The sequence below is a fragment of the Phoenix dactylifera genome, chromosome 12, assembly GCF_051530095.1.
Source record: "Phoenix dactylifera cultivar Ajwa chromosome 12, Ajwa_hap1_PhDact_Kaust_v1.1, whole genome shotgun sequence".
Classification (NCBI taxonomy): domain Eukaryota; kingdom Viridiplantae; phylum Streptophyta; class Magnoliopsida; order Arecales; family Arecaceae; genus Phoenix; species Phoenix dactylifera.
The window spans coordinates 14,540,618-14,684,796 of NC_143201.1; the positions used below are offsets into that span (position 1 = coordinate 14,540,618).

General features: G+C 37.7%; 5 protein-coding genes and 1 long non-coding RNA gene across 19 annotated transcripts; 1 reads left to right on the forward strand and 5 right to left on the reverse strand.

Moving 5' to 3' along the window:
• Positions 1–12,207: 12,207 nt before the first annotated feature.
• On the forward strand, positions 12,208–46,371 carry LOC103715318 (putative serine/threonine-protein kinase At1g54610). Of its 4 annotated transcripts, XM_088708520.2 has the most exons (8): positions 12,208–12,649; positions 12,746–13,048; positions 14,712–15,029; positions 15,333–15,551; positions 16,183–16,283; positions 16,369–16,489; positions 17,427–17,821; positions 46,277–46,371. In XM_088708520.2, exons 1-7 carry the CDS (start codon positions 12,386–12,388, stop codon positions 17,784–17,786), a joined length of 1,686 nt encoding a protein of 561 aa, XP_088564646.2. In that variant the 5' UTR covers positions 12,208–12,385; the 3' UTR covers positions 17,787–17,821; positions 46,277–46,371. The 4 variants fall into 4 exon arrangements, with proteins under 4 accessions (XP_088564646.2, XP_008801124.3, XP_088564647.2 ...); XM_008802902.6 differs by lacking the exon at positions 46,277–46,371 and having other exon boundaries at positions 17,427–17,876; XM_088708522.2 differs by lacking the exons at positions 12,746–13,048; positions 46,277–46,371 and having other exon boundaries at positions 12,304–12,649; positions 17,427–17,876.
• LOC103715317 (uncharacterized protein At2g33490-like) lies at positions 23,507–62,898 on the reverse strand. Of its 10 annotated transcripts, none has more exons than XM_088708517.2 (12): positions 62,456–62,898; positions 61,204–61,256; positions 60,095–60,167; positions 50,802–50,876; positions 49,295–49,356; positions 49,123–49,191; positions 39,466–39,494; positions 39,178–39,385; positions 38,850–39,089; positions 35,162–35,215; positions 32,732–33,745; positions 23,507–23,727 (listed from the first exon to the last, which is right to left on the reverse strand). In XM_088708517.2, the coding sequence occupies exons 3-12, from the start codon at positions 60,162–60,164 to the stop codon at positions 23,701–23,703; spliced, it is 1,848 nt and encodes a 615-aa protein (XP_088564643.2). In that variant the 5' UTR covers positions 60,165–60,167; positions 61,204–61,256; positions 62,456–62,898; the 3' UTR covers positions 23,507–23,700. The 10 variants fall into 10 exon arrangements, with proteins under 10 accessions (XP_088564643.2, XP_088564641.2, XP_088564640.2 ...); XM_088708515.2 differs by having other exon boundaries at positions 38,835–39,089; XM_088708514.2 differs by having other exon boundaries at positions 61,177–61,256; positions 62,456–62,882.
• A 7,990-nt stretch (positions 62,899–70,888) lies between these two features.
• Positions 70,889–86,528, reverse strand: MAB1 (Transketolase family protein). 2 transcript variants are annotated; one of them, XM_008802900.6, is made up of 15 exons: positions 86,296–86,528; positions 86,015–86,069; positions 85,779–85,856; positions 84,980–85,060; positions 84,877–84,903; positions 84,713–84,775; positions 84,538–84,624; positions 82,386–82,511; positions 78,983–79,116; positions 78,818–78,890; positions 78,673–78,738; positions 71,849–71,887; positions 71,641–71,765; positions 71,417–71,531; positions 70,889–71,272 (listed from the first exon to the last, which is right to left on the reverse strand). In XM_008802900.6, exons 1-15 carry the CDS (start codon positions 86,427–86,429, stop codon positions 71,204–71,206), a joined length of 1,272 nt encoding a protein of 423 aa, XP_008801122.4. In that variant the 5' UTR covers positions 86,430–86,528; the 3' UTR covers positions 70,889–71,203. The 2 variants fall into 2 exon arrangements, with proteins under 2 accessions (XP_008801122.4, XP_008801121.2); XM_008802899.6 differs by having other exon boundaries at positions 86,015–86,094; positions 86,296–86,432.
• On the reverse strand, positions 81,054–82,133 carry LOC149751542 (uncharacterized). Its single transcript, XR_016397942.1, has 2 exons — positions 82,008–82,133; positions 81,054–81,197 (listed from the first exon to the last, which is right to left on the reverse strand). It is a non-coding gene; the product is annotated as an uncharacterized LOC149751542 (long non-coding RNA).
• Positions 86,529–114,920: 28,392 nt separating the features above from the next.
• LOC103715314 (dihydrolipoyllysine-residue succinyltransferase component of 2-oxoglutarate dehydrogenase complex 1, mitochondrial-like) lies at positions 114,921–131,938 on the reverse strand. Its single transcript, XM_008802897.5, has 13 exons — positions 131,611–131,938; positions 117,951–118,011; positions 117,827–117,860; positions 117,554–117,624; positions 117,356–117,430; positions 117,209–117,264; positions 117,048–117,092; positions 116,660–116,923; positions 116,440–116,534; positions 116,079–116,169; positions 115,889–115,999; positions 115,537–115,731; positions 114,921–115,453 (listed from the first exon to the last, which is right to left on the reverse strand). The coding sequence occupies exons 1-13, from the start codon at positions 131,650–131,652 to the stop codon at positions 115,262–115,264; spliced, it is 1,332 nt and encodes a 443-aa protein (XP_008801119.3). The 5' UTR covers positions 131,653–131,938; the 3' UTR covers positions 114,921–115,261.
• A 9,177-nt stretch (positions 131,939–141,115) lies between these two features.
• Positions 141,116–143,150, reverse strand: LOC103715313 (uncharacterized). Its single transcript, XM_008802896.6, has 3 exons — positions 142,336–143,150; positions 141,622–141,704; positions 141,116–141,515 (listed from the first exon to the last, which is right to left on the reverse strand). The coding sequence occupies exons 1-3, from the start codon at positions 142,895–142,897 to the stop codon at positions 141,345–141,347; spliced, it is 816 nt and encodes a 271-aa protein (XP_008801118.4). The 5' UTR covers positions 142,898–143,150; the 3' UTR covers positions 141,116–141,344.
• Between the last annotated feature and the right edge of the window lie 1,029 nt (positions 143,151–144,179).

The window sequence follows — 144,179 nt, forward strand, 5'->3', positions numbered from 1 at the left end:
ATAACAAAGCCCACGCCACATCTACTGCCACTCGCTGAAATGCTATCATTAAAGTTCACCTTGAGGAAGCCAGAGGGTGGGGGCTCCCAGGATACCATGGGTACCATCGCATGCCTGATCGCTGTAAGAGCCAAAGGAGGGCCCCAGATGTCCCTATCATCCCCAGGTGGAGTCTCGGCTACAGCATTCGCCAGCTCAGCTGCATGTGCAAGTGCTCTATCTGCCACTAATCTCGGATAGAATCTTCTACCCTCGAATATCCTTGCATTCCTGTCCAACCATATGTGGTATGCGATGTAAGCCCACACAACTGCCCTCTGTGCCCATCTAGGTCTTTGCCCTGAGTCCCTCAACTGTCTCAAGAATGTCTCTGTGGAAGTGAAGGTGTGTCGGAGGGTCAGAACAAGGCCCCAAACTTGAAGTGCCCACGAACATGTGAATAGTACATGGCTAATGGTCTCCTCCTTCTCTGGGCACCGCTCACAATCAGTGGGGATCCGAACCCCTCTCCTAGCTAGGATCTCTCTGGTCGGTAGGATGCCCCAAACTACTCTCCACAGAAAAAGGGCCACCTGTGGGTAGATTCGTAGCCGCTAGATCCAGCGTCCCTCCACGCGGCGAGAAGGCCTCAAGTCCACTAGAGCCTGAAGCTCACTAGCTGTGACTCTAGCCCTCCCTAACATGCTCCAAATCCTCCTATCTGTCGTCCCCGCGGCTGGTAGTAATGTAGCCAGCACTCTCTCTGCTAGAGCATCACCAAAGATGCTGTGAATCCAGTCGGCGTCCCATCTGCTCTCCCTCGGACTGAGGAGATCACTCACTTTGCTCCCAGCTAGCGCTACTGGGTTGAAGAAGGTAGGCCATTTGGTTAACGATAAACCCGTTAGCCATTTGTCCTCCACTGTATCAATGCAACGACCGTCCCCCATTGCCCAATGGATCCAGAGGATCACAAGTGGGGCCCGCGCACACATCTCCCTCCAGATGTAAGAACACTGCCGCCCAGGTCTGAATACATCTCCGTCGACCTGCTCTCCATACTTGGCTCTCATCAATCTGCTCCACAGCCCATCTGGCTCCAAAAGGTATCTCACCACATGCATGGTCGCCAGTGCCTCTTGCCTGGTAACGAGGGAGTGTATACCCAGTCCCCCACTGCTCATCAGCTGATAAAGAACCTCCCACACGAGCAAGTGGGTGCCTCCTCCACGAGCTTGCCCACCCCAGACAAAGCTCCATATCAATTTTTCCAGTGACCTCAGCATAGTAATGGGACCATAGTATTTAAGAGCAGGTATATAGGTATGGAGCTCAATACAGACCTGACTAGGGTGACCCGGCCCATCATGGACAAGGTGTTCGCCTGCCACCCCTCCAATCGCTGTCGGAAGCTCAACTGCACCTCCATACAGTCTCTCCTGTGCGACCGCCGGCCAGTGATGGAAACTCCGAGATATCGTAAGGTACCCTCCTGCTCGCGAATCCCTAAGATCGCTGAGATGGCATCTTTCGCACACTGCTCAATGTTCGGACTAAAGCATATTGCCGATTTGGCCAGGTTCACCCACTGACCAAATGCCCTGCAATATTTTTTAACGACCCTACGAAGTGCCTGTGCCGACCTCGTACTCGCCCTCGCCATCAGCAGACAATCATCAGCAAACAATAAATGAGAGATCTAAAATGTACCTGTCGTCGGCCGGTAGGGCTCCACCACCCGGGCCTCAGAGGCGTTGCGTAGAGCTCTGGATAGGGCGTCTGAGCCGAGGATGAACAGCAGGGGTGACAGCAGGCAGCCCTGCCGCAGGCCTACTGAAGACTCGAAGAAGTGTGTGGGCGTGTCGTTCACCAAAATGGAGAAGGAAGGTGCCTGGATACAGCTCAACACCCATCTAGTCCACTACTGATGAAAGCCAAAGAGCACCAAGGACTGTGTCAAAAACTGCCAATCTTTTCTATCATATGCTCTCTCCATATCCAACTTGATACCCACCAGACCCCGTCTACCTGGAGCACGCTTGAGATCACATATAAACTCCTAAGCTATCAATACATTATTAGAAATGCTCCCCCCTCCCGGTGAAAGCCCCTTGCTCAGGACTAATCTGTTCAGCCAGTACCCATCTGACCCTCCTCATCAGGATCTTAGCAACTATCTTATAGAAGGTGGTGCACAGGCTAATTAGTCGATAATGACTAGGTTCAGTGGCATCCTGGCCGACTTGAAACACTAAATGATGGCCTCGGTCACATCCGACCTAACTATGTGCTAATACCACTTGAAGAAGATGGGGGGGAATCCATCCGGGCTTGGAGCCTTATCCTCAGCTAGGGACCAAAGCCTGAATCTCTGCTATTGAGACTGGCCTGATCAGCTCCATGTTCTCCACATCAGTGACTCTCCTCACTGGGGTAGGTTGGGTGAGTGGCCCCCCGTCACAAGTCTGCTCTGTCCACCTGGACCTGAAAAAATCCTCCAATATCCTCCTAATCAATCCTGGATCATCGGTCATCTAGCCACTGCTCTCCCTGATGCTGTGGTCTCTGTTCCTCTGCCTATGGATGATGGTGGCTTGGTGCAAAAATCTTGTATTGCGATCACCCTCTAAGATCCACTAATTTCTCTACAAGGTCTCCTATTGCCGTAGGAGGGAATGATGCATAGCAAGTTGGGCCTGAAGTTCCCCCTGCTCATCGTCAATCAAGCCCCCTCTCAGGTTCTCTCTGGCCTGAATAGCTTCAATAGATGCTATAGAGAAGGACTAGAAGCATATCATTGATCGAAATGTTGTCGAGAGATGAATCAAATTGCACACTATAATAAGGTACATCAGATGGATCATTGTTGACTTCAAGGAGCGGTTTTTGGTTGTAAATGCATTTACATCTGTAAAAATATTGATAACATGGATGGTGATAACAATTACCACATATCCATTATGCTCGAATTTTACTCTTTGGTGTAATGTGGAGGGTATGGCTTTTGTTTCACGGATCCAAGGCCTCCCTAATAAGAGATGGCAAGTGGAAAGGATGTGGAAGATCTGGAATGTGGCGGCAAATTTATAATGGCCGATTTGTATCTCCATATCAAACCTTTCAGTAGCCTCCTTACTCACGTTGTTATAACCATGGACACCTTGGCATGTTTTTCTCAAATTGCTCCCATTCAAACCAAGTTTTGGGGCAGTTTTGAGAAGGAAAATATTTAGACTTGACCCATTATCAATAAGCACCATGACAAAAAACGGATCACATTGGGCAATGATGTTCAAAGAGAGTACACGCTTATTCCCCTTAGGAGGTTGGTCATCATCGGTGAATGTAATCTATTTGGAGGCCATAGTCAAATTGATAATTTGTGTTGTGTCTTCAGGTCTAGCAGTGATCAGGTTTAGTATATACAAATTAAGCATTTTAAAAATTTTTCCTATAAACCTCAGAGACAGCTAGTAGATCCCACATAGAAATATCAAGTTTCATCTTCTTTAACTGCTATTATATGATACACAGTTAGCTCTTTGTTCCCCATTAAGCACTTTATTGGTTCAAAGTCTAGATAGGATATTTTATGCTAGTTCTTTTTCTTTCTCCTTCTCTTTCTTTGTCTCTCTCTGTATGACTATTGTCGCTGCCACCCCCACCACCTTCGCTGTAGTGCCATCAACATCATGGCCTCTACTATACTGCCGCCACGGCTTCTACCATAGCATTACCACCATTAACACTGCCACAACATCTTGGATTTATCCAGCACCTCTCATGACCACCTCAAATATAGGCTGTAGTTTTAGCATGTTTAAACTCAACGCAACTAAGTCTTAATCTCAAACTAGTTGAGTTGGTTACATGAATTATTTTCCTCCATTCTACACTATTTAAGGCCACACTTTCTAGGTGATATTTCTGATTTGTTTATTGAAAAAAATAACTTGTAGGCCTATCCATCGGCAAATATCTCTTTTATTCAAAACATTGCTGTTGCTGTGGCTGCTGCTGCTTCGATATAGATGATTCTTCCTCTTCTTCTTTGATACTGATTTTATTCTTCTTCTTCTTCTTCTTTTTCTCAGGTTGCTGGGTAAATTACGTGACGGAAGGAAGCCATGGCAGTGCATGTATTAATGCAGTATATCTTACATTTTTACCGAGTTTAGCTTGGCACCCTACATTTGTCGTGGGCTGGATAATGCTGGGCTGGACTGATGAGGATCTTATTAGTTTTATCCGGCTGGAGCAGCTCAAATGGGCCGTGACAACAAGTGACAACAGGTTTTCATCAGCATATCCTCAAAAAAATTGCAGCCGCTGCATCCGATGCGTGCTAGAATCGTAGTCGACGGTAGGACTCCGAATCACAGTACCCTTTGACTATTGAAAATTTCTGGAATTATATTGACCGTTTCCCAGACCAAGCAATACTCCGAATCGTTTAGATTGTTAAACTAATATAAAAAAATTATTCAATTATAAGAAACAATTGATTTATTACATTCACTCATGATGCTTGCAAGCATTTACTCTTGCCTCTTCTCTGTTTGCTTTCAAATGAACAAAGATATTAATAATTTTACATTCTTAATCTTTGTTTAATGCTGTATATCAAATTTTAAATCTATATATCTTTTTCGAATACAAATCCCTGTCCCCAGTTAAAATGTTTCAACAGACTGTACTCATTACTGCCAACAACAGGTAGAATCCATGCAGATTGTCTTGGTCAGATGCCTCACAGACAGAAAATTTGGTTTCTTAGGTCAAATAGGAAGAAAAAAAATGGCAGCAACTAGATCCAGTCCTTATCAAGAATGCATGTATATCAAATATGGAGATATCCACAATCTCTCTCTCTCTCTCTTTTTCTGTGAGTGTGTGTGTGTCAAAGGGGTTAAGAGAAGCACAAGCCCACCATTACAGCGACGTATTGGACCCTCCATCTTCTACGCGTGAGAGAGAATGTTTTGGCTTGACCATCCAATAGGCATGGAAGTCCGAGGAGTTGAAGAAATCTGGTTTGAAGATAGACTCGAAGTCATTTCTTAAGAGTTCTTGGTCGCATTATAGGAAGAAGAAACCACAGCAGTAAGATTTTATCAAATTGTTTGGCTTAAATTTTCAACAGAGTAGGTGGGGAATTAAATTGTGATGGACGTGGCTGAGGACAAATTTGACGTCTGCCCTTTGCATGGTTAGAACTTGTTCCTAATTTCCTCTTCTTGGTCAGACTTGGTAATGTCATCATGTTCTCATATGCTGTCTCTGTCCCCTGCCATTTATCTTATCTCTGGGGATCCTACAGACAAAGTAGGTGAAGATGGAAGTTCTAATAATTAAGTTGTAGCATTTTCTATGCGAGATTGTCCTCAACTTTAGAGAAAATATTGTCTGAAGCTATATATTATAGTGCTTTTTTTTTTTTTTAATTTGTTGTCATGATCATGAAATCGGGCAAATGCTGGACTAGATTGCATCTATTGCAACTAGGGATGCACCTAGTTATTGACTGAATGAACACCCAAGGTTGAATCTTGGAAACACATAGCTAGATAATTATGCAGGTTTGCATGTCAGAAAGGCATGGATGATGATGATGATGATAATAGATTGGAGAACATGGAGATTGTTCATGTAATATGGGAAGAGGTAAGCAATAGGCCATCAGTATTCAACGCATATATAAGATGTGATTGTTCATGTAATATGGGAAGAGGTAAGCAATAGGCCATCAGTATTCAACGCATATATAAGATGTACATGATAGTTCAAGTGGGAGGAATAGTTGATGGATAGGGATTTATTGATGAGTGAGGTAAACTAGTGTGCATGCTTAAAATTATCGGTGGGTCAGGTTTGGATCACATTTGGCAATATCTATGTCTAAATCCAAGCTATATTTATTAGATCCAAACCCAAACCCAAATCCAATCCCAATCCCAAATCCAATTAAAACTTTCCACTCATACCCAAGGTTGGGTATCATTTACAAATCAAGAATTTAACAAGTAGCTATGACCGGTCAAGAAGGATCCATCTTCTTTTATGGGATGCAGTTTGTCAACCTGTTAAGAATGGTGGTCTTAGGAACCACTCATTATCTGTGAGATAGGATGCATGGATGATGAGATATGCAGTAAAGTTCTTATTGGAGCTTCAAAATTTTTGGAGCATATCAATGAGAGTGAAGTATGGGGAGGAAGGATTAGCTATCTCTAGAAACCCTCATCGTAATGATTCAGGCTTCGTTTGGGGGAGCTTTTGAAGGGCCAAAAAGCACTTTCTGACCCTCCAAAAGTATTTTTAGATGAAATAGGAGTGTTTGTTAAAAATTTTTGAAAGCTGCTTTAGCTTTTTCAAAAAGCTAAAAATAGTTTTTTGGAAGAAGCTACATTTTGAAGCTTTTCAGAGAAGCACTTAGGCCCAGTCGGAAAGCTGTTTTTTTACCAAAATATTCATAATAAAATATAGCAATTACACAAAATGTCCCTTTAATAATTGTTTAATCAATTTTATCACATAGCTAGAAAATTTGTTATATTATGACAAATTGATTTACGCTAATAATTATAATATTCTATACCTTTATTATTGTATTATACTATAAATATAATATTATATTACATTATATCATAATACATTGATATATTTGTTAAATAATTTAATATTATATCAAATTATTATGCTATAGTATGCAATATTATATTACTATATTATAATAATATTTTATTATATTACAATAATATTGTATTATATTATATATTTATGTATTAATATATATTATATTTTTATTATACTCTGTTGTATAATACTATGCATTGTCCTTTATAGTCATTTTGTTATACCAAAAGTATTTTTTCAGTTTGTTTACCAAACACATGTTAAAGTAGCACGATACTTTACAAATGTAGTTACCAAACAGCAAACAACTTTTTATAAAAATTTTACTTTAGAAAGCTCTACTTCCAAAAGCTCTACGGCCAATAGCTCCTCCAAACGGGGCCTCATTCTTTTGGAAAGACGCTATGCTCACATATGCCTACCCTGGCATTCATATTTAGATGGATGATTGGTGACGAGAGAACTATAAATATAATGAATGATCCATAGATATCTATAGTGCCTTTAGTACGTTGCCCATATATAATAGATTTTGAGGATCTGGATGGTAAGGTGGAGCGAGATTAGATGGTTGCTGATGAAAGGAAGTGGGATAGGGGATTTATTAAGCATAGTCTTAGATGTTTAGAAATTGGTTTGGGATAGATTGCCACGTAGGACGATTCTCCATCATAGAGGTATTGTTATGTCTCCATATTGTGATTAGTGCACTGAATTAGAAGAAAGTATCAATTACGCGCTATTTGAGTGTCCTGAAGTAGTATAGATTTGGACTTAGGCTTTCAACTGGATGCCAAGACCCACCCACCCCTGGAATCTGTAGAACTTCATTCAGGTTGTTAGAGATGGAATTCAATGAAGAGATGCTGATAGGAGGTATGACTTATTTTGCTACATTGAATATCACATATGGTTGACTAGAAATAAAAGGCTGTTTGAAAATAATAATGAGACTTCATGAGTTGTCATTTTGAGAGCTCTTCACCATGCCTTGGCCTTCGCTTGAGCTAAATCATTGGAGGGGTTGATGAGTTTTAGGAAAATCTTGGGTTCTGCATCTATAGTTTCTACATTTCATTTGATTTATTTCACCTAAAAACCCTCACCCCTCTAATTTCATCAAAATCAACTTCGATAGCAGTGCGAGGAATAAAGGTCAAGTTGGTGGGGCAGGCTTTGTCATTCAAAATTCCAAGATATTTTTTGTTGCAGCTGGAGGCTCTAATATCCTTGATGCTATAGTTCCTTTAGCTGAACCGAGGGCTGCATGTGAAGGGTTGGTGTATGCTATCACTATTCTACATGCATATCACATCATGTTGGAAGGAGACTCTAGAGTAGTTATATCCTAGATTATGGCAAAAGGACTTCAATAGGGGGCCTATTCACCCATTATTGCTGGATATTTGGATGCTAAAATCATGCATTAGATCTTGTATAGCAAAGCATATATTTGGAGAGGCTAACAGAGTGGCTAATTGTGTGGCTTCTTTTGTTGCTGATCATAGTAGATTCAAGATGGAGGAAGCCCTTATCTGCATTACCTGAGCTGTTGATGGTTGATGCGAGTGGGTATATTTATTCAAGAGCTGTGTGAGGCAATTGATACAACAAAAAAAAAGTAGCTATGCTTTTAGATTGTTCTTTTCCAAATTATTTAATGCATCTAGAAAACTACTTCATGAACTGTGAAACACAAAAAATAGTGAAAAAGTTCTTTTTTCAAAAAAATTATCTACAAAGGGGCATCTATTCAATTGTTACTTTTGTTACCTAGACATCCTTGCAAACAAAAGTACATACATACATACAAACAAAATGGTAATAAATTGTGATTATTTTTTATACCCAAACCCTATACTACAAGTCAGTTTCTGATCAATCTTATGCACAAACATTTAGCCACACAATTATTACCATCTAAAAGTGGGCATCTATTCAATTTTCATAGTAGTCCCTTTCTAGTTTGGAGGAGCGAGAAAGCTATTTCAAAATTTTTATCAAATATTTTAAAATTATCCGAAAAAGCTTATGGCTCTCAAATAAGCATATTTTGGCCCTCCAAAAGCAATGCCAAACAGAGCCTTAATGCACTGCCTATTTAAAGTATCACCTATTTAAAATATGTACATCACCAATTAAGCCTGCAACTATTTTCTCTTTCAAATGTGTGTATCACAGCTATTAACAACCGTTAGTATAGTTGGTTGACGCCTCTCCATTAAGGACTTGCCTTTTCAGAGGTTCAAGGTCTAGCTCTTGAGTATTGCTCAAAACTAATATTAGATTCTCATGCACCAACTATTTAAGCTATATGCATTATGAACTGAAATATGTGCATTAACTGACACTCAATGAGTGCATCACCTTTTAAAAATGTATTTTGCTCCAAAATAATGTACACATCACCTTTTTAATATGTATAGATTATATTCTCATGCACCAGCTATTTAAACTATATGCATCTGGAATTGAAATATGTGCAGCAATTGACATTGAATGAGTGCATCACCTTTTTAAGATGTGTGCATTAACTATCTAAATTTGTACATATAACTCTTTATTATTATCCAATGAGTACATCACCTATATAAAATGTTTCCATAACCTAAATAAAATATATGCACCAATAATTGAGCATTTAAGGATTATCCATTTTAAATATGCGCATCCAAGGTTTATAAATTGTGCATCACATTTTAAAATATATGCAACAAATATTTACATATGCACTTCTAAATATTTAATATCTTTTAATGTATGCATTGGCTATTGTCATCCATTAAGTGCATCACTTGTTTATAATGTATGCACCAATTATTTAGCATGCATGGATCATTCATTTCAAATATGTGCACCCAAAGTTTATAATGTGTGTTTCACCTTTTAAAATATGTAAAGTAGTTCTGTATAATGTGTACTTATAGTTTTTTAACATCTTGAAATGTGTTCATCAAGTGTCATCATCCAATGAATGCATCACCTATTTAAAATATATTCAACATTGGTTTAAAATCTATGCACCAATAAGTACCATGTATGCATCATTCGTTACTACTGAGTGAATTACAAATTTATAATATGTGATTTCCTTTAAAACATGTGGAATGGATTCTAGTGAATTAGTTGCTTAAGTTATATATATATAGCAAATTTGAAACATCCGCATCAGCTATCATCTAATATATGTATCATTTTTTTAAAACCTATGCATAAAGAATCTCCACCACTTTTATTAACCATTATGGACAATAGTGAAGATCATCAATAATGTTGTGTGATAGTGGATATTGTTGGCAATTGATGGGCAATGACAGAGATCATTAGTAGTAGTGGATATCATTGACAATATTGGGCGATCATGTGCCTGATGAGCTATAGGTGGTGCTGGAGACTGTTGTGGTGGTGGGAGATGGTGGAGATCTTTAAAACAATGGTAGACTGTTATGGAGGTCATATGTGATTCATTATGCCTAAATAATTTATCTACTTCTATAAGAAAATAAATATCTATAGAAAAGATTTTTAGTTCAATAAATGTGCATTGATAGTTTATAATGTATATCACTTTGATAAACTATTGCATCATCACTTGCAGTATTCATCCATTGTCCACCATTGTGACTAAGGATGGTTGGTGGGTATTGCATATACCATTGGTAGTGGGAGGTGGTGGAAATTATCAGAGATAATGGGTGGTGGTAGAGATTATTGAAGATAGTAGAGATTGTCGACGATGGTGAGTGGTGGTAGAGATCATCTGTATTGATTAGTGATGGTGGAGATTGATGTTGATGGTGGGATGGTGGAGGTCATTATCGGTGATAGGTAATATTAGAGATATCAATAGTGGGTAGTAATGGAGATCGTCGTTGGTAGTAGGTAATGTTAAGGATCATTGTCAATAGAGGGCGATAATGAAGATCATTGGTGGTGGTGGCGATTATGGAGGTCATTGTTGTTGGCCAATAGTTGTAAAGATCATCGACGATAGAGGGCGATGGTGAAGATTGTTGATAGTAGTAGCTAGTAGTAGAGATCACTGGTGCTGGTAGTGATGGTGATCCCTGATGATGGTTGGCAGTGGTGGATAGTGATGCAAATCCTTGATGATGGTGATGGTAGTGAACAACAACGATGGTGGTGGACAAAGGTAAAGAACACCAGGGATTGGCAGATGGTAGTGGACGATACGAGTGGTGAGAGAGAAGAGTGTTCTCTCTCTCTCTTTGTTTTTTTTTTAATCTCCCTTAAGCTATCATTTTTCTTTGTGTCTTATTTCACATACTACATATTTTTCCATTTCATTCTTTCTCTATTCTATAGATAAAGTGGGCTGATGTGATGAAGGATATTTCAATTCGAGAAAAATAAAAATGACCACTTCTATATATACAAGCAAATATGTACTAGTGCTGTAAAAAAAAAAAAAAAAAATAGTCTTTTGCAAAATGCCCTCTACTATTTGATGTAGCACTCAGCTACTTTAATCTATAGATTGGATTTGGCATGCTGGCTGCACATCTCAAACCACCTATTTCACTCCTTTCCCTTCGTCCACCCTCTTCTCTCTTATGTATCTTGTCTTTTGCATTCTCATCTCATAAAATTAATGACATATGATATAAATATTGTCCACAATTTCTTCTCAAAAAAAAAAAATCTCAGCAATCTTTCTTCAATTTTCTAAACACATTTATCTCTACTATTTCAACAAGAGAAGCTTATATGATTAGATTTTTTTTTCTTTTTACTAGCTAGATACTTTTTCATAACTAGATTTTTTAAAATTAAATTATCCTTCCATAGATGGATTTAGAATCTCGACTGTTGTTGGTAAATAATTACATAATTTTTGTAGACCATGTGCCCCAATTGTGTTTTGTTCTAATGAACAAAAAATCCATGGTTTTGTATATCACATACTCGGCAAAGCGAGTACCGTACCTTAATTGCCCATAACACCCAACTTTAATTGCAAGTAGATCTTTAAACTATGTGGCTTGCCATGTTCTTGTCCTTTCTACCATGTACCATGTTCTACCAATAAAAGCTTGGATCGGTAGCCCGGTCAGATTCATCTTCTAGATGATGCAAAAGTCCTATCCAACCCGGCTACGGGCAACGAGCAACGCACCAATCACACGCAAAGAATTTCAAACCAAATAAACCTATGGGGTTCGGGTTGCATCTTTCGCACGAAAGACTGATTCATTGTTTTTCACGATGCCGACCGTTGGATCGCACCACGCTCATATCTCAAAGCAATCCAACCGCGTTTATTCAACTGCATGCGTAGATCTCCAAGCGTCCATTGCATGATTTAACGGTGGATTCTCACAAAGGAAGGTGAGTCCGTCCTCCGAGGGAAAGATACAACCCCTGTCTTAAGCCGATTGTATTCCATCAAGCATTATGATGCCTCATGCCGCAACCCGCATCCACGATCCGTAACAAACCCTCTATGTTCGAAAATCTACGAAAATGCCCTTATAAACATGTTGGGCACGTCAGCGCGTTTTTTCCACCGGAAGAACCGCAGCGGCAGTTTCGTAAATAAATAGAGGAGCAAGAGTGTGTTTGCCCCCTTTTAAACTCAGGGCGAGAGAGCTGAGTAGTGCAACGGCTACCCATTCGCTCTCTCCCCCCTTCCCGGCTTCCCGCTTCTTCTTCTTCCGCCCCCCCCCCCCCCCCCCCCCCCCCCTCTCTCACGCCGCTACCGCTCGCCGGCGATTCGGTCACCGCCGGCCGCTCCCGAACCACATGAGGAATGGGATGCCTCCTCGGTAAGCTCACGGTCTTGGACGGCTTCGACCCCGGCGGAGCTCTCTCCGCCTCCGCGGGCGCTGCCGCCGGTGACGACGATGACAACCGCTTCCGCGTTTCCGCGCCGACGTCGCAGCTCCGGCGCGGCCTTCTCCTCTCCGCCCCCACCGATCCCTCCGGGTGGCCGCTCTGGCTCTCCGCCGTCGCCGGCGACGCCCTCCGCGGCTGGCTCCCCCGCCGCGCCACCTCCTTCCAGAAGCTCGAGAAGGTGAGCGCCGGATACCCTCGATTTCTTATTGATTCGACTGGGATGGGGTTTTCGATTGGGGATGTAAGGCTAAAACTTGGATGTTTGTGGGTTTAGATCGGGTCGGGGACGTACAGCAACGTGTACAAGGCGAGGGATTTGGAGACGGGGCGGGTGGTGGCGATGAAGAAGGTAAGGGTGGAGAGGGTGAATGGGAAGGAGGCGGAGGAGGGTGTGAGGTTCATGGCGAGGGAGATATCGCTGCTCCGCCGCCTCAACCATCCTAACGTCGTCCGCCTTGAGGGCGTCGCCACCTCCCGGATCGCCGACTCCCCTTCCCTCTACCTCATCTTGGAGTACCTTGACCACGACCTCGCTGTCCTGGCCGCCTCCCCTGGTGTCCAATTCTCCGAGGCCCAGGTCTCTCTCTCTCTCTCTCTCTCTCTCTCTCTCTCTCTCTCTCTCTCTCTCTCTCACTCCGGGGGAAAAGTGAAAAAGAGTTTTATGAGAACTAACATGGTTTCATTTCATGATATCTAAGTAAAAAAGATAGAAGAAAAAAGAATCTGGGTTTTATGTGGTGTTTCTTCTTCTTCTTCTTCTTCTTCTTCTTCTGATTAATCGGGTCTTGAGAAACAGTTCTATTGGATGAGGAGTGTTGTGTTTCGCTTTGCTTCGTCTGTGAATGTTTGATTTCTATTATTGGGATGTTTGTAGAGTCCTTTGTTGTCAGACATGTCTTGATTCAGCCACAGTTTACTTCTCTTTTTCTTGGGGAAAAAATTGATGAGTTGATATTAAATATATATATATATATATATATATATATATATATATATATATATATATATATATATATATATATATATATATATATATATATATATATATATATATATATATATATATATATAAGAATAAATGAATTGGAACACTGGCATAAAATTTGATGATATTCGAAAATTGGATAATGTTGTTATGTGAAAATAAACTATAAGACGAAAATAATTAGCGTTTACCAACAGTAACACATTTTTGGTGATCTGATATATATATATATATATATAGGTATTGAATATTTCATAATATGAAAGAAGAGGATATTCTCATGCCATGCATAGAAGAAAAATTTGAACATATTTTATTTTATTCTATTTTATTTCATATTATTTTTTTCTGCTTGCTTTATTTTTTGATACTTTGCAACATAGGATTGTGATCAATTTTAATCTCAGAGAGTTCCCACTGCCACCCCAACTCCCAAGTTGATCCGCAACTTTTATGGTAAAAATAACTTACTTGACAATGTTCTATAGAGTATGAAGGTCTTGACTGATATTTAGACCTGATGTTGGACATATCTATAATGGAACTGCACATGTTGTGTCATTGTCTGAACCTATTGACCCATATAAAGTTGTGAATTGATTTTGATTCTTTTAATCGAAAGAAGTCAAAGAGCATAGCCGTTTCAACCAGTCAGTCCGCTATAATAGACCGTAAGTTATAGACAATATATCGTTTCAGACTTGTAAGTTGAATTTATCTGCTAAGATTGCTAACCTATTATACATTTTCAACTGAATGAGACATCTTCATTTGTTATGTCCAGTGACAGGTAAAAGAAAATAGTCTCCCAAGGTTTTTGGTCAGTAACTTTTCCATGCTCCCTCTCCTGAACAGAGCAAGAGCAGTAAACCATTTGATTACCGCACACACGATTTTACTGCTTTCTCCTATTAGGATTCTTGATCCATAGATATCAATAGTGAAGATATACCTCATAGGTCTAGATTTCAGATGCTTCTTCAGTCATAAATGTTTTTCCTTTTGAGTAGAAAGGCCTTCAGTCAATAAATGCAGTCCTTTGATGTTTGTAATTTTAACACTGAAAATTGTAGCCTTGTTTAATCCTCCTACAGTTAAATGTAGTATGCAAACCACATGCATCAACATAAACAAGTTCAGCCTTTTTCTTTTCCTTTATCCTTTACTCATTTTGGTATCTGCAGTGCCAAACCTCTTGTTTGTCGACTTTTTTCTTCATTTAAGATCCTTCTTTGTACTTCTCCTTGTGTGACAGGTCAAATACTATATGAAACAATTACTTTCTGGGCTTGAGCACTGCCACAGCCAAGGTGTCTTGCATCGTGATATAAAGGGTTCAAATCTGCTTCTTAGTAAAGAAGGAATTCTTAAGATAGCTGATTTTGGACTAGCTACTTCCTACGATCCTGATCACATGCAGCCCATGACTAGTAACGTCGTCACTCTATGGTATCGTCCTCCCGAACTCCTGCTAGGTGCTACTCATTATGGTGTTGGCGTTGACCTCTGGAGTGTGGGTTGCATTTTGGCAGAGCTGCTTACCGGGAAGCCAATACTTCCAGGAAGGACAGAGGTATTTCAGTTTCATGCTCATAAGAACAATAGCATAATACATGGTCACAGCTCTCTCTAACATCAGATGCCATGTTGCATTGTATTCTATTACAACTTGCTTCATGACATCTCTGTTGCCTCTGGTGGACTAACTAGTAAAGCTTGGACAGCCTTCATATTTTCCAATTGATCGAGAAGTCTTCCATCCTTTGAACCTTCTGCATGGAGTTTTAGGATAGTTTATTATGTTCTGTTTCTTGGAAGTTCCAATCTATCTTGTTCTAATTCAGTGATGTTCAAATCCTTTTTAATGCTCATTTAGGTGGAACAGTTGCACAGAATTTTTAAGTTATGCGGATCCCCATCAGAGGATTATTGGAAGAAATCAAAGTTACCGCAAAAGCCTACTTTTGGACCATATAAGCGTTGTATCGCAGAAACATTTGCAAACCTTTCACCTTCTTCACTGTCTCTCATTGAGACATTCCTGGCAGTTGACCCTGCTGAGCGTGGGACAGCCACTGCTGCTCTTAACAGCGAAGTGAGTACCTACATACAATCACACCCCCTGCAGAGTTGCTTTTTGTTAAGTGATACATCTTTGTTAAAATAATTATATATATCACTCGAGGTCCTCTACAAGCGTGTATTAAGAGCTAAAGATCATGAAGGGTAGACATATTTCTTTCTGTCCTATATGGAGAAAATCATGCAATTTGATTCAAGTTCATTAAAGCAGAAAACATAATAAGGAGTTCATCAATTTGTCTGTAAGAAAGGAAAATTTAAAGAAAAAAAAAGAAAAATATTGTTCACATTGCTCGTGTAACTATTTACTTGCCAAACAAGATGGAATCAATGTGCCCCAGCTAAGACTCGATTATAATTCATTAAAAAGAGGTCAAATTTATGCTTATGATACGCAACCTCTAGATATAAATATGTTTAGAGTGCCACCCAAGTTATAAACAAAATGAAAAATTGGAGTTCTGAAACAAATACCAGCAAAACAATAAATTGACCCTTCCATTGCTTCCTTTTATACTAGTTCCTGATTTGGATCCCAAACTTATAAGAGGATGAAAAATTTGTATAAATGCACAAATTGTTTAATTTCTAGACAAGAAAAGTATCAAGACCTTTCTAATTGGTCAAGTGCTGTTTGATTGCAGTTTTTCACCACAGAGCCTTATGCCTGCGAGCCATCAAGCTTACCTCAGTATACTCCGACCAAAGAAATTGATAGGAATTTGAGGGTAGCTAAAGCTAGAAGGTGAGTATTTGTTCTATTCTACATAAAATTTGTTTCAGTAGTTCCCATTCCAAAGTCAAATTCATATCTTTATCTAAATCTATAGGCATAGGAGGATTAATGGGAAAGAAAATTGTGAAGCCACAAAAAGAGTCCAATTTGGACATCTTGGCTGTGGATCACTGCAAGCTCCAGAAGCAAATGCTGACCCATACGTGAAACTGGCTGTAAGTATGAAATGCTCCAGTAATCAACTCTTCAATTTATTGTAACGCATGTCCTATAAAATTGCAATGTTGCCTTTCAAAATTCTCCAAATTTAAGAACCAATTTTAAAGAAACATCACAAAGACAACCATTTGTAAATCAACAAGGAGAACAGATGTTTGTCAGTCTGCTAAGGTGGTCCGCATAGTCTATGATGGCAACTGTTGCTACTAATGCCATCTGAAGATGGGAGAAAACTTGTGCTAAGGACATGCTCTACTAGGTTAACTGGGCACCTAAGTTGTAGTATCTTTCTCTGCTGTGTGTTGACTTGGAATAAATATTTGGAGCATCAGATTGAAAGCTGCAATCAAGGAAAAACTAAAATTTTCTTAGGGAGATGTGATTAGAGCTAAAATTGAGAACATAAAAGATGTAAATATGTTGTTGGCAGTAAAATGATTGTAAATGACTTTACTGAACGTGCTTGTGCAGTCAAAACTTGCGCACATTGTGGTAAGAGTGACTTCGATCTGTGTCAGTGCGTTAAGCAAAAGAATGAACACCTAAGATGTGAGAAAAATGTCTCAAAGCAATAGGTATTGCAGCCCTAAAAAAAATGGACCATGAGGATCTGTAGAACCAACCTCATTTGAGAGAAGGCTTATTCGTTCGAAAATGTTTTTGTTTAGCAATCATGTCTTGAGTCTATTTCACATCCCAGCACTTGATAGCAGACTTGATTCATGTTGGCATATCTTGTGATTGTAGCTGGCATGAATCAAGTCAAATTTGAAATGCACTAGAAATTGTAATCATGTTGGCATATCTTGTGATTGTCGCTGGCATAATCATGTTAGCTATCAGCACTAATCGTATTGCACCTTGATCTTTCTCCCTCGTGTTAATTTGGTTTTCTATTTTTGTCTCATCTTCATCTCTGGTTCTTATTTCCAGCGACGGAGACTGATGACCGGTTCAAGCATCATAAGCAGATACAAGAGGTTTCCACCACCCCATCTCGATGCAGCAATCGGATTCCCAAGGGACGTGTTGCATGAAAGCACCGAATCCTTCAGCATGATGGATTTATCATTTGATTCTTCAATTGTTGGAGCCAAAAGAGTGCTGGGTGGCACATTGCCTGGTTCAGTAGATCATTCAGGTAGGGGAACTTCCAGGAGGAAAATCAGAAGCAAAGAATACCATTACATGACTCCCCATAGTGTTCAAATTGGAGCACTTAGGCCATACTCAAAAGCTCATCTGATGGAGCCAAGAAATAAAAACAAAGCATACATAAGATCTAGGAATTAGCCATTATCAGCACAGTCATGTGAGGTGCTTCGAAGGTTTGTACTTAAAATTATAAAAATTTTCTTTAATATACAAATTCATATTATTTCATTCTAGCTATTCATTCTAGTTATGTTGTTCTTTAGTTTCCTTTTTCCCCTTGTAGAGTTCCAAATATATATATATATATATATATATATATATATATATATATATATATTACTTTTAAAATCTATAGGGTACAGCATTATAGCGACGTTCTTAGTTCTGTATTATAGTTGCAAACATCTTTTATCAATACAAATTCATTTGATTCACTATTGGTATTCATGGTTTTGTTGTTACACTAATTGTAACTATATATATATATATATATATAACTTTTGAAATGCATCGTACACCTTGCTATGATGAAGAATGAAAAGAAAATATTAGCCATTGCTCCACCATTTTTTATTTAGAATAGTAGAGATCGTATTTATTTTTGAAATAAGTATTTTATATTTTGGCCTAGTATGCTTGAAATTGGAACCTATGTTTGAAGATAATTGAATATTTCAAAGACAATGGCATCCAACTTCTATGTATCTAATATTGAAAGTAGGATATGCTCTAAACCTATTTGCATATTTAACACAAAATTGTATATTTAACAGAAAAAATTGTTAAGAGATTGTGTCTATCTCTTATCCATACATAGTACGTATGGTATATGTTATGTCAAGACCCGACCCGAATCGACTCGACCCATTTGCACCCCTATTTGTAACTAAGAAGACTTAAAGGAGGTAGTCTTTGCTAAGCAGAAACTTGAGTTTACCTATTCTAGTTACACACATCTAGCATGTGCCATCCGTCTTAAGGCTAATTGGAATAAGACTCTAGTTGATTACTCTCTCATTGATTGGATTAAGAAATATTCAGATGAAGAGATTGGGCTAGAGAAGCAGTCTAGATATAGGGATTGTACTAGGTTGGGTCAAGTAAGACTGGACGGGCTAACTTAGGTCCACTTGGATGAGATCCAAGTGGGGGCTAGTCAACTAAGTTGGGAGGATGGTACCCCTTCCTAATTTGCACCTACTAGAAAGTGCATGCCCATAAGGGGTACGTGCTTCTAGAGGAGGGTGGCCTCTAGTGTCCAACACCCTTGGTTCTCTGAAGTTAGAGTCTAACTAAGACTTCTAGGAGGTAGCAAAGATAAAGGTGTCATCTCCTCATCCTTATCTCCTCTGGTATCAGTCTGATTAGGACTCTTTAAGGTGTCCTCACGAGGAAACCGTAAGGCCTCCCGTCATCTATAAAAGGATTGGCATCCATGGGGTTTGGATATTTGTATCTACACACACACACACACACACACACACACAGAGGCGTAGGTTAGGTTTTCCTTTTTTAGAAGATAAAGAATGAGAGAGAGAGAGAGAGAAGACTTGTAAGACAGCTTTTTTGTAGAGCATCCTCTTGACATGTGGTTGCTAGACTAAGAGCTAGGCAAAGTTCTAGATAAGCACATAGACTGAAGTAGCTAAGAATAGTAATTCTCAGAGTCGTGTTTTTGCAGCCTCAATATCTCCTAGTAGGTTCCATCTTTGTTTTTTATCCACTACAAAATACCCTGTCGGACCCACTATGCATCCTTCATCTAATAGTTGAGAATAGTTGTGTTACTTGGATTCTTACAGATAAGTGCTTGGCTAAATTCACTTGTAACTGGTAAACCTACAAATCTAGCTACTCCAAATGGTGCTGTTCTATGTTTGCTTACCTAAGCCAGCTTCAGAAAACAAGCCAAGTGCTCAGCATGATATATGGCTAAACCATCAATGGTGCAAACACTTGTGTACTCTGAGCTAGAGTAAGTTTAGCTCCTATAATTCCAGCTTTAAACAATTTCCATCCTCGGATAAGCATGGCAATTTTCCACTTGCCTTGGGTTCATGGCTACGACTCAATTGCCCAAACAAGCGTAACAGAAAACTCCTAAGCTACTAATCCCTCAACCGTTCAAGATCTAACAAAATTCTGATATTATCTTGTACAAGAACTCTAATAGGATGGATCAGAACACATTTATGACTACAGCTAAATTGTCCAACCAAGCGTAACAGGAAACTACAAGTTCAAGATCTAACAAAAGTCTGATATTGTGACGCACAAGAACCGTAATAGGATGGATCGGAACTCCCAGCAATACCTCCTTTGGACCTTTTTCTTTTGACCTTCTCTATATTGGTGCAGAGAGCTTTAATCAAATTGCTTAATCATATTGTTAGATAGATAATATATCTTTAAAACAAATTCATAGTCCTGTGCGCAATTTTATTCAATCAAAGAGCAAAGAAAACTGGATCCACCAATCCTTACAATGGCTCCTATTTATCATCTATCCCTGATCCATTTATCAATTGAAGGACCAGTGCTAGCCTGTAATTCTCTTCACCGACTTGCCTAGGTGTATGCTCATTATGGTGTGACTGCTGAAAATAAATCAAGACTTAAAGTATGTTATTAAAGGTCATGGAGTTCTAACATGAGCTAAGCTAATTGCCATGCCAATAAAACTCACCAGTACACACATTATAAGCATATCAAATTGAATGTACAAAACGAGGAACTGAAAATACTTGGGAAAACAAAGCCCTTGTTTATGACCATAAGTAAGAATAACATTGGGATCCCAAAAGCCAAATACTCCTAGAAGTAGGTGTTAGGAATTATGTCCTAAAAATCAATCGTCAGCTTGTTGATGATTGAATTGTATATGAATTAATGAATTAATAAAAGATTATTTGGCATTATTCATCACATATATTTTGTACATTTTCTTGAACTCTTGTAGTGTGATGAAGTTCTTAGAACTCTTTTAAAAAGATAAAGGAGGATTTGTCTATGAGTCCTTAAACTTGTTCACAACCAAATGATATGCTATTAGTAGAACAATAGCATTATTGAGAATAGGTTGTTGTGTGCCATATCGTTAGTTGTCCTCTTAACTAAAGAGTGTAGAGATACTGATATGCCATACAGATTAAGTGTAAGAGTACATTTCATTGAACGTGACCAGTTCCGGAACGCTCTGCTGTCAAGAGATGTTCCAAGTTGATATGGGTATAAGTATCCCTCAAACCTGAGATCACCACGGTGACTTGCAAGCAACTCACTGTACTTTGGTACCGGACTATCTGAATTTCTAATTCAGTGATGGAAGGCTACTGGGTGCAATCAAGTACCTACGAAGTCGGTGCGTGAGTCAAAATGAAATTGACCCCTCCTGGTGATAGAAGATAATGCCCTTATGTTCAATTTAGCAAAACCTTGGCCAAGGTAATTTTTGTGAGGAGTCGCAGGACTTGTAAAGTTGAAACACATTTTCGATGCACTGATTAAAAAGTTGATAGAACTCTGAAGTCATCCTAGGCATTTGGTGTTATAAAGATTAATTATACGGTAACCATAGTTCAAGAGTTCTTGAATGTTGCTTTGCAATCATTCGGCCTATCTGGACGTCGAGTACCATTGCTAGATGGTCATTTCGATTAGTACAGAAAGTCGTTCTTGTGCTACCGGCTTAGGTTCGAACCTATGGGGTCACACGCATAGAAGTTTCTAAGTGGATCAAATGGTTGATCGACGATTAAGAATCGTCCAAGGGTACATCGGTCAATTCGATTGACAAATTATCCTAAGCAAAAGTTGCAGTAAAATAATTATTGAATTATTGAAGGATTAATTAGCAATTAGATTGCTAATTAACTCAATTTGATTGAATGATTGGGCTTAGGTTGAGCCAAATTAAATAAGACTCAATTTGGGCTACATCAAGATTTGACCTAATTGGATTGGGTTCGATCTAAGTAGATTGGGCTTGACCCAGTTGATGGAACTTGACCCAATTGGATTGGGCATGACCCAAGTTAATTAGTAGTCCTTATTTGATAAGGATTATGAGTCCAAAAATTCAAAATTGAGAAGGAGAAGAATCCCTAAATTTTAGGACCCTAGTTTTCCTTTATAGAGAAGGAAATTAACACCTTGACTTATCCCTTAAATTCATGGCGCCTCCCTCTTTATTTTTGGCCAATTTTTGGCATGAGGAAAGAGGAGGCGAGGGGCTGGTTTTCCTATGAATTTGGCGCCTCAAATCTTCCTAAAAAATTTGAAATCAAATCCCTAATTTGTAGGGAATGCATGGCGCATGAAGAAGGCTTGCGTGCAGGTGAAATTTGGGCGCATGAATCCCTGATTTTTAGGGATTCAAAACGCCCAAAAAAGAGGCACGATCTTCCCTTCTTAGATGCCGGTTCACCAGAATTTTTTGGGATTTTAATCAGCCAAACAAGTTGGCTAAAATAAGTGAGGCATGGAGGGATCTTTTGGCTATATAAAGACCCCCATGCCTAGGGTTTAGAAGATTGAGTTTTTGAGAAACCTAGGAACTCTGAAAAATTCTAAAACTTGCTGCTTCCTCTCTTCACCATCTTTTCCTTCATCTCCCTCCTTCATCCTCTCGAAGAAGAATCAAAAGTTGAGTGCTTCGAAAGAGAAAAGTTCAGCCACTGCAGCATCTCTGCGCGAGCTAGCACTCCTGCAGTTGTGGATCATCCTAGAGCTTCGCATGGACTATCTATAGAGGTCGGACGCGTGTGCGGCTACAGAAGGTGATCAAGGCATCATCAAAGTCCTCAAAGCAAAAAGATATGAGATCTGATCTCATTAGAAGTTAGGATTAGAAACCAACTAGGTTGCTGAAATTCTGCATGATTACACGTTAGACATAGAATCATGCATACTTACTTGTTTAGGATAAATGTTTAAAATCCTAAATCTATTTTTGTTATAGAGATATGATCTCTAGCATGCATAGGAATTAAATAGTTTAATTCATGTTTCCGCTTTAAAATTTTAAAAATATACGCATGCGGCCTCTAGGGTTCCCAGCAGTAGGATGCCATGAAATATGAGAACCTATGCAAGCATGTTATTAGCTCCACGATTGATATGCATTGAGAAGATTTTGGATTCTTATAGAGCTACATAACCCAAGTAACATATTCTAACTAATCTTTTTTGAGGTCTCGATTCATTACAAATGGTATTAAAATAGATCCCATCCATGACTTACCCGGCCTATAACCTATATGCACTAGAGGATTCTATAGCATTGTTCCTTTTGGAAGTGAAACCTGCTAATCATGGTGTCTATGAATAGATTTTTATAGGATTTTTGAACCCTTGGTCCAACAAGAATGCCCAAATTTAAATGGAAGTGTAAAAGCTTATACAAGGCATTTGTCTAGTCTCACAATATATATGCACTATATAGATCTTGGATCCTTATACACGGCCAAAAAACATAATAATAGTTTTTGGCTAGCCCTTTTAGGTGGTCCTAGATCGTAATATAATACATGCCATGATGCACTTATATCTAATAAATACCTACAAATTTGACTAAATAATAAATAGGAGAACTCCCCTTAACACCTAGTAAGAATGAGCTAAATATCAGGGTTTCAACTCCTAATCACATCAATTTTTAGAAACAAAATGGGTGTGTTTAAGATCAGGCAACGAACATCAAATACAGATCTGATGGGCTCACCCAAATGGAAGCGAAAGAAAAAAAATGAAGATTCGAGGAATTGTGACGATTCCATATTCACAATAAAGTCTTTCATTTCTGATCACTGAAGGGAGAGAATAAAGTGGGTATGAGGAAGAAAAGAAGCTCTAATGGATGTCACAAAACAAAATGCTTAAGTAATGTATCACAGTACACCAAATAGATTCCTTATTTGACGCATTGGCGCTTGTTCTCCTAAAAATCATAATCAATAGCTGACAAAAACCAAGATTACAAGGGGGAACTAAGAATTATTATATACACAAACCGCATGAGGAGACTGCTGTCCATTTCATTGTCTTTGAACAGCTAAAGTGAGTTCTGATCACAAAGGTCCTGGAAGCAAAAAAGAAACAATTAGCATTTAAAAATAATTCTTGTTCATCAGTATGCATAGGGTACAAAGGAGGCAAGCAGATAGCACAGTAAGCCCATTACAACTGATAGTCTATAAATAGTTACTAATAGTTAATAGTTACTACATTAGTCAAAAAATGGTAGTTTTACCTTGAAAAGAATTGTATGTCTTTTCTTTAGTAATTCATCTCTCCACATGTACATTACTACATGTTCATATATGTATATAAAGAATACAAATTTCCAGATACACGAAAATTTCTACTATTGTCTTCCTATAAGAGTTCAGAGGATATCTGAAACATGGGCATATAATTTTTGCATTATATACAATATGGGCTCAAAGTTTCTGATCCTATTAAACCAATTACTATATTTTAAAAGTTCAAGAAAATAGTCAACCGGGAGAGAACCAAACCTTCCATCAAGTATTGTGAAGGTCTGATATGATCTACCAGATATAACAGTACTGAGATTGGGATCTAGATCCAATTCAACCAATCACAAAAGTTTTAAGTTTGGCTGCGAGACATATATTAAGAGCTAGATATTGATCAATTTAGATCACTAAGTTAAAAAGGTAACTCTTTCGTCTCACATTACCTTTTCTACAATAAGGATATGCCTGGTACTACCCAAGTGTTAGCTACCTAATTGAAGATTGGGCCTAGGACTTAGCATAGGTAATGGCATATGATTGGATCTTAAGACAGTTCTGATTTATTAAACTGCATCCATAAACAACACTCTCAGTTGAATCCATATTACTGCAGCACTCTTAACCTATCCTACTTTCAGATCCACACTAGAGAAACAGTTTCAGGATTTGGCCACAAATTAATTGAGTCAACATCCTATCAACAAAATCAAATGACATAACAACTGAAAATACTGAAATAAAAATTATTATTCCATTGAACCTATAAGATGAATCAAAGTCCCACCATCTAAAAAAAGAAAAAAAAGTATCCCAATGCATGAGTCTCCAACCTTGCATGCAGAGAAAATGTTTCTATATTTCAAGCCTGTGACACCCAGATCATAATGGAACAATTTTACTGTTGCAGCAAACCTATCCTTTCAAAGTCCTAACATCTATGATTTCTTTTTTAAAGAAAAACCTTTCTTTCCGCAATGATTAGTAAGGAGGCATTTTACAGTTAACACATAAAAACAGAATTCGTACCATTTTTAAGTTGTGTGGGAAGTTGTCTAAACTTGATGATCCATTGAGCAGGTTTCAGGAATAGACCCATCCAGGAAGGCAGTGGATGTGGTCACATCACCCTGCAGTAAGCCCTAGTGACTCTAACAATGATTGGACCACAGAATGATTGCCCAGGCACCTGCATCGGCCTAGGCAGCCCATATATGCAGCCTGGGCAGAGATATGGGTGTCAGGTGCTATGCCTTACCCATATCTGCCTACAATGTCACCCTATTCTTCCACATCCTCCTCCCCCACCACTCTTCTCTTCTCCACCTACTCTACCTCCTCTTCCACTTAAGCAGTCACCTAGGCACATATATATCACCTAAATGCTGATGTGGTACCTCGGATGCTTGCACACTGCTGCTGTCTTTAGAACCTTGGAAATAAGTTTACGTTGTGGTCATGCACCATACCAAACAAATCGTCCAATCCTCAAGAAGACAACAATGTTATTATATAAAACAATCCAATGATAGGGAGCAACAGAATAATTGGTTTGGTTTTCTTGACCAGATACGACATATGTTAATAAATCAGTCTCCTGGCCATATGCTGATGCAGAGGCACATGGATTCAGATTTCTTGAGCAAGATAAAAATAAGAAACAGAAATCTACAGGTCGACCCCTTTAAAAGATTTGAGTTTACCCGGTTTGATGCAAACAGTGAAGTTTTACTTCGTGGATGCAATAATTTTTTCTCGGCCAACCTGTTAGTGGACCTTAACAAGTCTGCTTAATGTTAAAACCAAAACAATCTTTAGCCTATATCTGAGTATCAAGAAAAAGCCTCTGAATGAGAGGAGGCCCACTGGATATTTCTCATATTATTTATATTTAGGCCCATGAATACTTTACACTATCCAGTTGGACTTTAGTGGTCCAAACATGACTCTTAATCCTTTTTCACTCTTAGATTCTTCAAAACGATTCTTGGATGGGCAAGTGTCTCCTATATATATTATAATGGTAACAAAATCTTTGGAAAAGTGAGAATGCTTTTTGAGGGATTTCTCTCAATCTAACACCTTCTGTATATGCCACTCTGCAGAAAAGACACATCAATTAAGTTCATTACTAAAAGAGAGTGACTACTAATTAAGGCAATGGGCTATAAGGCCATAGATAAGGGTGGAAATGATACCTGAAAACTTGATAACTTGACCCAATTATTTTATAATAATCAGGTATAGATCCAAATTAAGTTTTTCATAACCTTATAAGATCAAATTCGGATTCTACATATAGGATCCAATTTCTTATCAGATCGAACTCGAATGTAGCTCTGTATAAATCCAAAAACCCAATAACCTAAATACTGGAAAACAAAGTATATATGTACTATATGTAAATACGAAAATATAAAGAAGATTGACTAAAGGATTTGTTTTAGTTTCTTTTATTCATATTTGGATTTACACCTTTTCTCATGCATACTCTCTCGCTTGTTGCTATTTTAGTTCCAAAATCTCAAACCACATTTAGGTTTGATTATGTTTCAATCAAATTGAACATAAATAAACATTTAAATATGTTTCAAAAGAGATTGGATTGTTCTTAAAACCAATCATTCACTTTCCATATCATAATTCTTTCATAAACCATGCGCTAAATTAAAACTCGAAAAAGCTTGAATATGAAGTCGAACGCAATAGCTAATCAAATTTGGATGCAAGTTCAGAGCTTACTCCTTTTGATTTATCCCAATTCTGAATCCGAATTCTATTTTACCTATCGAGTTTGGAAGCGGATACAGCATGGATCAGTCTCGAATCCGACTTTTTACAGTCTAGAAATAAATTTCAAAATCCAAATGAACATAAGTTGGTCTTCTGAGAAAATAGTAGGAGGAGGAGAAAATAAATTGAGAGGCCATTGGAGACAAAGGTAACAAGGCTAGAAGAGTGCTTATGGCTCCCAAAGCAGAAATGTTTAGCCACAAAGGATATGGCAGGACTAAAATTACAATGTAGACCAACTAAAGCAAATGAAAACAAATACAATAATGTGACTTGTAATAACAACTACAGGAGGTCCTACTCATAAGAGATGCACAAATCATGTGCATGTGTGAAGACTGGTCGGTAGAGTGAGTTTGAAAAATTGGTCTAGGTTGGGATTTTAGCTGGGCCATGTTTTCATATGACAGTTTCAATGGTTTATGATCTTGGATTTAGTTTCAAAAGTTTTTCTCGAATAAAGTAATCAATCAAAATCAAGAAAAAATAAAGATTATAAAAAAATAAACCAAATCATGAAGATAATTAGGCATCATTCGGATAATACAATATTTCTTGAACCACTTGATGTATCATTTCACTAGTTGCGTTGATAAAGTCAGATATATATATTAAAAAAATTGACGTTAAAGGAAGAAAATATAAATTTGAAGGAAATCTAATATAACACAAACTAAATGCTTGCAAGATATGAGTTTTAGGATAACCATCCTTGTGTTAAGAACTCTAATTTTTCTCATTTCTTGGAAGCATAATGTTGCAATGCTTTCTAATCTTATTAAAACTTGCAGAACCCATGTTTAGATTAGAGAAAATGCTTAAAAACTTCCATAAATGAAGAAATGACTAACTATCAGCATAGTTAACCCATATCAGCAGTGAATATGGTTCCATAACAATTTACAGTCTAGGGTCGGCGGAACTGCCCCGAATTGGGCAGTTTCAGCCATTCCGAGCCGTCCCGGCATCTGACTGGCACGGTTCTAGCAACGAAAATGAAATTTGTTGCCGGAGGGGAAGAAGGAAAGAGAGAAAAACAGAGCGAGCGGGGGAGGGAGGGAGAGGCAGAGAAAGGAAGAGAGAGAGAGAGGTGTAGGCTGGCTGGCGGAGGGACAGCAGAGGGCTGACGAAGGCCGGCGAGTTGCGTGAAGGATGCTCCTCCGGGCTCCGCGGTCGGAAAACAGGGCAGGTTCCCTATTTCGTCCACAACAAGTGTAACAACCCAGGATCTCACCCAAAATGGCTAGCCGGAAGTTATTATTTAGGTTCCTTGATCCTGTATAAGGACCCAAGATCTACCCAGCGAATAACCGACGTGGGACTAAACACACGCCCGCACGGATCCTCACATACTCCTCCGGTTCAAGTCCTGACGTCCTCGTCAGGTTAAGGGTTCAAATCTATTCAAATCTAATCACAAATACCACGATTGGCCCGTGGTCAGCCCCAATGGATCCGTACTGCAGTGTCCCCTAGTCCACATAGGTTATAAGCCGGATCCGCTCTGATACCATTTGTAATAACACAGGAGCTCACCCAAAATGGCTAGCCGGAAGGTATTATTTGGGTTCCTAGATCCTGTATAAGTACTCAAGATCTACCCAGCGAACAACCAATGTGGGACTAAACACACGCCCGCACGGATCCTCACATACTCCCTCCGTTCAAGCCCCGACGTCCTCGTCAGGCTAAGGATTCAAATCCATTCAAATCTAATCACAAACACCACGATCGGCTCATGGTTAGCCCCAATGGATCCGTGCTGCAGTGTCCCCTAGTCCACATAGGTTATGGGCCAGGTCCGCTCTGATACCATTTGTAACAACCCAGGACCTCACCCAAAATGGCTAGCCGAAAGGTATTATTTGGGTTCCTTGATCCTGTATAAGTACCCAAGATCTACCGAGCGAATAACCGATGTGGGACTAAACACACGCCCGCACGGGTTCTCACAACAAGGGTCCAACCATTTTTTTTATTTTGCGATTTCTAAGTGAAGTCGACAAGCGATTTTCCGACTTCATTTAAAAATCATAAAATAAAAAAAGGGCCGGACTTGCCGACTTCACTTAAAAATCGCAAAATTAAAAAAGGCCGGACCCCCATGGAATGCCATACCGGCCGGTACGGGCCGGTACGTACCAGTCCGGTCCTAGACCGGTACCGGAACCACTAAAAAACCGATATTTTCCGGCTGATACGGTACCGATACCGGCTGGTACGTATCGGACCGAACCGGTACCGTACCGGTCCGGCCGGCCACCAGTATGTCGACCAAGGAATGCCGTACCGGTCCGTACCGGCCGGTACGGGCCGGTACGTACCGGTCCGGTCCCTGACCGGTACCGGACACAGATGAAAACCGGTATTTCCGGTTTTCTTCTGTGAACCGGCCGGTACGGAGACCGTACCGGCCGGTACCGCTTGGTACCGGCCTCGTACCAGTGCGAACCGGCCGGTTCGCACCGGTACGGTGTTTTTTTTTTGGGGGGGGGAGAACCACAGTGCCTCGCTGTGGTTTTTTTTTTTTTTTGATGGAAAAGAAAGTGGTCCGGACCGGTACCGTACCGGTCCGGACCGGTACCGTACCGGTCCGGCCGGCCACCGGTACGCCGATCCGGACCGGTACGGCGGACCTTGATGTCGACGGTACCGGTACGGCGGACCTTGCGGACCCCTGTTGAACGAAACAAAGGACCCGCCCTGTTTTTCGGCTGTAGAGGTTTTCTCCACCTCTTGCCTGGGTCGTCGGCCTTCGACGGCCCTCCGACGGCCTCTGTCGGCCTCCCTCCCTTTCTCCCCCTTCTCTCTCTCTTTTTCTCTCTCCCTCGCCTCCTCTACTGTTGGTACGGGCCTAGCATGGAATGGGCCCATACTGACTCATCCCGCCGGACAACCAGTACTGTGCCCGATCCGATTCCGCCGACATTGATTTACACTGCAACTCCATAAAGAGATCTGACTAAGATTGCTTCTGAGTAAAGTACAAATCTTTTGGTTTTGGTTTTATAGATTTGGATGAAAGTTCAGACTATGAGCATATACTGAAAGCTTAAGACTGCACAAATTATTTGAAAAGTATGTTTTTTTTTCTTGTTTTTGCGCTAAAGACTAGATGAAGCTCTTGTAAAGGTACATGATTCGCATTAAAGACTAGAAAACACGAAACTGCAAATGAAAAAGTTTTTGGCCACAAATGCATGTCCAGATTAGTTTCTACATTAGCCTATAGACTAGGTAACAGATAAATGACAAATGCTCTTTTGGTTCACAATCTTGTAGGCATCAATCACAATTCACATCTATGGGCAAATAATTGCTTGTCCACAGCCAAACCATGTAGCTCATCTGTCTCTATCTTTATTTATTTATATATAATTAATAGAGTGAGGGAGATGAAGAGTGGTAAAATAGAATAATTTGAGAGAGGAATGGAGCTCCAAACCTACCAATGCAATTAACATGAGAAATTCAACTTTACGATACAAACTATCGGTCATAATATACAGCAGTTTTAATGTTTAAAAATAAAAATAAAATGTTTTGAGGACTTCATGTACATGAATTAGGTAGTCCTAAAATGTTATATGCAGTCTATAAGCATCCACATATGTAGAAATTTGCCCTACATATTTTCTGATCTGGGAGAACGATCGTGAAATTAGGTTGAAAGGCAGTTTAACCCAATATTTGGCTTGTCTTCTGTCCTTTGTAAGCCTAGAGGGTCCTTGTATTTCTTTGCTGTTTCCAGACTTATAACTTTTATGTAGATGGATACTTGTTAATTTCGAGCCTCCTTAACTGAAAGGTTGAGATTATAGATCAACTATGAACCTCTCCAATTTTAACCTCTCCAAGTGGGGCTGTAAATTAGCCAAATGGAAGAAAACTAGGGCCAGCTCGAGTTTTGCTTGACAGGCACATGCTCAGCTCGAGCTCAACATAAGCAGGAAGAACCAAGCCCAAGCTCAACTTGTTGAAGTTCATCTAACTCAAGTGCAGCTTTATCAGGTTGGTTATTGCAAGCTTAAGGCTAGGATTGGGTTTAAGGTGTACAGGAAGGAGCAGACAGACGATGGCCAGAGATAAGACTCTGTGTAGGAGATAGCACTGGGGAGAGAAAAATTGAGGGATCACGGCTAGAGGAAGCGAGGGCAGTATGTATAAGGACATAAAGTGAGCTAGGCCAAGCTTGTGTTTGGCCTATTTATATTTTAGGATTGAAAAACTGGCTGAAGCTTGGCTTGTTCATTAGTTGAATGAGCAAATACCATCAAGCGAAAAGCATGTCACACATGAACAGCTCGCTTGTTGATAGCCCTAACTGAAACTTATATAAAACATTATTAGAAGTTCAGCAGTCTATTATGGGGCTACCAACCTTTATTATAAGGCATGAGGTAGTATCAGGCAACTAAAGTGATCGGAGATAGGAGTTGTGGCCAAGAAAAGAGTAGCAAACAAAGAGGAAGAAGGATAAAAAAAAGAAAGCAGGAAAGAAAAAGTGAAAAAGAAAAGGAAAAATGAAGGGGAAGAAGAAAGAACAGGAAAGTACAAGGAAAAATAAGTCAATTGTCTTTGCTAAATAAGACTTCTCTCATTCTTCTATGTTTTTAATTTTCCATTGGAAGTTGTTAGATCGTGGTTTAGAATTCATTCAAGCTTTGAAAGTTAAAGAGTGTGTCATAGAATGTTATCAAAAATAAATAAACTTTTGTTTCCTCCTCTCTCCCATCTCTCTTTCACTTCTTTTTTATAAAATTCAACCTAAGGCTCAAGAAATCACCTAAAAAACACAAGGTTCCCACGTGTGCAGATATTCTGCAACTGGCGTAGAAGTAATGAATTTTACTGCTGGAATTCATGTCTAGACCTTTATTTTGAATATTAAATTATTGCAGATCCATTTTAGAGAACTGATCAATACCTATTTGTACTTCAAGATGGGTACATCAAAATCAATGCAGCACATTCTTGATTTATATGGCTCACCATGATTTTTTTAGACCTAGCTCAATTGGCCATCCATTTATGACCACCTGAACTAAAACTAGGTTAAGTTCTAAAACATTTGATTTTAAGATACAGGAAATTCAAATATTGTAAAGCAAGATTAATGGCAGGATTTCAAATGTCAATAGCCGTTATTAGCTATTAAACACTTAATGACAGTAAAAAATGTATACGATAACATTAGATATATTTCTATGTTAAAATAATAGTACTTTGAATACTATGTTAAAATTAAAAAATACTTAATAAAACTTTAATATGAAAATTATATTAAGTATTGTGAAAATTAACATCGTTAATAATAACTATCACCACCTTTATCTAACAAGATCTTACAGCCATTATTTAAACCATGGTATTAAAAGGCTACATCAAGGAAAGCATATTTTTGACAGAAAATGATCATGTTTTCAAAAACATAAACATCTTAATATTGAATTTGAATATGTATTATGGCATATCAATGAATTCTGGCAACCATGCTGAAGCCTCCAAAGTTCCTTTACAATTAAGTGGCTCTCTATGGAATCAGAGATTAAGAATCCCTGTTTTATCTGAGGCTCCTTAATGGAGGGGTAATGCCCTACCAAAAGCACTTGCAGATCTGGTTGGCATTATCCATAGGTAAATACATAACTTACAAGGTATTAATATGAACCAAGGAGATAGAAATGAAATAGGGACGACTACCACTAAACTTCAAATTTAACTCCCTATCTATGAATGCAGTCAGTATGTCATTTTTAATATTATTATATTGTTAATCACATCCAAAAATTAACTTCAAACCAACTACTTTGAGAGCAGATAAAAGAAACTAAGCCCACTTTTAAAGAGATTGATACTTCAACAAAAAGAAAAATTATATCCAACCATTTGCAGGGTTTATAGTAAGATAAACATCATAACAGAGAACTTAGCAAGCAGTCCTTTTAGTTTGTGATTTACATAAAAAAATCAGCAAACTAATTACATATCCCTAAAATGATAGAATATTATCACATTTGTGATTTAATATACCTTTGCTTTTGTGGCCTGAGCTACTGATTCTGAAATTGTTGATGTGGACTGTACGTTTATCAAAGATATTGGTCTCAGAGGAGGTGAAGATACATCTGTAGTTCTGCTCTGATTTTGAGGAACCTCCAACATCTTAGCAATTGCTAGCGATGGTGTTCCTGGACTACTAGAGGGTATAGAAAAACTACGAGCCATAACCACAGGTGGTGTTGGTAGTGGTGATGCTGTTTGTGATGCATTTAGTTGCATTTTACTTGTTGCATAAAGCTCTTGACCTCTGCATACTAAAGGAGCTGAATGACCGATTATACTAGATGGTCTTGCAGATTTCACTGAACTGTTTGGAGGTCTTGGAAGCTCGTGAAGTTCATTAATTCTTGGTGATGCTATAGGAGGTGAGGCCCTAGGGGACATGTTTTGTGACGTCGATGGCTGAGGCATGGGAAAATGTGTTGGCTTTGCAGAAGCTGCAAGATGATAATCCACTGAAAATGTGGGCTTGCCTGGCCGTGCTTGACTTGTCAATGGACCCGAGTAAGCTTGTCTCTTTATCCTGTTAGAGTCCAAAGCATTGAGTAGATTTGCCTGTGGCAACGGAAGCCCTTCATTCAAAGGAGAGGGCATTCTGATGGGACCACTATTCGCATTGCTTTCTTTAAGTACCAACTGTGCTTTACGCAATCTGGTAGGGCTTGACAGTTCATCATTTCTGAATTCTTTCACATGCATGTTTGGCCGCAATGGTGAGGAATGCCACAACTGTGTTGGCCAGCCATCCTTTCTTTCTAGCCGAGGTGCAGAAACTGAAGTACCTGACCCTGCTAAATCTGAGCTTTTCACGTCAACTGGTGTAGGCAGAACATAAGTGTGAAACTTCCTTGTTGATGAAGGCTGCATTTGTTTTATCCTTTCAGATGGTTCGAACCTTTTATCTGCTAAAAGTGGTTCTGATAGGCTAACAACCCTAGGCCCCCTACTGAATGGAGTTTCTGCTTGGCTGTGGTCTATATTTTCCTGCAAAACAACATAGGGCATAAATCTCAAAAGAGGAAAAAAATGCTAGATTAATTGCTTAATTTCCTAAGTTCATAAAACAACAGTATACTGAAATTTCTTATGTAATAATAAGTAATAACAGACTCAAATTACAGAAATAAGCTAAATATGATGGTATGGAGTCTCTAAATAATCACTTTCATTATTATTAAAGAATTTTAAATCCTACAAGAGAATGGAAATAATGGAGTATTTAAATTATCACATAAAATTTTTCAAGGAGTTCCCTAAACCAGAAGAAATGTCAGACATTCAGGATCGGTCTAGTGCAGAACTTTGACAACATTACAACAAACAAGAGGTAACCCAGAAGATTTTGGAACCAGCAATTGTGATCAGTCAACATATAACTTAGAGGCATTTTATATTTCTCTCTAGAAGCAATGTTTTTTTAATGCTAAATTGAATGCTCAAATTAAAACCTCATAATGGTTGATATTCTATTGTAACTCAATAAAATGCTGACGGGTCAAATCTGGTGGCAATGTTTGTCCCTAGTCATGTACATTTGCCTATATTAAAAATGAAATTACGAGACTTGCCTATATTAAAAATTAAAAATAAAAAAATATTAATTAAGAAATGTAATGTGGGTGGTAGGGTTAATATCATAGTACCAGACCCTGTACCAATACCTTAGCAGTACAAGTCAGTAGGGTACAATATGCCCTTGTGATAACACATTGTATAATATTGGAGTGGGCACAACATTATCATGTATCTATAAGACATCCATCGAGCCCCTATACCATATAGGTATCATATCTGGATGGTATGGTATGCCTTATACTTGCTAGTAAGGATCGATACTTAACCTAGGGATATGGGTTATTTTCTTCTCAATCCTCTCAAGAACCTGTTTTCTGTCCAAGATAATCATTTTCTAACGCAACCAAAGTCTGACCTAAACCAAGCTCAACTTGTCCCGTCCAGATTGCCAACCCAAATTACATATTTAGGTATCAAAAGCAGGCAATTACATCCTTAATCTTTGAGGATGAAGTTCAAGATTACTTTTGAGTAAAAAGGTAAATTAAATGAAAATGAACTTGAGTTTCGCTTTATGCGCAGATGATGTTTACTTGTACTAACAAATACCAAAGCAGCCTCTTACAATTAAATTGCGGCAATGCATTTGCATAGACTATAAATACCAGATTTAGGGGGGAAAGTTGAAAAAATATGACTAAAATGAAATTAATATCAGATGGTTTATACAAGAAGACAACTAAAATCTCCTAAAATTGGAAGGTGGTGATGTGTCAAAGAAGACCATGCCAGTCTGATTTTAGGGTATAGACATGTCAATTATGCTGACAAAGATAATCATATGAACCAATCAACTTTGCATTGAAAGGATCTACCAAGCTTCACCTGTGCAGTTTCAGTAGTTGATGTTGGGGCATTTGTTTGGTCCAGTTGATCTAACTGAATGTCAAAGAAACAATAGCATTAGGTTCTATGAAATGAGAGTGATAAGTGCGAATAGATGCATCTATTAATCAATCACCAACCCATAATAAGAAAGGAGTTCTTGGTGATTATAAATTTATAATATTTAAAACATTCAAAAGTGTGGAAATAGAAAATAATGACACACATGGACATAATTAAAAAATATATAAATGATAAATATCAATACAAACACACCTAATTAAAAGCATATGACCATTTTCAAGAACATAGCCATTAATTGAGAAATATAACCAGAATAGAACATGGAAGTAAGAAATTAAAAGCCAATAATGGAATCTAAAGGCTATAACCTGGACATTGTTGTAAAGGAAAATGAAAGAAGGTATCTGATAAATAATAGAAGGGAAAACCCCCCCCACCCGGGTGCTCGCGATGGCGCCATGCTAGACACTACTCGCTCCCTCTCAACCACCACTTGAAAGTTCCCCTTTCCTCCATCTCCCTCTCTCTCTCTCTCACACGAGCGCTATGCTAGCATTAGGGTTCGGGCCCTCCCCTTTCCTCCCTCCCTCTCTCTCTCTCTCTCTCTCTCACTCCACTAGAGTTAAGGGTAGGGTTTAGCCCTCGACCCTCCCCCTTCCTTGCTCTCCCTCTCTCTCCCCCTCCTCTCTTTCTTCCTCTCTCCTTTTCTCCCTCTCCCCCTCCCTCTTCTTGTTTTTGGTATGGGATTGGCACGGTATGGTTCCGTGTCATACCAAACCGGTCGCCAACAGGTACGACCTCCAATATCAATTCAGTGAACCTAGAGTAAACTTGTTAACCTACTAGTAATTTCTATCACCAAATAGATAGAACATAAGTCTAGTAGCTACCCTATTATTTAAATTCTCTTGTAAAAGACTCAAGTAATGCTCTCACCAAAATCAAGTTTCAATTGCTCAAGAGCAAATTAGTATTCAATATATTCTGTAAAAGACACCACAATGTGAGTTCTATATAATTTATCTATTCATTCCTCCATTTTGTTATAATGCAATGAGGTATCAATTATCCTCATCCAATAAGCAAAGAAGGATAAATTTTATAGCATTAGCATACCTTAGATATTTAACCAAGGCCAAGTCGCTTGAAATAAGAGGTGTTCTTTCTATGCTTCCACACAAGTCTTGCGTGGTCTTTTTCACCTCTTTCAAAAACCTATAAGTCTAAAGATGCACTCTCCAGTAGGGCTACAGTTCAGCCAACCCTACAATATCAAAAAAAAAATCTAAAATTATTTTCTGCACTTTATTAATTATTATTGCTAGTATTAAGCTTATCTCACAGCTCAACACCACCCAGATTTACCTCAAGTAACCTATTTTAACTATGTCATTATCCCTGTCTTATGCTGATATTCCCTCTTCAAAAGCCTATTAGGCTAAAGCTGCACTTTTCATCAGGGTAGCAAATCCAACCTACACTATATATAAAATAAATAATCTAAAAATTATTTCCTTGCTTCATAAATTATTGTTGCTATCAATGTCTGTCGAACAAGGCGGTTCGAGTTGTACCGAGCCAAACTAGCGTGGGACTACGTTGGTTTGGCTATAAAATTTGAAACTCGCCCCTGAACTGGTCCAAACCGGGCGGTTCAGAGCGGAACCTGGTTCGAACCGGTTCTTCACTCCCGCTCTTTTTCTCAAATCTACCCCCTGCATGCTAAAAAACATGCTGATTTCAATGATTCAAGGTTCGTCGTATCGTGCCCCGTACCGATTTCGATACCGGTACATGGTACGTGAAGTGTACCAACACTCGGTATGCCGAGCTAGACTCGTACCATACCGTATTGACCAAGATATGCTGAACTAGTACCGGTAGGCATACCGGTCGCCTACCGGACCGGTTCGTACCGGAACCGGTCCGGTACGAACCGGTCTCCTGCCTTCATTATTTTTTTTAGATTTGTGCCGCATGCGTCCGCGGATGCATGCGGATAAATGCCACTCTGTGGCATCTATGACCCGTGCGCTGCCCCGCGTGGATGAGTTGGTTCACGCCTCCGCTGGCGCACTGCCCCACGCCGGCGGGGGAACCCCGCGCAGGGCGATTCCTAGCACGGAAAATCGTGCCCACGCGCGGTGGAACCGTGTGCGGAAATGCGCGGGGCGGGGAATCGCAGGCGAGCGCGGCCCCGCGCCTGCACGAAGCACTCTGTCCCGACACATTCGGACACCATAGCGCGCGCACTGTAGTTTAAAATCCACAGCGCGTGCTGTAATTAAAAAAAAAAGGTACTGGTGCAAACCGGCCGATTCGCACCGGTATAGGCCATACGCAGCTGGTACACACGTATATCGGTCGGTATCGGCCCGAAAACAACTGGAACCGGTTCTCATGCTGTTCGGATACCGGTTCCAGGCCGGACCGGTCCGTACCGGCCACTACGGTCCGGTTCGGCAGACTATGGTACTAACAATGATAGTGTGGCACCGGTACGGAACCCAATACCGAGACGACGTACCTTGATCTCACCTATGCCTGCCTTAAGCTGATGTTCCCTCTTTACTACCCAATCATTACTAATTTAATCAATGCATAGGGTAACATACTCATTCTTTAAATTGCTTCTTCATGAGGCATGATGAGAAATGTCAACTGAATTATATGTCATGGAATTTTTTATTTAGCATCCAATTCAATTATGGAATGCAACATGAAGAGAACATAGAAGGTAATGAAGCATGGATGGATCAAATCAAACATTTTCTTGATCAAAGAAAAAAGTCCTGAATGCAAGAACTAGCTAGAGAATATTAATTTGGATGTGTCCTTGTCATAAGTAGCTCAAGCAGTACATCATGTCTCATTCAATATTTTCTGGCGTGTAACTGCTACCAATTGTGTCATATTACATGGGGCCCCAGTCATTAAAATGTATACCTAGCAAGAGCTATTTTTTTTCCATGGTGCACGTTTCGGTCACAAATGCTATTTCTCATTTATTTCCAAGCAATAAGGACATCTAAATTAATAATCTACTTTGCTAATCATGACTTAGACAATTTCAAATGTGAAACAACAAAAGTATAAATGTTTTAAGATGAGCAATTTTAATAGTAAAAATTATGATCTAGTTTATCATTTAGACGCAAACATATTCATTGGATTATGATGCATGCATTTCAAGATGTTTAGATCATGACTCATGGTGTGGGTTATTCATTTGTATGGCTTATCATCCATCTTCACACATTAGTTATATTGGTACAATCAATTTTGGGTCCAGTTGACATTCGAACAGCAAATCTCCAAAACATCTGATTTTGGTTTTCAGGGAAATTACAGGTTGTAATCACAATTAATGGTGTGGGTTATAAATATACAATTTATCATGCATCTTGCACTAATACAATTGGACTTTGTCTCTCCGTGTGTGCGCGTGCACGCCCTCTTCCAAAAAAAAAAAAAAGAAACCTATATATAATGTAAACAAACACACGCACGCACGCAGACATATATCTAAGCAAAGACTGTCTAGCTCAAGTCAGTCATGCAAGGTTTGGAGTAGACTACAATAAGAAATAAACACTAAGAAAACAGATACATGCATTGGCGCAATAACTAGATGAGACCCTGGACTAACCAGGTATCTTCTCACCTCCGTTGAGTTTCTATATACAGAATGACCTTGACCATGGTTATTTTGTCCATAGGCAAAACTCAACTCATCATCATCATTACCATCATAATTATTTTCATCTGCATCATCATCATCGTCGTCCTCTGTGTCATCCTCAAGTCCACTGAACTGATAATCAATATGGTGTTGTTCAGCTATTGCTTTGACATGTGGCTCAACCACCTCAAGAGACCTTACTCCTTTCCTAAAGAAATTTAACTAATTCACAACAGGAAAATCAGGAAAAATTCTACATCAGTTCCCCATCAGGCAAAAGATATTTTTAGCATCTGAAAGTCAAAACAACCTGTGCAGCATGGTGACGAGCAGCCTGTGTCAAAAGACTTCGGGACTGCCCTTGCTTTAATGATTTTAAGCGAAAAACAAAAAGGGTTGCCTCTTGTTGATAATCTTCTTGAGCTGCTTGCAACTGCTGTGGAGAAAAACTTTCACCATTGGCATTTTTTGACCTTCCTTTTTCTCTTTGTGCCGCTAGCATGAACTTATACATATCTCTGCAAGAGATATACCAAACTTAACAGCATCCTTTCTATTGTAGGAGAAACATTATTGCTAAATCGTATCAATTCCATACCTTTTATCATCACACTGGCGTTTCATCTCCTGCACTGGCAAACAGGCTCATTAAAAGGTTATCATGCCTTCTTGAACAGAAGCAATCATGTTATGTTAAGAATAAATAGTGTCCCCCAACATGAATTTTAAACTATCGAAGATATTTAAACAGAACTAATCACACAAAGGACCTGGATATTAATAGAAATATAGAAAAAAAATAGACATATCAAAAGAAAATCTATTGAACTTGAACTAGGATATCTGTGGAGATTTATCTGGATGGAGAGACACTTTGCTACCAGAAATGATGATTATACATGACAAGTAGAGGAGGGGGAATGAGAAGTTTTAATAACGACTTGGCAGGTAACAGGAAGCTAATAACAAAGGGGAAATTATAAGGCTCTTCTTCTAAGAGGTGTAACTATTACTAACTCTAGTTAGTTGTCGAAACTTGATGGTAATCTAGTTTTATGCAATAAATTAAAGCTTCTTTACGTATTATGGTTGGAAAAAATCATGTCAAAAAGTAACTCCTTGAACATGATCATATAAGAATAGTTTTTCTCGACCATGAATATTTGTTTATATATGTAGGAATCGTTACTATTTGAAGGCTGTGTTACATGGACGTTCGCTTCCATCCCCTAGATCCATGACAGAAATTTATCTGAATCAAATATGCATCATTCACTTGGATACTCTTCAATTATTTTAGTTGCAGCTTCTAAAAAATTGGTAGAGTTGGACTCCAACAATGAGTTCAGCCCATTATAATAATGCAAAGAGTGTGATTTTGTCCTTTGTTAAAGGCTGATTAAAGTATAGGTATTAAAATAACTTAGAAAAATATTACCTTTTTAAAATCCTCAAGCCATTAATAACTTTGGACAAGAAACACATAGATTGCAAGAACGTTAACAAATAATATCACTCAATGTTTTCTTTTCTACAATATGTTTTGAAATATTTGATGTATCCTTAGAATCTCCTTTTTCTCCTTTTGCTGCGCCACATACCTAGACTCATGCACCAACAATGCTGCATAAGGGCAAAAGGAGGGAAAAGGTCTAGAATAAGTTTAGGCTCTTCCTCGTCCCCCACTTTCTGTTCAGTTGGGGCTTGGTTGTTATTTTAGACCTGGGAACCAATTCAGATCTAACTTAGGTTTGAGAATTGAAAATTACTGCTGGGAAATAAATCCACTGATAGCTGCACTTTGGATTGATGAGGTGCCAAGATTGTGGTCTATAAAAGAATGAAAAGTGGATATGACTCCAGTCCAGATATAATGGAATTACAGATCTTGGATCTGATGCTGATATGATTTTTATATACATAATTATACTAAAAAATTTCTAATATTTTAAGATAAAGATAGTCAGCCTCTTTCAATAACCAACAAGTAATTGTAAGTGTTGCAGTACCTCTAGGATTTGTATGTCATGAAAGGTAAAGGTTTGGAAGGACAAAGAAGTCACTAATTCCTTGAGAGCAAGAAAGAGAAATCATTATATCAAAGAAATAGAATTTACATGCTAAACTTATCCAGCTAGCTTTAGCAGCAGATTACAGACAACGGTGAGAAATAATGTGCATTTACCATGCACCAACCAGGGGTCAAAAATAGGGTCGTCAAACAAGTGAGCTGCTTCATATTCAGCTTGAATTTGCTCAAATTTGGTTTGCTTCATTAGTAGGTTTGGCCTTACCGAGATTGGCTTGATTAAAATTGAAACAGATGAATAAATAAATAATTAATATATCAAATATTTAGTCATCATTAATGAAAACTATTTCTAATTATTCGAGTAATATAATTTACATATAAAAGTATGTATTTCAACTACAATATTGAAAAAAATAAGGATAATAATTAGTTCGAATAATATATGTGAAAGCATTGAAGGACCTTAGACACTCACTATATTTCTTAAATGAGCTGTTCACGAGCAGCTTAAGTTTAGTAGAGCTTGAGCTAGGCCTAGCACAGGTAAGCTCAATTTGTCAAAACTCCAAGTCAATAAAACCTTTATCTAACATTATGACACAAAAGTTTTTATGTATTAAATGATTTCTTCATGCAAGGATTATTGTTGTGTTGGTATAAAATGGGCCAAGATTTCATTGTTTGAAGTTGTATAATGAAATTCTAATGCTTTGCAATGGATAAATGCATATGTTACTTTAAGCATCATGAAACACAAGTCTGCCAGAGAGACAAGATCGCTCTTGTAAGACCCGGTGACTCGACTTAGCCAAGTAGAGTGGACTTGGGTTGCTTGGGGTGGAAACTAGGTTGTCGAAGCCAACAGCCTGGCCAGAAATCTCATGCGAGAGAGTGAAGGGCCGGCTAGAATTGACGATTCTGTGCCCTCCCTTTCCTTTCCTAGTCTTGCCGGCAATCGTGGAAGAGGCGAAATTGTCGTCTCCTCCTTCCCTATTTCTTCCTATTCCCCATTGTCCATGGCTACCATGACAAATTCCTTCTACTCTCTCTCCCTCTCTCTCAAACTCCCTCCACAGTGACCTTCTTCCTCTCCCACTCTCTTCTCCTCTTCTTCCCTTCCCTCTTCTTTTCTCCGCTTGAGCTCGTTGTGCCCCATTTTTGGCCACCGGATCCATGGTTGTAGCGCTCGTTGGAGCAAGGCATCAACCCCTAGTCTTCTCCCCTATCATCCCTCTTCTTGATCTTCCCTCTATTGGCTAGAATCCGACAAAAGATTGCCGGAAAATAGCCTTTGCCCCTATTTACGAACCAACCATTGTTTTCCCTCTTTCCAATCATCTCCGACGTCGGCGTTCGTTGCAGAGGCCCTCAGCCTCTCCCCCATGTCGGTGCTTTCCCCTTGCCGGAGCCACAGTGTTGAGGACCCCCGCAAGCCACGCCGCAAGAGGAGCAACAATCGCACACCAACTGAGGGCCAAAGTAGCCATGCCAACCAAAGAGGGCCATCGGACCACAAGGAGGCCAACGGGGGGTCAAGCCAAGGCCAACTACTTTGCTTGGAAAGCCTTGGCCAAGCCCCTTCATGTGGCCGAGCACGCCCAACCTCGGCCAAGCCAAACATGTGCCCATGCATGCCCAAGCCTTGGCCAAGCACGCCCAACCTTGGCCGAACCAGCCGCGCGCACCGCCCCGCCAAAGCCAAGCCGCAGCCAAATCCTGTCGCAGCCAACCTCGCTTGCTACAGTGCGGCGAGGTTCTTGGCCAAGAACCTCGCCAGCTACAGTGCCCACGCACAGCCAGGCCGCCAGCAGCCAGCTACAGTGCGGCGAGGTTCGGCAGGACGAACCTCGCCTGCTACAGTGCCCGCACGCCCAGGCCCGCGCGCGCCCACAGTGCCCGCGCGCACGCCCAGGCCCGCGCGCCCAGGCGCGCGCCTAGGCCCGCGCCCAGCCGTGCGCGCGCGCCTGCCCGCCAGCACGCCCAGCAGGCCGACCGCCCGCGCCCGCCCGTGCGCCAGCCCGCGCGCCCGCGCCAGCCCGCGCGCCCGCGCCCGCCCGCGCGTCCGCGCCCGCGCCCGCCCGTGCGCCAGCGCCCGCGCGCGCCCGTGCGCGCCCGCCAGCCTGGCGCGCGCCCAGTCCCAGTCCCGCCCGGACTGGGACACGCCCAGCCGGGACGCGCGACCCGGTCAACCGGGACACGCGTCCCGTGCGTCCGGTCCGCGGAACCCATGCAGATCCCACCCTCCATCCCTTTCCATCCAATGGCCAAAAAGCAAGCCAAAGTTCAGCCGTGGGAGGGCCCTTCTTGGGTGATCTTTAGCCATCCATCTCATGCCAATCAACGGTGGAAAAGCCTTGGATCCATGTGAAGACAAAGTGCCATGTTTTGTCTAGGGCTTAGGCTATAAAAAGAGATGTAAAAGACCATTGAAAGGCATCAAGAGTTCTTCTAGAGTCATGTTGTTATGTCGGCCGTAAGGCTTGGGCGGCGTTTGTGCCGAATTCGGTCTTAGATCTTGTGTTCTAGGACTTGGGCTAGTGGTAGATCCATCAATCTCCACTAGATTGGGCTAGGAAGGGATCTCTTCAATCTCTTTCTAGATTTCTTTTGCTTTCTTTATTATTGTTCTTCGTTATTCAAGTTAGTGGAATATAAACCAAGTTTGCTTTCATTGTTGATCCTCTTCTTGAGTTATTCCACCGGGCGTTGCCTACAATCGGTCCATCATCATCGTTTTCAAAGGCACACGCGAGGAGCGCAAGGAAAGGGGCTTGGTGAGGGGCTTTGGACCGTGAGCCCCCATCACACAGCCACCGGCGAGTGGACTAGAACTCGGATTTGTCAATTCCTCTCCCCTCTGCGCCGGTCGTTATCGCCGGCCTCACCATTTGCCGAGTGGCCGCCCACCCCATTACTTATGCGTCCATGGGTAGTGCCCTCGCCGGCCACAGCCACCACCGAGCCATCGTGCCCTTTCTCCTCTTCCTCCATTCTAGAGAGGGGCGGGCACATGCCCTCCTATTATGCAAAAAAAAAAAGAAAAAAAGCAAGAGGAGAGAGAAAATGGGAAGAAAAAACAAAATAAAATAATAGATCGCATCCTCTACTTGTTCCCTTCTCTGTGTACCCTCGCATCAACCTCGATAGAGGGTCTTAGATCGATGCTAGCAAGATAGCCTCACTAGTCTTCCCTTCCTCCAACCCAATTCAGGTGTGAAGCTCGACCCAATTCACTTTGATCCCCTAAGAATTTCTTATTTTGTATTTAGATTTTAAAATAGTTAAATTTGAGTTAATATTGTTTTAAAATGCTTTTAAATAGGTGTAGCTGATTTGTATAATTGAACTTTAAGATTTTTGGATGAACAAAGGTAACAGACCCTGACACAAACCTTACTAATTTTTGAATCACTGATCAAGTTCAATTTATATGAAGTATGAAAACATAAATTATATTGACAAGATTAGCTCTATACTTTCTTAAAATTTAGGATCAAGCATATGATTGTGAAATGATTCATGCTTTTATGTCAAATAGCATTATTTCATGGATACTTTTGTGTGAATGATTTCTAAATGATTTTCATTAATGGTTTTTTGCTATATTTGCATTTCAATTCTAAGCCACTATTTGGGGGATATGTTATCGTCTTGATAGACCACCCATACGGTAGGCTACAATTTATGGAAAGTCTTCGTTTCGTTCGGCTTGGAAAGCCTCACTTCACTTCTTTTTTGAAGCGTGGATTTTCTCTATAAAAATGAGTTTTAAAGTGGGTTAAATTTGATCCGATTATATCTGCCTTAAAGTCAAACTTTTATCGGATGACTTTTAACATAAAATAATCTCTGAACATGTATCACCTAGTTGAAAAAGCTTTACCGAGTAAATCCTTCTAATGACCCATTTATCTACGGCACTGATGGATTAGGATTTATTATTGCTGAAGTAGTTCTCCGCCAGGTTTAGGGCCCTAGACTAGCCGGACAAGTCTGAAGTAAACTAGTCTCAGGATTTACCGACTGGAAATCTCTAAACCATTTTCTCCTACATTCATTTAACCAAACATTTCTTAGTGAATCAAAAGGTTTAGAGATCCAGAATTGATACATACAAGAAGGCAGAGATATGTTGGGTTAGGTAAAATTCGGTAGGCCAATTGCTGTGCCGTAGGAAAAGAGAAGTAGAACTACTCCCACCAAATCGATGACCCAACGGGGTGGTGTCCCAACGCGATCGACCGATACTGGCTCCATACGGATACAACAAAACACTGTATGGAACCCGAACCTCGCAAACTTAGGTTCGGAAAACTTTAAAGATTTCTGGGGAAGGGAAGGTTTTCCCTCTCCCGAACCCCCTCCCCTTCCAAGGGTTAGGGATATCAGGGGAAGGGAAGGTTTCCCCTCCCCCGAACCCCCTCCCCTTCCTATCTTTATAGGATATTCTTACCCCCCTTCGGCCGTAAAAAATTGCATTTTGCTATAAAAATGATACATATGGCCTACTTATGAATTATGAACTTCTATAAAAATAGTTGATTTATTGTAAATAATTTCATGATGGTTTTATTATTAAAGACTATGTATGCATTACTAACTCTATAAAGTTATTTAGTGTCTTATTCATGTATGATTTAAGATAATATATTTTTAAGAAAATATGATTCAAGAAATAAGATCACAAGTTCTCAGATAACTATGTACGACCCCGGCAACAGGTATAATAGTTGGCATACGACCCACGCTAGCGAGTTTAATGGCTGGCATACGACCCTATCAGTAGGTATAATGGCTGGCATACAGCCCCACCAGTAGATATAATGGCTGACATACGGCCCTGCAAGCTAGTATAATAGTTGGCATACGACCCCACCAGCACATATAATAGTTGGCATACGGCCCTGCCAACAAGTATAATAATTGGCAGACTGTGATATCCAATCAATTACAACCCTATCATGGGTATAAGATAACCTTAGGATTTACTCTATTTTTACACTATGACATGGTTATTTATAAAATTTGCATGAGTCATGCATATACAACAGTATGATTGGTTTTATGACTTATTTTATTATACGGTTATTATGAAACGCTCTATTTACATGGCTAAATGGTTTAATGAATTAGGACCATATTTATGTTATGCACTTGTAACCATATTTATGAATTTGAATGACTTATGCATATATGATTGGATTTTCATGTCATAATTTGTTATGAAATCATGTCGATGAAATGATTTAATTTGCCGTAAAAGTTATTTTTTAAATGATGCATTAAATCATGTAAAACTTATGCTTGATCCAGTAAGGTAGTGCATAGTTATTTAATGAGCTGCAAAGCTCACTCTTTTTCTTGTTTTTCTTTTCAGACAAATAAGGCTGCTAGGATCTCGGAGGGATAAGCTAAATGGTGGTTGAGATAATAAGCCTCAAAGCATGGTAGCAAGATAATAATAAATTTAATTTATGACTATGAAATTATGGGTTATGTTGCTTTGAATATTTAAATGGTAGATTTGGATGTTCTATACTCGCACCTCTTTGTTTTATAAAAGGAAAAATTTTGGACTGCTTTTATTATTGTACTTTATGAGATAAATTTTTATACAGATTTTCTATGGTGAGCTTCGTGCTATTGTGGGAAACACCTCGCGGCAGCACGACCATATCATGTTCCGGATTTGAGGCATGACGGCCCAAATGAACATAATTGTTTACATTGGAAAAGCATCAGTCTAGATAGTTGTTGCCAGTGGGATTTGTATTACACATGCAAATTTGCCAATTACATGATCATGATCATACAACCACGCTAGGAGCTAAGCCTTCAACTTCAATTAGCATACTACCAGAAAACTTGATATTAAAATAATGAAAAATTGAGAAACATACCCAAGGTAGTTCTATGATTGGTTTATTACATGTGGACCCCATGGAATCCACAAATTAGCATGAAAGACAAACACATGATGAGCAGCAATATAAACATTATGAAGATGGTAACAACAAGGGTTGCTTGGAAAACATATTATTTGGTATTTTCTTTAACGAAACTTGTAAACAAGAAATGCATTCTAATAATTATAAACTATTATACTCATTAAAAGATACAACATGACCTCATTTGCAACTAAACATTAATTAAGTCAAAAAGAATTGACAAAGATAAGTACTGATCGTTCCAGAGAGGACAAGAACCTTGATCACTTCCTTTACTCTAAACTTAGTTTTAGTTCTTTGCATATATGATTATGAAGTATGAACTACAACAACGAACCTAAAAGATAACTTGTGAGGAATTAGCTGACATACTCATTTTGCATGCGATGCAGCTCAACATAGAAGGAATTGTCAAACCTAGGTATTATACATATAGCTGATAGGGTATTATACATACACACACACACACACGAACATACATATGTACATGCATACATATATGTGTGTGTTCATGCATGTGTTTACATGTGTGTATGTCGGTAATGTCCATAAGAACACTATCATTTTTTATCATTTATCAGCAAACCCCCTAGGGGCGGATAGGGTGCAAATTAGTCGAGGAGCTTGGCGAGCTGCACAAGGTCAACTCGATTCCAAGCTCAACTCAACTCGACTATTACCGAGCTCGAATAGCAAAACACTCAACTCGAAAGCTCGCAAGCCTAATCGAGTATATATATAATAATATATTTTATTTATATATATTACTAGTTTAATATTTTAAAACATAATATTATGTTATAATTTGCTTAATTATAGTTTTTAATTATGAACAAAGCTCGAACTCGAGCTCGAATATAACTTAGTTGATATTCGAGTCGAGTCGGGTCGAGTCGATGTCGAGTATTGCTTTTTTTGATCGAGTTGAGTTCGAGCTTTAGGTATTTAGGCTCGATTGATTTCGAGTCGAGTTTCAAGCCCAAGTGTTTTGAATCAAGTCGAGCTCGAGCCTCTAGCTACTCGACTCAGCTCAGCTCGATTGCACCCCTAGAGGGAGACCAGAGACAAGGCCACCAAATATTTTCTCCTTTTCTACTCCTCTATCTTCTTTTCTTCTTCTTCTCTTCTTTTAGCTTCTAGAAATCAGGGACTAGGGGTGATAAGCCCCCTCTTTCAAGAGATAGAAGGGAGATGAAGTCCCTGCATCTAATAAATCATAGAAGACAATGACAAGAGGCCTTCTCAATGAAAGATAATGAAGGCTGCATAACACCAATCCTTCTCTGCTCTTCCCTCTTTTCATGGAGTGGCTTTTTTTCTAGATTGCCTCTTCACACTCAAAGGCCTCTTCTCCAAAAAATCAGCCAATAATGCATCCCTTGAAGGCATGATTTTTGAGTTCCTTGGGGCTAAGCGAGGCGCATGTGTTGTGTGCCTTTTGGGTGCCTCTTTCAAGATGCCTCACCATGACTAGCATGAGGCACTGCATTGGTGCCTTGTATGTCTTAAGCCTAAACCAAACCTTTAACAATATGGCCTGGAATATTCTACATTACAAGCTATATTTGATTCTAGATGCTTACATCGAACTTTTCTGTCAAGCAAATACTTCAACGGCATACTTTACTAAGTTAAGCTTGATGGGTTGCTACATATTCTTTGAACTTTTTATTCCTAAATTTCACGTATCTCAAGAAATACAACCAACATTAGTGGTTTCAAGTTATTCTATACGTGTTGTATAGAATTCTTTATAAACACTTTCTATGCACACCTTCTTCCTAATTTTATTTTTGTGATTATTGCTTCCCCACTCTTGCTCCGAAATTGTTTCTGTACACATTCCTAGTATTAAGATCCAATTGCAAAAGTTAATCTTATAAAAAAGACATGAACACTTCCCACCAATGTCAAGTTCCATCGAATACGTGCTAGAAGTTTTCTGAAATATATCGACGAAGGGTCATTATATTAATATTTAGTACCAACAACATCAACAAGAAATCTTTTAATTATTAAAATTATGCTATTGACTTTCCTGGACATTCATTATATAAAACCAAGTAATTGTGAAGGATTTTTCGAATATCAGCTCAACATCTTAATCAAATTTTAATGACCAGTTTAATGCCCACATGTATCTATTTGTACTGGTACAACATACTAAATGAACAACTAAGCCACTAATGTACTAACAACATAAAACATTTCAAAATCTACTAAAATAATCAGTCATTTATGTGATACTATAAAAGGAAAGTAAAATAGAGCAGACCTCTACTGTTTGAAGTTCCTTCAGAAGAGACTCTGATGGGGTTGTGATGGTCTTAATAATATGCACACGCTGAGAATGAAATATAGATAAAAATTATTGCATTGCTGATGTGAAAACATTGTTGGAAGGACTAATTATGTTATGCTTTCTCAGCACAGCAATGAAAACTCACATAGCTATCTACAAGTTTCTGAAGTTCAAACTGCACTTTCCCCAGCAGTAATAAAACATGACCTGCATGCATTAACAAATGCAAATGATAACTGCATAAAGATTTTTAACAAATGATATAACAAGATTAATTAATGGCAATATACTTTACCAGCATTAATAAATATAAATTACATAGCTTCTTCCTGAAGTAGAAAAGACCTCTGCAAGCCTTGCAAAGGTCTATATGTTAGAGATTAGATGGTCTTGACCATATCTTTTTAATTGATTATAAATGATCTCACTACTCATGTCGATGAAGATAATAGTATGTGTTATGTGCATACGATATAGTGTTGATTGATCGGAAAAGAACAAAATTAAATGATAACAAGGAGATAGATGAAGTCAAATATAATGGATAAAGAGTTGGTGGATGAATAGAGAGATGCTTTTGAGGTATCACATAATCAACACATAACTTGGTGACTTAAAGGGGCATTTTTTATAGAACAAAAATAAGAAACGCAATGTTGTACGACTCAGAATGTCCAGCAAAGAAGAGAGTCTAAGTGCACAAATCAAATGTAGCAACAACAAGGATGTTAAGACAAATAAAAGCTAAAACTGAAAAAAAAAATAGAGTTAGAAATGAATATATTAGAGGAACTGTAGAAGTTGCAAAAATTAAGGACAATTTAATAGAGAAATAGTTGAGATGATACAGGAACAGAGATCTATGAAGCCTCCAGTAAAGAGGGCACTGTTAAAGGATGTAGGAAAAGAAAGGGAAGACCTAACATGACATGCATGGAGTTTCTGATAAACATATGGAAAAGCTTAAAATAACATCAAAGGTGCTGCTATTTCTCAAAAAAATAAAGAAGGTTGGCCATAAGTAGGGATGCTTGGTGAGCAAGAACCAATAAAGCTGACCCCAAATTGTTGGTGCAGGGCTGAAGGTTACCAGCAATCAGCATGTGAAATGCGCATGAAAAAGAATATGGAAGGTCATGATTACAGAAAAAGATGAGAGGGGCGTTGATGACTGTTTTGGAGATGGTCGTATTTTGGCCTTCCCATGTGAAGAGAAGAGTAATACAGAACAGAATGCTCTGGGAATTGAAATCAGGTTTCCCAAGATCTCCCCGCCCCCCCAAACCCCACCCTGCAATTACCCATGAGAGAGTTGAATGTTCACAATGGGTGGTGAAAGTTGGTCACAATGAACATTAACTTTATCTAATAGTTCAGATGGCAGCAAAAAAGCTTCAAGTTAAATTGCAAAGACCTATCTCTCTATTAAACCATCAAGTTGACTAAGTTCAAACAAACATTACTACATCAGTAACATCATATGCCTCCATGAATATTAGGTGAAGAAGATGATCATATAGATGTTCAGTTTTTCTAGGACACAAAACACTTTTAGAATACCATTGGGGATGACTCGGTGATTTGCTCAAATTAGACTGGTAACTTTAATTATGCACCAGAAGTGATAAGGAAAGAAATATAGATGCACTCACCACTTTCTTCATCATCATTTAATGCAGTTTTGTCAAGTAGACAAGTGCCCATTTCCCTCAAGGCTTCTGAGAACTCTACAAAAATACCAAATGGGTGAAAAGTAATTCTTAAAAAAAAGTAGTATCAAGATTATTGCGCATGAAACTGATTTTAGAAAATAAGAATTGATAAATGAAGGGCAAGGCTACATTAATATCTTTTCTTTTAAAGTGCACTTTCAACCAGAAACCTGTGATGCTTTTCTGTAGAACAATGAAGGATGATTTACATCCATAAGAGTATGAGATCACACACACATGGTGATAGAGAGAGAGAGAGAAAGAGTCAAGCAAAAATATATTTCATGGTTCAGTGCACCCCATCAATGAAGTACCATTACATGCATATTCGGATCCAAGACTCCTCAAAGAGCAAATAATGCAATCTTTGTACAAAACATTAAAAAATAAATAAATAAACAATAGCCCTCATACAGGATGCCTCAATAATTTAGTAAAACTGGCTTGCTCAAATTTGCATCCCATTGACAAACCTCACTTCTTACTAACGTGCTCACACATAGTTCCTCTAGTTCCTTCTAATATAGAACAGTAGTTATTCTCATTCTGCATACAAAAATTGCCCTTAATAGAAACCTAGAACAATTTTAAGTAAAGCAGCTGTGTATCTATAGAGCAAAGATTTTTATACAAATATAAATACTCGGATGGCTATTTCTGTTGTTTTCTCAAAAACATTAATTTATAAATACCAGTTTTATGAGATGATATATGACTTCCCTACAGTAATAAGAAAAAAAGAACAAATCAATTGAGGCACAAACACATGTACAGACTCCACGGCAAGGTTCGCCGTACCGGTACCAAACCCCGTACCGGTGCCGCACTAGCATAAGCGTACCGAATGTCGGTACGGTACGGTACGCGTACGTCAGGCGTACCGACACTGGCGTACCGATACCGGTATCCATCGGTACGGGTATGGTACGTCCGGTACCGACCTGTACCGATCGGTACAGCATACCATGCTCCACGGTAATCAATAATCAAGGAATATATGTACCTTATATCATTAATGTCTCAAACATTGTAGACTATAAGATAAAAAGGCCAGCTTACATGTCATGCATGTCCCAGACAATGATAAGATTGTATACACCATTGGGCCATGAGTCTAATTACATGTAGCTTGACAAGCCAAAGTTAATACGATTAAACAGATTAAACATCTACAACTAGTCCTACTTTCTTCTATCTCCACATACATCGCAAGCATTCAAAGGAGTTTACATTTTATGGTTAAGAGAGTACTTGATGTAGCAGAAATAGAGGACTGCTCATAATGGGAACAAATCTCTACCCTGCAGACATCTTCATCATTTTATAAGTGACGAAGGGCTGAGATTGCAACATCAACAGCATGCAAGGCATATTAGGGCCCCGCTCTGACTCAATGGAGCAACTAGAAACTTCTACTTAGGGTGACTGCCCACTTCTAAGAACTGGTCCCCACCCTGCTTCCTGAGCATGTGTTTGTTCCTTTTTTTTCTTTTTTGAGAGAGAGATCGAGACCTACTTTCCAAGACCTGCATCCACTCCTGCTTCTGGCAACTAAGCAATGAATATCCTTGAAGAGAAACATGACTGCACTTTCATCCAACAGCCTCAATTTTTACCGCTGATCAAATAGCTTATGGTTTTAATTTTTATTTTTCAAACAGTTTTCTAGGGTATTTTGACTTTTCCCATTATGTAACATGAAGAGTGCATGATATAACAACCGTTGCCTGTTAATAGTCCTGGTAAGGATCAAACCAAGTTGTCAGTTACTGAGGTTTTGAGGGGATATGTTTCTACATCTGTATGTGGCAGTCCTAAAAGACTAAAAGTAGGAATCTAATAGAGGATTGATTGAGAGTACAAGAATCCAGCGAGGCCAGTCGAAAATTTATCCTGGTTACAAATAAAAGAAACCTTTTAGTCAAGGTCTCTCTTTCTCTCTACTTTTACTCTCCTCCCTCTTAATATCTTTCTTCTTTATACAGCAAATCCGTAGTATATTTATATTTCTTTACTTCTCCTGTGCTTCAAATAGATCATATTGTTGTATTTATTTCATCAACAATCTTATTTATAAATAAATTTTATTAGTTAAAATGCTTCAACTGGTAATCACTAACACATGGAATTCAATTTCAGACTTTAAAAATATTACTGAAATTTTCTTTCCTATCTTATTTCTGAAGATCTGCAATCAGGATCCCATTCACAAAACCTGTGCACAGCCACTCAAAGAAGACTAACATTTTACTTCCAGCTGTCACTTTCTTTCAATTTTCTTCCCTTTTTTTATTTTGTGCATGCAGTTAGAATCATTCTCAATTATGTGCTTCAACCTATTATTTAAGTCCTCATACTATTTCACTGCTCTCTGGAATTCTGTGTAAGGTTAATACTGAACTGTTTCAGAAGATTAACATGAAGCTTTTATTTCTCATCTATCAAAATCCTCTAATAATTAAAGCATGCCTAAATCACTAATTTTCTGCTAGCCATCTTTTGACTTTCAACTTCTGGTCCTGCTTTTTGAAACTGGACAGCAAGAGTATGAAAGTGAGCCTAAACCCTAGGACTTCCTTTCCTTTTTAGCACTCCAGTCACTGCAATTCATTCACCATTTGATCCTATGTTAGAATTTGGGTCTATGACTTCGTTCACTGGCGTCTGTTAGTAAAAATTGGAAGAGAGTGGGTCAGTGTTGAAGGTTTCAAGAACAATTGTGGGACCTTGTTAGAAAGGTTAGGTTTTTCTAGAGAGATGTTATTACTGACAGATGTCATAAGATGTACCAAGACAGGGGTAACTGACTAACTGGAACTTACTTTAACAACGCAAGCAGGGGGACAAATTATATCATTATCATATTTTGGGTGTTTTAAGGAGTCCAATTGTACAATTGGGAAAATTAAGTTTTGAAAGGATAAGTAGTAGTATGACCACTCATTTGGAGCTTGCTTTTCTAAACCTGTTTCCTCTATTGACTATGGAGGCAGCTGTAAGGAATCTATAAATTTACAAGTTCATGAGAGAAAGTGATTTTGGGGGTCAGCCCCCCAAAGAACTTCAATGATGCAGAACAAACTAGAGACTAAGGTATGTCATACCGTCCCGAACTGGATGGTACAGGACGTACCATACCATACCGGTTCGATATTGATATCCGATACGGGTGGCGTACCAACACTCGATACGCCAAAAAAATTTCATATCGTACCATACCGACACTGTGCTAGTGTGGTACCAGTACGAGGTCCGATACCGAGACGGCGAACCTTACTGGAGATGGTCATAAATGTAATGGTGAACCAGAGAATGACTAGGAGTTTACATGAATTTAACAATTTGTTGTCCTGCTGTTGGGGCACATTATAGATCCAAATGTATTTACAATTTCAAAAAGTAGAGGATGAACAGCTCTTCTTAGGTTTCTAGGGATGAGGTATGACAGCTATAGCTCGAATCTCAGATTGGGAGACAATAAGGAAGGAGCTTTTTGGCTTTAAAGGGTTTACGAAAAGAACTCATCATGGCGACTGCACTCAGAGTTCAGAAAATGTGCATTGCTATATCAAGTGCATTGGAAGGATAAAGACAGAAGTAGGTGGGCTACCTAGGTTTTGACATTGGTTGTTAGGTTTCCAGGCACTTTAGTACCTCACCAGGGAAAGGAACAAAGTAGATCATATGAAAAAAATCACATCAAACTCGGCTCCACTCTTTTTTCTTTTCCTTTCACAAAACAAAAGCCACGCACATGAAACATTTCTTCCACTTCGCCTAAGGCCTTTCCATAAAACAAATATTGTCGAATCATCCCAAACTGGTCAATTAGGATGTACTGAATCGAATCAGCCCAGAACCAGGACAAATTGAGCTTTCAAAATGGAGGAGGTAGGTTGTAATGGGCCGAACTGATTAGTACTACCCAGTCACGGGCAATATTGACCCGATTTACCTGAGTCAAACCAACCACACCTATATGAAGTCCCCCGTTACCCCTCAATCTTGATCTCTCTCTCACGTGCGCGCGTTTATCTCCTCGCTTCTCTTTCTTCGATCTCCCATGACCCTCTTGTTGATCGTCCTCAACCACCATCACCGATCGCCTCAATCAAGTGCCTCACTCTCCCACTACCTCCCTCTCTCCTCAAACCTCAACGTCTTCCATTACAAACCTCCAAGACCCCTAAACCCTTCGTCAACATTGCTTATTGCCCTCCATGACCCCAACACCTTCGTTGCCACCACTTCCTCTAGTGTTGCCTCTCTAGCATCCCTCTCTAGGTCGCTACCTCCGGGTACATGCCCCCTCCCTTCCCCTCTCTCTAGATTTGACAATAGCAACACTTGATTAGCAAGGCAGTGCATACCGTACGTCAGAATAGTACTGCATCGTACCATACCGACCCAGCATCTGATGGACATGAATCACAATACTAGTATTGCTAACTTTGTTACAGAATTTACCAAATAAAAACCAAGCTCTTGCAATGTTCTTTCTACTTGGCCTAAGGTCTTACAAAATAACCTAAACAAGTAATTTAATGACCAAAGAAATTGGGGGAAGGATTATAGGCACAAAAATTGAATTGATGCTCAAAAATTGTATAAGGAAAACAATGTACATGATGGTTTCACTAGAAGTATATACAATGTTCCAGACAATGAAAGACAAAGGCGACCCAATGCATGAGGCCCCCACCACTGTAGAGTCTGGAAAGTTAGTTGTACATTGTCCAAAGAGTTAGATGTACGCAATCTTACCCCCCATGCGAAGATATTGTTTCCATGTTGCAATCCCATAACACCTATGTTCCAATGAAATAACCTTAGCATTGCGCCAAAGCTCACCCTCATAATGTTCCAGGCTATGAAAATATGGTATAAATTTGAGATTTATTTGTAGATTGTAGTGTGCCAACCCTAAAAAGTAATGAAAAGGCTGGATATTTATGATTATCGCTAAAAAATCATAGTGTAGTTTATTTTGGTATCAACGAGGTATAGGGGATTGACGAAGTCATGGAAATCGACCTTATATACGACTATGGAACTGAGAGATTTGAGTGCAAGGTAGGCTGAACTGGTATTGGGACCCATATCGCTCAACTATCGATACGATACAATACTAGTTCGATACCGTACCAACACTCGGTACGTTTAGGCATGCTGATTCTGAGCCAGTATGCAATTTTTTTATTTTTTCAAATTATTTTGATGCTTAATGAAGTTTTTGAGTGATTTAAACATTAATGTGATGTTTTTTGGGGTGTTTTGATGTTCTTTAATGTGTTGTTTCTTTTTCTTCATGCTTCTTGTTCATAAAATAACTATAATTTCAATTCTAAATGCATTTAGAGCACATAAATCATTATATTCATAAAAAAATCAATAAAATATAAAATATAAAGTCAATTTAAATACACAATGGCATTTAAATATCAATTCTGACCAAGTTTTATTTTTTTTAAAGAAAAAAGAGTTTTCGAGGGGATTGGATGCTAAGAGCTCACGGAGTGGGGGGCTTTCAGTGCCCCCAATTACTGGGCTCACACGACGGGCGGTATGCATGCCTAAACCGGTGTGAACCAAGCCTGGTATCGCACCTAACTGCTCGATTCATGCAGTTCGGGCCTATTTTCAAGCTGATGGTTCCCCTTTGGTACAGTACAGGTCGAGCCGTCTGGTTTGGGATAGTTCGACCAACCTTGGTTGAGTGAGTGCTTTATGCTTTATTAGTCGTCGCTCAAGTACCATATAAGCTTGGACAACCCTTATAGGCGAGCCAGGCCTAGGGTGCGCATTTAAGAGAACATAGGTGCCAAAGCCGGGCGCTTAAACAAGTAAACTAGGAAATTTTAAGATGGATCTTGCTTTTATCAATTTATATATTTGTTAATCTTATTTATGACCAATTCGCCTATTAAAAACCCCTCAACCCATTCCAACCCAAATCCATGAGATGTGCCTAACACTAATGAAAGGAGATGGAGAACAATAGAGGGAGAAGGAGCAAAACACGATTCTGCCGATCATAAGAAATGGTCATAGTGATTGACAATGGCCTAGGGCGGCAGCTCAAGTTACAACAGGAAGTGGTTGGGCTTGGGTTATTCCCCTTCTTTTTCTCCTATTTTTCTTTCTTTTCTTTCTTTTTTTTGGCTACCATGTTGCTAGTAGTGGGGCCACTACTTGCAACAAGCAATGTTTTGGGTTTATTTTGGCAAGACAATGCATTACCTCAATCAACAGTGATTGCTAATACCAACAGTTGGCTAGATGCCACTGCTAAATTCTAGGTGCCCATCTAACACCTAAGCATTGGTTGGCTCCCTAATGACCCATGTTCTATCACCATTTTTAAGAAGAAAGATTGTTTCAATCATTAGTTGAGTACTTGCAAAACAAATCTATTATTTCTTATATTTAGCCATTAAGTTACTTGGGCGTAAAGGAAGAGCTATCTAGTTTTATTGTTACTTGATCAACAAGTTACTTGGGGATGAAGTAATGGATGAATTGTAATTAGATTGCAAATGGAGGGGCATTTTGTTTATAATTCGCTTTAACATCATATATAAATCCCTTACCTTTGGATTTTCATATGATGATAGTGATGTAATATTGATGAATGAGTGCAGCATTCTGCCCATTTGAGTTGTTCCCTTATGCATGGTCAGGTGCAAGGCCCTCTCCAAAGCGAACTTGAGTTAGCATATACATTCTTTCATCATTCTCCTGAGTGTGATGCTAGACCATAGTGCAAGACCATCCAAAGCCAATAGATCTTGTTTTCTATCCCATCTACTCTCTTTATAATTTTCTATATTTGTTATTTATGAATCTAAACTACATCCAAAAATCATAGGCTAAACTCTGGTCATCACCTGCATAATTTCTAATCGTGAATAGGTTTGGTCCTAGCACTCTAAAGTCTTGTTGTCTTAAGTCTTTCCCTTCCCCTAGGCTGTCCTACATTACAGATATATTTCGGACTCGTTTGTTTCGCAGGAAGAGGGAGAAAAGTGAGGTCAATAGAAAAATGGAGAAATGCCTCATGTTTTGTTCGAGTTTTCAAATGAGAGAGATGAGAAAGTAGCTTTCCCATGGGAATAAAATTCCCACATTTCATGGGAAAGAAAAATCCATATGGAATATAAAAAAGTCCAATTCCCACCGACTGAGAATTGGAGATTTTTTTTTCAAAAGTGCCCTTATGCTTTTAGATAAAATGGGGTAAGATCTTTTCTTTTATTAAGGGCATAACAAGTATTTTACATAACTTTCCTAGAAATGTAAATGCTCAACCAAACAAAAGCCACTTTGGAATGTGCCACTTTTCCATGGTCAACCAAACATGCAAAAACTATCTTTCTAAGAGCTTCTTAGAAAAAACATTCCTATAAGAAAAAATTCTTTCCATGAACCAAACGAGTCTTTCATTTCTTCTTATAACATTGCATTTTCCATCTATTTTAACAAACATTACAAAATGCATGTTACCTTGAAAAAACAATAATAAGAATTGAATATCAACCTATAATTTTAGATGTTGACATATATATATATGTCAACATCTAAAGTTATAGGTTGATATTATATATATAATTAAGTTAACATACTGATGGAGAGATACATAGGGACTAACAAAATCAAAAATGTATGGTATGGGATGCAACATGGGTAATAATTTGAGCAGGAAAAAGAAAGACATCTAAGGTGATCAGATTCTGGTCAAGTCCATCAATCAATAGATATATGATTGACCCAAATCACGACCTGACAAGCAACTAGGTCCTTATCTCCCATTCCATACGCATTTAGAAGGCCTCCAAGACTCTGACTTGAACCCCATTACAAGAGATAACTTCATCAGATTATATTTGACCAATAATACCAATTCAAAGGCTAGATTTAACATATTATAAGAAAGAAGGAAACAGATCAAATCAACAAAAGGAGAGAGAATCAGTTACTATAACAATCAAGGTTTGTCCCAACTCCCAACCATTTGGGGTTGGCAAAGTAAAGAGTATATCAAAACGTAATAAAACTAAAATGCCTCTGAAATCACGAGATACCCTAAAGAATCATGTTGATCAATGATCTAGCACCATGTGATCAACAACCGCAAAATTCTACTCTAGAATCTCTTCAAAAGCTAGCTCCGACACCCTCCTCCTAAGCACCCAATATAATTTCTTTTTAGAGATCTGCTTTCTCGAACCCCTACTAACTCCTAGATTAGGTAACTAAGGGTCAGCTTACAATTCTCCAAGAATAACAAAGAGTGTGTCAGCTCAAAAGGATAGGATTAGAGAGTTCTAGCCATGGAAGTCCTTGAACAATGATATTTAGCTCAAAGTGGGTGGAGACAAAAAGATGAGTAGTGTATGGGAGGAAATTAGGCTTTTCACAAGCTACAAATGTATCAGCACTTGTGTCTTTTGATGGGCCTAATGGTAGTGTGTTGAACAGCTGGTCTTGCAAAATTATTCCAAAATTCAAATCAACTTTAACTACTATGTTCAGATTTAAACCATAAATTAATGACCCAATCATACTTCAGCCAGAATATGATCAAAACTAAAAGTTATTTGACTTGGCAAAAATGGCTTCAACATGTTGGCTCGCCCACCCTTCTACTACAGCCCTTAGTATGTCAAAAACTTCAACAACAAATAAGCCAGAAATATATACATATGGATAAATATATCAAATAATAACACCAAAAATTTGCCATTATTTTTTTAGGAGGTAGGTGAAGGTTTTACCATTGATGGTTGCATTTACAAGAATTCATGATCTTGAATTGAAATGCAATGTTTTGTAATAATTGTCCAATTTTGTTGACATATGGTCTTGAATTTTTCCAATGTATGATGCTGATATATTGAAAGGGATGGTCTGATACTAAAGCAGGAGAGCCAGGTACTCAGAATTAACACAATATGATCAGAAAACAAGTTAAAGGAATCAAATGGAAGCTCCAGCCTCCTAAACCTGAAAGATTTCTAGACAAAGGCACCAAACCATACATAGGTTGTCGAAATAGCCAAACAACATGGCATGTTATAATTAAAGCATAACTAACTGATGCTTCAAATAACATGGCATGGAGAGATTAAATAACTGTAATCAGCTAGACAGATTTCTCTCTGAATGTAGTCTAATACATGACACCTAAATTCCTCGAAGATAAGACAAAGGAAATATAACATAAGGCAATATACCGTGTGCACTATTTGCAGTGGCAGCCGCAGCATAAAGTAAATTATCATAGCAATTCCTCATGTCAGACATGTCCTGTAAAAATAAAACACCACTTAGAAAAATAAAAAATAGTCTTTCAATAATTACAAACAAAGCAATGTTTTTCTCTGAGTTTTGAATTATGAAGTGAACCAATATGATGGTCCATTTGCATGTAGAAATTTTCATCAAACTTCTTTCAATATAGAAAATCAAATTTACTATCTAACCAACATAACTAGTGTATCCCATTATATCATGCACAGCCTTTCCTGACTGATTATAACAGTTTACAATATCAAATTAAATTTGGAACCCTCAAGAGCCTTCTTGAGATAACAAATGAAATTTGGAACCTCAAGAGCCTTCCAAACAAAGTGAGATTCATATATTATGACCTTTTCCTTTTTCAAGTTACTCACACAAGACACGACTATGTTTCTAGCAGCCAACTGGACAAATGGATATAGTCAATAGGAGAAAGGTTGATCCCAAGTGCAGCAACCGGGTTTCACTTCATTGTTCTCAGTGAAAATCTAGAAAACAAGAATCATGTCCCAAAATGTGTGCCGATTGCAACAATAAACTAGTATCCTGAAGTGATTTCAAGCACCAATGCTGCCTTTTGGGCTTCAAATTAGCCTAGACAGGCCCCATTTGAGTTGCTTGCAAATGGTTTGGTATAGCATAGGATTGATTGGGGATCAAGAGTTTGATGAGTCTTTATCTTACAAATTCTGAGTTTTCCTTATTTTTAAGCTTAATTATTATTACCACAGCTTTCAAGGGCTTAAAGAGAATTTTACAAACAACAATAAGGCCTAAAATGTTATATAGGATAAAATGTTGCGCAATAAAAGGGTTTAGGAAAACAAGCTGAGTGTAGCAAAATGAGAATGATAAGATAAATATGGCTGTAAAAATAGAAAGGATAATTTGAGAAATGAGTATATCAAAGGAGTTGTTGAAGTTGCACGAGTCCAGGATATGGAATGTTAAGCATGCACACTATCCTAAGTTGAAAATGAGTACACCAAATGGATTAAAATATAGAACTGCTTACAACTTGATAGTTAATATGCATCTTCACCTTTGTATGATAAAAGAGTCTTGAGAATGCTTTGACCGGGTATACAAGCAAACCTGAAAAACCCATCCATATTTGAATCCCATTAAAAATTTGAATCCAAACGTGAAAAATCCCATCCATATTTGAATCCCATTAAATATTTGAATGGAAACCTGATCCACTTTTATAAAAAGCAGGTTTGGTAGGTTTGGCAGGTTTGTGTTGGGTCCATATGATCCATTTTTGTCCAAGTTATCAAAATGCCTTCAGTTAAGATTGGTTTGGATTATTTGTGTTTCAATTTCAGAACAGAGACGATCAATCTACTCCACTTGCAACCCTAGCTTTGACAGTAAAACTCTTCAATGAAACCAATCACAGTTTTTCGAGAAACTAATTAATCAGCACTCTAATTATCAACTCACATGTCAAAACTTGATAATTGGGCATATATATGCAGCATCTCTACTCTCAACAAAGTTGCTGTCACTTTTCTTTTTTAAATTTTAAGAGTATTAAGACAAAGTGAAAAAAGGGGGTACTTGACCACATCCTTAAATAAGATCTAGCATTGACTCTGCATATGTTAAAACTATGCTCCAATCCAACAGGGGCTGTAAAGGGTCCTACAAAATTCTCTTTCCAGACTTGATTCAAGTAGTGTCACTGGCAATTCAACAGGTAATCTTAAGCATTATGTAAGACAAGGTGCATAGAACACCATCATTGGCAGGTTACCACATTTTGATAAACAATCACAAAATTGCACACATCACAAGCATACAGCTGAATCTCACATGTTTGATCAAATTAGAGATCATCATAACTTTTGCTACACCACTATGATCCCTTCAGAGGCAACACGCTGGTTTCATGAACTGAGACCATAAGAAGAGACAAATGGATCCGAAGCTAAATCTCCTAAGCTTGACTCTACCAAGCCATCTTCCCTACTGTAAATTAGGTCGGGGGAGGCTCCGAAGGAAATATCTAGATCATGCCATTCATCTGCAGCTCTAGTTACCAGTAAACCAACGAAAACAAGGGCCGAAAAGATTTTTTTTAAAAAAATAAAAAAATGACATTCACCCCATAATCTAGTCAAGTGCGATTATGAAACCAAGATTTCATTTTTCCGAGCGACAGGCAAAGGAATTGCGTCTGGTCACACAGAACAGCGAGATCCTGCCAGACTCGAGACAAAACTCAAGAAATAGGGAGAAATGGAGTGGGAGACGTACAGGGGAGGGAATGAGGTGGAGGAAGAGAGGACCTGGGAGGCCTGGAGGAGCTCGTCCTGGTGCGTCGGGGGGTGGTGCTCCCTCTTCTTTTTGGAGTCGTGCCTGTGGAGCGCGAAACCCCGCAGCTTCCTCAGCGACGACTTCATGTCTCCCCTCTCTCTCCACCCAACTACAGATCCCCGAAACCAAATCCAAATGCAATTCTCAATCCCAATCCCAATTCCTAGAGAGCAAGAGCAAAAGAGACGAAGAAGAAGAAGAAGATCCAAGAAAAGAAGAAAACGAAGGGAAACCGAAACCCTAAAGAGCCCAGGGAAGAGGAGAATAGGAGGAGAACAGATCGATCTCAGAGGCGCTCGCGCGCGCGCTCTCTATAACTCTCGGCATATTTATTACTTTATTTAGTAAAAAGAATTCTCCTCGTCCAAGAGACACTTATTAGCGAGAGGAAACTAAGAAGTAAGAACGTCACCAAGGCCGGAGAGAGAGAGGAAAGAAGAGTATACGAGGCGGACTACTGGGAACGGGACCAAACCGGTCGGTCCAACCACCTCGACCGGTCTGAACGGCGAGCCGTTCGACGTTCAACTTTTGGTGGCGGCTCGGCTGTCTGACCCGAACAGCAAATACGCTTCGTAAACATCGTGGAAGCCTTCTCCTTCTGTATTACCATTATTCTATTACATGACCAATCCAACTGCTATTCATCTTGCCCAACCTTTTCGAATTTTCTTATTTTTTTTTCCTTTAATCCGGATACAGGTGAGATTTATGACGTAATAAATTTACAAAAAAAGCAGTCAAAGTCAAAATTGATGTGGGTCCACCAAAATCCCGCATAGGACTTGATCCAGAAACTTGATCCAGAACTCGTTTGGTACACAGAAAGAATTTTTTTCACTGAAATATTTTTTTCAAAAAAAATAATTTATGAGTATATGATGTTTCGAAAAATTGCTTTGACATGTTTGGTTGATAATGAAAAAATGGCACATTTCAAAATAATTCATGTTTGGTTAAGCATCTATTTTTCTAAAAAAGTAGTATAACATACCTATGATATTCTTAATAAAGAGAAAGTTGTTATCTATAGATTTTGAAGACTTAAAAGTATTTAAAAAAAAAATCTAATTTTCAACTTGTGGAAAAGTAACTTTCTCATATCCATCATTGATTTTTTTTTATTTTTGTTTTTCATAAAACATGAGACTCTTATTCTCATGGGCATATTAGTTTTTCATCTTTTTTTTTGAAAAACTCTAATTAAATAAAAAGACTTTTTTTAAATTTGTTATTCCAATATATTTTTTCTTCCTCTTTCCACCAACCAAACGAGCCCCAAAGTGAAGTGGCCCCGCCACTAATGGTGGGCCTACTCTCAGCCCATTAAATCAATTTATCTCTTGAAGCTGCTCGGTTGATGCCAACCGTTGGATCACCCTGCCATCATCAATGGATGGCACAGACACGTGCTATTCCATGTATGGAGCATGAGCTTGGAGATAATCTAATGGGCACCTTGGCCCATCAAGGTGGGTCCTAGTCAAATTAAATATGTTGCAAAGGTACCCATGCTTTGAGTGGCTCGAGTAATTATGCCGCTATCCATGGAAGGTTTTAGTCAAAATAAATCTTCTTTTTGATATTAGGATTAGAATTGAAAAGTTCCTAATATCACACTTTTCGAGGTCAAAGACATGTTAAATGTAACATGTAAACTAAGGATAATGAGGTCAATTACTTGCTGTCTTGCCACTTTGACACCAATGGTTGAAGGAGAAAATTTTACTCAAACAATGTCTCCAGTAGAATTTAATGATGAGAAGCGGTTATTATATAAATGCAAGAAAACTTGAATGTTGTCTTATAAACTAGAGGTACTTGAATACTTGATGATGTTCTTATGGACTAATACTTTCTAAAGTGATTGCATAACAATCATAGTATGCAAAAAATTAAATAAACAAATCAAAATGGTACATATCTACAGCCATAAAATCAACGCCCATTCTAATTAATTAGACTCACAATGCCTGCTTTTGAATCAAGATATATGATACTTTTATTCATTAATATGTGAATGACGGACTATGTAGTTACTACAAGCCTAGAACCATTTATAGATGTATTTTCAAAACTGACAAACCTTTTCCTCGGTGAAAAAGCTCGAAAAGATAATGTTTATTATCTCAAAAAATACATACCAAGACAATTTCAACCAAGAGGAAGATTGGCAAAATAACAATGAATAGGAGATTTTTTTTTTTTGGAGGTCTAAATTCACATACTTGTATATGCAAATTTAGATATCTATCATTATCATCATTATTGTCTTTGCACTCCAAATTTATTCTAGTAAGACCACTGCATATGGAGATCATTTATTGCTTTAGCTTTGCACATTTTTGACCCGGATACAAGCACTTACAATAGTAGATAGGTGCAGATTGAGGTTATTCATATATTTCATTGGATATTCAATCTAGGTACAAATGTATTAGGAATGCTTCTCCTAGGGTGATACCGTTCTATCTTAATTTAAACTGATTTTTATTAGGAAATGATTAGGTAATTATGCAAATAAGGATAAATTTATTTTTGTATTCCTTGCAAAAATATTTGTTTGTTTCTTTCTTGAAATTTAGTAATTAGTTAACCGCAAACTTGATTGTACTATAAAATCATGATATTTCATAATTTTATATGTCTTTAAAAATACTGGTAACGATTATATGGAACATGGTGTTTGGTCGTTTCATAAAATTTCATAAGAGCTAAAACCATCGCCAATCACACAACCGTTATGATTGACTTTCCATATCATTTCCCCCGTGGCCATTCTTAAGTGGTTTTTAAGGGGCATGCCTTCATTTGCCCACGAACATATCAATAAACTTTGGGCAATAATGCAGTAGACTCTTCAACAACCATGCATTTTATTTTTTCTATTCATGAAACATATAATAACTCAAGCAAATACATGCAAGTGACCAAATCAAACCCTAATGTGAATTGCATGGGACTCTATTCATGCTTGAACCATAAGTCTCATATTCCGATCGTCGGTGCCATGTCTACCATACTTTTTCGTTCAACTGATGTTGCCAAGTTCAATTCCAGATGTGATCGTGGTTGAAACCAAATCGATGGCATGCTTAATGTATGGTTTAGATTTGTACCGGATTGTTTACCTTCATTTTAGACTTGGGAATGGACATAAAATGGTCCAGACAGGAATTATTGGATCAAAGTATCAAGCCGAGCATATGGGTCCAATCATAGAACCGGGTTAAATTTGGGTCTAGATAGCACGTATGAACCGGGTTAAATGTGGACCATTTGAACTGGAATTCAATGGAGTGGGAAAAGTTTTGGCCCCACAGGGTGTCATCTTTTGTTCACCACCTTGTCTTCTGGTAGCTTAGGATTTCATCATGGCCCCCATGGAAACATCATAAGCTTTTTGTTTGTGTCTCCTTTTGTGCACTCCTTTCTTCGGTCAATGGCCTGCGTCCATTGCGTGCTACTTACCCTTCTTTTTTTTTGGGTACAAAATTGCGTGTTTCTTGCTTGTCCAACGAATCCAAACTCATTTTCCAAAAGCTTCCATACTTTTCGGTCAAACCAAACATGGGGTGGTTGCAACCTTTCTCATTCAAATGCAATGTAAGTTTTTGATGGCATTGTCTGACATTTTCAACGCTATATTCTTAGCTGCATTCCAATAATATGTTATAATAAATTGAAAACTTTTCAAATTAATTTTGATTTTTTTTCCTGGCCAACCTACTCTTCGAATTTTCTATAAGTCAGCCATAGCCTTATAGCTTTTGGCAATAAAATTTTATCGTTGCAGTTACTTTACTTAATATTTCATGATATAGCATACTCTTGATGCTCTAAGCTCTTTCCCAAATTTATCAAAAATTTACTAACACATTAAGAGCCTGTTTGGAAAATCCAAAAAAAAAAAGGTCAACATGTTTGATTCCCATAAGATATGGCTATAGAAATATTTAAACAGGCTCTAAGCATGAGATGGAATCCATCTAAGAAATCTAATGGGTCTTGGAAAGAGACCTTTGAATAGGATTTTTCTACTTGTTTTAAGAGTTCAAGAGCAACGATAGCCGCAGATTCCATAATTTGCGGTGCGAAAGTCAACTCCAAATTGAAGATTTGACTATTCCCAGCTTTCAATAATTTCAAGAGGAAGTGACAATGTGTAGATTGGTTATGCTAAATTACATATTCCAAAGATATTAAGGAGACATCTATAGGATATCAGTACAAAAATATTCAAACAGGCTCTAAGCATGAAGGTGGAATCTATCTAAGAAGTCTAAAGGATCTTGTAGAGGAATCCTTGAGATGGGATTCTCTACTTGTTTTAGAGTTCAAGAGCAATGGCAGTCGCAGATTCCATAATTTGCAGTGTCAAAGTCAACTCCAAATTGAAGATTTGAGTATTCCTAGCTTTCTATAATTGCAAGAGGAAGCGGCAATGTGCAGATTGGTTCTACTAAATTTCATATTTCGAAGATATTAAGGAGACACTTTTCACCTTATACCATGAGGTCACCAGCCCATCCTCCCTCTTATCTAAGAAAATTCTAGGCTATGTTTATCCTACAATGAACTTTATTAAAAAAAATATATAAATATCCTCCTAAATATCGAATTTTGCATAAATATCCTTCTAAAATTAATATTTATATGTATACCCTTGTAAAACACTTGTTTTTCTGTTCTATCTTTTTTTTATTGTTGTTTTTGCATATATACCTATGCCATCTAACGCCGTTAAAAAATTAACGATTTTAAATTAAAATGACTAAAATACTCTTGATGGGTAGATGTGCAAAAAGAAATATTTATAAGGTGATCGCGATGGAGGATAAAAAAGTAATTTCAAAATTTTATTTTATTTTATTTTTAATTAAAATAAATATGGTTTTTATTACAAAATACCTTTAGGGGTATTTGTACAAAAACAGTGTTTATGAGGGTACAGAAATAAATATAAATTTTAATAGGGTATTTACCCAAATTTAAATTTTTAGAAGGGTATTTATGCAAAAAAACCAAAAAAAAAAAAAAAGTAGGCAAAGTTGGGTTCTAATCTTCCAAGCTCAACTAACTGCCATATTCCCATTCATATTTTCTAGAATAGCCCGCTTGTGAACTTAACTAATGAAAGTTGTGTCCCTATATCCTCCTCCAGCAAAAGGAGTCCTCCTACTCACCCCTTGGTCTCGGAATGTTCGAAATTTTAATAACTAGTTTAAGATGGTAGGTGGCTTGAAGCATCTTATATTTCTATGGTTAAGATAATAAGATTACTGCCGGTGTTAAACATTGGCATCCTCCTACTATCACCATACATTTGTAATCCATTGATAGGCATCATAGGCACCTAAGAAACTTCATTGGCGCTGATTCCTCCACTCATTTTCCAAATTCTTCAACTCTTCACCAAATTTTAGTGAAATTGATAATCAAATGGCCTATTATAACAACTAATTCTGAAACGGTTATTACAATTATAATGGATTGACAGCCATAGTTTGCTCTCTTGACTGAATTATTCCAAAATAAAAATATAAGATGATGGCTAGTAGTGATGGCAATTTTAGATCCGATCTATCCTACCCATAATGACCTATTTTAAGAAAGTTCAGATTTGCTATAAGTAGATTTAGATCGTAAATAGGTCAACCTACCTTGAGCTATTTATTAAACAAACCAGGTTTAGATTTAGAAGTTCGATTTGTTTAACTTGTTTTGATTCGTCTAATAATTGAATTGGGTCATGACATATTTAAACTATTTAAGACCTATTTAACCCATATAAAACCTACTTCACCTCTTTGTGTCCTCTTTAACTTTGCTCATTTAACTCATTTAACCCGATTACATCCATTTAATCTATTAGAAACTCATTTAATATATTTAACCCATTTAACCTGATTCAACCTATTCAGTAAATGAATTATGTGAGTCGAGCTGGGTTACTTGTTTAATAAATAGATCGGATTCAAATCTAAATTTTTGACTTGCTTAATAAACAAGTTAGGTTCGGGCTAATAAATTTTGACCCAATCTGCTTGTGACCTATATCTGACCCGACTCGCCCAAATTGCCACCCCTACTGGCTAATATTAGTGTCTTTTTTTCTTTTAAGCATGATGTTATGGTGTTTAATAATGGTCATAATAGAAATAAAATCTATAATTGTGCTACATGCTAGTATGATTTGATTACACCACCTTTCATGAGATAAAAATCTTTCAATTGGAACAAAGAATTGACTTCAAAAACAAATTATTTTACAAAAAACTGAAAAAAGGGTGGTGAATGAAAAATAAAAAAGATAAGAAAAAAAAGAAAAAAAAAGAATTTGAAAGTCGTAGGACCCTCATGTGCTATGCATAGAGAAGGGAAAAAAATGAAGAAGAAGAAGAGGAAGATCTTAAAAAATAAAATAAAATAAGAGATAGATTTGAAAAAGAGAGGACTCTTATTTGAGAATCCTCAATCTCTCAAGTTTCTCGCAACTTTATTTTAATATTTAAATTTAAATTTTTCTCTCCTCCTGCCTTTTTTCCCAACTGGCACCAGATTAAGGTTTAGTTGAGTTGGAGTTTTGAGCCTTTCCTCTTGCCTTTTTAGTATATAAATAAACAAGCAATTCATGCAAGAGAGCTTTTGTCTGCAAAAACAAAGAATCTTTTTGGCTACAAACATTATGATTTTTGACTACAAACATGCACATATCTATATTTAACATACATTATTTTTGATATACAAATGCTAGTATCTGACCCGGGTAAGCATAGGCATTACTCAAAAGACGCACTGCTAAAGATAATGTTTTATAGCTTGATACGTGAATGATAGGCAGAAAGCTTTGGCATCCACCAGAATGCCAGACCCCGGGGCTTTCTATCATTTATAGTAGATCATATAACAAGTATTGGCTAAGTACCCACTGTCAGCATTCGGTTAGACTATGTGGAACATAACAAGAGGCTTAACCATGGTTTAACTTAATGACCACTGTAACACGACAACAATCATCATAATGATTTCAGAGACCTCATTCTGCTCACTCTATTTCACTCCTATTACATGCTATTAAACATAACAAGCATCCAATACCAACAATTATTTTCATCCAAACTAGCAACAACGTGACATGTAACGCACATTGGAGGCAAGAGAGGACTCCAATCTGTTTGAGAGTTCCAGAAAGATGATCCAATTTAATTCACTCTTATTACATTCTTTCATACAATATGCATCAAATAGCAACTATTAATTCTATACAGAACTAGAGATTATGTGCAATGTACATTGAGGGAAAGAGAGGAGAGTGATATTCAACCTATTTAGAAGTCAAATTAAAGAGTACAACCTATTGAGAGCCGAATTAGAGAGAGTGGCAATCTAATCTATTTGAGAGTTTTAGAAAAGGGAACCATTTTAACTAGACGAGGATAAAGAGCGCAAAGTTACTAAGATAATTAAGATATTTTGATGATAAATATGAAGTGTATTCTCCATATAAATGTACAAGACAGAACATTTGCCATTTTTACATATAATATAGATAAGGGTAATTTGGGAGTTTTATAAAAGGAATCCATTTTAACTAGAAGAGGATAAAGAGCACAAAGTTACTAAGATAATTAACATATTTTGATGATAAATATGAAGTGTATTCTCCATATAAAAGTGAGAGACAGAACATTTGCTATTTTTACATATAATATAGATAAAATGGTAAAAGCTGTCAAATAATTATTACCTTTTTTAGTTGTTTGCGAGAAAACATTACCTTGTTATCATGACCGTTGTACATGGTAACACCAGCCAGTATATCACATTTCCCCTCGTCCAGTTAAAATAACTCCATCTCAATTCAATATATGTTTGTTTCTTTATTTGTTTTTCCCTTGAATAGCAACATAATCTCTTGAAATTAGAGACCAGTATAATACGTTTATCAAATAACATGCATCAGGTCGGGAAAAAAAAGGCAAATCGTATACAATGGGTCACTCTCGGTTCTCAAAATCAGAATGCATAATCTTATTCTCTGAAGAACGACCAAAAAGGTGCCATGGAATTGAGGCACACCATGATTGCCTACTCCCTGATGCTGTTGCCCGTGGCCAGAGTATTAACAACAACAACCAAAAAGAAAAGAAAAAGATAATAATAAATTACAATGGGTGCTTAATAAGATTCTTCCATGCTATTGAGATTCTCTGAACAAGACCTACAGATTGTTCAACAACTCATTCTTATCATGTCCAAGGTAGCAGGCAATTTAGTCATGACACAAGCTTGGTTGAGAATTAAACACCAACCATAACAAGAACATATGCCTTGAATGCAGTTCAAACAGACATCCCACAGAAAATAAAAATTTCAAAAACACGGTATACTTGCTCCAGAAGTTCAGGCTAACCAAGCAATACTCCAGTCATTAATGACATTTTCATTATTAAACATGTGATCATGTTTCAGCTATGATTTTGAATATCTAACTACAGTTGTTTTAGCAGGATATACTGACAAGTTTAAAAAGAATTTTTCACACCATGAACTAAGCAGTCTTTCAACTGCAAGAAAAGAGCATCATAGAGTTCTCAATCTCTAGTATGTGCAAAATCAACTCACCAACGGAGAACACAAATAAATCTCGTGCTGCATCTTCTCTAACTGGAAAAACAAAAGAGGAAAATTGGTTTCATCAAAGAGAACCCCTCAAACTAAGCAGCTGCAGCCATGGGGACTGATCGGTAGCATGCCCGCTTTGCTGCACGGATGATGTCATCAACCTACAGGAAAAATTCCAGAAAAAAAAGAGGTTAAGAAATCTTTAGTATCAAATTGGCCATCTCCACTTAAAAAGTTTAACTTAATCTAATATTTCTCATGAATCCCTGTAAAAGTTTATGCAAGAAGATGTAAGAAAAGCTAACCTGAGGAACAGCCATCCTCTCTAGGTTTGCAGCATAAGGCATAGGAACATCAGCTCCAGCAATCCTCTCCACTGGTGCATCAAGATATTCGAAGCTATCCTCAATAACGGACATACTGTTCAATAAATGCAGCTCAGAATCAGATGCGCATGAGAGAGAGAGAGAGAGAGAGAGAGAGGGGGGGGGGGGGGGTGGGGGGGGGCAGGCAGGAGGGAGAAACTAACCATATTTCAGCACCTACACCATGCTGTGGGAAACCTTCTTCAACAGTCACCAGTCTGTTGGTTTTCCGAACCGAAGCATTGATGGTGGCTTTGTCTAGCGGCCTTATTGAACGGAGATTTATAATCTGTAATAAAACAAGGCTTTTAGCCAAACTCATGGGTTGATTACGATAAAGCAAGCCAACATTGGATTTCCAAGAGACTTCACCTCAGCATCAATTCCTTCCTTTGAAAGTATCTCTGCAGCCTGAACATGATCGATTAGGGGTTAGATTCACAAATAGCAACTAATGAAATTCTTGAAAATATACAACAAAAGAAAGAACGAGTCAGTGGGAAATAAATAGAATATGTCCTATGAATACTTAAGACATTCCGTACTATACAAAGCCATGGAAAGTAAGTCCATGCCATTTGCTCTATTCTTGGTTCCTGTTTTGCCGTTGCCAATCATGCACGTGCAAGGTCAAAATCAACTTCATATCCTTCTCCCCTTATGTCATCCGCTTACAGATTTTCCTTCATACTAAAACCTTTCAAAAACAAATATCCCTCCCCATGTTGAGGATGCTTGTTATCTCTCTTCAGAAAGCTTTAAAAACTAGTCTTGTTTCATAATCGATGATGAAATATTAACAGGAAAATGCTATCATACCCATTTGTGGGACAGAGGCATGATACAGCTTGTGACAAAATGATACCTGCCAGCTGAATGCCTTGGAAAACAAATTGAATGTCTTGAAAAATAAATAAAGGGGTAATGCTGGAATTTCAGAATAATCCAGCTCTCGTTTCTCTTTCCCTTCATCTCCACAACTTGGTAAAGGGAATGAGTGCTGTCCTATGTGCAGCTTGGCATCGAAATATAAAGCCTTCAGATTGAATCAGAAAATTCATAGCCGATATATCGACTATTTTGGGAAGCAATTATAATACAAACTTGAAAGATAAGATGGTGAAGCTTTATGATTAAGGACTGAACTAAATCTAATGTTCGCTTCTAAGCAGAGGTGGTGTTGCAGTTGTTGGATTCCTTCCATTCAGAAATGCTATAGATAGAGGTCATGCACCAATCACATGCCGGCACCATGGAGGAGCACCAAGGAGGGCAAAAACTGTTTCAGTATTTGCTGCAATCAGAGAAAAAAGGGACCTTCAAAAATTGCCATTGCTACAAAACAATGCCAAGAAGGATGATAAACATGATGGTTTTGCATTTTTAGCAGCAGTAGGAGGAGGTGGTGGTGGTGGTGGAAAATTTAACATGCTGCAAAACAATTTCAACAAGGATGATAAACAGGTTGCTTTTGCTTTTTCAGCAGCAGCAGCAGCAGCAGCAGCAGGAGGAAAAGAAAGGTTTGTTGTTCCCTCCCTTCAAACATTACCATTCTTTCCTTTCCTAAAAGGAGACTTTGAGATTCAGAAGCGCTGATGATGATGTTGAGACAGAGTAGGTCCATTAGGCCGGTACCAACTCCTCCCTTCACCATATTGGAGAAGCCCTTTGAGTCCGTCTTTCTTCTGCTTCAGGTCCATTTGTTCATCCATCATCCCAGATTGGGTGCTCGTGTACTCTAATGCCGAACCAGCTCGGATGAAGAAGTTAGTTTGGACCCAACCCCTCCATTCATCGTATCAAAGAAGCTCCTCCGTATCCATCTCCTTCCCTTCCAACATTAAACTTCTTTCCTAAATGAGTTATTTAACACGGATATTCTTTCCTGTGCTAGGCCTTTGATTGATAAAGGAGACCGAGATTTAAGCATGCTGCTGATGATGTGGAGACAGGGTAGGTCTATTAGTTTAAAACTGATTCCTCCATCGTATATCTGTATTGGAGAAGCTCCTTCACATTCGTCCATCTTCTCCTTCGTGTTTGTCACTCCATTCGTCATCCTAGATCAGGTGCTTGCTTGCTGTGGTGCCGGACCGACTCAGGCAAGCATAAGAGGAAGGAAGTTCAGACCTGATTCCTCCCTATACTGTATTAGAGAAGTTCATTCCTGTCAATTCATCTTCTTCTTCATGTCCGTCTGTTCGTCCTAGATTGGCTGATCCCCATCTTTGGTGCCAAAACAGCTTAGTGAGAAGAAGAAGAACATTTCTATGTTTGTCTGGAAGGTGGCGTGAGGCTGCTTGCCCACCAAGGGCGTGCTGGCTCAATGTGGGGTGCGCATTCCCCCAAGCTATTGGGCCTACTCGTAGGGGAGGAGTCAATTTTCCATGCCTTATTTGGTTGTCCGCGGACGGTTCAGATCTAGGGGCTCGCCTTGGCTTCCTTGGGGTTGAGGTAGAGGTCGTCGTCGACCGAGGAATTTTTGTTCTTCCTAAGGGATGCCTCATGGAGGCCCAACTTCGAGGAGTTGGAGATTAGGGTGGCCTACCTCGCTTATCATTGTTGGCTTGATAGGAACGCCCGAGTCTGTGAGGATAGAGCATTACAGTTGAGGGTGGTGGTGGACCGAGCTCTGTTTCATGCAGAGGAGGTTATTGGCAGCACTGCATCGTCATTCCTTGGGGCGGTCGGAAAAATCTGGGGTTCCCATTCAGCTCCCGTAGTGCCCAGGATAGTGTTCATCTCCTAAGAGCCCCCACCCCTGGCTTTCTTAAGGTGAACTTCAATGGCAGCGTTGGCACGGAAGGGAGTAGTGAAGGTGTGGGGTTTGTTATTCAAGACCAGGAGGCTAGATTCGTGGCGGACGGGAATCGGCGGATATTTGATCAGTCTGTCATGGGTGCTGAGCTCAAAACAGCATGAGAGGGCCTCACCTATGCGAGACGAGTGTTAGGTGCAGACCACATTCTCCTTGAGGGAGGCTCTACAATGGTGATTGAGTGGATTCAAGGTCGGGGGCACGCGGCTAGTGGGATGTGGCTGCTTCACGACATCTGCCGTATTCTGGGCAAGTGCACCTCCTTTCGGGCTACACATATCTACAAGGAAGCGAATAGTGCTACGGATTGGATGGCATCTTATGCGGCCCATCACTCCAGAGATTTTATTTGGGAGAACCACGTGACGGTCTCTTCTTCCTTGCACTCTGTACCTTTTTCTGATCTCATGGGCTACACCTACACACGTCGTGTGTGAGTCCCCATTGTACTTAAAAGAAAAAGAAAATTTGATGTTCTTTCGCCCGCTACGTTGTTGGATTGCTAAAGGAGACTTTGAGATTCAAGCGCACGCTGATGATGATGTGGAGATGGAGTAGGTTCATTAGTTTGAAGACGACCCAAAGAAAGGTCTATTGTTCTTTCCCTTCCAACATTAACCTTCTTTCCTTTGTTGAATGAGTTATGTAAGGTAGGTTGGGATTGGGTCCTTGCATGAAAGAACATTTGATGTTCTTTCACGCTCTAGGCTGTTGGATTGCCAAAGGAGACTTGAAATATGAAGGGAGGAGTTGGATTAGTTTGAATCCGCCTCCTGCCTTCATCATATTGGAGAAGCTCCTTCGCATCCATCCATCCGTCTGTCATCCTTGACTAGGTTGTCGCCTTCACCAATGCTAGACCAGCTCAGGTTCGACTTCTTCGATGAGAGTCTCACAACGCCTCCATGAAGCCACCTGATAGAGTGCCTCACCTTCATGGATCCATGCCTCAAGCTAACAAGCTCCAAGAGGGTCATTGGGGAATGGGAAACATGCCTAGATCTTATCGAAGGTCGGGTCTCATTGATTCCTTAGCCACATAGAGCCAATCTTGGATTTAATGGAGAAATCTCCCATTGTTTCACATATGTTCGGTGCCCTGAGCCCTTCCAACACCTCAATGTCCACAGTCCACACCAAGCCTTCCTACTTTGTCATTGATATCACATGCTCCAGATCCCAAGAAGACATAAAGGTCCTCCATAAAGAAGGGATAGATCAGGCTGCAAGTGGTGTGGAAGAAGAGACGGTGGCAGGAGGTGGCAGCCGCCAAGCACTAGGTGGGTAGGACAGCAAGATCGCTAGTGGGGCAGCTGATCTCGACAAGAACCATGGAAAGGAGAGCAAAGAGATGGGTGGAAGGGAGCAGATCTCCTCTCTTCATTTCACTCGGGGAGAAGATGCGGATGTGAAGAGTATCAAACTCGGTGGAATTTGGGTTCGGGTTAGAACTAATGGCTCTCTTCTGTATGCACTCCCTCCTCACATCCGTTCCAGTCTCAGCATTGGCATCCCCGATGGACAGTCCCATGCGCAAAAGAACATCAAATGTTCTTTCGTACAAAGGACCTAACCCAACCCATTTAAGGCAGGACATGTCAGACTGCCCCAATAGTTGTCCTAGAGTCCTGTACTCAAATATGGGTTCAGCTGGCATTGCTCATAATCTCTAACAAAGATAATAAAGATAGCACTAGAAGCATTGAATGCTACACTCAACAAAGAAATATGGTCTTCCCATGACAATTGCACTTCTTCTAGAGGGGTGTGCGATGTGCTCAGCACCCTCAAGGCAAAATTAACCAACCATCAATAGACATACATAGACAACAGCATTTAATGCACCAACAAGAATGTTCAATGTCCTACCACAAGCAGAGCACATTCTGCAGTGCAAGTATGTATGTATGCTTCTACTCGTGAGCACATGCTGCCAGAAGCAGAACCCATGGCCAATTGCATGTGAGTAGCTGTGTTTGTGGATGTTTGTGGCAGTTACATAGCACAACAATAACAAGCACATACAAGCATGTTTCTCTCAAATATAATTAAAAACCTTCGCCACTTTAAAGATCTTGTTTTCAAAAGGGCACTCATTGCTTCCAAATTTCCAATGAAATTGCCATCAATATAAGCATTGGAAATTCTTTCCTCTATTGCCATTGTTAAATGCCACCACCACAAGAGCATTCAATTATTGTTTTGAGAAGTCCCAAGACCAATCAATACTAGGTTATGAATTTGAACATGTCGAACCATCTTGCAATTGCACAAAATGGTAACCATATCTTTGTCTCCATTACATGAGACATATAAAGACAAAAGCACTCGTTAAGAAATGCAATTATGGAAGAAATATGCAATAAACATCATTGCAATATCAAGCTTACTGATGTGTGGAACGAATGCCTTCTAAGAGAATGTTCCGGATGATACAGATGTTCCAACCTATAAAATTCAGTCATTAAGGTTGCTTGATCTCAAAAAAGTCTAGCTAAGAGATCTACATGATCACCACCTCATTAACACCCCATCATCCTAAAGAACTGAAAGAAAGGAAAAATGACACTACTTTATCCCCATATGTTGCAAAACCTCTTCCACAAGAATATCATTAAATTTTGCCACTCAACTGTTTTAGCATTAAAAACTCTATAAATTTTTTTCATACACTTATCACATCTACAATGATTAAAATAATTCACATGAATCCCCTTGCAAAAAGAAATATCTTTTATTCTTTTAGTGATCCACTTGCCATTAGTTTCTTAAGAAGCTTCCTTAACCAACTTGTAAATTTCAAGCCATCTCAACAAGTGGTGCTTAAAAACCCTACTTAGCACTCTGCAACATAAAGAATTTTAAATTCATGTTGTTATGGACAAAATTCAGATCAAATTGAACGACTGACTACCCTACATCACTCACTCAAGCTAAAACCTCTAACAGCTTTCCTATATACATGAACTCATACTTCTTGTGGAACTTGCTAAAGAAAGATTATTACCTATAAACAAGGGATTTTAATTACTTATCTAGTTTTAGAAGGACCATTGTGGAGGTCACATTTAGGAAAGATGCTTCCACAACAAGATATCTAGTCCCCCCCCCCCAAAAAAAAAAAAAAGTCTTGAGGGTGGAGCTTTCTACTCTCAAGTAGAATGCTTCTGTGGGGACAGCATATTTTCAATGAGAAATGCAAGCACTTTTCCTTTATAAAATAGTATACTATAGGCGTTTGGTCCACAGAATAGGCAATATGCCTCACCGAAACATCTCTAGAATGACCTCATTATAAATAATGTTGAAAATTGAAAACTTATGCTACCTTATCTACTATGATCAAAGAATTACTGGGAAAATCATGCTTGTTTTTATACTGTCATTGCTTTACCCTCATCTACTTTCAGCATTCTTCCATACATAATTGCCATATTACAGACTCTGAAAGTTCATGATGACATGGAAATTTATAAAAGAATACCTCCAGGACAAGATCATAATAATATGATCATCCCCATCTACATTTTAAAATTAAAAAAAACAGTGAGATGGGACTGGGATTGTCTGAATTAATGATCTTGTAATTTACATTATTATATAGGAAGAAAATAAAAAAAGGCATCCCATAATTAACCATAAGCTCTTTAAGCAGAAAGATATAACTTAACCCTCATTAATTGTTGATAGAGACCTATTTAAATTCAGGTTCCATGATCTGTAAAAAAACCCTACTTTCAGAAATCAAGATGATCGACAATACCATAGACCTAGAATGACAAGCTGGAAGGCGAGGTTGCTGATGTTGTACAGACACAAGCCCATTTTCAAGCATAATTTAAGGGGAAAAAAGATGCAGTTGAATTAAAAGGTGTTAGTTGATTTGACCTCAACCACCATCAAAACATTAAAAAAAACCATGCATCCTGTTTGTCCTCCTTTATTAACTATTCTACAAATGTCCAAATATCAAATGATTTTTTACCATCAATTTTAACCTTAAAGTAAGGAGCAAAAAATCATAAATAGTAAATAGCTGAAGCTTTTGAAACTGGAACACTGTTAAAAATATGAAGCATATAGATATATATCAATCACTAAAGAAAATCATTTTCAGATTACATCAAATAAATAACAATCACAAAGTAGTTAAGCAATCAGAAGTTTTCTAAGTTGGTCTGTAACAGTTAAACCTTGATGTCATCAATAAGAACATGATGTTAAGAACTCATCAATTTATACATGTAAAATTGTTTTAGATACTAGCATTTCCCTCCTAAGTTAAACCTGATTCAGCCAGATGCTAGAAGCAAACAAGCAAAACCACTTAAGATGCAAGGCCAGTTGCAGCTAACAATATCAAAACTTAGTTACAAACCTGCAAAGCATAACCAACCATTTTTGAGAACGCAGTAATAGTAACATGCTTTCCTTGTCGTTCTATCTGTCAATCAAGGAAAACAGATACTGGTTATGAAAAAATAAGAGTCTAGGTCCTGTAAATAATCTTTAAAAAAGCCAACCTTGGCTTTCCCTATTGGAAGGCAGAAACTGGAATCAAGAACTTCAGCTGGAATAGGAAATGACTCTCCGTATCTGTGAATACACATTAACATGTTTAAAGCCAATCCTGCCAAGGTAATATTGAAGCCAAATAACTGAAGCGCATTTGATCTAGTGCTACATACAGAAGTTCATTTTCAAGGAAAACAACAGGATCGGGGTCCCTTATAGCTGCTTTTAACAAGCCTCGAGCATCCTCAGATGAATATGGGCTTAGCACTTTCAAACCAGGAACATGTGCATACCAAGCTGCATAACACTGCAAATGCATTCATAATTAGAACCATCTCCATATTTTATCTTATTCGTTCATTGGAAGCAATCCAAAAAAGTTGTACATATCAATACATAACGACATCACAAAAGCTTCACATGGTACGAGATTAACCACCAGACATTAATTGGAAATAGCCCCCATGACAAGTAGCAGGGGCTGGTTATAAGAATCCATTTCCACAATCCATTTTATAAAAGATGCCCTATATCAAAAGAGCTCCTCAAATGATTCCCACTACTTCCATCCAGGTTTCATAGGTCTTCCTTAACACAATCCATGCCTTCTTTCTGTTCCAGCATGGCCACAACCATAGGCCATGCCATTCATTATAACAATTTTTTTTCTTTTGAGAAGGGGATGCCACCACTAGGGTTTGAACCTTGGACCTCTCCCAACTGGACAAGAATGCCAACCAGCTGAGATGAGGCTGGTTATACCATTCACTATGACACAGTCTGAAAAATGCAAGAGGAAAACCCCATGCGATGAGATCTAGAGTACTTACTTTTTCCATCCTTCATGCAGGAAAGAGATGAGAAACAGTGAAAAAATAATTGCATCCATGACATTGTGCGAAATCTCAGAAAAAGAAAATCTGTTACAGTGATCCACATGAAAATAAGTAATAAGTGCAGGGACAAGTGAATCACTGACGAAAGACCTAAAGCTACATGGACCAAAATTGTCCTAAACAGATCGCTGCATACATTCTAGATATAGCATATGGATTTCGATTCCATATTGCAATATTGTTTCCTGCTCATGGTTATAGATTTCCCCATCAGCAAGGCACTCCCAAACTGATGGCTTACGAAAGAGAACTTGCTCTACATTAAAAGCATCAACTTACTAACAATAACATGCGGCACTATCATAAAAATGTATACTAAATTTTATGACAGTTTCCAACAAGGATAGTTTATCGATGAGTTGCCCGGGGTAGTGCAATTGTCACACCCCAGATTCAAAGCATGACATGGCCATGCTACCGAGAGGTACAACCCACGATAACACAAAGCCAATATTACATTTAGCTTCCAAATCCATCTCAAATATAATAAAATAAATAGGAATTCAATTTCATTATCCATTAAATGCAACCAATACTGGTTCAGAGCTTCTAAATCCAAACATAAATACTAAACCCATAATCCTCAATATTCAAAAAATTATTAAACAAATTCATATCAACTGAAGAACTAAAGTTCTACTATATAGATCACCAAGCCTGTTAGTGCGAACTCGAAGCCTAGACCATCCTTCGTTTTGATCGACCCTATTCATCTAAAGAGAGAAAAATAAAAAATAGAGGTATATTAGCGACACAGCTCAATAAGTAAACCTTTCACTACCTTACCGGATCAAGCATAAATTTTTTCATACCAATGCATCATTTAAGAAAAATAAGAGATTATAAAATAAAGCATTTCATAATATAGTATATTAAAATAAGCCATAAAGCCAATCATGCATGCATAAATCATTCATATTTCATAAACATGATTCCAAGTTTATTGTGCAAATAATTTCATAAATCATTCTTCTGTCATTTAGCCATATCATAGTTCAAAACATTGCTCACAAATATTTGTGTTGCGGTCACTTTATATCCGTGACAGGGTCTGTGTTTGTAATCGACAAAGATTCTTGTTTCATATGCCAACTTTATACCCGCTGGCGGAGCTTGTGTTTGTAAGGGTGCTAGCTCTAGGTGTCGATTTTTTCAAGTTTAGGGATCATACATAACTATCTGAGAGCTTTTAGAAAACTTATATCTTTTTCTTAAAACATACACATAAATATATGAAAAACACTAAATGGCACGATCAAATTCATAGTTCATAATAAAGCTATTTTCATTAAAACATTCATAGAACTATTTTTCATAAAACATGATTTTTATAACACATATACTGATCCATAATTTTATGAAAACATGACATCTTTGTTGGCAATATCATATGCATGAAAAACATGATAATTTGAAAAATATTAAGAAGTGTAAAATCTCCTTACCTCTTTTGTCTTGGACTGTCAAACTTCACTAGACGACTCTGCTAAACCTATTTTAAATGTTAACAGCAAAATTAATTTCTAATTGATGGCTTTAATAAAATAACACGAGAAGACTTGACCAAATGTACGGTAGTTTTGAGTAGGTCAAGTCTAGATGATTTGCTCAATGAATAGAACTTAATCAGGCCAAGATCAATCAACAAGGTTCATCAATGAGATTTCTGAAACATTCAATAGGGTCGGAATGATCGGTCCAATAGGCGGCTCAGGCACCAGGCAATTTAGGGCCTCTTTTCAGGGATCAACTCGAATTCATAAATCAAGTCGATGGAACTCGGTTCATGATCCATAGATCTTCTTAGAGAGAGAAATGGAGAGATGAGAGAGAAGAAAGAGAGAGAAGGAAGAGAGAAACAAGAGAGAGATGGCTCTTTCTCTCTCTCTCTTCTTCTTTCTTTCTTCTTTCTTGGCAAAACAGAGAAAGGAGACGGCCGGTGGCTATAGTCATGGTGGTTCGGTGAGATGGCAGCCGGAGGTGGAGGGCGGTCGGCCGTCCAAAAGTCAAACTAAAAATAGGGTCGAGAAGAAAATTTTATTGGCTCGGTGTACTCGGATCCAAGCCCACTTGCCGACGGTTGGGGGTCCGGCTTCGGCCAGAGATTGATGCAGGGAAGCGGCCGATGGCTTCTGCGATGAACGCCGACGACAGGCATTGCCAGAAAAAAGAAGAAAATAGGAGATCAAAGGCGGAACAAGAGGTTTCATAGTGATTTTCGATCGATTCCTTGGCGGAATCTGATTGGCAATGGGTCAATAGAGAAAGAAGAGGCTGGAGAAGAAGGATTCAGAGTTCTTACCAACTCCAGTGAGTGCTGCGGCCCAGATTTCCGGCAGGTACGGTGATGGGATACTATAATTTTGAAGGGAGAAAAGAGAGAGAAAGGAGCCCGATGATCGCCGATGGAGGTCCATCGAGGGGGGGTCTAAATAGGAGTGGAGGCTAGGCTTATCCTAGCCTCCAACGAAGTTCGTGGTGAAGTCTTCCTCCTCCGTGATCAACCAAGGCTCTATCTTGTTTTTGACTGAAACGGTCCTTCAGGCCGTGATTGGGTGCTGGGCCAGGCCAACAGGCCGGCCCAATGAGGCTGAGCCTCACAGCAATAAACTTCTCCAAAGACTGCAAAAGGAAAGCATTTAGTGGTGTAGAATCTTATTGCAGGATAACAGCCATGCACCTGTGAATGTTGAGCACCAACTCCAGCAGCAGCACCATTTGGACCTCTGAAAACAATAGGTACAGATATCTGACCTGCTGACATGTAGTTTGTCTTCGCAGCAGAATTAATAATATGATCAATTGCCTGCAGGTGCATCAGATAAACAATTTAGATACAAAAAATATGCATACATTGCTATTCATGCTTAAGCTACAGGTAGTAGTCTGCAATGATGAAAGATACTTGGTGCCCATTTGCATACTCAAAGAAGTAAAACAATAAACCCACCTGACCTTTTAAAAAAGGATCAATAGTCAGTAACTAGCCGAATGGCTGCCACTTGCTAGGATATTATCAGGCTTTTACCCTAGAGTGCAAGCTCCAACTATTGAGCAGCCAAACCAACAACTGAATCAAACAATTTTCAGACTAACGGTTACTAACTTTAACATCAGCAAATATCTAGATTAAATTTGGGTCAGCTTCAAATAAAGAGAGATTCTCCTATTCAAGTATTGACTTGCGCATATCATACTACCAAACTCCTTATTGCATAATGTGGTACCATAGGATACACCATTCACAAAAGCTAATACAACTCTCCTGATCTAGATTTTGAGAACCCAAAACTGACACTTAAGAATTTCTGTTGCTCATAAAAGAAACATGTGCAGCCCAGAATTGCAAATACATATCTACAAGATGATCACTAAAATCATGCAATATTTAGAAGCAAGACTGGCAGAAACAACAATCACAACTGGGATCAAACTTCAGGAGAAACATACACAACTTTTCTACAAAGAGATCCAATATAAATCAGTTTTCAAATCATGCATGTTTTATAACCTTAAAATCTTAACATATTCAAAAGTTTTCCAGCTAATCCCTTTTTTTTGATAGAGAAAGCAAAAATATAATTTGATACATAAAAATTCTGAGTTCTACTTCATGGCCTATTGAAGCTTTGAAAAAGCTATCTGGTATTTTGAGGTTATGAGTTCAAATTCAGCCTTAACTTTGATTCCTTATTTCCAAAGACAAATGGCATACATCCAAATGTGCCTAAGCATGCAGATATGCATGTCACAATATTTGCATGTGTGCACACAAATTAGATAAGTCAGAATGTTTGCTGATGTATGATCCGCAATACAAAATTCAGTTCAAAGCCAGAAACCTCATCAAGATTTAATCATGTAGAGCACAAGACATTGTCCTGTGGTGAAACAAAAACTTGATGAAAATACTTCCATTCATAAGTTTTTCAGACCTCATTATTATATTTTTAGATATCTCCTATCTCGTGGGCTGGTTTGCAGCGACCTTTTTTCATATATTTGCTGATTTTGACATTCAGTTAACCATTTCTCCACCAGCAACAAGAAAGAAGCATAATTGTTCAGACTAATTGCGAGATTTAGTAAAATTCCGCACTTTGTTCCATGCCAGTAGTTCTTTCTCTTTATTCCATTCCATCAAACGCTACTAGAAGCAATTTCAGCTTATAGGAGGCAATTTAATCATGCATACTTAATCATCTGGACCGATGAATAATTATACATGACTTAATCATGCTGAGACATGTGCATAACGTGCATGCACATGCAATCCCACATCGAATGCATGAGCACATGCACCAAAACAGGCATTTCATGAGTGACACTGCATACTTATGTGCTATTTAAGTCATATGATTTCTCAGGTAACATAAAACACTATTTGCACTATGAATAACAATTTATGCTTGCCGTGAAAGCCATTAACACTTAAAAATTGGCTGCAGTGAGTTGGTCTCCTCGCAGTTCAGGTCAATGTCAAAATATTAAACCCATTTATGTAATCAAACCAATCCACATTATTAACATTAGACCCTAACCATTTATCACTGCAAAGACCAGATTAGATCCGATTACATTTGTTTGAACAACCATAAGCTGGTTGAATGTAACTAATAGTCAGCAAAAGCCAATTCCCCGAGTCACTTTTCACATCTATATTCAGGCCAGATTAATAATTGATTAATGTGTTGGATCTAGATCAGACAATTTATTGACTAAAAAATCATCCACAGCCCTTGTTCCAAAATAAGTTGCACTTTATAAAAAAGCAAATAAAAAGAATAAAACAATTAAATGCAACACTGCACAAAAAATAAGAAAACTCTAACCTGCATGGAGAAGTTGAAAGTCATAAATTCTACAACAGGCCGAAGACCATAGTAAGCCGCACCAACTCCAATACCAGCAAAACCAGCCTGCAAGAATACAACCAATGATGCAGGAACCAGACTGACAAAACCACTTGAGGACAAAAGCTGCTGATAATTTGAATATGACGCCAACCTCTGTAATTGGAGTATCAAGAACTCTCTCAGGACCATACTTCTCAAGCAGACCCTTGGAAATCTGCAAGACAAGAATTGAAGGTTGTTTTGTATAAGTAGAAAATGAGTAATTATGTACACAACAGAAAAGGCAAGCTTTCAAATTTTACAAGGGTTTCTTACCTTGTAAGCACCCTGATACTCGCCTACCTGCAAAGTCGAAATTTTCATTAGAATAAGTGATGAAGAAAGCATGGTTCAAAAAGCATGCATTCCCCAATATTACCTCTTCACCCATCAAGAATACTTTAGGATCCGCAGACATCTCCTCATCAAGTGCAGAGTTCAGAGCTTCACGCACTGTCATCTGTGAGACAAAGAGATGTCATGAATTTAGGTTCGACACTCTCTTACTCTAAACAGAGATTAAAATAGAGAGGAAAAAGACAGGAATCTATCCAAACAGAGATTTGCGTAGATATAGAATGAGAAGCCAACACAAGAACATATAATATTCCCCATCTTCCAAATGAACTGGATATTTCTTTGATCAACGATCACCATAAATATTATAAAAAAAGGGCATCACAGTGCATGAGGCACCCCCGCCATTGCCGTGGGTTAGCAGTGGGTCAGATGCAAGCAGCCTTACCCCGCATACGGAGAGACTGTTTCTATGTTTCGAACCCATAACACCTAGGCCATGATAGTGCAACTTTATCATTGCGCGAAGGCCCGCCAGATTGTAAACAAAATAATAATTCTCACTAAAGACAACAATGCATTAAATTTGATCAAGAGCACCAAAAAGCAACCAATTGCAAACAAATCCTAAAATAGAAATCATAGAAAGGAAACTGGGAGCTATATACTAAAATTTAAAACCTTAAACCATGGACATCAACACAATAAACAACAAAATATTAAATGATTTTCTTTTTGTCTGTAAATAGAGCATATTATCATCATAAAATCTTCTTTTAACACAGAGGAATATTCTGACAAATTATTCATGCCGTGATCGAGCAGCAACATGCTAAAATACCACAAGTATTTTTCAAATAACAAAATATATTTTATAATACCTCTTTTGCTGCAGTTGAGTAGTTCTTTGGCAAGACAGATCCCAGAGGCCGAATCCTCTGCAACACCTGCCCTAAAATCTACACACAAAAAAAAAAGACAGAGAAAGCGCAAAAAATCAACCAAAAAGTCCATAACAACAGAAGATAACGCCAGCAGTCCAACACCAAAAGATCAAGAACACAGCAAAGCTCCCAAAAAAAATCAAATAGACAATAAATAAATCCCGTCGCTTTACCGGTGAAGAGAAGTTTCCAAACCCGACCCTTTGTCTCGCGAGTCCCCACATCCTCCTATCAATCAAACAACCAGAGAACCCTGAGATTCGTTGAACCATGAAAACCATCAATAACCAATCAACGCAACGAAAAAGCAAGAACAATTGGAAAGAAAAAACAGACGTATGATTTAAAATCTCGATCTTTTCACTTGAAATGTAAGATAATAAGGAAATGAATAAAAATATAAACAAATCATAAGTTGAAAAGCGGATAGAAGGAAGGAGGAGAGGAGAAAAACCTAGAAATTAGAGAGAGAACGCAAGAGAGAGAAGAATAGAGGACAAGGAAGAGAAGTGGGGCTCGACCGCTCGAGACGAAAGAAATGGAGAGCCCATAGATTATTGTCTGTTTTACATTTTTACGAAAAGGCATCGTAAGTAGATTCGATATTACAAGTCAACCCCTTAATTTTCTGATAACTGCATATTAGTCCAACCACCGGGAACTTCCTTCGACTGAATGGTGACGAGCATTTGCTATTGTTTTCTTCTTGTTTTTATATTACAGTGGATAAGCGCCAACGACAAAGATAGTTTAAATTATTCCTGCAACAACATTTCACGTTACTTTTTATTGTATGTATACCTGATATATTTCAAATTATTCGTTTCCAGGTAGACATGGTTTAGGGTTTTCATCCTTGGCCAGCGTGATGTTTCTTGTTAAAATACTTGCAAAAAAAAAAAAACCCCCAAAAAAAAATAAAAAATTTTATTCCTCTATTCCATCATATTCAGTACATCTCAGGAGTTATATATACTCATATATAGACTTAATACAAAAAAAATAATATAGAATAATATAAGATCATACTAACAAAGAAAAGTAAACTGACCGATATAGAATCACGCTAACAAAAAAAATATTATAGGCCGATAAAAATTGTTTCGTGATTTCTAAAATTACGTTAATATCATACTTCAAACTCAAGATGGTACTATAGGTGCCAACTTGAGTTTACAAACTAATTCACGAATGCACCCAGAAACTGACGTATTAAATCAAGAGCCGAAATAGCAGCTCAGAAGATGACGTAATAAACTAGGAGCTGATATAGTAGCTCGGAGACTAACGTGGTGGTAGATCAGGAGTTGACGTGCCAGTACAAAACTTGATGTGGTAGAACATGAGTCTCAGAAGTTGATGTAACAGATTAGAATGTAATATAACAACTCATAAGCCAATATTGCAGACTAATATGTCAAGCTGATGTAACAATATAGAATTTGATATGGCAGAATAGAAGCTCACATAGTAGTTTAAAAATTAATGCGGCAAATTAGAAAGCTAATGCAGCAAATTAGAAAGCTAATGCAGCAAACTAATGTGTTTGGCAATGTTAACGTAAGTAACTGATGCGATAGACTAATACATTCACTGACATGATTAACTAACCTAGCAAACAAGAGTCTATCGATGTGTCTGACTGATGTGATAGTCTAACATGTCTATTGATATGGCTGATTGATTTGTCTGATGATTTGGTAGCGATAAGACACATAAAAGATGATAGTTGCAGCGAAGACCAAAGCTCGAAGAGAAAGCAACTGAAAGTTGATGATCCTCATAGACGGAGTCACCATAGAAGAGGAGCAAAAGACCTCAAACTGGATTGCGAGGAGCTAAAGACTGCAAATAAAATCAGAGATAGAGAGAAAAGGGCCAAGCGACAGTGAAAAAAGACAACCGAAGATCTGAAGCTGAAAAGAAAAGTGGTGGAGAGGAGCTGCGGATCCATTAGAAAACAAAACACTTTAAGGTATTAATTTACTAAAAATAGAGGATATAATTCACTGGAAAATAAAGGATCTGTGAGGAAACAGAGAATCTGTGAATCTACCGAGAAATAGAGGATCTTTAGATATTAATTCACCCGGGAACATAGATCGATAGATCAGCAATGGCGATCTGCAAAACTTCTAAACATGGCAACGACGGCCACAACAAAAACGGAAGAGATAGTAGTGACATATTAGGTGATCGGTGGCTTTGATACTATGTTAAAATATTTGTAGAAGAAGAGAAAAATAAAAAAAAAAGAGAGAGAAAAAAAATTTTATTTCTTTATTCCATCATATTGGTATATCTTAGAGGTTATATATACTCACATACAGACTCAGTATAAGAAAAATAATATAGATTGATATAAAATCATGATAACAAAGAAAAATATTACTCGCTGATACACGTTGTTATATAATCTCTAAAATCACTCTAACATGATCATGCTAACAAAAAAAAAAAACCGACCGATATAGGATCATGCTAATAAAAAAAAATTATTATGGACTGATACAGGTTGGTATGCGATCCCTTCATTTATTATTGTTTCTATGTTCCTCCTAGCTAGGAACAATACACACTTGACAACTTGCCACAAAATATTAGCGAAACATAATTATAAAAACTTATCAAATATCTATTCTTACAAGAATAATTACTTTGCCTTCCAGTTTTTCTTTTGATAGAATGAATTAAAGCTGTTTTATATATTTCAAATATTAAAGCCAAATTGTCGATTATCATATCATATAGCCATGTAGGTAGCTTTGCTTTGGCACATCATTTCCACATCATTCTCATTATTGCCATATTAAATAAAATATATTTTACTTAAGTCGTTATTGCATTAAAAAAAAAATCAGTAAGTACACCTACAAAATTATGAATCATTTCAACCGGTGAATATGGTTATCCGTGTCAGCATCACAGGTGCTTGGTTTATGGTTATACCAAAACCATCACATTAGTTACAATCTAGTATTTCAGTGAAGAAAAGGGAAGAGCCGCAGAGAATGAACAATACAAAACTGTTTGCTCGCATAGTTTTGTTGTGTTTGGATAAGCTGCAGCCTTAAAAGCTTTGTTATTATATATATATATATATATATATATATATATATAAAGGTGTGTGCGCGCGCGTGCACTTTTTGATGCTGTGCACTTGAAAAATATATCAGGACTCGCTTGATTCATGAGTAGAGGGGAAAAAAAGTGTGGTCAATGAAAAATAGGGAAATATATCATATTTTGTTGGATTTTTTAAAAAAAGAGTAATGAAAATTCTCATATTTCATTGAATTAAAATATCTATATAGAATATGAAAAGTGACTTTTCCATGGGTTAGGAAATTATTTTTTTTTAAAAAAAATATTCTTAAGCTTTTAGATAGAATAAGGTATGATCTTTTCTTTTATTAAGAGCATAATAGATATTTTATACATCTTTTCCAAAAAAATAGATGCTTAACCAAATATAAACTACTCTGCAATGTGTCATTTTTTAATAGTTAATCAAATATAAAAAATTACTTTTCCAAGTGTCAGCTTTCTAAGAAAAATATTACTAATTTTTTTTTTTTTTGGATGATCCAATCAGAGTCTTTAGTTGTTCTCGCATGCTCATCTTTGCTTTTCTAATGCAACAATGGGTAAAGATAGGATGACACTACATTTGTCGTGACATTACGCCTGTCACCATCCCACAAAGAAGAATCTCAAAAGTTTTTGGTTGCCCCATTCACATTATATTTAGATTCCCATGTTTTAGTGAACCACAAGCTGCAAATCTCCGACAAACATCTAGATATTCCCATAACTTTGGGGTTCAGCCAAACCAATGATGGCAATAGCCAAGGCAGAGTAATCTTCAAATGCGGAATGCTATCCCTGTGAACTCCCCGTCACTAGCACTGAATGTTGGGGAGCAATGAATGAGAGAGGTGGAGAGAGCAACACTTTAGTTTTCCCGTTATTTGCTTTGGTATTATAACCCATGGTGGTTGGGGCAGCGTGCATAAGCTATCCGGTACACCTAACCCTCCACCCAACCATAAAGAATATTGCAGTGTTCAATTCAAGCCATCGCAACAACCACAAGAGGGTTTGAACAATGCTGCCACCTAACCCTTTCTGACCAATTGAGTACTTGCACTGTAGAAACTAAAATTTATTAGAACTAAGGCATGTTTAGGTGAGCTGTTAGTAGTAGAGCTTTTGGAAGTAGAGCTGTTAGAAGTAGAGCTGTTTGAAGTAGAGCATTTATAAAAAGCTGTTTACTATTTGGTAACTATATTTTTAAAGTGCTGTGGCATTTTAACATGTATTTGGTAAACAAACTGAGAAAGTACTTTTGTGCTACAAAATGACCATAAAGAACATTATTAGTATTATATAACAGAGCATAATAAAATATAATATGTACTAATACATAAATATATGATATAGTATAATATTAATATAATGTAATATAATATTATTATAATATAGTAATATAATATTATGTATTATAGAATAATAATTTAATATAATAATAAATTATTTGAATAACATATCAATGTATTATGATATAATGTAATATAATATTATAGTTATAGTATAATACAATAATAAATATATAAAATATTATAATTATTAGTGTAAATTAATTTTTTATCCTTCTAATGACCATTTATCTCTCTAACAAATAGAGAGAAAGGAAGAAGCGGGAGAAGGGTTTTGGGAGAAAAAGTGTGATTTAAATGAGGGTATTTTGGTCCAAAAAATAGCTTTCCGACAAAACTAAAAACAGCATTTTCGGAAAGCTCCAAATTGGAGCTTCTCCTCAAAAGCTGTTTTCAGATTCCCGCAAAAGCTGAAACAACTTTCCGAAAATTTTACCAAACACCATTTTTTATCTAAAAGTACTTTTGGAGGGCATTTTCTGGCCCTCCAAAAGCTCTCCCAAACAAAGCCTAACTCAGGAGCGGTCCAATATATTCGAGGGCCTAAGGCCGTTTTATCTTTGAGGCCTTTCCTGCAGTAGGCCGGCTTAAGACGAACTTAGAAGAAAGAATTTTTTTTTTATATATTTTGTCTTTGAGATCTTTCGTACGGTGGGCTTTCTTTGAGTCGAGGCCTTAGGCGACCGCTTCAGTCACCTAAGAATTGGGCCGCCCTTGAATCTATTGGACGTGGAATGCTAGCATCTAATGAGAGCAATCATTCATGGTACTCCGTAATGATATTATTATACTTTAACAGACTTTCACTGAAATTATTGTTTATCATTATTATATTTATTAGTAAATAAGCATGTGCAGTGCGAGATTAGGGATAATAATGATCGAAGTACTAAATATATGAGGAACCAAAAATAAAAATAAATTAGAATAAAAAGTAAAACTACTGATGAAAAATTAATAGAATAAAAAATATTATAAAAGAGTAAAATATAGATTGCCGGCAAAATATTGCAAAATGATATAAAATATAAAAATATAAATCAAATTAAATCACAAAACAAAAGTAAGAGAGATTAAAAATATAAAATCGTTGTAAAACCAAAACTCAAAACAATTCCCAAAAATCAAAATAAAAAATTTAGGAAAGGAAAGCAAAAAGGGATAATAAAGATAAATAAAACTAAATAAGGGATTAAAAAGTAGAATTGATGTACATGAATGAAAAGTTAGAAAGAAATAAATTACATAGAAATAGATGAGGTCATTAAAAATAAACAATTATAAATTAAAAATAATAAGTAATTGATAAGACAATCAAAAATATTAAAAATTATATGCTTAGATAGAGTATGATAATTTGAAATATCTAACAAATTGTACAGCAACATAACTAAAATTATATTAAATAAAAAGAAAAATGTGTAACATGGTAAAAATAAAATGAAGAATGAAAATGCATAGAAGAAGAACAAAAAAAGGATCAAATAAGAAATATATTAGATGATCTTATAATGAAGTTAAAAATATATAGTAAAGATAAAGAAAAAGGAAAAGGAAAAGCAAAATAAGAAATATAAATAATTATCAAAGATTAAAGTACAAAATAAATAAAATGCCAATTAAAGAAATATAAAATATTTAACAAATGAGAAATACATAAGAAGATAAAATAAAATATATCACGATTTGAAACAAAGGACAAGGGCAGAGCAGGTCAAGGAGAAGAGGGTTGATACAAAGAAGGTAGTGGAGTGGTTTTGAGAGTGTGGGGAGGATGAGTTAGGATTTGGGAGGGGAAGAGGGATAGTGAGAGAGGAGGGCAGTCAAAGGTGCTAGTGAGACATATGTGTGAGAAAGTCCAATTTATTGAAGATTTTAGTTATTTTGTTGATTTTTTGTTATTTTGGTTAGAGTAAGTCTAATTTGTTCTAAATGGATCTGATTAGAAAAGGAGGGAGAGTTTACACGTGATAAAAGTGCAGAAATAAATTGATACATATCCAATTTATTAACCCTATTTCACAAATATTTGTGAAATAGAAGAACTAAAAATATTCTTGTCAATAGATGGGATCTAAAAAGGAATATATTGACCTCTTTCTTTTAATAATATAGTACATACATGGGTCATATTAGCCTCATCTCGCATGGCTTGGAGTTGTCTAAACTTATGGCAAATACAACTGCCATTATAATAATATTATAATGGAGAGTAATGAGCATTATGCTGTTTCAGAGATAACTTTGAAAATTAAATTTTGAAAAAAATATTTTATAAAAAGAAGTATAAGTGATAAAATAATGATCAATATTTTTGATAATAATATACATTATAACAATAAATAACATCTCAAAAATACCCAATATACTAGCCATTATTTTTTACCTATTACCAAAATCATTATAATGACTTCTGCAATGTTGTAATTGCTGTAATTTTATGGCAAGCTTGCATTTATAGAAACTGGTACTATGCATGCGCAGTGCGCATGACCTTGCACATGAGAGACGTATTTTAGGGACGAAAAGTAGTAAAATCATTAGAATTTCTAACAATGTGCGATAAGTTAATAAGATGCTATCTCTATTTATTTAAATAGCAACTTTCTAGTTGGATGTTTCAGATAATAGGTATTCTCTCTCTTTTATTCTTTTAACAATATTGTGAAGATTCTAGATTTTGAATGGAGTGGAACTCTAATGCAAGTTTTTATTACTATAGATGCTAAATAGTTGATAATCATTGGTTGTGCAAGATAACAAGTGTGGATTGTCTCTCATTTTTTTTTTATCCAAAGATTTTAGAATGGAGTCCAACTTTTTTTTTCTAAGAATTAGGATTCGAGGATGCCCAAACAAAATTGAGTGCAGACATGATTTAATTTTAGATTAATAACATGAACGCCAAGTGAGTTTACCAACTGAGCTAATTATTCTGCAACAATCAGCCCATACAAATACAGAAGAGATGATGATTATGGAGCCAAACTTGGACAATTAAATTGCTACAATAGTAGAGATTTTTTAGACTGTGTGATATGACTTTACATATCATCTTTAAAGTGGCACAAACCTATTTTTTTTCTTATTAAGTCTATGATAGTCATCCTATATAAGCATAAAATCCAAGTAACTTGCTCTTCATTGCAAGAAGTTATATCGAGTATCTGGTATATAATAAAATAAAAATTTTGTAGTTGAGATTACCCTTTTAGCTAATAAGAGCAATAGTTGCTAAAAAAAATTACATAATTATTAATATAGTTTGAAAATAAATAGTTAAAGTTTAGAGATTTAAAAAAAATATAAAATGGTAGATTGCCCTACCATGTTGTATGACACAAAATGCTAGACAATAAAGAAAGTACATGAAGCAAGTTGAATGTAATAAAAATATAAATATTAAGATGGACATATGGTAAAGATAGAGAGGATAAAATAAGAAATGAATATATTACAAGAGTTGCATGAGTTATAGAAATTAAGGTTAAAATGAATTTCATAAAAAAATGAGATGGAAACAATCCCACTATTTTGCTAAAAAATAGTTAAGATGATATATTAGTGCAAAATAAAGATCTAAGGGGGCTCCGATCAAGAGAGGTACTTTGACTCATGTTAAAGGTGGTAAGAAAATATAAATAAAGATTCAAGATAAAGAGGACGGATGTTATAAAAAAGAATATGGAGAAACTTGGAATAAAATTAAGAGTAGTCCTAAATAAGAATACTTGGCGAATGAGGATTCCTAAATCTGACTTTGAATAGTTGGAAAAATGTTAGTTGTTATGGTTACTCAACCAAAATGACATATCATAATCCATGCTCTATTGACCGACCATAATGACATATCATAAGCTACCTTAAGTTAGGTCATCGGCCGGGGGAACTCAATCAGTTAATCAATGGAAGGTGAAAATGAGTGTCAGAAGCAAAAAGTCAACGAAGAGCACTTCTAAGTATCCCCGCGGCCCGCCGTACAGCTTCCCAAATTTCTCACTCTGGACTCAGACTAATGAGCAACTTCACTGCTTTAAAATTAAATTTTGCAAAAAAAATATTGTAAATTAGTATTAGAATTATAAACATGTCTTAGTTTATATGATATTAGTATCAAGTATGCGCAACATGAGTTCAAAAAAGCAACTAACAAAAATAAAATATGATTATATTTATTAACATTTATCAAATATAAATAGATATAAAGTAAAAATATAAAATATAAATATTAATGAATAAAAAGTATGTACTTGAGCATACATTCAAAAAACTAATGAACAGAGTCTTTGTAGTAATGCAAACAAAAATAAATAGAAATAGATAAACTAAATGCATAAGAGAGAGGGTAGGATGGGGAAGCAGGCTAGACTAGGGAAAAGGGAGAGAGAGAAGAGAGAGAGAGAGGGAGTGTCGGCGTTGGAGTCTCTTTTTTTTTTCCCTTCTAGAGAGAGAGAGAGGGTGGATTGGGAGAGGAGGATACAAAGAGGATGGGTGGGGGAGGGGAAAAAAATGGTTGGAGCTAAGGGCTCGTTTGGTTCGCGGGAAAAGAAGGGGAAAAAGTGTGGTCAACGGGAAAGTAATAAGATGCCTCTTGTTTGGTTGGAGTTTTCAAAGGAGAGAGAAGGAAAAGTTGTATTCCTATGAAAATATGATTTCCACATTTCATGAGAAAGTCTTTCCCATGAGAAACATGGGAAAGTTACTTTTCCATGAGGCGGGAATCACTTCATTTTTACTTTTTTCCCAAAAAGTCCAGCATTAAAGAAGCATTAAAGAGGCATTAAAAACCTAATTTTTATTAAGGGCATAATAGAAATTATACATAACTTTCCTAGGAAAGTGAATGGCTAACCAAACATAAGCACTTTGGAAATTTGTCACTTTTCCATGGTCAACCAAACATGCCAAAAGTACTTTCCTAGGCATCCTCTTCCTAGGAATTTGTTTCCCAGAAATCATATTCCTAGGAGGAAAAATGCTTCCCGTGAACCAAACGAGCCCTAAGTGAATAAATAGCTAAGTTAGAAAGTATTCAAATTTATGATCTCCACCAAACTTGTAATTTAGTACTATGTTAACTAATCATTATATTCTAAAAGTTTATATTGATTGGAAAAGAGGCAACAATGAATATAAAGCTTAACACTATTAAGGATTGTTTCCTTGAAGCTACGCAATTTAATATATCCTAACTAAATCAAATGCGCACATTTAAGGTAAGTAAAAAATTGGTCAAACAGTATGCGAGGACATCAAACCTTCCTAAATATCTTCTTCAGTTCTTTCATTGGTGATGCTTTTTTATCAAATCCTCAAATAATGCACTATCAGTTTTAAATTTTTCGAGAATAAGAAAAATTTAATTGGATTGATGTTGCCATTGTTAAATTAAGATTAGGTTTAATTAAGATTAGGCTTGGGATAGGACCCCGTGAGTATCCAACCCCAGTTAATTTACCAAGTCAACCAATTGGCATTCCCTTTGGGTTGGATTGAAGCATTTTAGAAATCAAACTTAAAGGAGATTCTTTATTGATGATCAAAACCTATCTCATATTGAGATAGTAATCAAGGATGTGAAGAACAAGGGCCTTTTATTCAACGATGCATTTCGTTTTATTTTTTGAAGAAATTAAGATTCAAAATTATCAGTGCGAGAAAGCCAGGCAATTTGATATGCGAAATTTATGAAGAATAATACTGTTGCGCAGATGGAGAACCCATTAAAGTTTGGATATCTAAACTAAAGAAGTTGCTGATGTATTTATATATATCGAATACTAAGAAAATTTAGCCTTTATTTAAAAAAAAACATAAGAAAACTCAAGTACTCAATCCAATAGTCTTAATCTCATGTATGAGCTGCTCATGTAAGGGAATGCCTCGGTAAATGCAGGTCCAGCTAGCTCGGTTGATTGCTCCTCATCTAGGTTCTCTTTTCACTACTTTTAGTATTCTTTTCTTGTAAGTTAAATCAAAAATATGGTGGATATGGATTGCCAAGCAAAAAAGAAGCATTCTTTCTGCCCCTCCCAGGCATCCATCGATAAACACCACAGAAAATGAGCGGCAAAGAAAAAAAAAAATGCAGTTCAACTCTAGCAAAAGTGGCCATTGAAGGCTCCAAGGGCTGTCCTTCAACATTAACTACTGCCTACTACTCAAATTTGATTCCAAGAATAATGATTAGATGGTCTTCTACCAAAAAAAAGAAAAAAAAAAAAAGATGTGCTTTCTATTCAAACACCTTCTCCTCTCTCCAAATGCTTTATCATTTAAATACTTATATCAATTACTACAACTTGAAGACCAAAATGGCACTGTTGCGTATGCACCCTAGCTATTATATTCTTGTATTGTTGTGTAACAAGGACTTGCAGTGTAAAAGAAGTCACATTGGAGATGGAATAAGTGAGAATGGGGACGAGGCATCCAATGGAACTTTAGACATGGATTGTGTACATATAGGGCATGTAAGTTAAAAAAACAGCCCATATATTAATGGTTGATGTGGGTCATTTTCATGGTTTTCATCATCAACCGAGGTATATATCAACATATCGATATGCATAGATATGGGACACTTACAGATTTGATACATACTTTCGTGTGTATAAATATTGAGCTTTTTTTCCATGTGTCACTGATATGATACCCGACATAAACTAATCTTTGACATGTAAAGATTGTAGTATGATGCAAAGTATTCATAAACACAAGAATTTATTCATACACACAACTCCACTCAGTCCTTGCAGTTTTGAGGGAAAGACTTCCTTTTCTAAAACATGTAAAAGACTGTAGTGGTTCCTAATATATCACACACACAAAAAAAAAACTTTACTTATTAAAGTTGTACCACAAGAAAAAAAGTTGAATATGGTTAAGTCTTTGCTAAACTGAACCAAAATACTGCTCGAGCTAACTTGAGCTCAACTCATGGCATAGTAGGAAGGTCTTAGGTTCTGGTGTGTGTGTGTGTGTGTGTGTATACACATCAATATACTAACATTGCCAGGCAAGTCCTAGACAACTTTTGGCTTAACCCAGCATGTCTGAAGTTTTAACAAAAGCATAAAAGATCAAATGAAGGCCACAGCATGCTAGAACGTCGTCGCCTGACCACAGCAAATAAAATTAATAGAGCTAGTATTGGTGACTCCAAGATGCAAAGCATTGTCCTTAAAGAAATTTCTGGCCACTCCATAGATTCATGAGCTCATCAAGAGACGAGCTTGAATTGGTTGCTAATGCTAGCATCGTGTGGAACCTAAATGAACTTCAAATCATCTTCAATTGTTTTACAGAATTAAAGAGGGGAAGGTTCACTGAAAAGATGGAGAGAACTACCATTTTCCATGTCCTGAAACCAGGACATTAATATGCATCAGAAATGTATAATAATCTATTTATGCATAAATTTCTACTTGTGTGCCTAACTGGCCAAAAAAAATTAACACAACGAGGACCAGAGACAATAATAAATTTCAGTAGATGCCATGCAAGATATTCCAATATATGCATACAATGTCAGAAACATTAAGCTTGAAAGGAATGTATTTAATGGAGCACTACAGTTGTCTATAGTGTTCACATAGCAGAGAACATACATACCATATGCACCAAAACTAATAAAACCTGAAGTAACTTTAGAATAAAATTCTTAAACATCCTTTGCTGCCACATTTCATTTTTGACATTACCATTAATTTGGTGTGACCCATACTGGTGGCAGGGAAGGTCATGACCAGCTTGGTCCTCCAAAGAGTTGGATGCTTCTGTCTTCCAAATGAACTATACCCATGATCAAATTCAAGGCGGCTCACCGACAAAAACAGTCCTTCTAGATGCTCTGGAAAATCATGCATCAGCAGTAACATAAACACAATTTTCCTTGGCATCCAGCATATAATTTTGCTGCAAGAGACTATGAATGAATATAACTTAGAAGCCACTAAGGTGGTAGTTCAGTGTAACTGGGCTTTACTTCTAACCAAGTGGTTCTGAATTCAAAACGCGCGAGCGTCGATTAAATTGTGGAGACCAGATGCTCCCTCCTCGGACACGTGGTCTGAGAGGGCTTATTGGTCCGCTGGTAGCCTCGGTGGTACTAGGTGTGACGTACTCACATGGAGAGTATCCATGCCGGAGCCCAAAAGGATAACGAGTTGGGCCCACGGGTGGGCAGGGTATGAGTAAAACCGGCTGGCGTGCCCAACACACGGTCATTTCTGCCCACATCGAACATTCTCCTGGTGGGATGGGGGCCCAGTGGGGGCTGCTATGCGGGAGTGGGCTTGTCCCTTCCTCCCCACTTCCCCTTTTTTTCTCAGCAAAAAAAAAAAAAAAAACTTAGAAACAACATTTGTTCTTCTAGGCTTTCCAGCTTAACCCACTTTCGTGTCTCGTTTATAGTGTCACACAGTAGCTCAACTTTAGACTTGTTCTTTTCTAGCTTGAAATTCCAAGTGTTCTCCTACTTTCCATCCTTTTCATCTTGGTTCATCATTCTTATTGGAAAGCATACGACAAATCAGCAACATACGTAGAAGCACCAAGCTGATTAGATGATGAGAAGATGCTGACTTGTATAGTTGGTGATATGTACATTTCTAGAATATGCTTTTCTGTACAACTATGGAGTTAGTTAGTTTGTTCTGTTTTTATCCTTATCTTGTATAGCTATGGAGTTGGTTAGTTTGTTCTGCATTCATCCTTATCCTACGCTTGATGTATTGATTGTACAGCTGGCTAGATGCTTTTATTCTTTTCATTATTTTTAGCATTTTAAGTTTATCTATATATAGAAGCTTTGTAGTCAATATACAGTACGGAGGAATTGTCACGCCCCGAGCCCGAGGCGCGGCAGACGCCGCACGCCCACACGGCGGACCGCACAGGCGTGCAAGGCAGCAGATCATATCAAAGCAGATACAGCTATTCAAAGATGACATAATTATTTAAATTGTTCAAAAGCAGACTTACAAAATTTCAAAATAGCATATGCCAACATAATTCAAATGTCCAAACTAAACTAACTAAAATGTCAATAACTGAAGGAATCGTCGGAAAATCTAACGCACTCCCCAATTCCGTGTGATCAAGCCTCTGGATCTGAAAAATGAAGAAAACAGAATAATGAGCTACACTAGCCCAGTAAGCAACAAAATACCCCAGAGTGGGGTCAGAGCATATCAGATCAAAATACAGGATAATGTCTGGAATAAATCATAAATAACATCATTTGTTGTTTTCAAAACTTATTATCATTTTTCCAAAAACTCTTATACCAGAATCTCAACATAATAGGCTACGGCCACATAACCCAGTGGCATGGGTTGCACAAGGTGCCAAACACCACTATTATTATGCACCGGTGGTACGGTGTCCAAATACCACTATTCTAATCACCGGTGGTACGGTGTCCAAATACCACTATTCTAATCACCGGTGGTACGGTGTCGAAACCGGTTCCTCACAGATTACAAGTCGACAGGTCCAACGTATAATCCCCATTGGCGGGGCCAGAACAGAACAGAACAGATCATAGCCATGCTGAGAATGCATATATATATATATATAAATATATTTCATGGATTTCAGAGCATATAACATGATTTTCAAATAAAATTTAACATGTCTGACCCATTTTACTGAATGCAAAACATATATCAAAACATAATCAGTTTATTAAATAATTCAGAAATCACACTTGAAGTATTAAGTTACTTACCTCTTCTCGCTTAATACCTACTTCAGGTAGGCGGATCAGGTTCACCTGTTAACATTTAATTAATTTCTTTATAAATTTCAGAGCTAAGCAAAACCAAAAGTAATACTATTGGACATGGCCCAACAGGGCTCAGAATTAGCCCATAATGGGCATGGCCCGATAGGGCCCATATCGGACACGGCCCAATTGGCCCGCATAGATCCAGCCCAATAGGGCCCCCCAAAGTTGGTCTCTAATGGATTATTTATGCATTGCAGGGGCTAATACTTAATTACAAGGTACTATTCTATAATAAAACTTGAGTGAGGGGACTAAATAAATATAGTTGGGGACCTTTATGTAATAAATCTTTTCTATAGGGATCAAATACAAATTACAGGAGTCCCTTTTGTGAAATAATATACTGTCAAGGGCTTCACTGTAAAATTCCATTTATTGGCCAAACGGGTTCGGGTTTCGGGTTCTGGGTTTCGGGTTCAGGTTCTAGGCTTGGGTCTGAACTGGGCCCAAGTTGGGCCCACATGGGTACTGCCCTACTGGGCCCAACCGGACTGGACTGGGCCCAAGTTGGGCATGCAGGGGACTGGGCCCAAGTTGGGCCCGCAGGGGACTGGGCCCAACGGCCCAACAAAGTGCCCACGGCCCACAATGGGCTTTCTTCCTTCCCCAAACCCCCCTCCACGAACAGGGGAAGAAGGAGAGATGGAGGAGAGAGAGGATCGGCGGGGTGGCCGGCCTGGGTGGTCGGAGGCCGTCGTTCAGTCGACGGTCAGCTGGCCACGGTGGCAGCCGGTGGCTGCTGCGACGGCCGGCGTTGAAGAAGAACCGAGAATGGTCTCGGTGTGGGCCGATGCAAAGGAGGAAAACATGCTATTTGGCATGGAATCAAGGCAAGAGAGGGCTTACCGACGGTGGCAGAGGCGGTGGGAGGAAGATCTCGGCTGCCGGTGGCTCGATCCGGCAGTCAAGCGGCGGTGGCAGCACTTGGAACCGAGAGGAAGCAAATCTCCAAAACAGGGGAAGGCTTGCGGAGGGGATTCGGACGGCGATCGGGCGGCACCGACCACTCGAGAGGCAAGAGCCGGGGGAGGAGAGGGAGGAGAGGAAGAGGAGGAGACGGAGGAGAGGGAGGAGGGCTCGGGTGATCTCCGAAGGAGGAGGAACGGGGGTTTTATAGCCTCATTGTAACGGCTCTCCGCCGCGGAAATTGCGGAGGAGGCGAAATCAGCGGCCGTGCGTGCGGCCGCGAGGTGGACGCGGGATGACCGCGGTGCAGCCGCGGGATGCCCCTCTGTGCCCGAAGAAGATGGAGGGGATCGCGTCTGCGATCCCCTGCTACGCCCCTTCCAAAAGAGGAAGACGGGGCTGAAGTCGACTTCAGCCCGAATCTCACATTCTCTCCCCCTTAAAAAAATTTCGTCCTCGAAATTTAAGAGAACTATGTCTTTCAAATTTAGAAATGCTCAGCCTATTGAGTAATATAAATCCAAGATCTCATTCTCCTCGATCAAAATCAGTGTGATAGATAACTTTGAATCAATTATCAAAACCTTCATATAAACTTGCAAGATTAACACTAGATAAGTGACTAACTAAAATCTCAGATTGAAATTATCATCTTGATGCATGTTCACTCGAAATCGGATCAGGATCGATTCACAGTAGGATTGATTAAAATTAGTTGCGTTTAAGATAAAACTTGAAATGAAATGGATCTCATACACTTATCAAGGTAGTGTGCTGATCCCTCAAATGATAATGACCAACCTTAGAGTTAAATCATTATATTGCTAAGAATATGATTCACAAAATGAATATGTACTGATGATCATTAGATAGCAACGATTTATCTCAAAAATGATTTGCATCAAATCACAAAAGCAGGTCTAAAAAGGCAAAGTATTGATACCATGATTCAATATGCCACAAAGCTTTTAACTTAAACTTATAAATTATAAGATGGTAGCAAATAATGCATGGTTTATTCAGATACTTAACAAGTTAGACCATATTTGATCAACAATCAACTAACCCGAGTCATGATACGTTCAAATTATTATTATTATTATTATTTTCTTAGCATACCCAAAAATAGCAAAGTCTATTCAAGAAATAACATAATCATATCAGGATTGATCTGAGAATCAATAGTATTCACCTTCCTTTATTAACAAAATCTTTCATTATTGAACAATATAGTCTTTCATCATAACATGTTACCAAAACACAGTCAATATTTTTGACCAGTTTGAATTTACTCAGTTCATCAAATTTCTGCTGCACAACTCAGATCAATATTTTCCAAACTTTCTTATTGATCCCACATCATCAGAAATTTTTTTTTTCTTTTTAATATCCAAACAAAATTTTATCCTTGCTTCCCAAGTACACTAGATCATGATTAACGCTTGAGATAGTTGTCGTACTTATACCATCATATGATCAAGTAATCATATTCTAGATCCAAATTTGAACTAAGCCAATTCTATTTTTCCTTGGCAATTCCATTATACAAGTTGATATTTATTCTAAGCTTTGATAATTAAAAGATTCTAGATTAACTTACTCAGGAGCTTACTCAATCATTCCGAATCTTTTCTTTTAGGCTAAACTTATTTGGGCCTCTCATGAAATCTCACTTGCATTTCTCATATGGTGATACAAAATCCACAATCAACTCATAGCCTTGATTAATAAATATTTAACTCACAAAAATCAAATAATCTGGTTCAAAGATTTACAAGAAATTCCTCCAAGATATAAGCTCTATGATTTTACATTGAGATCCATCAGAATATCAATCTTAATTGTTTCAAGTCTCAAGGGTTAGGGCCAAATAAAAATTCTTAAGTCTCATCCCCAAGTATATTTTTCTTCTATATACGAGTTCCATGCATGATCCACATACAGATTTCAATAAATATTTTCTAGTCCAAACTTTAAACATTTTTTATAGATGAATCTTAATTTGCCACCAAAATAATTAACTTCAACTAGAAGCAATATCCATAGTGCCTGATATCAAGTTAAACTTCCAAAATAATTACATTGCACGATAATATCTCATGATTAATATTCCTTCACTTAATTTAGTCAAAATCTAATTAATCAACACTTGAAATACAAATTGCTCCACCAAGAAAACTCTCATAGTAGCTTATTCACACTTTGGTAACGACCATAATTAGGTTGCATTCTAATTTTAGCATTTCAAAATTCTGATAAAATAACACAAATTTATCAATAATAAAAGCAATAAATACCTTCGTCTAATGGCCTAATGTCTACCCATCTCTCAAACTTTCCGACGAATTCTAAAGATCCTAAAACTTAATCTCCATCTGACTATTTCAAACACAATCCCTAAGAATTTGAAACCTGGCTCTGATACCACCAAATCTGTCACGCCCCGAGCCCGAGGCGCGGCAGACGCCGCACGCCCACACGGCGGACCGCACAGGCGTGCAAGGCAGCAGATCATATCAAAGCAGATACAGCTATTCAAAGATGACATAATTATTTAAATTGTTCAAAAGCAGACTTACAAAATTTCAAAATAGCATATGCCAACATAATTCAAATGTCCAAACTAAACTAACTAAAATGTCAATAACTGAAGGAATCGTCGGAAAATCTAACGCACTCCCCAATCCCGTGTGATCAAGCCTCTGGATCTGAAAAATGAAGAAAACAGAATAATGAGCTACACTAGCCCAGTAAGCAACAAAATACCCCAGAGTGGGGTCAGAGCATATCAGATCAAAATACAGGATAATGTCTGGAATAAATCATAAATAACATCATTTGTTGTTTTCAAAACTTATTATCATTTTTCCAAAAACTCTTATACCAGAATCTCAACATAATAGGCTACGGCCACATAACCCAGTGGCATGGGTTGCACAAGGTGCCAAACACCACTATTATTATGCACCGGTGGTACGGTGTCCAAATACCACTATTCTAATCACCGGTGGTACGGTGTCCAAATACCACTATTCTAATCACCGGTGGTACGGTGTCGAAACCGGTTCCTCACAGATTACAAGTCGACAGGTCCAACGTATAATCCCCATTGGCGGGGCCAGAACAGAACAGAACAGATCATAGCCATGCTGAGAATGCATATATATATATATAAATATATTTCATGGATTTCAGAGCATATAACATGATTTTCAAATAAAATTTAACATGTCTGACCCATTTTACTGAATGCAAAACATATATCAAAACATAATCAGTTTATTAAATAATTCAGAAATCACACTTGAAGTATTAAGTTACTTACCTCTTCTCGCTTAATACCTACTTCAGGTAGGCGGATCAGGTTCACCTGTTAACATTTAATTAATTTCTTTGTAAATTTCAGAGCTAAGCAAAACCAAAAGTAATACTATTGGACATGGCCCAACAGGGCTCAGAATTAGCCCATAATGGGCATGGCCCGATAGGGCCCATATCGGACACGGCCCAATTGGCCCGCATAGATCCAGCCCAATAGGGCCCCCCAAAGTTGGTCTCTAATGGATTATTTATGCATTGCAGGGGCTAATACTTAATTACAAGGTACTATTCTATAATAAAACTTGAGTGAGGGGACTAAATAAATATAGTTGGGGACCTTTATGTAATAAATCTTTTCTATAGGGATCACATACAAATTACAGGAGTCCCTTTTGTGAAATAATATACTGTCAAGGGCTTCACTGTAAAATTCCATTTATTGGCCAAACGGGTTCGGGTTTCGGGTTCTGGGTTTCGGGTTCAGGTTCTAGGCTTGGGTCTGAACTGGGCCCAAGTTGGGCCCACATGGGTACTGCCCTACTGGGCCCAACCGGACTGGACTGGGCCCAAGTTGGGCATGCAGGGGACTGGGCCCAAGTTGGGCCCGCAGGGGACTGGGCCCAAGTTGGGCCCGCAGGGGACTGGGCCCAACGGCCCAACAAAGTGCCCACGGCCCACAATGGGCTTTCTTCCTTCCCCAAACCCCCCTCCACGAACAGGGGAAGAAGGAGAGATGGAGGAGAGAGAGGATCGGCGGGGTGGCCGGCCTGGGTGGTCGGAGGCCGTCGTCCAGTCGACGGTCAGCTGGCCACGGTGGCAGCCGGTGGCTGCTGCGACGGCCGGCGTTGAAGAAGAACCGAGAATGGTCTCGGTGTGGGCCGATGCAAAGGAGGAAAACATGCTATTTGGCATGGAATCAAGGCAAGAGAGGGCTTACCGACGGTGGCAGAGGCGGTGGGAGGAAGATCTCGGCTGCCGGTGGCTCGATCCGGCAGTCAAGCGGTGGCGGCAGCACTTGGAACCGAGAGGAAGCAAATCTCCAAAACAGGGGAAGGCTTGCGGAGGGGATTCGGACGGCGATCGGGCGGCACCGACCACTCGAGAGGCAAGAGCCGGGGGAGGAGAGGGAGGAGAGGAAGAGGAGGAGACGGAGGAGAGGGAGGAGGGCTCGGGTGATCTCCGAAGGAGGAGGAACGGGGGTTTTATAGCCTCATTGTAACGGCTCTCCGCCGCGGGAATTGCGGAGGAGGCGAAATCAGCGGCCGTGCGTGCGGCCGCGAGGTGGACGCGGGATGACCGCGGTGCAGCCGCGGGATGCCCCTCTGTGCCCGAAGAAGATGGAGGGGATCGCAGACGCGATCCCCTGCTACGCCCCTTCCAAAAGAGGAAGACGGGGCTGAAGTCGGCTGGGGCTGCCGACTTCAGCCCGAATCTCACAGGAATACAGAGGGAAATGTCCTTTTGTATCTAAAATTCTGCTCCTTTTGATATGGTATTAGATGATCCTTGACGCTTCTACAATCTTCTTTCTGTATAGGTGATTTCTGTTCTTCCTCTTTATCATGGCTTCTTCTACATTAGAGGCCTCACAAACAAATGCCAACAATCGACGAAACACCCAAAATAGCAACACTGATGAATCAAGCAATCCATATTTTTTGCACCATGGAGAAGATCCAGGTCTTACTCTTGTTTCCCAACCTCTTACTTCGCACAACTATCACTCCTGGAGCAGAGCAATATATGTTGCACTCTCAGCCAAAAATAAGTTGGGTTTCATAGATGGCACAATTGTAAAACCTGCAGTCAATGACCCTTTATATTATCCTTGGCAAAGATGCAAACATATAATCTTATCCTAGATCTCAAATAGCATTTCTACAGAGATTGTAGGATCGATCTTGTTCTCTGATTTAGCATTCAAGTTTGGAATGAACTTAAAAAGAGATTTGCTAGATCAAGCAATACAAGAGTATACATGCATTAGCAGCAACTTTCATATACTAGACAAGAACAAGCACCATTAAGTGTTTATTTTTTAAAGCTCAAAATATTATAGGATGAAATACAGATGCATGATACACACTACACATGCTCATCACCAAATTGTGGAGCATTACATGGGATTAATGAGAGACGCTAGAAGAGATGCATTCTGCAATTTCTAATGAGATTAGATGAATGTTATTCAAATATTAGAAGCCAAGTGTTGCTAAGGGATCCTTTGCCTTCTTTGGATGATGTGTTCAATTTAATTTTGCTCGAGAATCCCATAAGGAGCTCACAGCCAGCATGCACAATTCTATTGAATCAGCAGCTATGATGACAAAATCTGATAGATACAGCAAGTCAGTACAGTAGAATGCACAGAAACCAAATAACAACAAGTCACAGGCAAAAAAGAATGACGAGGTTGTACCAAATGTGGTTTCCAGAATCATACCATAGAGACCTGCTATCAGATACATGGATATCCCCCAAGGCATAGGTTGCACAAACCTAAGCAGAAGTAGAACAAAACTTCTCATCAAACATCTATGACCAAAGAAATCAACTCAGTTTCTAGTTTGCCTTTCAATCAGGAGCAATGCCAGCAGCTATTAGCATTCCTTTAGTCTTAAAACCACAAGTCCCCTGTAGCCAACCAAGTATCTAATTCTAAAACCCTCACTCTAGCACCTATGTCAGGTAAAACAGAATATAAAACCTGTCTATCTGTTATATCAAACCTTCCTGCTACTTACTCAGTCTTTCATACCTCTTTGGCTCTCAATAATAAAATATTGCAATGGATTCTAAACTCAGGAGCCATTGACCACATGGTTAGTGATGTTTCACTCCTGGGCTCTTGCACACCTTTAGCAAATACTTTTGTGAGGTTACATGATGGAAAACTAGCTACAGTCATACATATAGGGACAGTGAAATTTAATTCCACCATCATTCTTCAAGATGTTCTTTGTGTGCCCAATTTCACATTTAATCTAATATCTGCTAGTCGATTGATACATGATTTGAACTGTTGTTTGATAATTTTTGCTGGATTTTGTTTCATCTCAAACCTTCAAATATGCAAGATGATTGGGATAGTTAAGGAATTGCAAAGCTTGTTTCATCTCATCTCTGATAGTTCCACTCTATCAGTCAGCAAAATCACCCACCAAATTTATTCAGCTTTTAACGAAAATTCTGCCTTATGGCATGTTAGATTAGGCCATCTTTTAGCTATTAGATAAAATTTGTTACACACATTGAATGGTGATATTCCAGTTTATAATGAAGGCATAGTTTGTGTAGTTTGTTCTCTTGCAAAGCAATCAAAATTATCCTTTACTTTTCCACTCACAATCTATTTGCAGTATGCTTTGATTTAATACATATAGACACCTGGGGTCCTTTTTCTGAAGCTTCTTTAAATGGATCACATTACTTTGTAACTATTGTGAATGATTGTAGTAGATGTATATAGGTTTACCTAATGAAGTTCAAATCACAAACTGGAGGAATAATACAATCATTTTGCTCTCTTGTTGAAACCTAATTAGACAGAAAAATTAAAATCATCAGAACTGACCAAGGACCAGAATTTGATATGAATTCCTATTTTGAATCCAAAGAAATCATCCACCAAAAGAGCTGTATATATACACCTCAGCAAAACTCTATAGTTGAAAGAAAACATTTGCACCTCTTAAATGTGGTAAGGGCCTTATGATTTCAAGCAAATCTTCTATTAATTTTTTGGGGAGATTGCATCCTTACAGCAGCATACTTAATCAATAGAATACCAACTCCCAACCTCAAGAATAAAAGCTCTTTTGAAATTCTTTATTGAAAGACCCCATCCTATTCTCATTTGAGAACATTTGGGTGCTTATGTTTTGCATCTACACATCCCCACAATAGATCAAAGTTTGATCCTAGAGCACAAAAATGTATATTCCTAGGATATCCCTATGGAATTAAAGGTTCCAAGTTATATGACCATAATAGTCAAAAGATGATTTTCGAAAGGCATGTTAGATTCTTTGAACAGATTTTTCCTTATCTAAGCCCCTTCTTTAAACTCCTTTCATCCGCACACATGATAATTCACTAGTTTTACCAAATCCAATAACAACTCCAACAAATGAGTTTGAATCATATCATTTTTCTATTTCAGAACCTTTATTATCTTTTAATCCTAACCTTCAGCAACCTCAAGCTAACAATGAGCCTCCAACAGAATCTTCTGTTGAACCACTCCTAAAGAGATCCGCTAGACTCAGAAAAGAACTAAGTTGTCTCAAAGAATACCACTACAAACTTGCAAATTCTTTAGCTAATCCTCTCTATTATGCATCCAAAGGTAAAGAGATTTCACAAACTCAGTATGATTTATCTTCAATTCTTTCTTACAGTCACTTATCAAATGCACATCAAAAATTTTCTTTAGCTATCACCTATGATTTTGAGCCACAAACATTTCAGCAAGCCATCAAACACCAATAGTGGAAGGATGCAATGGCTGCTGAAGTTGCAACACTTGAAGAAAATAAGACTTGGACTTTGACATCTCTACCTCCAAGAAAAAGACCAATCGGATGCAAATGGATTTACAAATTTAAGCATAACTAAGATGGTTCTAAGGAAAGGTATAAAACCAGGTTTAGTGGCTAAGGAATTCACCTAACAAGAAGGGCTTGACTACTTTGAAACTTTCTCTCCTATAGTCAAACTTAGTACTGTCAGATGTTTATTAGCTTTATTAGCAATCAACTAGTGGCATTTGTTCTAACTGGATTTGAATAATGCTTTCTTATATGAGAGCTGCAAGAGGACGTCTACATGAAGCTACCTCTTGGATTTGCAACTCGAGGGAGAACCAATTGTGTAAACTCAACAAATCACTATATGGGTTCAAGCAAGCCTCATGACAGTGGAATTCTAAGCTAATTCAATTATTAGACAATAGGGTTACATCCAATCTAAGTCAAATTATTCTTTATTTGTTAAAAAGTCTACTGGTTCAATATCTATTATGTTAGTTTATGTTGATGATATTGTTATAGCAAGAAATAATCTCACTGAAATAGATGCTTTGAAGTCTCAATTGAAGAGCAAATTTAAGTTGAAGGACTTGGGGCTACTGAATATTTCCTAGGCATAGAAGTTGCAAGAACAAAGCATGGAATTTCCATATGTCAAAGAAAATATGCTTTAGAAATTTTAGAAGATTGTGGTGTACTTGGTGCTCGAGCTGTCAAATTTTCTATTGAACAGAACCATAAGCTATCTAAGCATAATGGTGAACTAATTCTAGATGCTACATAGTACAGAAGGCTAGTGGGAAGGCTCCTATATTTGACAATCACGAGGCTTGACCTTTCTTATGCAGTTCAAGTACTCAGCCAATTTTTGAAAAATCCTAGAGAGCCACACCTACAAGCAGCCCTCAGAGTGGTAAAATACATCAAGCAATCTCTTGCTCAAGATATTTTCTTCCCAAGAACCAATCAGATTCATCTAATAGCATACTGTGATGCAGATTGGGGGGCTTGTCTAGACATCACGAGATTGCTTGTTTCTTGGTCAAGCTTTGATTCCATGGAAGTCAAAGAAGCAACACACTGTGTCCAGATCATCTGCAGAAGCAGAATATAGGTCAATGGCTACAGTTACTTGTGAGTTAGCCTGGTTTAAAAACCTCCTCAATGACTTGGGCATTAATCTTGATAAACCAGCTCAGTTATTTTGTGACAACCAAGCTGCAATTCATATTGCATCTAATCCAGTTTACCATGAAAGAACAAAGCACATAGAAATGGATTGTCATATCGTTAGAGAGAAAATTTAAGAGAAATTATTGGAACCCTCTGATATGGCTTCAAATTTACAAGTTGCAGACATTTTTATAAAACCACTTGGTGCTGTACAGTTTAACAAGTTGTTGGACAAGATGGGAGTTCATGCTATTTACTCTCATCTTGAAGGGGAGTATTGGAAAGCACACGACAAGTCAGCAACATATGTGGAAGCACCAAGCTGATTAGATGATGAGAAGATGCTGACTTGTATAGTTGCTGATATGTACATTTCTAGAATATGCTTTTCTGTATAGCTGTGGAGTTAGTTAGTTTGTTCTGTATTCATCCTTTTCTTTTGTAGCTGTGGAGTGAGTTAGTTTGTTCTGCATTCATCCTTATCCTATGCTTGACGTATTGATTGTACAACTAGCTAGATTCTTTTATTCTTTTCGTTATTTTTAGCATCTTAAGTTTATGTATATATAGAAGCTTTGTAATCAATATACAGTGCAGAGGAATATAGAGAAAAATATCCTTTCATATCCAAAATTCTGCTTCTTTTGATAATTCTCTCAACTAGCAGGAGTTCTCTTGATAACTTCATGAGATACATCATCCTCGGAGCCGCGCCATAGTCTAAAAATTGTGGTCCTGAAATGATTGTTACCTTGATATCATTCTCAATGTTGAAAGCTAGAAGAAGCCAATCATGAGTAATAGCACAAAAAATTGGCCTTTGTAAGGTATAACATCCTTAATGAAATGTAGCAAATCAGCGAGTTTCCGAGATTTAGCCATCTTTTATCTTCAAGCCTCTAGAAGGACAGCATTTGAGCTTGCTAAACATAGCCATAATTATGCAGTTGTTAGATTGAGGGACTAGATATCTGAAGATATTATAATAAACTTTTTGAATAACATAACCAACCCAGGACAACAATCCATGAACCCTTGTTGTAGGAAACAATGTAGATTGAGGTTGTGAAGACCCGTGCGGGCGTATGTTTAGTCCCATACTCCCATATTGGTTATTCGCTGGGTAGATCTTGGGTACTTATACAGGATCAAGGAACCTAAATAATATCTCTGGCTAGCCATTTTGGGTAAGGTCTTGGGTTGTTACAAATGATATTAGAGTGAACCCGGCTCATAACCTATATGAACTAGGAGACATTGCAGCACGGATCCATTAGGGTTGACCACAAGCCGATCGCGGTATTTGTGATTATATTTAAATAAATTTGAAACCTTAGCCTGATGAGGACGTTAGGGTTTGAACGGGATGAGTATGTGAGGGTCTGTGCGGGCGTGTGTTTAGTCTCACATTGGTTATTTGCTGGGTAGATCTTGGGTACTTATACAGGATCAAAAAAACTCAAATAATACCTTTCGGCTAGCCATTTTGGTTGAGATCCTGGGTTGTTACAAATGGTATCATTTGTCACAACCCAGGATCTCACCCAAAATGGCTAGCCGGAAGGTATTATTTAGGTTTCTTGATCCTGTATAAGTACCCAAGATCTACCTAGTGAATAACCAATATGGGAATGTGGGACTAAACACACGCTTGTATGGGTCCTCACATACTCCCTCCGTCCAAGCTCTGACGTCCTCGTCAGGATAAGGGTTCAAATCCATTCAAATCTAATCACAAACACCATGATCGGCCTGTGGTCAGCCCCAATGGATCCGTGCTGCAGTGTCTCATAGTCCGCATAGGTTATGGGTCGAGTCTGCTCTGATACTATTTGTAACAACCCAGGACCTCACCTAAAATGGCTAGCCGGAAGGTATTATTTAGGTTTCTTAATCCTGTATAAGTATCCAAGATCTACCCAGCGAATTACCGATGTGGGACTAAACACACGTCCGCACGGGTCCTCACATAATTACAAATGGTATCAGAGCTGATCCAGCCCATAACCTATGTGAACTCAGTACGGATCCATTAAGGCTGACCACGGGCCGATCGTGATATTTGTGATTAGATTTGAATAGATTTAAACTCTTAGCCTGACGAGGACATCAGGGCTTGAATGGGGGAAGTATGTGAGGACCCGTGCGGGTGTGTGTTTAGTTCCATATCGATTATTCGCTGGGTAGATTTTGAGTACTTATACAGGATTAATAAACCTAAATAATACCTTCTGGCTAGCCATTTTGGGTAAGGTCCTTGGTTGTTATAGAGATGGTAAGCAAATTTGGGCCCTTAGAGTCACCAGCCAAAAATTACCAGAACAAGCTATCTACTTGTTCATTTTTGGCAAGAAGAACCTATCATAGCCTTATGTTCGTGGGGAACAAAAGAACTCCTTTATCCTTCATCAAAAGGTTGAAACAATGTTGGAAGGGATGCAGGCAAGGAGAACAATGGCATAATGGGAGCTTGTGAGGAAGATGACTATAACTGTTCACGACGATGGAGCGCCAAAGCATGCAGACTGCGCCGAACGGGATTAAATCTGTGTGCTCAGTTATTCTTTAGCAATGTCTTTGACAATGTCTCCTCTAGATCATGAACCCTAAAGATCAAAAGAAAATAAAAAAAAAATAAATAAATAAGAGTTGCGATATTGCACAACTTTTTTTTGGGTTATTTTTTTTCACTGTAGACATAAATTATTGCATATTTACCTCTACAAAATGACTATTTGTGCGCATGCGCATATATATATATATATATCTCTCTCTCTCTGTGTGTGTGTGTGTGTGTGTGTGTGTGTGTGTGTTGTTAGATTTTTGGCTAACAGTGTTGAAAAATAGCTATTTTAAATGTGAAACAACTATTTCACTATTTGCATCCATAATGCAAAGTAACTCATTATGATACAAATTGAAAGTTAATTTTTTCAAGGGACTAATAAAGGGTAATGTGGGCATTTAATACTTAAATTAACTATTTATTAATACCACCTGCCAAAAAATAGGTAACTATTTTTCTTAAGAACAACAAGATGACCGGAAGGGGTATATATGCAAAAAGTGATTTCTGGGGATAAGTATGTAATGACCATATTGGCAAGGGTCTTCTAACAATAACTCCTTATAAAATTTTAAGAAAAATTGCTGCAAAGTTTTGAAATTAAACTTAAAAGATGAACAAATAGTTTAAGTTTTGGAATTAAACCTAACGGAGTATCTGGCAAAGTGCATGCATATGCATAATAACATTTTTCACATGCTATGAATGCTTAAACCTCATATATATTGCTGATCATTTACCGATCAGCTTAAGCTTTTCGATCAATTAGTTCATAAGTTAGAATCTTCTTTATACTAATTAATTATTTAAATTATCCTGGTTGTGTCTCGACTCATTTGAGGGTTCCGAATAAGTTGTTTAGGTTAAGCTTTTGGGATCACTTGGTTACTCAGCTTCATTTATTTTGATGCCTGATGAAACTAATCTAGCATCAAATCTTGGAGCTCCGTATACAGTTTCCTCGGCATGGGTTTTTTCCCAAGCCTTCAGAGAAACTAACTGCTGTAGATTTCCCGTTTCCCCTTGACAAATACTTCTTGCTGTTGACAGTTGACCATCGTGTCTTTCTTTCCTTGATAGGACAAGTCAACAAGCAATAGTCTACACAACAAGGGAGACCTACCTTAAACACCTATGACATCCTAAACCTTGATGAAGTCATGAGGATCTAAATCCAAATCTTTGATCCGATTAGCAAGAGATGTTACCAGCCTAACAAACTATCTCCTTCACCTCTAAATATCCATTAATATAACTATGTAGTCTGTGGTCTTTCTACAATAAAACAAAAGGGCAACTTAGATAAATCTCTACTATTATAATTGAAGGTACTTAACCTCCATCCACTGTCTTGTGCTTCGCTTCGTCCACAAGCATTGTCCTAGTGTCCTACAAGGCGTTTTATACATATTCTTGCTAGCAAGAATTAGGCCATAGGAATTTTGTCATTTCGGTCCCCTTTTCATCACGCAATACAAGGGAAGTCCTCTTTCCTTAATTAGTTCTCTTCTTACCTAGGAAAGAGACGGTAAATTAGAGTGTACACAACCATTAATACTTCGTCTCAAATGATCATAGCTATTCATATTTTCCTTGCATCACACATGCAGAAAAATTGTTTCGATGACCGATCAAATTTCAAAATTTATAAACAAGCATTTTTCCACTACAGCAAGCTCAGCTATGGAAGAATTTTCAAATATCAGTTGATGGATTCAGCAATCATCTAACTTAGTATCAGATTCATTGCAAAAACAATTCTCGATAACAAAGAGCTTTCTGCAGAACCGAGGAAATCAAATGGTGGATGGAATACATATTTAACCGATCACACACGAAGCTCGTTCGTACAAGGAACAACAAATTGATGTTAAACATTGCACAACTATATAGTAGCAAATTACTGTAGACATTCTTGAGGTATGGAAGTGGAAAAAATGACTTAGAAAATAACATATCATTAAAAAGTCAAGAAATATAAAGCAGAAACCATCTTATATTAATTCCCATAAAAACTGTTCGACTCATAACAAAAGCTGGCTTGTATTGAAGTGGAATTTTTATCGTGTACTGATCAGTGCTTTTGTTGAAAACGTTATTGATAGTTATCATGAATGAAGCAATGAAGATCAGATGAGGCAAAAAGAGTTCATATCCAACTCTTGGTAATCAAACCAATGGTTTTTACACAGTAAACAAAAGAGAAAAGAAAAGAAAAGAAAACTAACTAATAACTTCTTAACATCAAATGGCTATCAAAATGTATGCAACCTTACTAAAAACACAACATGGTTGAAGCTCTATATAGAAGCGCGCTAAATCTTACCAGAAAAAACAGGAGAAAAAGGAAAAGAACAACAAAATGGCTGTGATTCTATTACACTTGCTGAATGCATCATGCTGCGAATCACAACTTGTCTCTCTGAAAATTCTCTTATCATACAATGGAATAATAATTGCCCCTCTTGAACAATCCAAAGTTACAGAATCCAAACTGTTAAAACAGAACAGAAGTGTGATGAATCAAAAGCATCACTTCAGACATGGGCCATCGGGTCTCTCACCCTCAACACAACATGACTCAAAAAGTTGAGCTAAAAGAACTGAGCCGACCAAAATTTTAAGTTTGGTGGGAAATTATTTGGCACAAAAAACACGGGATTAAGGATTACTTCCTAGGTGCTTAGGTGCATCTATAAGTCAAGGAGAAGCCTGCGAGGGTCCTCAACCACATCCTTGATGCGACGCAAAAAGAAGACTGCCTCTCTCCCATCAATCAATCTATGATCGTAGGTCAATGCAATGTACATCATAGGCCTTGGGACAATCATACCATCCACAACCGTTGGCCGGTTCACAATGGAATGCATACCGAGGATAGCCGACTGCATATAATACATTTGTCAGTGCTTGCAATGTCAAACCAACAAGGTAACATTAAAAATAATAGAGTAGTTTGGAGGCATACTTGTGGAGGGTTGATTATTGGTGTGCTCAAAAGGCTTCCATAAACTCCACCATTAGATATTGTGAATGAGCCTCCAGCCATTTCATCAATTGAGATTGTCCCGTCATTTGCTTTCTTAGCAAGAGTGTTAATTGTTTTCTCTATCTCTGCAAAATTCATCTGGCCAGCATCACGAATAACTGGCACCACCAGGCCCTATTTATGGAAAAAAGAATAAATTAATTGGTTTGACCACAAGTCATGATAGAGAAGTTTACAGATATACTCTTAAAGGTCCAAATATTAACACAAGAAAATACTTTCACCAGAAACGATTTCAGAATGACCAGATAGAGAAAACACATTCACAAACCTTACGTGTGCCAACAGCAATGCTTATATCAATATACTCTCGATATATGATATCCTCGCCATCAATGACCGCATTGATGATTGGCTGGTTTTGCAGTGCAGAAACAGCTGCCTGCATAACATAGAGTGAGATGTGTAAGTAGTAGTTATTAACAAAATAGGACTTTGCAGTGTTCTGAGACACTCCATACTTTAACAAATCCTGACATGAGTCCCAACTTCACACCATGCTTTTCCACAAAGGCATCCTTGTAATCAGAGCGAAGTTTCATCAAATTGGTCCTACGTTGAACAATTCATCAGAATAGCATCCAGGAAAACAATATATACAAGAAATACCAGAACAGTCCTCTCCAAGTAAATTAGCATCTAATGGATTTGGAAAGTTCCTTCTATTTCCTTTTTCTGAAATTTTAAATTGTTAAGTATCATGCCATTTTGAATATTAAAGCATAATCAACTGCACATAAAGCTGAAAATCAATAGCTCGAATCATACATGCTAACATATGGGTGAGGAACAATCTTAAAGCTAATAAGCAACATCACCTACATGTCAACTTCATTAAATGTAGTTAGCAATGCAAATGTGTTCTGAGAATCCTTCAATCGAGTAGCAACTCGTTTCCTGAGCCTTGGCATCGGAACCTGAAATCAAATATCCAACGAAAAGGTTTCCAAGGGTAAGTAGAACATCCATGTTATCAGTATGCATCCAAGAACAGTGTACCTTACAAATAATTAATAATAAAAGAAAAAACAATGGAACTTACTCGTCTTTCCCTTTCCTTAGGAGGAAGTCGAGGTTCAGAAGCAGTGGCTTTGGGAGGTGCAGGAGAAGGTGCTTTGGGTCTTTCTTCGATGGAAGGTTCCACTTTGGGTTTTTCAACCTCTTTTTCTGCAGGTGGAGATGGTTTAGCAGCTTCTTTACTAGGTTTCTCCTCTGATGGAGCTACATGTGTTACATTGGCAGCAGATTTTGAGATCACAGCAACCTTAGTTCCTGGTGTCACAGTATCACCCTCATTGGCTACAAACTGCCAATAGTAAATGCCAAAACCAGTTTTACAACAATCAATAGCCAGCTCCATTAAAAAAGCATGGGAAACAATAATACAAATGAACAACATTTGGACCACAAATAGATCCAACAAATCTAACCTTTTCAATAACCCCAGCTTCAGGACTAGCAACATCAATAGTCACCTGGAAGAATTTAGTTAATTATAGAATGTTCTAAATATGATTTCTTCTTGGTAACAATTTAGTTCTATTTTTGGGAGAGAAGTAGTTCATTTAGCATTTTAATAAAGCAGACATACCTTATCAGTCTCAACCTGGGCAATCGGTTCATCAACTTCAACCCTGTCTCCAGGTTCTGTTCCACATGTATCATACCCATAAGGCCCAAGCAATGGCAATCTCAATTATTTTGTGTGAGAGAAGCAAGAATAAAGAAAGACGCATACTCTTTAGAAAGGTTGCTAACGTTCCATCAGTAATAGATTCACCCATAAATGGAACAACTGCGTCAATAAGGTCACCTTCACCAGGAAACAAAAGAAATCATACAGTTCAAAAACAAAGGTTAAATATCTGCCAACTACTTTTTCTGGAAACAGAAGAGATTGTAATTTGACATAATTGAATTGTATGCACCTGCTTACCATTTTCTGAAGAAAATGACCTACTGCATACTTGGTAAGGAGAATTCCTTGGAAGTAACCGAATAATTTCCCTGCGATTGATAATTTCTGAGAAATAAAGCCAAGAAGCAAACAAAAGATACTTTGCAGGAGAGTTGATTTATCATCCTATCAACATAATAAAAAAGGCTCAAATATAACCAGAAGTCAACAAAATATGATTCCAAGTAGCACGTCAAATCTAACCAAACTAATAGCTTGAAAGAACAATTAAAGGTACATTCAACTGCTGACCTCATAGGTTTTGAGCCAGATGGATACCAGGTACCTGAAACAATACATGATTTAAGATCCTCAGCTCGGAGAAAAAAAATCAAGAAAAAACAAAAACTAATACAATATTAGTATACAATATCACCTGGGAAGACATGATGGCTGAAGTTTCGAACATGCCTGTAACTTTGTAACAGCAAAAGTGACTGCAAGGATGTTAGGATAATAGAAAGTTAAGAAGCCTCATCCGAGACAGGTAGCAGATTGATTGAAAGCAATTATGACGAGTGACATCACAGGAGGGATTTACAACTTGATGGTTGCACAAAGAACAGAATGAACTTAAAAACAGAATGTGTAAAAATGAGCTATAGTTTTTTTTTTTAAGAAAAAAACTCCAGTCCAGAACATTTAAAAGATAATTACAAAAATAGAATTTCAGCCTTTAACCTCAAGAGCAAGAACCTCAGTACTGTAATTGCTAACAGAAGAGAAGGAACACCAATATCAAAAATAAATCCAGCTTGTTTTTGCAGCTGTGACTTTAACAAGAATTATATTGTTTTCAGCAATATCTAGATTCTAGAACTGGTAAAAGGAGACCTTAAAATTTAAATGCATGCTATCTGGTAATTCCATTCATGGAGGAGAGGTCTGATATGAACATCAAAATAATTATAATATACTATTCAAACATTCTGCAATTGTCAGACTTTATATTATAAATAGTTATGCAACTATCAATGGTGGAGAGTTCCGATAGGAACATTCAAACAATTACGATATACTATTCAAACTTTCAGCAATTCTCCAACTCTAGATGTAAATAGTTGTACAACTAACCTCCCACATTAGAATATGTATACTAACATCACAATACTAAACAGGTGGGCTCATCTGTTTTCTTATTTATGATGGGGCAGGAACAGACACATTAAGCCTTGGGCTGTGAATGGTTGGACTTGACAAAACGCACATCTCTTCAGGTCCAGACCCAGGTTTGGCTTAAATATTGGGTCTAAGTCTGTGTTTGTGTATGAATCAGTCCAACTCTAATAGCAGAATATAGGCTCAGCTCCAACATATTATATTTAAGCAAAGGTCTGGGTCCAAGTCAAGGTTATCAAAGAAGAAGAAAATATAACATTGCTCATAACTTCCATATACAAATGCCTCATACCAACTAGGATGCATAAATCCCAAATATTCTATAGTTCAATTAAACAAACACCAGATCCCAACAAGCAGACTTGGTAACATATTGAGGTCCATCAAAGGATCTTATGATTTTTTACTCAGCTCCAACATATTATATTTAAGCAAAGTTCTGGGTCCAAGTCAAGGTTATCAAAGAAGAAGAAAATAGAACATTGCTCATAACTTCCATACACATACAAATGCCTCATACCAACCAGGATGCATAAATCCCAAATATTCTATAGTTCAATTAAAGGAACACCAGAACCCAGTAAGCAGACTTGGTAACATATTGAGGTCCATCAAAGGATCTTATGACTTTTTGCATGTATTATCTACAGAAACAATGACTGAAAGCAGAAGATATAAGGGAAAAGTTAACCTAGAAAAGGATTTGATCTAGTTGGAATGCAATCTGGGACTTTACAAGAAGTTGGGGCCATTTAGGTCATTGTCAAGGAAGCCAAACAACTTAGCATCAATTGGATGTTGCAATGCTTCATCCAAAAGTTGGCAAAAATCTAAATGGAGTTGGATTGTGTACTGCTACCCCCATCTCCATGCTACCTAATTCTCCTTTTCCTCCTTGTAGAAGGTATGTTGCCCATTGCATCTTCATTTCCATCCAGGACTTCTCTTCCTAGGACTCTTCTCTATCTTCAGCAGAATTTGCTAAAATGGGCAGGAAAGAAGAATCAGCGGAACTTAAGAATCAACAGTGTAGGGAAGAACAATGACATTAGTCGACAAAGTAATTTTGAAAATGGAAGAAATTGGTGACTGGCTGATGGTTTTAAGTTTGCATTGATGAGCTTGCACATTGTGCTTGGGTAAGATGACGTTAATGAGCATGTAAGATGATAGAATCCAAATTTGCAACTATTTTATTTCAAGTGCTAACTATATCTGTACTCAACATCGACCCATTTAAGTATGACTCCAACTGATTAACAACAACATGCTCTTATATACTCAAAAGTCTTGATATCCTCAAAAAATGATCTTCCTGCTCACTGAAAACCCTCCATGAAGTTTCTATAATTCAAATACCGTTAGTACTGATACTAAAAAGTAGAAAATCTTGTACAACAACATTCTGCAATACATGTTACTGAAAGGAGTTCCATAAATTCTTCATGTGTTCCTAATATAATTTATCAAAAAGCAAGGTGCAAAATAAGTTTCTAACAACATTCTAAAATACGTGTTACTAAAAGGAGCTCCACCAATTTTTCACATGTTCCTAATATAATTTGTCAAAAACTCAAGGTGCAACAACACCAAAGAATGCAGCTCTTCAAAATAAGTTTCTATCATCTGGCAGTTGCATCCGTCCTACCAATACATGATAAGGAGGAATCTACTGATTCTTGAAATAACTTACGGCACAATTATTACACTTGTTAGTCAAGAAAGATACCTGTGCACTATAATAGCAAGAAACTTCTAATCAGGGTGCCCTACAAGCTTCTGAATACCTCCAAAAACTCATCCTTATATCTGCTTCCAAAGCACTTCTTTATTCTAAAATTTTCTTCTACCTACACCCACACTCAAGTCCGCTCCACACTCAGTCCCATTTCAGGTAACTAACCACTGCAATAATTGGAAACGGATCTCACCGGCAAAGCCTCAAGTTGTGTTCTTGGAACATTAGAAAGCAACATCAAACATGTTAATCAGTGGGGTAGGACATACTATTGACAACTTATCTTTTGACAAGCCAAGAATTCAAGTTTTTCGTTGATAAATTCTTGATTGCAGTCAATGCATCTTACTTGGCTGACTTGTTCCCTTAACTAACTAAAGCATACAATTGCTAAGGTTCAAAATGTCAAGGAGAACGAATCAGTTTTGACTTGAACCAAGACAGAACTGAACTCTGAAACTTGGTTTTGCTCGGCTTTGGAAAGTTTCAGCCAAAACCAACCAATTTCAATCCCATTTCAGCAAATACAGGCAGAAACTGAACCAAACTGACCACACATGCTATATATATTGATTATATGGGTATTTAGCATAGTTTTGAGGTCATTTTCTTGAATGTTTAAGTATATTTGGATGAATAAGGTCAATTTATGGTTCATTTTCTCATTTAAATAAAAAAGGGATACTCATGGATAATAAATTCATAGTTAAAGAGTATTTTCTTATGAGTAAACATGGTATTCAGAAAAATGGAAGCATTTAAGAGTTTGTCAAATCAATAGAAAGGTAAATTTTCCTAGATTATAATAAACCTTTTTGGGTTTCTATTTCATTTTCTTCTTTATGGGAGGAAGAGAAGAAAATAAGTCTATGGGATAGATCAAGCTCCCTTGATAGCCAATTTACAAAATGTAATATCAAATTTTCTAGATCTTCGCTTAAATTTTAAAGACAGTTAATGAGATATGTCTAGTAATCTTTTTTCCCACTTTGTATAATATATGTAACATTTTGATAATCGGTAATCAGCATGATGGTTATATCAAGTTGACATTCAAATATAGATTTATGTTACAACATTTAATTAAAGTAACAAAAGTGCCAAAACCAAAACTCAACAAGCTTAACCAAGACTGAAAGTGGATCTAAGATTTTGAACTGGACTATTGTAATTGAACAGATCATCAAGACCATTACATGAGCAATTAACTAACTAGTGCAATTTAAGTTACCACATGGCACATAGACTTGAATAAGCTAATAACAACATATGCTAAAGGAAAAGAAACTCAAAAGTGTACAAGGATCTCATGCTGTAATGTTCTGATGGCTTTTAAAAAACTAAAGAATAGAGGTGCTAACACTAGAAACAAATTTCTAAGGAGTACACCAAGTTATCCATGGAATCCACGAGGGAAAATATATTGTTTATTCATGATTTATAATACATAGGAAGTAACTCCATGAACATAGATGACCCTAATCATATAGTTGTTGGAACCTCTCCTGAACCCGCTTTCTGAGTTAATTACTGAGGCAACCCATCCAAGATTCATGTCCTAATGGATCATAAAAGCTTTTGGTTTAACTATACAATACGACTTAATTTACCTTATTTATTTGCATGGGTTAACAAAGTATATGCTACAAGCATACAAGAATATTAGGTTGCATGATCCTGATGACCTTTAAAAAGTTGAACTAAATGATAAAAAAATATTACATTAGAAAAAAAATCTAGGCGGTTCATAGAATCCATAGTCGAAATCGAGGTAGGCCGAACCGGATCGAACCGTCCGATTTGGCCTATACCGAGCCGACCCGATAGGAAATCGGGTCCACTTATTCGAATTGATTCCGGCCTCAAATCAGCCCACTAGGTCAGCTCGCTTATTGGAATCGGTTCCGGCCCAAATTAGCCGAAACAGGTTCCGAACCGACTAGAATTGGCCAGAAAAGGCCCGAACCGAACGGAACCGGCCCCCCTCCTCTGCTTCTTTTATTAATAAAAAAGTGTTGGAAAGGCCGAACGCCTTCCCAACTGGTTTTTTATGAAATTTGTTTAGCTATAAGACGAGCTAACGACTCCTCCTTCCCATCAATTGCGAAATCACACCAATTCAGAGCAATTAAAGGAAGATCCAAGCTTAAATAAGATGTGCTTCCTCTGCTCTATCTTACTCCTATTTTTTTGGCATAAAAAAATAGCTCAAAATTTGCAAAATAAGAAGAGATTATGCCAAAATTTTTGATTTGGGCTTGATTTTATTATATGTTGTAGATCTATGGATGATCTACACGATGACATAGAAATTTTAAATTTTTAGATTATATATAATTTTTAAAAATTAAAATATATTTTTGGATTAAAAAATAAAAAAAATAAAATAAAAAATGTAAAAGTGTATTTAGAGGCATGCAAGCTATTTTTCAGCAAAATTTGGTGTCTATTTATTCAAGTTTTAATGTGATCACATGCATAGTGGCCTAGGCCTAAATTTGGAAAAAATGAGAAATAAGTATCATTTGATGCATGCCTAAGAGCCTAGAAAAATATATGCATCATCCATTTTTAGGTTCTACATAGATCTGAGCTGAAATTATTTTTTAAAAAATATTTATATTTAAAAATTATTTTTAAAATTCTAAAATAATTAAAATATATAATTAATACCAAAAATTATGAAAAATTAGTAGTATATATTACATAATTAAGAAGTAATTTCTGAAGTAGAAAACATATTTTTTGAATTTATGATATTTAAACATATTTTTAAATTTAAAAAATATTAAAAATAAATAAATAAATAAATAAAATATGAAATATTCGTATTATGTATTAGATAAATTAGATGCATTTTCTGAGGTAAAAGTATCTTCACTATAACAAAATTTTGCAATTTTTAAATAATTGATAAATTGATGTAGTTTATAAACCTGCAGAAATGAAGCCAAAGCGTAATATTGGTTGGGATCATGGACAAATGCTCTCGGGTCGACACCGTTAAAAGTGCAACTGGTGTAACTGATGCAACACAATTCAAAAGAAGAAAGGTAGCCATGTTGAAGCAGCACTTAGCTGGTGGTTATCCCGATGTATTTATATGTTGGACATGCCCATAGGAGGTTCGACAGTTGATGAAGAAGCACTTTGCTGATTTCAAAGCAACAAAAAAGAGAGTTTCCAAAAAGAAGGCGACGGTGGACCGCTGATCGGCAGAGCTCCCTTTCTATCACTCTCGGAAGTTAGAGAAGGTGTCCGCTCCAAATGACGAGGAGGCACAGATCCAGACTGCCATGTAAGCGAGCCTGGATGAGGTGGCAGGCATAGGGCTCAATTTGGGCCCTCATACTACGTGTCGAGCTCCGGTTCTACGAGCAACAGGGCAGATCCAAAGTTCAGGAGAACCTCCTCAATCAGGGAGGCCGTCAGCAGAGGCAGTGGCAGTATTGCATCTATATTGGAGCCTTTTGGTAGCAAAAAGAAGTTATCCAAAAAGATTTCACCAGGAGCAACAATCCATAATTTAGATCCATATACGTTCCCCATCAGAGATTTGAAGCAGTAGGAAGTTGACACAATGTTGAAGGATAAAAATAAGGATATGTGGCGAGCTATTGGATCTTGGTTAGTAAGAGGTACCCCGAGATGGGCTTCTTATATCACATGATGCAGTGGACAAAGATTCAAATGAAAAAAGCAAATCCAACGTATGCCTAAGCGTAAATCGATATCATTGAAGCGATTAGACTACCAGATAGGTAGGAACTTGCATCTAGCGGGTAAGCATGAATATTGAAAATTAAACTACCCATAACTTGTACAATTTTACTAAAGACAAAAACGAATTCTATCTATAGCATACTACCTGAACCCTCGATTTCAGTACACCGTAGCTAGAATCGATATGGATGATGAACTTTTGGCCACTCTGCGTAATGTGATTTACAAGATGGAGCCTAATTCAAAAGTCGCAACCCTATGTTTAGAAGAGGCAAGTTAGCTTAAGTAACATGTATAAGTTAACTGGTATCTTTAATTATTAATATATTACAATACATTTTTTTTCACAGACTAAAATATTTAGAGAGGGCACTAACATCTTTGGAGTTTCGGCAGCTATCGTAAGTAAAAAAAAGTATGAATCTAGATATATTACACATCAGGAGGGCATTTACTTGGCGTTAGATGATTACTAATATGATACCATATTATATGTAATTTTTTTCAATATTTTTGCAGCTAAATGGTGGATTTATTTTGGCTTGTCTGCGAAAAATCTTACGTGGCTAGCTATCCGGATCCTCTCCCAAACGGTCTTTTCGAGCGACTGTGAGCACAACTGGTCCACCTTCGTCCTCATCCACAGCAAGCAAAAAAACTATTTGACATAGAAACACCTCAATAAACTTATATATGTTCACTACAATTTAAGGTTGCGGCTGAAGTGCATTCAAAAAAAAATGAAGCTAAAGTACACAGATCTGATCCATAGTGCTTTCGTTGATGATGAGAATGATCTTATGATTGGATGGCTTATGAGCGAGGATCGCCTCCACGACCAGTCAGTTTTGTAGCCAGCAAGGTTAGGATCGATGCAGGATAATGGACAGAGAGCAATATTTCATGCATCCTTCCAATTGATCAGCCACAATCATAGGAGAGTCGGTCACCACATGACTCTTTGTCCGAGAGATCCTCTTAAAGATATGATTGAGAGATGCTTAAATGAGACTATTACGCTACTCGGTCGACTTGGTTAGAAGGGTAACATATATTCTCTCAGCATAGCCAGACAGAGAGGGGCACGAAGGATAAGTAGGCAGAGTGGCACGAAGAGTAAGCATGCAGCGAGTGGCACGAAGAGTAAGAAAAAAGCTGCCAACATACCAAAAAAGAAAAACAAAAGGCACCTGCAACCCTAATGGAGAGTGTGGAGGAGCCAGTTTATATAGATTCATAGACCAAAAGCAGCAATTTTGGTGGTCATGGATCTGTTGACTAGAAAGAAAGTGGAGGACATGACACCACCGTTTATGAGACAGCTACATGGTGGTCTTTGATTCACTGATGAGTCCCAGTTGACACATTCTACACAGGATAGAGACCATGGTGCACGATCTGGTGAAGCCTGCGATGATCCGATTGCATATAGGAGACAGGCTCCTCGAGGTCATTCAGAAGAACATGATGCAACTGCAGATGACCTCGTACATAGAGTAGATCCATAGACGCATCAGGTTCTGAATCGTATACTAGATCTTATTACCTGCAGCCACAAACAGCTTATGATCCATAAGAATATGGATATGGATATAGTGCGTCTGAGGCATCTTTCGGTAGCTACTACTCTACGTAACTCGGAGCAACCATTTTATCAGCCAGAGGACACCTCTCAGAGCGAGAGCTTCGCGAATCGAGAGTATTTATAATCCGGAGCGCATTTCTTATAGGATGAACATAGAAGATTACAATCTTTCTTGGTTAGAACGGTGGGCTAATGTGCCTCCTGACTATGCTAATGATCCAGATATCTACGAGAGAGATCGTCACTCGACGAAATTGTAGATATCAGTATATATATTGTACTTTAAATACATATAATCGATTGTATTATTTTATATTTTATATCCTACTATTTGATTTGAGAATATTTTATGTTGCTTTTTGTAGCATGCAACATCTTACTAATCATTTTATATTTTGTATCATTTTAAAACAGAAAGATACATCATTTAGGTTAAATTGGAATCATAAAAATATCAAAAAACATTAAAAAAATATCATATTAGACTTAAAATCATTGAAAAAAGTTCAAAAAGTTTGATTATCAATTAAATCAACTTGAAAAACTCCAAAAAAAAGATGTACCGGTATGCCCAAGCATACCGTGTGTTGGTACAGTACCGAACCGGTATTGTAATGACCTGTCCGCTGACCGATACGGATTTCGATACCGATTCGGCAGACCTTGGTAGAAATAGAATTTAGTCATGATTTATAATAATCAACAATTAAGTTTGTGAGCATGGCTACCCCTTAATACGTAGCAGTTGGAACCTATATTAAATCAATACTACAGTGCTACTTAATAACTAAATTATAAATTAGAGCAACCCATCCTATAAAAAGTCTCAATAGCATGTAATCTCCTAATGTAAAGAATAAGGCAAGCTAAGAACTCCAAAGTAACTAACAATGGTTTCTGGTTGACACATTATAATCATGGGCCACACATCCAATGCAAGACTGAGTAGCAGTAAATGATAAAGTTTGAATTATTTTTGTTTAGGAGATATAAGTCTAACAGATATTTCAAACCCTATAGCTAACAAGATAAAGGTCATATTGATAAAACAATAATAAAATTAGGTTTCATTTGGTCACTTTTATTTTTAAATTTTTACAAATAAAAAATAAAAAAAAATTATTTCTATTTTTCTAATTTGTAAAAATATAAATATGTTTACAATAGTCAACTATTTTTTAAAAACAAACATATCAATGGTGATGGGCATGGTGGTAGTCGCAGCGAAGGTAGTGGAGACGGTGATGTTGTTAGTAGTAGGTATGATGGCGGTGATGATAGTGGCAGTGGTACAATGGAGGTGAGGCAGTGGTGGTGCAGTGATGGTAGCGATAGTGACAGTGATGGCAGTGGTGGTGGTGGTGGCGGAAGTCGCGATGGGGGTAGCAGCAGTGGCGGCGAGGGTGGCTATGGTGGAGACAACAATAGCAACAGCAATGGTGGCTAAGGTAGTGGTGGTGGTGGGGCGGTGTTTGTTGGTGGTAAAAAATCATGAATTTCTGTTTTTTAAAATATTGAAAGAACTTCCATTTTTTCTAGAATCATGAAAGTGACTTTTAAAAATAGAAAAAAAAACAATAGTACAAAACTTGTTTTTGTCTCAATTTCTATAATTTTATTTTTTAAAATAAAAAAATAAAAGCAATACCAAATAGGCCCTTAGTTCTATTAGGTCTATAAAAAAACATATATTAAATGGCACAATGCGAAATGTGCATCTCTATTATGTCTCCTATGCTGGCTAGGTAAATAGAGAGAAGATGGCTCAAGAAAATTTAAAGGTAACACATTTCAGTCAAGAAAAAGACACCATAAAGAACAAGTATAAAGGACTAATCCTTTAGAAAAGATTATTCATATGAAAGAAAGGAAGAACAATCTAGAGATACTAAACTTTCTAGTTGTATAACCATCTCTTCACCTCTACAATCATCACTGGATTCAATAATATTTTGAATCCCCCTTCAAGATATTTATCAGGAATCAAAAACACTCTTATATACTTGTAATTATTGAAAACTCAGCAATATCTCCAATATTAACATCCTTGAAAAATTTAGACATGTAAGAACATTGCAATTAAAAAAAATTTAACTTTTTGACATATATGAAAGAACAACAATAAATATATGTTTTTTGTACATTCTCTCTTATATATAGATGATGGTTGATTCATTGTGGGGTTGAAGAAGCACAAATACTACATGATCACATATACCCCTAATCTAGCTTTTCTTTCCAAACATCAACAAGCTTTGGAACCTCCATCAATTGGACCAGACACTAGCCAATGCAATTTCATTTTTTTAAACAAAAATATATGTTTTGCTAGATTCGTATTCTTAAAATATTCAACTAGGATTTAGGAAGACAACATAAAGAACAAATATAGAAATTATATAATAGAAGATAAAGCACACAAATGATCCACAAAACAATAATAGCTAAACATTTAGAAACACAACAGGCATGAAAGAGCAAACTCTTCATAACATCCATATGTAAATCTCTTAGGCCCTGTTTGGAGGAGCTATTGGCAGTAGAGCTGTTGGAAGTAGAGCTGTCTGAAGTAGAGCTATTATAAAAAGCTGTTTGTTGTTTGGTAACCACATTCGTAAAGTGCTGTGGTACTTTGTTTTGTGTTTGGTAAACAAACTGAGAAAGTACTTTTATATGATAAAATTACCATAAAGGACATTGCATAGTATTATACAACACAACATGATAAAACATAACATAAATTAATACATAAATATACGATATAGTATAATATTATTGTAATACAAAATAATATTATGTTAATATAGCATAATAGTAATATAATTATTAGAGTAAATTAATATTTGGTAATATAACATAATATTAAATTATTTAACATAACATATTAATGTATTATGATATAATGTAATATATATTATATTTATAGTATAATACAATAATAAAAGTATAAAATATTATAATTATTAGTATAAATTAATTTCTCATAATATAACATAATATTAAATTATTTAAAATAACATATTAATGTATTATAATGTAATGTAATATAATACAATATTTATAGTATAATACAATAATAAAGGTATAAAATATTATAATTATTAGTATAAATTAATTTTTCATAATATAACATAATATTAAATTATTTAACATAACATATTAATGTATTATGATATATATAATATGATATTATATTTATAGTATAATACAAAAATAAAGGTATAAAATATTATAATTATTAGTATAAATTAATTTTCCATAATATAACATAATATTAAATTATTTAACATAACATATTAATGTATTATGATATAATATAATATGATATTATATTTATAGTATAATACAAAAATAAAAGTATAAAATATTATAATTATTAGTATAAAATAATTTTCCATAATAATTTTTCATAATTTTTCATAATTTTTCATAAAATAATTTTCCGCGGTCCAAGGGCTCTTCTTCGTGGTCCACGCTCGAGGAGGACCTCAGCGTGGGCCGCGAGGTTGATGATAAAAAAAAAAACAATAGATTGATTTTGGAAGGTATGGAAAAGGATTAAATTTTTTTTTCTAAAATGTGGTTCACGAGATGCATACAAAAATTGAAAAGAAAAATACCTTTTCTTACGGAAGGGAGTCTGACGGCTTGGGTTCTTGGCTCCAGCAGATTTTTAGGTTCATACAGGGATAAACTATGTAATTATATTATTTTAATATGGGCATTTTTGTCAAAAATACAGTTCTCCGAAAAAGCTGAAACAGCTTCCTCCCAAAAGCTCCAAATTGGAGCTTCCTCCCAAAAGCTGTTTTCAGCTTCCCGCAAAAGCTGAAACAGCTTTTTGAAAAATTTACCAAACACAGTTTTTCATCTAAAAGTACTTTTGGAGGGCCAGAAAGTGCTTTCTGGCCCTCCAAAAGCTCCCCCAAACAGGGCCTTAATCCGTATCCAAACAATGAAATCCATAATAAAACGACATTTGTTAATTGATATATCAACGTAAAAAGCCTCCAAATTCTTGTCTGACATAATATTTTAGGCAGTTTGGTAATATATTTCTTGTTCTTTGTTTTCAAAAACCAAAGAAGAAGAGTAATAAAACCGAGAGATATTTTTCATGATGCCTTTTGTTGTCTTTTTCTTACAATACTGCTTGTAAAAATATTACAACTTTTCAGTAGTATCTTTTTTTTTTAACTTCTGGAAGAGAGAAAACAAAAACAAAGAGTAATAGGTCTTATGTCCTTCCAACTCTCCATCCAATGTGAAGAGGAGATTGCCCTCCACCATGTGGTATTTTCTAGACATATAAAAAAAAAACGGTTGAAATGTTACCAGTGAAGGTGCATACAAGCCGAGGTAGCCAACCTGCGAATTGAGCTGCTCAGGCTTGGGTAGTTGGTTTCTTGTCTCGGACTTGAGTAGTTGGCTTCTTTTATGAAATGGGTATTTCAGCTTGATCCAAGCTTCACGATAGATGTTCAAGCTTGCCTAAGTAGTTAATGAACTCGAGCTTGCTATCAATCTCAGCCAAGCTGAATCCAGCTTTTATTTTTGCAAATTGAATGTGTTAAGGTCCAAACTGGCTATGAGTTAAGCCTTAAACAAAGTTTGCACTTAAGCTATTTCCTAATCAAACAACCCCAACCAAGATAATTACCCAGCTAATTCAGTGTCACCGAATATGGGCTTGCATATGAAAATGCTTCTAGTGACCACACTACTTGGCGGCCAAACTGCATAATGGGTCATCAGGTGCTCACATACGCTCAAGCAGCCTGCATATGCAGGCTGAGCCCAATACTAGCGAGTGCCTATTTTTCTTATTCCCACTCCTCTTTATTTGTAATTGGTAGATTTGCTCAGTGCATTAGCATACTTGAAATGTAAGCATACAACATAGGGGGGTATTGCTAACTTCTTTAGGTTAGCATTCTATACTACACTAGAATGGGCTTTCAAATAAGTGTATAATTAATTTATCTTCGTTTAAGTATTTACGCATTCATTGCTAACTTTTGGGCCATTTCTATCCATTTTTATTCTTATTTTTCAATATTTCTTAAATACCAATTATATATGCATCCACATCTCATATGCATGCTCTGCAGTAAATCAGCTGCTTTCATACCACGGAAGCATTTAAAACCTTGAGCGAATCATAAGGTTAACAGTTAACACTCACAACTTCATTCTTTGGCTGCTTTAAATGCCGAAAAGGTCCATAGTTTTTTTGTTAGATTACAAGCAAAAGTCCATGGCCCTTGAGGTACTCATACATACCAAAAGGAATTGAAGGTATTCTGAACACTTAAAACTTTTAATCAGATGCATTTCTTTTAGCTTAGTTTCCTTCCCCTCACTTTTCCTAGTTCATGTCCAAATAAAAATTCCAATTCAAATATGGGAAAGTGTTTCAACAGTCTGAAATACGGCAACAGGTTCCTTTTTTATCTTCTGATTGGTCTTCTCTTTTCTCCTTTTAACTTCCCCTCCGTCTGTAGCACCATCAAAACGGCTCTAAGCTTAGATCTTGGTTCAAGATGACCAGTTAAATTCATAGAACTGGACCTCGCACTAAATCAACATTAAGACCTATCATTGTCTCAAATATCTCTACGAAATAAAATAACCAGCATAAGGAATCAAATCAAAACTCTACATACAGATCAAATTATCCTATTAAGTAACCGTTTAACAAAGACTTCTAATCACAGATAACGCTATCGCAGTGATCAAATCACGATTAATATCGAAAACAAAGAAAATAGAGACAATGATCGTTAATAAGACATCAAAAACACTGGGAATCAAGAAACGGGATTCAAAAAATCCATCATCCATATAAAGGCAGGAGGCGAAGATTCAAACCGCGACTGGCCGGCGGACGAGGCGAGCGAGATTCGACGCCATGGCCGAGGTCTTCTAACGTCGATCGCTAATCGAAGAGAAGGAGGAGAGAGACGAGAAATCGATTTGGGCAAACCCCAGATACTCCCCTCTCGATCAAGTCTTCGCCTCTCTTTTTTAATTATTTCTTTCTTTTAGGTCTTCGGCTCGGCGGCGTCGGGTCTCGGTTCCCTTCCACCACTTTATTCATACCTCCACCTTTAACGGATGAGCAATGACTGCTACCACTGCTAAGTAGAGCTAATCATGCATTAGGTTGGGCATAAAAAAATATTAAATTTTGAATAATTTTAGCCTGAAGTTTGGCTAAAAATAAATATAATTTAAGTCCGAGGCCCACCACCAAGAAATGAGTCGAGTTGGTAAAATTCTAGTTAAAGACTAAATTGGCCATTGTCTTTAAAAAGGGCACTTGAGCTGCACTCGGGCTTGACATTGTCTGACCTGGCTTGGCTAGTAGCTAGAAGCGGCACCTCAAGGATTTTCTTAATATACCAAAAAAAATATTTTTTTAATTTTGATGAGAAGGGAGGGTGACCCATTCTAAATTTTATTATAGAAAAAGAGAAATACAAAGTAAAGATTACAGTTGCTTTGATATACAGAACAGTAATCAAACTAAGGAGGGTGGAAGTTGAGGCTATGATAGGTTGAGGCTTGCTCTGCATCTGGCATTGGTCATATGAGACCAACTTTTGAAAACCTCCAATCCATCCAAAGTTGGGGATGTGATTGTTCATGAATATTCATGAATATTCTCCCATTCTCATCCTTCCAAAGGGCCTAACAATAGTGCATGCTAGGTGGTAGCAAGCAAGTCTCCTTTCAGAATTGTGCATTTCCTCCTTGTAGTCCATAGAGAGTTGATGGATGGAATTCTGCCCTTGATTTCTATCACCCAGGTGATTACAGACCAAATCTGATTGAGGAAATGACAAGCAATAAAAAGATGGTAAACGAATTCATTCCATAGTTTATATAGTGGGCAAAGTGGAGATTAGTCATTTTTTAGAGAATGTTTGGTTGGAGGAAGTTAGATTTTGGAATGGAAATGAGAATGATTGAATCCCATTTTAGCCATTTGGTTGGAGGGAGTCCCATTACCATTCTGATTCTAGAGAGAATAGGATGCCCCAATGCTCTAATATTCAAATCCTACTCTCTTATAGTATTCAAATCTCATTCCTTTTTGCTCTGTCCATGGAGCGTATGAATTTCTCCCAATTCATTTCTACCAACGCAAAGAGATCTTGATTTCAATCACGAACCAAACGTGTTAATAGATATGCCCATTTTGATTTCCATCCCGATTCACTTTGATTCTGATCGCGAACCAAATATGCTCGTAATCAATTTTTGCCTTGTATTCAGTTTACAATAGAAGGCTAACCACACAAATATTTTCAATTCTGGTATTCTAAACTTCTATATCGACTTTGCGCGGAGGAACGAAGGTCACCATCAATGATAAAGTTTGAAGTCTTTCCTTCTCGTATAGCTATTGGAAAATGACTTCATATTGGCTTCTTTTCCTGCACATGCTAACATAGATTGGGAAAAAGCCAGTATAGCGGCAAGTCCTTGGTCCAAGAATCTTTCCAAAAGCTAACGTTATTTCCATTGCATAGATTATAAGAGATTCTATTCCATAAAGATTGTTACTTTTTTCGAATTTTTCAATTTCAATTATTTGGTAATCAATCTTCTCAACTTTTTCAATAATTTTAACTCTAATTTGATATTTTTTAAGATTTTTGATTTTTGTTTGATATTTTTATAATTTGGTTTAACCTAAATGATGCATCTTGCTATTTTAAAATGATACAAAACATAAAATAATTAATAAGATGTTGCATGCCAGAAGAAGTTACATAAAATATCTTCAAATCATATAGTGAGATAAAAAATATAAAATAATACAATCAATTATATATGTTTAAAGTACAACATACAGAGTAATATCTAAAATCTCGTCGAGTGGCGATATCTTTTATAGATATATGGATCATTAGCATAGTGAGGAGGCACATCAGCCTACCCCTCTATCCAAGCGGTGTTGTAGTTTTGTATATTCAATTCATAAGGAACGCGCTCCGAGTTATAAGCACTCTTGGATCTTTTGCTTAAGTTTTGACTCTGAGAGGTGTCTTTTAGTTAATAAAATAGCCGATAAAATGACTATGAAGGGGCCCATCTGAATAAGCCGGCATCAAAATCCAACCTGTAAAATGCTCTAGATTGCGTAGGGTAGTAGCCACTGGAAGATGATTCAGACGCACCATATCCATATCTATATCCGTATAAGTCATAGACTACCTTTGTTTTATTTTTATATATATTTTATTTTGTAATCTAAAAAATATTTTAATTTTTAAAAATTATATATAATCTCAAAATTAAAATTTTTATGTCATTATGTAGAATTGTAGATCATCCATAAATCTACAATATATAATAAAATCAAGTCCACATCAAAAATTTTGGTATGATCTCTTCGTATTTTGTAAATTTCGAGCTATTTTTTCAAGCCCCTCCCAAAATTAGAGGAAATGAGATAAAGAAGAGGAAGCACACCTTATTTAGGCTTAGATCTTCCTTCAATCGTGCTAAATCAATATGATTTTGCAAATTAGGGTGAAGGAGAAGTCGTTTAGACTTTAAGACGCTAAACGAAACAAAGAAGAAGGTGTTGGAAAGGCTTAACAAAAGAAGAAAAGGGGGAGGAGGTCTGATTCTAAACTGAGTCGACTCGGTGCAAATCGGATAGTCCGCACTAAGTTCAAACAGCACTGACGGTTCCGAATCAAAATGGTTCGAACTTTTTTTGGCCGGTTTTCATTGGTTCCCAGCCAGTTCGGTCTGGTCCGAACCTTTTTTTTGTCGGTTTCGGTCGGTTCGGAACCCATTCGGGCCAGTTCAGGGCCAGAACCAAATTTAATGGACGAACCGACCCGGTTCTCCATCGGGTTGGCTCGATACGAGCTGAACTGGGTGATTCAATCCAGTTCGGCGTACCTTGATTGGTAGAGACTTGATTACTCCCCTCCAAAAAGTTAAGATACATTTCCCTCTCTTTTTGATAAAGGGTTAGAGTTTGATCCTTCTATGATAAGCCCATTTGACTAGCATCTTCCATAAACCTTGCTCATTGATAAGATATCCCTATTTTGCCAAGATGACTATATTCATGTTTTCTAGGTTTCGAATACCTAACCCACCCTCCTCTTTTGCCTTGCAGATTGTGCTCCAATTAGTGAGTCAGGCAAAACCAGAAGCATGCTTATTACCTCCAAAAGAAGATTTGCTTTAGACTGTCAATCTTCATCATAACCCGGCCAGAAAATTTAAAAGGGACATGAAATAAGTGGGGAAAGCTGTCAAGCACAATGTTTAGCATCACGGGTCTTCTTCCAAAAGAAAGAAGAAGCTTCCCCTTTAATAATGCCAGCCTCTTATCTATTTTATCTAGTAACATGTTCCATTCTTTTCTAAGGCTTTACGCTTTATCAAAAAGTGGCAATACCAAATATTGAATGGTAAAAAGAATTTGATTTTACACACTACAAAAAAATCAGGCATTGCAAACACTTTTTGTTGCCTATACCGACGCTTATAAGTGTTGTTAGTTTTATTACCGATGCTTTATAAAGAGCCGTAAAAATGTCGGCAATGTGAGCATTGAAAAATATCTGCCGATACTGGTATAAAGCATCGCTAATTAGTGACACTTATAAGCGTCGGCTTTTAGCGACGCTTATAAGGGTTGCTATAGCTACGCTTATAAGCGTCGGTAGTTGGCGGTGCAAGATTGTATATCATATTCTTTCAAGAATTGGGAGTCTCTTTTAGCCTTTAGTCGACGAAGAAGCATTATCAAGCTCATGAAATTCAAGCCCAAAAATATGCTTCATATTATCTGAGTAGCATCACCAAACTCCATCAATGAGATGCTGCAATAAAAGAACATATGACATCATATAACCATAAAAGCTATGATTTTCTCTTCCTTCATCTTTAACCAATATCTTTAATCGAAAACAACAGATGCCCAATTTATATGATGTTTCTTTTACAAATTACAATAAACTGCAAAACCCACAGAAAGCCAGCCTCTCCCTCACCAGGAACCTAACCCTAACCCCAACCCTAACCTCAACTCCAACCTCCGCCTTCGATTCCATTTCCTCTTCTCGCTCTTGCATTATCAGCAGCTGCTTCTGCACCATCCTAGAGCCACCATGAAGTCGCGGGGCCCTGCGGCCGCACGGCGATCGGCCGCCTTCCACGGCTTAGCGTAGGGAGCCTCCGACTAGGCAATGTCGATCCAGCTACCGAAGAACCACCCGAAGCTTTCTCAGCGGCCGGAGATCAACATAGCGTGGGGCTAATGCTCATGGTGATGTCGACGGAGAACACGATGGCAGATCTGGTCCGGGCGGCAGTGGGGACATACACTAAGCAGGGCCGCCGACCACTGCTCCCCCACACCGATCCCAAGGCCTTTGACCTCCACTACTCTCAATATAGCATGGAGAGTATGCACTCCCTCCTCCTCTCTCTCTCCCTCTCTTTGACCCACGCTAGGGTTTTCATCGTCTTGGTTTGGGATTGGCGTTTTATAGGGGGGCTTGGCCTTTGACAATGCTTAGAAGCATCGTCTTACAATTTATTTTGGACGATGTTAATTAGCATTATCTTAGTTTTATCTCTGTCGATGCTACTTAGAAGCGTCGACAAATTTTGGTACTAAAGCCAAAATTACCGATGCTTCTACCTAGCGTTGGCATGTATATGTTGGCATTGTCCCCTTTTTCTGTAATGACACTAAAGGATTGAAGCTAATTCACTCGTCCTCGCACCATTGCAGCTGATGGATTGAAGAAAACTATTACAAAAAAAATAGAGATGAATTAGGGAAGATCTTCAGAATTGTACGTTTGCTAAAGTGGTCAAAGGAGTACAAACCACCGCTAACCCAATAACAGAGAAAACTCAACCCACCCACAACGACTCCTACCAAACCCCAGCATGTAGTGCCTCTCCACACACACGTCCCCCATCCTGACCCCATAACACTGCTCACATAACCTTTTGAGCATCAAGACTCTTCCCCTCGCCACCTTCTCCCCACCCCAAAACCAAATTCTAGCAAAGCTTTTTCACCTTCCACCTGTTGGCTGAGCCTTGCTGCCTCTAGCCGTTATTGGGGCTGGCCACCATGGATGCCCTTGGATCTGACTGAATAGGAGAGACAGATTCTCCCCTATTTTTGGAAAGAAGAGAATCTCTCTTCCTTCTCTCTTCTCTCCTCTCTCTCTCTTACTCTTTCCCCATGCTTTCTCTCTCTTATTTTTTCTCCATTTATTCTCTCTCATCTCCCTTTCTCTCTCTATGAGACTTTCACTCTCTATGGGAAATTTCTCTCTACGAAACTTTCTCTCTCTACAGAATTTTTTTTCTCTACTGAACTTTCTCTCTCTACTCTCTCTAGAGTAGATAAATCCAATAGGAACTCTTTACAGTGATTTTGGATTGACCCGGGTGAATGATGCTGATTCATAGTCGTCAGGCGCCGTGTCAACTCCATCCTGGACTGTGCCAAACATTGTTAGATTTGATTGTCCCGATCTTTGTTGAATTATCTATGCCCTAGTCCAAGCATGATTCAATGAATTTTATTTTGATCGAACCAACTGGGGTGTCGGGTACTCCCATCTAGTCATCCTATGATGGTATTGAAATTAGGATTCTATTCTTAGAATAATCATGATAAATTCTAATTGAAAATATAATTTTTAAATACTATTGGATCTGTTAGTTGGATTGTGTTAGAGGTAAGTAATGTAACCTTTTTTCTAAATTTATCGATAAATTATAAATATTTTTTTGAGTTGAATTATTCTTGATTAATGAATTTGATGCAGGATGTTTTATGCCTTTTTCTAGAATAATATATGATTTTTGATTGAACGTATTGGTTTGGATATGAATTATGTTTGATTGATTTTGATATCACATATTTTGATTTGGAATTCTAAACATGTTTGGAGAAAAAGAATTTTGAATCGAAATAGATCTAGACTCGCAGCCGACTATGTTGAGGAACCCGCTAATGAGGGCTAATACGTTAGCATATAATTTGTCCTGAAGGTTGTGTACAAGATGATTAGTGACATACCACTAGTAGACCAGCAGTCCCGAAGGACTTTGTTGCAAGTTGATATACAGCTCACCGCAAAAAGATTAATTGGTGTTATGAGCCTACCTTAGAAAAGATGTGGTCATAGTTTTTGGCTGTTCAGTTGAATTCGATGATTTGAAAGAAATTAATTTATGAACGATATTTAAATTTTGAAAAAAAAATAAATTTAGCGTAAGTAATATTTTACTTTTTCTAAATTTATCAACAATTACAAAATTATTATATTCATGAAATTTGAGTAGTATTATTCATGATGCATGAATTTGATGCATAGTATATTATTATACAATATATTATTTTGGAAGGTTATCACAATATATGATCTTATTGTGGATTTGATTGATTGATTTTGACACCTCATAATTTTAGAACTATAGTAAGAAAACTTAGAACTAATTTAATTTCAATCTGGCTATATTGAGGATCCCGCCAATGGGGGTTAATACGTTGGCACATCATTTATCCTAAAGGTCGCATCCAAGATGATTAGTGGCATACCGCTAGCAGACCAGCAGTCCTAAAGGACTTTGCTGCAAGATGATGCGTAACTCACTGCAAGAAGTTTAGTCAATCTTATGATCCTGCCAGAGAAAATAGGTGGTCATAGCTTAGGATCGATAAGATGAAATGAATATTTGAAAAAGAATTTGAATTCACGAAAAGAATCTAATATTTTAAGAAAGATTTGATTAATATCATAGCATTGCATATATGCTTATTTTTTGCATACTATTATCTATTTGATTACCAGATTGATCTAGCTAAAGTGTTCATTGCTTACCGGATTGTTTAGCTCATTATATAATTTTTCTTATTTTTTTAGTTTTAGAGAACTAGTCTACCGGAGTTTTTTAATACGGAAGAGCGAGTAGAAGATCTGTGGCAGAAGTTATCTTAGATTAGAGTTTATTTAAATTGATGTATTATCTTAGCCTAATGTTGGAATTTTGAGACATTGTAGTTGAGTTAGTAAAAGAAATAAAGTTTGCATATTGCTAGTCAAATTGTTTTGCCGCATATTTGTGATATTACGTGAGATACCTTGCATGCTCATGAGGATAGCTCTCTATGAGTGTGCAGCAGTTGCTGTGACCCCCCGGCTCGCGATCTCGCGTCGGGGGCATGACAATTTGCTAGCTAGGGCTTTTATTAATCGTTAAGTAAAATGATTGTAACTTTTGATGAACAATGAGATCCATGACTGTTATTTTTTTCAATTTTCTCAACAAAAAATAGAGCTCTTGCGCATTAACAAAGAGAAAAAATTACAGTACACCCTTCTAAATCTAGGCTATTTACATTTAGAACCCAAAGTTTAAAAGTATTAATTAGCTCCCAAAACTCTTAATTCATTGGAATGTGACCCGAATGTTTATCTCTATTACAAAAGCTTATTACGTGAGGATCACATAGTAACTAATTTTGGTAAAATTCCGAAACTGCCTTCCCCACTAAGTTACCAAGGGCTCTTGTTTTAGAAAGAATTGGAGAAAATGGGAGAGAGTAGCGATTTGAAATCTATGCCAACGGATGACAGAGCGAAGTGCTTTGAGATCTGTATAGATGGATGGTGATAGAAGATGAAGCGCCTTAAAATCTGTGCATGCAGATGAAAGAAAATGGTGTGCATTAAGATTTGTACAAGCGGATGGATGATAGAGGACGGAGTGCTTTGAGGTCTGTTTAGGCAAATAGATAACAGATGAAGTGCTTTGAGATCTATGCAGATGGATGCATGATAAAGAACGAAGCTCTTTCAGATTTATTTGCGTGGATGAATGATTGAGGATGGAGCACTTGATGATCAGTGTCGGTGAAGGAATGACAAAGAATGGAGCGCTTTAAGATCTATGTAGATGGATTGATGATAGAGAATGAAGTGCTTTGAGATTTGTATAGGTGGATGGATGATAGAAGAATAAGCACTTTAAGATCTGTGCAGATGGATGGATTATAAAGAATGGAGCGCTTTGATATCTGTGTAGGTAGATTAAGACAAAAAATAGTCTCCCTAAATCAAGGATATTTTTGTATTTTTTGTCACTCAATTAATGGTGTTAGGATCCAAATAAATGTTGGGCTACATTGCAACAAATTTGAAATTTTGGTAGCTAATTGATACTTTTTCAACTCTTAGGATCTAAGTATAAATGAACCAAACTTGGACAGATGTTTCTATAATTTTCTCTAACAATTACCATAACTTTTGTATCAAGCACATCTCATTCCGCAGTCAAGTACTTAACGTCGTCAATGTGATTGATTGCACCTCATCCCAATCTTTTAGCGGGTTAAGTCGAACCATGCCCATTTCTTACCTGATTTGATAAAAATTATCCACATGAGGCTACTTTGCAAGCAGTTGTTAAATTGGAAACCAGCGAGTCTGGGACCAATATGTTCTCCGATCAATGTATCTTGAACCAATTTTTATTGCTTCCAGAATCCAGAGGTTTCCATAATTTTACTACGCAAAGATACGTTGCCCTAAAATTCGACCGTTGCGTTGGTAAATCCCTTGCGCAACATCCAAAAAATCCACGCCTCCACGCCGCGCTATATAAATTCAAAAAAAATGCCTGGGGTGAAACAAGTTGGGAGAGGAAAAAAATGGCTCCTTTGAAAGCCATCAACCCCGGTAGAGAAGCCATGGTGAACAGAAGCTGTTGCCCTCCAAAAACCCAATCATGGAGGAGAAAGAAAACCTGACACCTCCCCACGAGATCCTTTCCGAAGTCACCCCAAAGAAACCAAACACATGTCCAGATTGTAACCAAAATGGTCCTCAGAGGGCTCCAAACTATCCTTCCCAATTCCGATCCGAAACTGATGAGAAACCTCATGACCCTGAAGATGATCGAGTTTTCTGTATTTGTGAGAAGAGAGGAGTGGAAATGGAGGAGGGCATCTCAACATGTAAAGAAGAGCTTGAATCGGAACTGGAAGCAACATCGACGAAGAATTTGGTATGCAAGGAACGTTTTGAAGGAGATGATGAGATCACTTCTTTAATGGAGTCTCTCTTTCTTGAAGCGCAGGATCGCAGTTGGGATGAAGAGTCGGAGATCAGCCTCCACCTCTGTTACTGCTCTTACTGCAATGGTTTGTAAGGCTACATGGGGGTTTCTGAGCTAATTTATCTTTTATCTTCTAGGTAACTTTTTGTTGCAAGTAATGTAATTTTCTGTCAACAGACCACTCTCGAATAAAAGCTGAATAATGGAAGTATTATCTCCATAAAATACATGCATTCTGACAACAAACTGAACATTCAAATGCAATAAATTTACTTGCACAATATGCGCATTTGAATCGATAAAAGTTCTTGAAAAGAAGCAAGCCTTAGATCCTGTTTCCAAGAACATTTTCGCAGCAACGGCGACAATTAGAAGTACGTATACAAGTGTAACAAATAGATAGGAGACAATACCCACATATGATTCGATATATGTGTTTGAAACCAACGAAGGATCTGTTGGATGTGTTAATAATTCTACAAAGCAGCCTTTCCACCTAGAAGGCTGTCTTTATCTCGACTGGTGGTTGAAGAAGTGTTATTGTAGCAATTCCGGACGTTAAGCAAGTTATATACATGGCTAGGCGCCTTTGTTAAAGCTTTCAATCTCCTTCCCTTGTCCTTCTTCAATGGCTTTATCTCCAAGTTCTGTTTTATTAGATAGAAAAATACTATAAGATAAACAAATACAATGCAAGTTAACAATTTTTCCATGTTGCAAATTGATATTTGATGTCAGTAAGTGCAAAATTACCTCGTTCGAATTCACGGATTCGGTGCTGTTTTCCCTCCCATGAGCCTTCTTCTCCTTCTTCTCCATGATTTCAGGTAGTTTATCTGCATTTATCCATGAAGAAATTGTTGAGCAATTCTAGCCTTGGACGTCATTACCATGCTTGGGAAGAAATTTTGCACCAATAGAAGAAATGCCGGCTAAAACTTGAAAATGTTGTTTTATTGCTTTAAATCCCACAACTGAATGTGGGTCCCATATTAAAAAAAGATTTTTTTTTGCATGAATATTCTTTTAAAAATTCAAATTTGCATAAATACTCTCTTAAAATTTATATTTATTTTTGTATCCTCATAAAATACTGTTTTTGCATAAATGCCTCTAATATAATGGTTCTTCAACACCGTTAATAAAAACCATATTTATTTTAATTAAAAATAAAATAAAATTTTAAAATTATTTTTTTTGGTTCTCCATCGCGACTGTCTTAAAAATGTTTCTTTTTGCACGTGTACCCATTAAGAGTATTTTAGTCATTTTCATTTGAAACTATTAATTTTTTAACGACGTTAGATGGCATGGCTATATATACAAAAATAAGAATGAAAAAAAATAGAGTAGCAAAATAAGTATTTTACGAGGATATACATGTAAATATTAATTTTGAAAAAATATTTATGCAAATTTGATATTTAAGAGAAAAAAAAAAACCTCAAATAAAAAAAAATACCGTACCTCTCCTTCTATTGCCGCCGAATTTAACCGAGGAATCGGCCTCCGAGTCGCGCGCCAAATCCATGCAATAAAACCTAAAACTCGGCGATCCGAGCGGTTCCTCATCCGCCGCGAAAGACCGCAACTTCTTCCCCTTCTCGTCGTCCTCCTCCTGCCCCCTGAATCCTAACCCCCTCTTCTCCTCCTCTTCCTCCTTCTCCAGCACAGCCGTTGCCGCCGCCGCCCCGGTCTCCTTCTCCTCCACCGCCGTCGCTGCCTTCTCCTCATCGTCTATCGTTTTCTCTTCATTCACCTTCTCCGCAGCTGTGGGGAAGGCGGCGACGGCCTCCGGCGATCCGGCGACCTCGTCCTCCTGCCCCGCCTCCGTCCCGGCAGCGCCGCGGGTGGACTCGTCGTCGACCATCTCCTCGCGTTCCTCGGGGCGGAGGAGCTCCGAGCTGGAGACGATGCTCAATTTCCTCTCCCTCCTCCGCCGTTTCACCTCCTCGATCTTCCGCCGGATCGGCCTCATCCCCGGCCGCAGCTCCATCCACGGCTCCGGCTTCGACTGGCCGTGGCCCATTGGAGAAGCGAGGAGAGGGAGAGAGAGAGGGGGGGGGGGGGGGGGGGGGAGGATTCAAGGATTTGTTCGAGCCTTGGACGGGAGACGATTTGAGGGGAGGGGAGGGCTGGGGTGTTTGGAAGGGCGTTAGGATTAAGGTTTGGGGGCGGGGCGGGTGGCGGAGAGTGTTTTCCGGTTACCGTTGGCATTTTGGGGAGGGGCGTTCTCAGACGGGGAAGTGAGATCGGGGCGATCCTGATCGTTCGTTGCTGGGGCAACGTGATAAGGCGATTTGCGCTGTAACGGCCTCGGACCACCACCCATTTTGATCAACCTGGACCCTCAGGTCAAGCCTAACAGGTGGGACCCGCTGTTTGGGCCAGGGTGATTACTATTTCAATTGGAACCCACACGAGAGGCATGGCAAGGCAACGGTGGATTGAGTTGGCTTGTGATCCGCACATGGACAAGGCCATCCTATCCATAAAAATCTCACTCAAAAGGGCTCAGATTGATTCGATCGAGATGCCTTGTTTGTGGTCTACCTCAAAACAGAAAAATTATTCCTTACACCACATGCACCACATTATTAGTGCACGGTAGAAACAATCCGAGTCCTGTGATAGGGTGATAAGATGACCATCCAAGATAAATCTATAGCAACGAGAAATCTGACTGGTGCGATGCATGGTGCTCTGGTGCACATGGTGTAAGATCATGGTGTAAGATATAATTTTCTCTCAAAACGAGATACACTGTTGATATATGTGATACTGTATATAATTGTTGGTCCATCATCATGAATGGATGCATTTTAAAATCACCTAACTGTATGGAAATAATGCAATAATTATTAATTGTAAAGGTGGAGTTGTTTAAGGGCTGGCATCCTAGCTATCCTCAAGTATTTATATTATAATAGCAGAGATTTTATTGTGAGTCTAACAATGTTGTCCGCTTAGGGTTTTATCGAAATCAATTTCAGTTAACATTTGATCAAGGTTCCTCCCCAAATAATGACCCCATCACGAACATTGTTTAGGGAAGCCTTTGATTAATTTTTTTTAACAAAAATTAATGGTTGTCATTAGACATTATAATTAGAAAAGCAATTGTGCTGTCTAGTTATGTCATTGTTCACAGAAACAAAATTAGCCTTAGAAATCTATACCAAAAAAAAAAATTGACGTGGTCTGGTAATTTGGTTTTAAAATTAAATAATCAGATGAATAATGTAAATGTGAAGTCACAAGTATTTCTGCTTGAAGAATGTTCACATGCATGGCATGCTTAGCCGAGCCGA

What these genes read in the sequence shown, in the direction of transcription:
- LOC103715317 (XM_039129892.3), bottom strand. Translation starts at nt 62,569, where the DNA reads ATGAAGTCGTCGCTGAGGAAGCTGCGGGGTTTCGCGCTCCACAGGCAC. An exon ending in AGAAACTTGTAGATAGCTAT is followed by an intron (nt 49,192 to 49,294) that starts GTGAGTTTTCAT and finishes TTTCATTCTCAG; the next exon opens with CGTGTGCATATTATTAAGAC. An exon ending in AGGAACTTCAAACAGTAGAG is followed by an intron (nt 39,495 to 49,122) that starts GTCTGCTCTATT and finishes TTGCCAGTGCAG; the next exon opens with GAGATGAAACGCCAGTGTGA.
- LOC103715318 (XM_088708520.2), top strand. Translation starts at nt 12,386, where the DNA reads ATGGGATGCCTCCTCGGTAAGCTCACGGTCTTGGACGGCTTCGACCCC. An exon ending in CTGCTGCTCTTAACAGCGAA is followed by an intron (nt 15,552 to 16,182) that starts GTGAGTACCTAC and finishes GTTTGATTGCAG; the next exon opens with TTTTTCACCACAGAGCCTTA. An exon ending in AGGGTAGCTAAAGCTAGAAG is followed by an intron (nt 16,284 to 16,368) that starts GTGAGTATTTGT and finishes CTAAATCTATAG; the next exon opens with GCATAGGAGGATTAATGGGA.
- MAB1 (XM_008802900.6), bottom strand. Translation starts at nt 86,429, where the DNA reads ATGCCTTTTCGTAAAAATGTAAAACAGACAATAATCTATGGGCTCTCC. An exon ending in TTGGAAACTTCTCTTCACCG is followed by an intron (nt 85,857 to 86,014) that starts GTAAAGCGACGG and finishes TTTTGTGTGTAG; the next exon opens with ATTTTAGGGCAGGTGTTGCA. An exon ending in AGAGGATGGCTGTTCCTCAG is followed by an intron (nt 71,273 to 71,416) that starts GTTAGCTTTTCT and finishes TTTTTCCTGTAG; the next exon opens with GTTGATGACATCATCCGTGC.
- LOC103715313 (XM_008802896.6), bottom strand. Translation starts at nt 142,897, where the DNA reads ATGGGCCACGGCCAGTCGAAGCCGGAGCCGTGGATGGAGCTGCGGCCG. An exon ending in CGGCGGCAATAGAAGGAGAG is followed by an intron (nt 141,705 to 142,335) that starts GTACGGTATTTT and finishes GGATAAATGCAG; the next exon opens with ATAAACTACCTGAAATCATG. An exon ending in AATCCGTGAATTCGAACGAG is followed by an intron (nt 141,516 to 141,621) that starts GTAATTTTGCAC and finishes CTAATAAAACAG; the next exon opens with AACTTGGAGATAAAGCCATT.
- LOC103715314 (XM_008802897.5), bottom strand. Translation starts at nt 131,652, where the DNA reads ATGGCGTCGAATCTCGCTCGCCTCGTCCGCCGGCCAGTCGCG. An exon ending in TCGTCCGCCGGCCAGTCGCG is followed by an intron (nt 118,012 to 131,610) that starts GTTTGAATCTTC and finishes ACATCCTTGCAG; the next exon opens with TCACTTTTGCTGTTACAAAG. An exon ending in ACATTTAATGAAGTTGACAT is followed by an intron (nt 116,170 to 116,439) that starts GTAGGTGATGTT and finishes TGTTCAACGTAG; the next exon opens with GACCAATTTGATGAAACTTC.